Below are 136418 nucleotides of genomic sequence, written 5' to 3' on the forward strand. Positions count from 1 at the left end.
CGAGCGCCCGCTGCCTTAGAAAGGCCGCGCTCCAGGGAAAGGATGGCCACGAGCTCAGGGACGGTCCTCGCCCAGGGGCTTGGGCCGGGAGGGACACGCTCCCGCTCTGCCAAAGCGCCACGGCTGTAGCGCCGCCCCCCTCCCCCCCAGCGCTGAGGCGCGAGGAAAAGACCGAGCCCCGCCCCGCACATGCCCAGAGCAGAGCTAAGCGCCAATGGAAAACTGAGGGCACAGGCGCTTCCCCGTAGCTTCGCTTCCCCCACAGCATAGGTGCCAGGTCTCCGCGCATGCTCAGTAGGAACGCAGGCCGCCCTCGGCGCATGCGCAGTAGCCGAAAGCGCACCGTTCACTTGGGACGCAGAGCGCCTTTTGTTGCTCCCGCGGCGGGGGAGTTCGGCGGCGCTAGGACCCGGCGGACCGGGCTCGCACGCGGATTTTTCCTCCTCCTCCTCCTCCTCCTCCAGAGAAAGAGCGATGGCGGCCCGTTAGCGGCGCGTGCAGGCGGCGGGGCTGGGACTGCGCCGAACGCACCGGGGCCATGGGGGGCGGCGCGGCCTGGCCCCCTGCGTGAGGCGCGCCAGGCCCGCGCGTCCCCTCCGAGCGCGGCGCGGCCCTGTGGCGGCGAAAGCCGCTCGCCCTCCTCCCGCCCGGCCGGTGCCGGGGCATCCCCCCAGGCCAGGGCGCGGCGGCGGCCATGGCCACCGAGCTGGAGCCCCCCGCCTCGGGCGCGGCGCCGCTGGAGGCGGAGGAGGACGAGGAGCACTGGTTGTACGGGGGTAGGTAACCGGGCGGCGGCCGAGCCTAGCGCGAGTCGCCGCGGGGCATGCGCTGTGCCAGATGCTCCGCTGTGCCCGAGCACCCCTCGGCGGGCGGGCAGGGCACGGGGACTGTCCACACTGCACCTCGCCCAGGCTCCGGCTCGGCTTTGGGCCCAGCCCGCCCAGGCGGACTGGGGCCAGTAAGCGCTCAGGGCCCCCAGCCCCGGAATGGCTGGGGTCCAGCCCCTGTCGTTTGGCAGTGTGGACGCGGCTCAAGCCACAGACCCTAGTCTGTATAGTGCAGCATAGACGTGTTAGCGCAGCTGTGAGACTGGGGTCTAGCTATTGTAAAGCCAGGCTTAACAGTGCAGTGTGGATGCTCAAGTGCAGGCTTGGAAACACTCAGTCCATAGACCCAGGTTTGTAATGCTGTGTAGGCATAACCTATGAAAGCCCTCACTAGCCAGAAGGCAAAGTAAACTAGGATAGAGTACAGGCACTCTCCAGATTATGGTCTCCCTCCCCCCTGAGCTTCTGGGCAGCTCCCTTCCCCTTACATCCTCTTCTCCTCCTCCTCCTCCTCTCGAAGAGAAGATGGAATTGACGGGTGTTTAGGTTTATCTGGGAGCCTCTCCATACCCAACCCGGTACATGCCCTATGTGATGGTCTTGTATAAGATTCCACTGGCCATTGCAGGATTTTATGTTGGGAGTGGACTAGAGATCATGGGTTGTGGCACTGCTGATAGACCACAATCAAATGAAAGACTCTTACCTATTTAACCTGTCTAATCTATCAGTTTTAGGTTTTTTTTCTGTAGTCTCCATGGCATGACTGGAGTGTTTAAGTGCTTCCCACATAAGTTAAAATTGTATGGCAGGGTTCCTATGGATTTTTCTCCCTCCCTTTGCTGAATTGTATATGTACGTATACGCATATGTATGTCCTATTAATTTACTTTGTTGTCCTAGCCATTATGTGTGATACTACTGTCATCCTTTACTGGGTTATGTCTGTTCCAGATTGTAAACTCCTTCAGGGTAGAAACTTGTTAGTTTCAGTTGTTTGCAAAGGGCCATGCATGCTTATGGCACTATATCAATAATAGTAAATCTGAATCCATTACGTCAGCTGGGTGAGCTGGAGTGGGAGTTGACATTCCATCAGAATTTTTTTCCTCTGGTTAATTTCTGTCACAGTCTTTGATGCTGTTTAATACAGTGTAGCGTGGTTTGGCTTGTATAAGATCACATTGTAAGGTAGTAGGGTAATGAAGAACGAAGTGGGGCAGAATGAAACTCTAATAGCAAGACATTGGTGTGCATAATAACTTTTAAAATCTGTCAAGAAAATGCATATTTGGGCCCCAGTTCTGTAATTGGATTGATGCAAGTGGACCCTGTGCCACTTGGGGCTCCATATGTACCCAAGTGAAGGGTCAGAGCCTGGGTTTGCTGGCAGAGCATTCTTGGAACAGTTACCAGGCATCTTTTTCAATGCATCCATCACTCCATGTGTTTCCTACCATTGTGAGCCTTTAAGGTGGTTTTTTTTTTTTTTGGTCAATTAAGATCAATATATTTTCTGGTCTTTTGATTTTTGCTTTTGAAAACTTCTTGACTTGAGGTCCTGTTCCCACCTAGCCTGATTTGTGTCTCCCACAGAAAAAAATGTGTGAAGACTCTTGGAGCCAAGATCCATACCTGGCTTGATAGCTGCATTTATTCATTCTGTTGCATAATCTGGGGTCTAGCATTAAAAAGGCTTTTTTTAATTCTGTGAGTTCTCAAGGATGTGTAATGTTACTTTTTCATTGCTTTATTTCATATTGAGCTGTGCTTGAAAGCAAAGCATTACTTTATAATGTGTGTGTATATATGACACTTTTTCCCAAAAGGCCCAGACTGCGTTATAAGTTCTGATCTCTTTGGTTTTTATTTCATATGTTGTTTTTATCATATTTGCAGATGACACCACTGGTAAGCAAGAAGATGGACCAATTGCTGGGTAAGTCCATAAACTATTCACTCATAATAACTGTATCTGCTGGGAGAACTTTGTCTCAGCATCAGGCTTGTAATACCTAGATACCTTGAGCCTAGTTTCAGATCTTGACACAGTCAACTCAGCCCCTTGTACTGCAACAAATTGAGTTGTTTGGACATCTTTTGGATGAGACCTTCAAAAACAAGTTCTGCGGTGATATTAAGGATCCAGTGTAACTTTTCATAAGATTAGAGAATTCTCCCAGTATCCTTGACCAGAATTCCTCCTCCTCCACTATACTTGTGCAGTGTGGTATGCACTAGCTGTGTCTCCCTCCACCCCAGAGGTGTCTGCATTTGAATGTTTTTTGTATGTGTACATATGATAGGAATTTCAGGATTGTTGAGCAGCTGCCATAAACTTGCCATAAACAGGTTGCTCAGCAACGCAGAAAATTGAGCCCAGTGTTTGCTGCACTTTGGGACTATTATGAATATTATCCTCTTTGGAGCAAGTATCCTCATTCAACCAATATGAACACACACAAGCAAACTGTAGACTATCTTATTGCACGGTTACTTAGCAAACATAATATCAACTATCCCTCGTGACAAGGGATAGTCTCTGATTTTAGACATAAATGTACTGCTTACCTACATAAATAGTGTTCTTGTCTCTTTATGATTTACATGAGATTATCAGAAGTGCTCCATAAAATAATGTAGCTACATCCTTCAATTTATTAATCTTTGCAAATCACTTTAAAAACTTGAATGCAAAGTATTATTATTATTAGCTTCCTGCTCTTATTTTTCTTATAGTCTTCATTTTGAATCTTTGCCCCACATGTAGATTTTTGTATGGGCTGTGAAATGAAATGGGTTGCTAAACTTTGTTAACCATTACCCCCTGATATTTGTTAACCATTGAAATTTGAGTATGACGTTCAGTCTGAATATGTTGACTATCCGTGGGAAGACAATGTACACCAAATTACATGTCTTCAGTATCTCTTGGCATTCCTTGATGAAGAGGATTTTGTGAAATTATAGCAGTGCTGTAAAGGGTCTGTTTTTATAACTGGCACAAAGGGTTATGTTGGGATTCAGGGGGTGGAAATAAAATGCCCAGGATTATTACCAACATATAATTGATGATATTAGTCCTGTCAAAGTGATTATTTGTTCGCTCTTCTTAAAACTGTAGGAAAGGGGTTAGGAAGTGGCTATTACTTTATAGATGTGTACTTGAACTTTCAATTCACAAATTGTAATACGCATCCACAGATACTTCGTGTGATTTGAAGCTGAAGGTAACATTTGTTGCTTTTCTTTAATTCAGTGCTGGCTGTTCAATGATCTTGGATTCTGAGACATTTCTGTGGTTTGAGGTCAATGCTCTTAATTGCTTTTGATCTGGTAAAAAGAATGCCAAAGGTTTTGGGGAGCCATCTGTGGCAATTTCCTCCAGTGGTACTTCTCTTTATCTTTGCACAATGACTTAATGCCCGTGACCTTGGAGGAGTTGTGGAGTCTGATCTTCTTTTTGAAGCCTGTTATGCTAATTTGGTAACGGAAGTGCTTTTGCTGCCACCTCAGGAATTTGGCCATACTGGTACCTATGCTTATTAGGACAGCAGCTGAAATCTTTGTCTGTACTTTTGTTTAATCTTGGCTTGATTTCTGCAATTCTTTCTTTGTGAAACTTTCCGCTACCTCTCCCCCAACATGACTGTGTAGCTGATAAAGAATTCATTTAGCTTGCTTGCCCAAGTCTGTCTGTCCTCTCTCCACAATCTTGTCTTCCTAGCCTCCTAATAAAAGAGCTTCATTAGCTTCCAAAACTGCAGTGGGTTGACTTTATTTTATTTGATGCTTGGTAACAACTTCCAAGATTTTATATTACTGGGCTCCATGATGTTAATGTGATCTTTGGCTTCCTAGTTTAGAAGGTATCTCCTTTTGTGCGGCCTCTGAAATGGCTTTAATCTGTTCAGTGTGTGGATTCTGTGTGTCGTGTGTTTGCAGGATCTAACCCCAAAGGGAGCAAACACTCGCTAACAGGCATGGTGCTTATTCCCATGACTTCATTGACTTCAATGGGAGTACTTCCAGTAATGAGCTTTGCTCAGATGTGAGTGTTGGCATGTTTGGGCCCTTGAGTCCTCAGTTAAATTAACTTTTTAAAAAAGGATTCTATTATTAAAATTTCAAAATAACTCTTCCAGTTCCATGGCTAAATACACTGCCTTCTGATTTTTAGTTCCATAACATGTAAGGTACACATGATTTTTGTTGTGACTGGCTTGCTTGGATAATGCAATAAGCAATACTAACATTTTCTCCACAATCTTTAGTTAACAGCATAAATCTGAAAGTACAATAATGTACATTGGGATTAATCTGCAATGAATAAGGAAATGGGATGATCTATGGGATTGTTAATTACCTATCCTTTAATCTCCAGGTGACTGGTTTAAAATTCAGTCCAAGTCCTTAATAACTGAATGTTGTTAATGTTTGGTGGCTTGTAGAAAGGGAATCAATTGATCTTAATCTAATTCCTACTGGGCAGGTGTACTCTTCACTTTCAATGCTTATATAATTGGCATTCTTGTTGGCAGTCTCGGGGAAAGGCCAAGGATTGAATGGGCCATGGAGACTGAACCATATTCTGACCCTTAGAAGTAGTGGGGTTGAGAGACACTGATAATCTTTCAGAGCTCCTGCAAGTGCCTTATCTGATCTGTGGATAAATAAGTGTTTGGTGTGCAAGGCTGCCCACTTGGTATCCTTCAGGAACTCTAAATTGACTTTCACCAATAAAAGCAAAACCTTCTGAGATTGAATTTGAGTTAACTACTCTACTCTACTACCAGTCACCAGAATCAAATATATCTGTTCTTGGTAAAACTATGATTAGAATGTTATCTTGATTCTGCACTGATGGGCACTTTGGACATATGAATAGGTCGCTCCATGGGTCAAGTGTATTTATTTTGGTCTGTTATATTTGGTAGACATGCAGAATCTTCTCATCCTTTGCAAGATGCTCCTCAGGAGAGCCGGCCTGTCACCAGTGAAGACCGAGAGATGTCACAACATGTATGTGTTATAGCTGTAACTGCTGGATGTGGCTATTGCTGTGCAGTGCATGTTCACTGCTTGTAAATATTGGCGTATAACAAGGCTCAAGTAAAAAGGGGCTACTATTTGTCATCTTAAATATCACTTATTACACCTGTACCATAACTTATTAATTAGCAATTCTAGGTGCTAATTACAGCATATAGCTTTTCTGCCTAAAACGCTGATGGTCAGAGTATTAAGTGTTGGGATTGCCAAGATCTACTTCTGATGCAGCCATTGACTCCTGGGATTACTCATTTTGAGCCTCTCAACTCCTCTGTACCTTAATTTCTCTGACCCTGATTCAGGATAACACACCACTGAAATTGGTGAGAGTTAACCACATGCTTAAAATTAAATCTGTGCTTAAGCACTTGCCTGAATCAGAGCCTAATGTGCAAAACTGGTGTAGTAACACTTCTAGGCAACCCCACAGGGCTGCGGTGGGAGTTAGTTTGAAAATAGTTTGGACATCCTTGGATAAAAGGTGAAAAAATATTTATTAATTGTGTAAAAAATATTCTTGATGATTAACCAGGTGAAAAAGGACATCTTTGTAACAGAATAATTCTTCCTAACTTTTACTACTTTATTGAGCTTTTAAGACTTGTGTTCTCATCCAGGTGAATTTCTTGGGTGTAAGTATCAATGAGTCTTCATGTGTCTGTTACTGTTAGGCCCCTCCAAGTGGTGAAGATGATGAGGAAGACAGTGATAGCGACAGTGATGATGATGATGTGAAAGTTACCATTGGCAACATTAAAACAGGAGCACCATCCTACATGTATGTATTTCTGGTTACAGTGCCTGCTGTTTGTTGATCTTACCATTTTAAGAGGCCGTGAGTTTAATGGCTAGTGCCTGTTTCTGGCATTGGCTTGCTGGGTGACCCATTTGTAAAATGAGGCTAATACTCCCCATGTCAACTGCCATCATGTTAAATAAATAATATCGGTGGAGCACTTGACTGAGTGAAATAGAAGGTGGGAAGTAGTAAAAGTCCTTAATATTACTTTAATTCTTGAGGTTTTGCTGGATTTAAATGAAGAATCAAACTTAACAGCAGATGAATTAAATCGAAGTCCTGAATTAATTAATTGTTTCATCTGGCCAATTCTTCACAGCTGAAGTATGGTGAGACCAGTTTTGCAAACCAGCCACCTGTCACTGAGATGGTTAAGAATCTGAGTCTGAATAATACTTAGCTATTCTGTATTAAATGGAAATAAGGGGGCAGCATTTCTGGTTGCTATTCATTGCAGTATATTGTAATCCTTCGTTGCAAGGATAACTCTCCTCTGCTTTTACCGGAAAGGTTTGGGGTCTTATGGATCATTCTAAAGAGCGATGCCCCATTCAGTCAATCTCTGATTCGTTAGATTTTTCCAAACATCCTTTTTTGGATTCTGTGTTTTTCATTGTGAACCAGACCGCTCCCTTCCTTTCACATATTCTGTACAGACTTGCTGCTACAATTCTTTCCCCCATCGCCCAGCTCCATCCTAATTCGTAGTCAGTCACAACCATGTTCTCTGGCAGGATGGTACCTATCAACACTGGGGAAATCATCAGGCTCTGCTTCTGAGTCCAGACAATCTCGTGTGTTGCTGCGTATCTGAATGTACACTGCTGGACATCCATTTCAATATGCTACCCTCTCCACCATCAGTAGATTTACATGAACAGTGCAATTTAATTTTTAAAGTAATGGAGTCTTAAGTAATATAAATCACAAAGACACTTCAGATAAGTAAAGGGCATTATTGGTTGGGACAACTCTTTATGTTAAGGCTAGAATGTACAACAAAAAATCCAACCTATATATTGAAATATTGATGCAAATATCTTCTCATTCTTTTCTATCTAGGGGGACTCCTATGAATCTGAACTTAAAAACAGGTAGAGGCTATGGAACCTCCTCTTCAGGTATTATTAATCATAATAATAATAATAATATTTATTTTACCATCTGTATTTTGGGGTATTTCACACTTCTTGCATGGGTTTTTTGCTGAATGGCTGGACCAGCGAAAAATATTGCTTTCTCTCTTTTGAAGGTTGTGTGAAATTAAAGTATCTTCTTTAAAGCAAGAGTGAGCTCTGTGCAATGAGTTTCTTAAAGATTAGTGGCTGGCTGGGGAGAATTGATGGCTCAACATGTGTTGGAGGAACAGTCAGCTGGTAATTGATCACCTGGAAATGCCAGGCAGCCAGGTTGTAATTGCTGTTTTAAACTGAAAATGGGGGAAAAAAGACAATAATCCCTGTGTAATACAGCATCTGTCCAGTACAGGATGTTACTAGAGAATAAATGCTTGAGGCTGGATTTTACTATCCTTGCTTGCACTGAGTGTTGCCTCACTCCATAAGTTGGCTTACTGAGATCAGTGGGGCTACATGCAGTGTAAGATATTAATCATCGGGAGTAAAGGCACAAGAATCTGGCCCTTGATTGTTAACTAATTAGTTGGCTGGAATCAGCCCTCGGTGCCTCATTCAGTTTATATTCTATATCATATGTTGGGTTTAAAATATCTCTGCAATATGTCCTCTCCCCTTTTTTCCTTTCGGTATGGGAGACTGTCTTTTTTGCAATCCCTATTTTCTCTTTTCCCAGTCTCTCTATGGTGATTATCTTCACTCTGGCTGAGGAGACTTGAGGAGATGTAGTTGCTTCCAAAGTCTTTTTCTTCTTGCAACGTGCTGAGCACCAGAGACTCCCTTTGAGTCCAGTGGATTGTTGGCCTATTGTAAAATCAAGCCCAAAGCTAACATTAAAAGTAGACCTGTCTGCATCTGTTGGGGTGGGGATTGTACTGAATGATCTTGAGAAAAGTTAAGAATGTTTTCTTCTGAGCTAAATCTCAGAGTTGCCTAAATGGCTTATTTCGTTTGTCTATATTGCTGGTATTTGGGGGGTCTTTTTTTTTTTCCTCGCCTCCTAGCTCTCCAGGTTTAGTATAACACCATGGCCATCTATTCACAAGTCCACTGAAAGTTGTGGGTTTTTTTTTGTTTTGTTTTGTTTTGTGTTTTTTACTCGAAAGTTAGATCTGGTTACATTTAGAAATAGACAGATGCAGAGCTGATGTTAAATTCATAGCAGATAATAGCTATTTTAAACTGAATAATTGGCTCATCAAATTGGTGGATTAGAAGCATTGCATTAAAAGCTGTAACAGTTTCTCTCTCTTCAAAGCCAAGTTGCAGCCCAAAGGTATTGATCTAGATGCCACAGGGAATATAAATGGATTGCCTGTAATAGAAGTGGATTTAGATTCGTTTGAAGACAAACCGTGGAGGAAACCAGGTGGGGCCTCAAAGTTTCTTGTGGTAAATATTTTCTGCAGTTCTGTTTTATTTTGCTTTTCATGTATTGTTTCAGTCAAAGTGTTGCTGCCATGGGGGATGGAGGGGGAAATCCAAACAACCCTTTGTGCTCAGCTCTGACTCCTGTTCTGAGCAATTAGTGACACTAACTAGAGTTACTGAGCCATGTGCCAATTTCAATAGTGATCAGAAGAAATTGGGCTAGACTTGTATTCTATTTCTTACTTTCCCAAAGAAAAGTAGCTTTATATTCACCCTCTGTTTCCTAGAACATACAGCTCTGGTAGCAGTATAATAGCCAAATCTTGAAGTCAGTTGGACTTTTTGTTGTTGCCTTCTGTGCGATCAGGATTTGGCTGTAGGTGAGAGATGGTCTCCTTTTGATGCACAGCAGCTGGCATGCTTTAGCCCATCATGGCTGAACTCAAGGACATCCCTTGTGCAGCCTTGTCATTGGTGTTCCTTTGGAATGTTAGCACTTCAGTTGGGATGTACCTGGTGCATGAAGGAGGATGGGGATGGATAGTTTGTTCTTAGCAAGTTAGCATTCACCCACATAATTCCTGTTGTTGTCAGTGGGAGTTGGGGCATAATCCATATATATTGTGAAGGAAAGCAGTCACACAGTTCTTGACAGGAGCATCTCTAATGTGAGTTGATGTATCAAAAAAAGCCACCAAACAACCCAGTAAGGAAAATAAACTGATTTACACATTGGAGGGAAATATTGGTTGTTTCCCGTCAGTGTGTAACAGGGCAAGAGTCTGAGTCAGAAGACTGGTTCTGCTCTAGGGTCTGCCACTAGCTAACTGTGTGACCCTGGGTGAGTTACTCTCCATGCCTCAGTTTGTGTCTCTGTATTATGTGGATAGCGATGCTCATCTTTGTAGAACTCTGAGATCTATAGATAAAAATTGCTATGTAACATGCAAAGATTAAAATATGGGAAGTTTATTTTATCTTTTTTTATTGGTTTTGTATTGGGGAGTTTTTACATCAAAGTGACTCTTGTGTACAAACTATAAAATGCTTGAAGTGAAGTCTTTCTGTTTTTCAGCTGTGTTTCTGGACTTTAGTTATTTTTTATGAGAGGTCCAAACACTTATTACAGCAACTGTGCAAAATTGGCATGAAAATCTATTAGTCTGGGCATAAAATCCACTCATTTGCTCCTTCATATAATGGCGGGGAGCTAATATTTTACTTGTTTTTTGAACGCTGTACATGAGATGTGTTTGATACATCTCACCCATCTGAAATGAAGGGCAGTAGGAGAGACTATGGAAAATTCAAATCACTGTTATTTCAGCATTGAGCAGTAGGCACTTCGTGATGAATGGGTGTTGGTGTAGATGTAAATAGAAAATATATCCTTTTTTTCTGCAGGGGATTTGACTACGAAGAGAAAGAGAGACTAGGAAGAGAAGAAGTTAGGAAAGAACAGAATTAGAGCAGTGATACCAGTAAAATTCAGAGATACGAGTGTGGGGATCATTATTGTCCTGCTGACTCATCTCTGGACCAGGAATGATCCAAGTAGTCCTAAAATAATATTGCTTTGAAGTATGAATTGAGGTAAAATTAAAGCACAAGCTCGGCCCATATTCTAACATTCACATTAGGTTATTCTTTGTGCTACTTCAGTAGCCTCTTCCTGGTCAGCCTTCTGGGTTATGTCCTAAACTATAAGATCGGTCAGTGAGATAGTGTCTCCTTAAGCCGGGAGGGGAAGGAAACTTCACACCATCAAAGCATGAAAGAAGGAGCAAAATCTAATCCTATGAAGTTGATATGTAAATTTCATGTTGCTACACCTGAGTTGGAATACATCTGCCATGGGGGTGCAGCAGGAAAAGTGGCTGGCAGGAGGGTGTAAGAAAGTATAAGGTCAAAATCCTGACCTTATCATGTCCAGATAGTCTTAGCTGAAATTCAAGGGTTTAAACTAGGATTTGTTGTTTTACAGTTGATCAAGCTAGAAATACCTTTGTAATGGGAACGTTAAGGGACTTCTTAACAATGCTAGGAAGTGCTTCTGTTTTACACTGCTGTAGAGTTATGTCTTGATACAATTCCATAAAATTATCCGCAAGTGATAAAGACAACCCTTAAATTATCATATCTCCTCGGTTCAAATCCTGTCTGGGATCACAACTGAACAATAAGTCTATATGATCTAAACCATGTTATAAAGATCACTTGCAGTTTAGCACAGTTGACACAATGGGCAGGCCCTGGTGTAGAGAATCTTTAATCAGAATGACAAAGGGCAGTCCAGGTCAGAATAGAAAAGCATTGGCGGAGCTAAGGTGGAAAAAGTCTCTGTGCCACTGACAGTGTTCATCAGCACTAAACTCCTCCATAGAATTATAAGAGGACTAATATAGGATACCATTCTGAAAAACTAAATTGATGAATTCACGTAAGTTATCTTTCTTACAATATCCTGAATTTGTGTTGAACCTTGCATCCAAAGGGTCCCAGAGCACTTCATATTTTACTAAGAAGTACCCACCTCTTATGAGGAATGCAACAGGTTTTGAACTCACACACCAACACTGTACAAAGTTCAGAACAGAAAGTGAAGAACAACCCCATGTCTCATTCTCTATAGGAAATTTTAAACTCTCCATGTAAGCACTTCATGAGCATTTGAGAATGCAAATGTGTACTTCCAGAGTCGCTCTGTTGATTTGTAGCTTCGTTTTCAGGTGCTGACCTTTCGGATTACTTTAATTATGGATTCAATGAAGAAACATGGAAAGCTTATTGTGAAAAACAGCGACGGCTTCAGCTTGGACTGGATCCCTCTCCACCTATCAGCAGTGAGAATAAGATCACAGTAAGTAACCTGCTCTCCAGTGTGTGGGTGCAGCATAGAAGCCTGCTCATTTTGTGGGCACATAAGTACAAGTCTAAAAATGGAAGATGGTTTAGAAATGTGATCCTGGAATATTAACTGAAAGTCAAGCTGTCAAGAATGATGGACCTAAACATTTTTTTTTTTTTTTTTTAGTGGAGGTGACATTTTTAACTCTCCCCCTGCTAATAAATTTTTCCCTTGCCTGGTTGAATGAGGCACTCCAGTAAACGTGGAGATTGTTGACATGATGGCAAATAAAAATCCCCTGGGATGGCGAGACTTGGGTGTATTCCCAAAGAAGGCTGTGCCCTCGAGATTGTCCAGCTGTGGAGCTTGGCAGGTAACACTGCCAAAGCCCTCAAGTTGGTGTGTGTGTGTGTGTGTGTGTGTGTGTGTGTGTGTGAGAATTTGGTGCTGGTGAGAGGTGTAGGATTGACAGACCATTGACTTAAGTCTGGTCTGAGTAGCCAACTGTGATGCGAGGGGCATTGTTTCCCTGGCCTATTCGCTCCTTGGCATCTCTGCCGAGACTTCACTAGTTGTGTTGCCACTTCTTGTGATGTGGACTCCTGTCCACCATGGCCACCAAACTCATTTCACAAGGGCCACCGAATGGTCCTCAGATGGTAACAGCTTTTGGTCACTTGGCAGGATTTGAATGGGTGAGCTAGAGGCAAAAGCCTCCATATCTAATTTCCAGTTCCCTGAATTAAGGACTGGAAAAACAGGACCACAGTCAGGTTAGGTATATTTTGGGGTTTCTAATGGGAATTAAAAATGGGGAAAGTAGGACAACTATGGAAAAGTCATTTAACTTGCAAAAATCTGTGATTGACTGAAGATTGGATCTTTACTTTGCGTGAACCTTGTTGTCCAATTGGATCATTGCAGATGAATGTTCTGGTTTGCTCCTCACTGGAGCCTGTTTCTCCTACTAAGAGCAGATGTTCATGACTTATAACTCAGCTGGTGACCAAAGACAGATGTGTCTTTTTTTTTTTTTTTTTTCTTTTCTTTTTATTCCTCAGGTTCAGCAAGGAAGGACAGGAAATTCAGAGAAAGAACCAGAGAACAACGTTATCAAAACGGAATTCAAAACGGACTTTGTGGCTCTGATAGGAGGACGGATGAAGGCTGGGCCTCCACCAAATAGGTAAGGAATTTATGGAAACTGCATTGGAGTTCTCTATTTTAATGTATTCAATAATGACAAGTGGGATCCTGCTATTTCTTTGTCTGAGTCTATTATGGACCCCAAACAAGGCAGCAACTTTTAAAGTATATTGGGTGTTACCCTGTAATTCAATAGTTATCACCCTCCCCAATGACACTGGGCTGTGTAGTTGTGGAACACCTTCCCCAATCTACATTTCCCTACCCTGTTGGTGTCCCCAGTGTTGCACCATGTGGGTAGGTAGACCTGGGGCCATGCTGCATGGTCCCAGCCTTACAAAGGGGAGCTTTGCAGAGGATGGGCTAAGACAAGGAAGTCTTCCTGCTATGGAGCTTCACCTTGTTGGGCTGCTGGTTCTTCCAGAGCCAGGTCCAACTCCCATTGAAGTCAATAAGTCATTCCGTTGCCTTTAACCAGAGCTGGCTCAGGCCTTGGTAATGGACAAGAGGAGCTACTTGGTTTTTGAACTACCTGCTCTGCAGCTAGCATGAGTTGCATATACTATCAGTTGGATGTCACTTTGGTGTTTTTTCCCTAGACAAAGTAAAATGTCTTTTAGTAATTCTAACTGGAAACCTGTACTGGACAACAGTCACCTTCCTGACTATATGGCTCCGATTATGTTTTATAAGAAGCTTTGGGAGACCTGGTTACAGGAAATTAAAGCAGATTTTTCTTTTAAAAATCTGTTTTGCACACCTCTGCTGATCATATCTAGGAACCAGTCCTGCCCCTGTGTCTCACTCTTTTCAGTGAAGACTTTGAGTAGAATGAGAAGAGAGGTTGTCTGGGTTTGCTCTGGATTATTCATACTAAAAGAACTTTAAAGTTCCAATTTCTTTCTCTCTGTCTAAGCAGTTAGGTGTGTTTTTGCATTTCCCACCTTCTTGACAGAGAAATCAGACTGATCAGTTTTACTTTCCAGCTCTTGCATGTGATGCTATTCTTTCTCAAAGTCTGTGCAAATCCAACCTGCTCCTACTGAAATAAATGAAAACTTTTTTCTTTCCTTTTTGGACTTTGTAAAGTTCCTTTTTCTTTAAGAAAATACATTCTAGCCCTAATACATTTAGCAATGTCCATTTTAACATGGAATCAATATTGGCTTTATCTAGAGATTAACCTGGATTAAAATCAATGTGTTTAAATACCTTTGGTGCTATAGCCACAGCATGTCTCTCTGTTGGCACTAAGATCCATGCCATGAAATTGGACATCTGTTGTGCTACTGTATCTCAACAATCAGCAGGTTGTGTTTACAAAGTCTTGTTTCCAATGACAGTGGAAATGGGAAGGACAGCAAACTTCACTGTTGTTTAGCTCTGGCCCTTCTGTAACTTGCTTGTACCACAGTAGAAAGTGTTAGGTGTGAAAGGGTGTGATCCTACTTCTCGCTGGATGGATTGCTGCAAAAGTTGACTGTGGCGGTGCTGTTTACAATGGCTTTGTCAGGCAAAAGATGCAGAAGTCACAAACTTTGGGTGGGGGGAATGCAACTCTTAATGGGATCCCATTATTTGGAGTCAAGTATCCTTTATTGTTAGTTAAAATACTCAAAAAGAAAAGGAGTACTTGTGGCACCTTAGAGACTAACAAATTTATTTGAACATAAGCTTTCGTGTAGCTCACGAAAGCTTATGCTCAAATAAATTTGTTAGTCTCTAAGGTGCCACAAGTACTCCTTTTCTTTTTGCGAATACAGACTAACACGGCTGCTACTCTGAAACCAATTAAAATACTGTGAACTCTTAATTAACTGAAGTCATTTACTAAAAAAAGCTCATGTGGCTTTCCAGTAGAGTCAGACTGAAATTTCCTGGTGGAGTTTCACTCAGTAAGGGGCTGGCTAGAATGGCCCAGACCTGGGTTTATGTCCTAACATCAGCTACTGTCACAAAAGTCATGGCAAATTCACAGCCTTAGGGAGGAGGGGGACTCTGCATCCTTTAAAGGATCAGGCCCTTCATGAGCTGCTGTCTCTGCACAAGAAACTGTAACCTGTCTATTCAGATACAGTCCCAACTGCCTTGTCCCTTAGTCTTTATTACTAAAAATATTTTCATAAACCTACGTTTGATTCCTAAAATCCCTTCAACTCTTCTGCTTCTCCTTCATCCCCCAGATCCTGTGCTTGTGACATCACAGCTGTGAAAATAGTTGTCCCCAGTATAGGATTTTGAATAAGCAACAGGAAGATGCAAGTTCTTGAGAGACAAAGATCCTGGGCTGATTTTGATCTAACTAGGGTAACCAATAGCGGAATCTGCTCCCCTGTTTATATGCAAACATCCTTTATTAATATAAGGCCCCGTCTTGCTCCCATTGCAACTAGTGGTAAAATTCTCACTGACTTCTTTGAGAGGAGGACTGGGCCTAGGAATAGAGAGGCGGCAAATGTGTCCAGCAGTCAGAATTGTAACCAAAGAGAGTATTTGGTTTAGAGTGATGGTCTATGAGGGTTAGCATGGATCCAACATGAAATGGTGCAAATTTGGGGCTGTCTCTGGTCTAAGGGCCTCAAGTGCTGTGCGCTCTCCCCTCCTACTAGATCTGTTTGCAAGGGCATTGGGCCTGATCCTGCAACCTGTACTCACTTGAGTAGTCTTATTGAAGGGTAGGTGAGTGACAGTTTTCAGGGTCTGAACCTGAGATGTTCAATGCCCCCTTCTCCCTCTGAAGCCGGTAGAGCATTCTTCACATCTCAGGATCAAGCCCTAAGTGGTGTCTAAAGAGACCTAACTCACTACCTGTAGCCAGAGCTCAAGTTCTGCACATGCAGCAAAGGATTCCCCACCTTTCGACTGTGTTTCCCTGTCAGTTTGAGCTCTGCCTGGAGTGATTGATTTTCCCTGGGTAAAAAAGAATGTACTTGGCCTTTTTGCTTTAGTTCTCCCAGCATGAGAGAGAGCTCTCTGTTGGGGGAGGAAGAAAAACTGTTACTTCTAATTTCTGTGCTGAACCTGAGAAGATATATCTACTTTGTACCAGGAAGCTGGGTGGGACAATTGATGTGATTGGTGGACAGGCAGGCACTATTAGGAGGGTAGAAGGAAGACGCCGCGATAAACACGCCTCAGAGGAAAATCCCATTCAGGTAAACAGCTTCAAGCTGTCTTCAAACATTTGATATCCCGTGCACTTTCAGATGAACTTTGAGCAATTGTCTGCACTTTCCTGATTGTCTACTTCTGTAAAATATGGGGTTTTGTTTTAAAGGGACAATGTCAAGATTGCAAAATAAATCACCAGTCATAACGTATGCACATGCCATTGCCCCCCAATGGGTGGAATCAGAACTCAACTGTATCATCAGCCCTAAAGTGTTAATGGAGATTCTCTCTCTCCCCCTTCCCCCCCCCCCACACACACACTGGGACTTCTGTTTTTTGAGCAGGAGGGTCCGAGCTCCCTACTGCCATCATGATGTTCAGCAAATGTTAACTGTGAAGTTCCTAGATGGATTTGTTAGTGTTTTTTTTGTTTTTGTTTTTTTAAGCCATACCTTGTTACTAATGTGTTCTCCTATTAAACCTGAAAGAATTGGAACAATCCAATTTACTTTCAGTGTTAATTGCTCTCATTTACCTTTTTCTCATGTTGGACAGTAAAACTATTCTGGTCATTTTTCTTTTTCCATTCGCATGCACTAACCTAGTGCTGTTGTGTGGGGGTTTCCAACATTACAAGGGAATGTTTATGTATTTTTTTTGTCATTTTTAAATTTTTTTTCAAAATAACATTCATGTCAGTTATTATCCAACATTCTTCACCCTGCAGAGTCTAAGTGTTGTCTTTAAAGGGGACAAAAAAATCAAGTTACACACTGTGTGCCTGTTCTGATCTCACTTCAGAGTAACTTCATTGACTTCAGTGGTGTCATCCCATATAAAACCTAATGCCCATATTCTGCTGGTCTTCTCAGCAGACAGAAGCGAGGGGTTTTCAGAGAGTCCCCAGAACCTTCTGACCAGAACAATTATTTCCTAACTGTTCCCTCCAACGCAAAAAACTAGTGTGTATGACCCCCCAAAATCTTTTATAAAATAACAATGTTGGGAAAGTGCAAACAAACCTTTTACTAAGGGTAGGCCCCAGTGGTGCATCAAGGCTAAATCTGCTTAGTAAATTTTTCTTCCCTTTACCGAGTGCTGGTGTCTGCATATCCAAATCATTCTGGTGTATGCTGTGTACTGAACTTTAAAACAGTGGCAATGTGAACATAAAGGGCCAAATTCTCTTGCCAGTTAGACTGGTGTGACTCCAGCATTGTTCCGTTAATTTTGATGGTGGATTTACACTGATGCAACTAGGAGCGGAATTTGACCCCATACTGTATTTGTGAAGAAAGCAAATTGGATGCACTTCAAAAACAAATTTTTTAATATTTTTAATGTTTAATAAGAGTTAGCATATCACCACTTGAAAGGGGCTGCTCTTATTTTGAGGGCTGTGATGTGGGGTCTGATCTCAAGAGTGGCTGTGTCCAGCCCCTCTTGGGATCAGGTTTTTGGCTAGTTCTAAGGGTATTATTAACGTAAGGGGCATGCAAGTGACCCATTCAGTCATAATTCTGTGCATCCCTGTGGGAGGGGTATCTCACATAGGAGTAGATTTGTAGCTAGCTTGGACTCTACCACTTGCTGTGTTCATGCTAGCAAAGATGTTTGTTGGCAGGGCATTTCCTTGCATGCTGAGCTTGTGACATCTCCGCTGTAGTGTGTCTAAAAGGCTGAGACTATCCCCGACTTACTCCCTCCCTGTAATGTTGGTGTGCTTGGATTCTGTGGCACGTGCCCCTTTTGCGAGCACTGGGAGGCACTGACTGCAGATTCCAAGGGGTAAAATACCATCTTCTTTTTTCTGTCTGTTTTTGTTTTAAAGGTTCTTGGAGATCATGGAAATAAGCCACAACCCCCGCAGCAGCCCCAGCAACCATCACAGCCACAACAGCCACCTCAGCAACAGCCGTTTGTACCACCAGCAGGTCCCCCACCTCCCCCAATTGCTGGGCCACCCCCACCACACTTTCTCCACCCTCCCCCTCCAGTTACTTCTGTCCCACCTCCTCTGCATCCTCCAGGTAGGTATTTGCTCTGAATACAGAGCAATCTTGATTGCCCAGCTATCTCTAGGGGTGTTAATTTCAGATACCTGAGGCTTGGGGAAATCAAAGGAATCTTTAGTATAATTAAGAAATGTTAAGGGACAGTTGAGCAACTGTCCATCAGGTCACTGAGATTCAACTAACTCGGACAGCTGGGGAACCCTCCCTGCCTTCAGATATATATGCCTTCAAACTCTTCAGGGCTGCTGTTCCTCTTGAATGGCTCTGTGTTTTGTTTCAGTGGCTGATGTCACTTGGATACCATGGTGCTTGGCATCCTACGCATGGATAAGTAGACTAGCAATTTCTATTCATCTTTGAAGGAAGATAGGAACATAGGAATTGCCTCATTTGATCAGACTAGTGTGCTATCTAGATAGTCCAGGATCCTCTCTAACAGATACTTCAGAGGAAGGTGAGACACCCTGTCCGTAATGGACAGTTCTGGAATAATCTGCTTAGAGGGGAAGTTTCTTCCTTACTCAGGTCGGGTGGTGGTTAGTTTGTGCCCTGAAGTCTAAGGGTTCATATCCCTTCTATATGTGTATCCTATACATTTTATCATACCTTGTGTTACTGTGGGATATTACTTGTATAAACATCTGAGAGTGTAATCGGGTATTAGAGTTCTGCCCATTTTATTTTTCACTTTTAAGACAATAGTGTGAATGTATGTGCAAATGAGGGGCCTCCCATGGACTCCTGGCAAGCTGTCAGTGTCTCTCAATGTCGTCAAGTTTGTGCTCCCTTACAGAGATTGAGTAGGTAGGCATGGTGCTGAGTGCACTAGGTGCTTAAGAAGACACATTTAACTTAAAAATCACATCTCCCAGAATGCTTTTTACCGACAGTAGTTACAATGCCTAGGAGGCTAGAACCTGATGAGATAGAGGGAGGGGACCTCTATTTTTGTCTGGGTATCCCCCCTTTGTGTCTTTGGCACCATTTTGCATATGATCAGTTTCTCTTTCTCCTGCACAGTCACTCACCTTCCTCTAATGTTTGTATGGATCTTACACAATAGCAAGAGGGGGAGAGAAACTTTAACAAAAGGGGGAAAAAAAGCCACTCGGCAGGGGACTTGAGTATTTGTAGACCTGAAACTATTTTAAATTTATTTTTAGAGTGACTAGATTTCAAGTGGATGGTGGTTCCTTGTATAATAAATGTAATTGTAACAAATTGGTGTATGCTTCACACCTAACTTTAGAGAGGGGCTGATTAGATAGCGGGATTGCATTGTTTTCCTGAAGGAAAGGAGCATTGTCCAGCGGTAAGAGCAGGGCTATGGGGGTCAGGACTCTCAGGTTCTACTCCCATTTCTGCTACTTGATGCACTGTGTGACACACCTTCCTGGAGATAACCTATGTGAATTGGGGTTAGATTAGTATTTATTTTCTAGAGAGGAACCAAAATAGTCTCTTTAAAAACATCTAATTCTGTAGTGTGGTGATCCTGGTCCAGAGATTAGATTAGACATATTTACTCTGAATGGACAGTTTGTCATTCATTTATCTTTGATCTAGTGTTGCATGAGTCAGTGTCTCAGGTGAAAGCTAAATTAGTCCTTAAACTCTGGTGCTAATTAGATCTTAAACTCTGGTGCTAAAATCATGGTTAGACTTAGGACTGTAGTGGTTTCACATGTATACCTGTCATTGATGTCAAGTGGAGTTTTGGATCAGCCTTTTAGAAAAATGTGCAGCCAAAGACCAAGATGGCTTGCTCATTCATGGGCATTTGCCTGTTGACTGTCCAGGGCGTGCACGGTGTCAGAATCCTATTGATTCCTTTTGCTAAGTAAGCACCATCAGCAATGGCCTGAATTTTCCATTTACTACAAACAAGGTTGTGCCTCTTCCACTCAAGAATTGACCTCACTATGGTGATCAATGCCGTTATTACTGGTGGGCTGGAATACTGAAGTGAAGGCCATACTTTGGACTTTACCTCGTCCAGCATGCAGCAGCTAGTCTCCTGACTGGAAGAGGTCAGCAAGAGCATATCATACTAGTGCTTCTCTCTTTGCCGGCTTCCTCTTCTGCAGATCCAGAATAAATATGCTTTCAGGGCATCTAATCCATGGAGAACATTATTGTGATGCCTGAGTGATGGATGAAGTAATAGCCTCCTTGGTCTTTTCTGCCTCATTTCTATGATGGCTAAAGGGGGGGGGGAGAAGTGAACAGTTTTTCCTGTATATCTGTTTGCTGAAATATACTTGGCCTCAAACTTCTTGAAGAAGAACCCTAAACCAGGCTCATTAGCTTGCAGTAACAAAAGAATGTTAATATCTTGTTGTTCTCACTAAGTTTTTCTTATTTCCATAGGCTTGCCACCACCAGGTCCCATTCCAGGTAGGCTAATGATTTGCTTTTAACAGTGGCAGTGAGTCAGAATAGTCCTATCTGAGCACTGAAGAATAGTATGAAATGGAATGGCTGCATCTTACCTTGAGCTTATTCAGACTTGGGCTAAGGTAAGCACTGATAAGCAGTGCAATCTCAAACTCCTTCAACTGCTTAACTTATAGAGCTCAGTAATTATCCATAGGGCCACTTAAAACAATCATTTTATCTCAGAAGAATAATCCAGAAAGCAACTTGGAGAGCTTGGTTGGTAGAGGACACCATGAAAGCTTTTCGGTTAAATTTCAGAAGACCTAACTTGTGCCATCATGGGATCTCACATAGTGATGAGTCTTTTACATGAAGCACTTTGATTTGGTAGGATTTCAGAGAGAGTGTGAGAACAAGGGGCCAACAACGGCCGTTTTCGTTGGAAGTTCTCTTTTGCATGACGTACAGTAGAGTTGGTGAACGGTAACAAACCCAAATATAACCAATAAGCTTGAGCCCAAGCTGGAACAGCCCCAAACTTTGAGGAGCTTCAGATCCTGATGGGAACTTCTCATCTCAGTGTAAATAATATTGCAGAATGGATTATTTTGTTATTGAATGGACCCTGCTCATAGTGAGCTTGGATCTAGGGAAATGCCACCTCTAGCAAAGCAGAGCACAAATCCCAACCTACTTCTGGGCGCTGCTGTTGCCAATTGCAATTCTGGTTCCATCTAGATTAAAGTTGAGATGGGCTGGAGGGGAAGGAAATGACTTTAGCTACAGTGGAAGCTTCATATAGAGTAATTGGATTGAAAAGTGTAATGCATGGAAAATACCCTGTGATGATCTTTGCTTCTATGGTAATTAGAGAGAGGTTCATGACTCACTAATCATTATCAGTGTTTTGTCTCAACAATAGCAACTGCTCTAGAGGGATGAGTTCATAAGCATTACAACTTTCTCTAGTCATATTCTCTCCAGATTAAAAATCTTTCAAAAATAGGGAAGGGGAAAATCTTGATGACTGAGTGTCAGAATAACTTAAGAAAACACATTCTTTTAAAACAACAAAAACAAATGTTTACACTGGAACAAACTAATGGTTCGCTTAGCGTGATGTCCTTACCATTGGTAATGGTTTATGCAAGAATTTCTTGTTTGTTTGAAACTGGTAAAATTTTCAAAATCACCGAAGTCTCCTTTTCAAAAGTGATTTAGCCACTTTGAAAGTCAATGGGATTTAGAAGCCTAGCTATGCAAGCCACTTTTAAAAAGTGGAAAGAGATCATGTGGGGCCCTTCTAACATCCATTTAACTGTCTAGTTTGTGCTCTGCCCTACTGTGGTTTCTGCCTTCTACAGTATAGTCATGGTCAGAAAAGTGATTTTCCCAAAAGAGTACAGTAGGCTTCCATGTTGCATGTCACATTCAATCAATGTACAGCTAAAACCATCATTCTATTTACAATCAGCCCAAGGGATTTCAACCTGGGATCTGAGAGCCAAGCCTTCAGTACTCCATGGGACTGCACAGGTTTAATGTAGGGGGAAATTTTCACTCTGTACTTGAGTTGATATTTTGTTGATGGTGCACAAGCCAGAATAGAGCCTGGCTCCTTTTTCTTTAGCTTTGCTGTCTCTGTAGGGCAAATAGGAGTAAAAAGCAGCAGAGGTTCAGTTGTGGTAAGGGCATATGGCTCTGAATACACTCAGGGGTGTGAGTTTATGGAGTAAGAAGGTGCCATTTCCACAACTGTTCAGAGTAAACTATGCTTTTAATTGCCTAATTTCTGGGGGAGTCTAGCCCCACACTGTAAGCCTGCTGCAGCCTCATCTTGACACTGTGCTTTTATTTATAGGGCTGTTCCCTCCACCTCTGGCTCCTCCACCAGCTCTCCTCATTCCAACACTTGATGGGTAAGGCAGAACCTTCCTTTGGGTAGATAATTTTCCATTCTGGTTTTACACAGCCAGATGCAGATAGACAGTAGAATGGAATTACTCTGGGTGAGAGGCATAGTAGGGAAGTAGGAGCTATCTTGTTTCTTTCACAGTTTTAAGAATCATGAAGAATCTTTAAGAAGTGCTAAGAATCTAGGTATCTTAAGGAGCAGGATGTGGGGATACTGTAACTAGGTGTGCTACATAGTAGGAGACCCATCAGCATGGCCATATGGTATCGGGGAATGCTAGGTTTGCGTTTAGAATATTTGTAGAGTAACTTACAAGCTGCACCTGGTTTGAAAGGGGAGCATGAACTGCCAAGTTTGTAGTGAACTCTTGCTCCAAGGCTTTAATCTGTTGTAGCAAACTTTGCCCTTGGTTTGTCAGTTTACTGGTATCTTGCCATATCACACACATGCTAGGAGTATGTTCACGACCAGTATTAGGAATTGTCACTTTCACAGTGTTCTTAATAATGCCATTTCCCTGGTAGTTTTCATCCAAGGATCTTAGAGCACTTTGCTGCTATGAATTATTTCTTATGAAGCATTATTAGCCTCGTCCAGATTGGGGAGGACGACGGAGGACTAATGCTCGTGGAGGCAAAGGGTCTTGCCCAAGAACACAGAACAGGCTCATGGCAGAGCCAGGAATATAACTTAAATTGCCAGACTCCCAGTCCACCACACCACATCATGCCTCAGGGAGCCATCTGTGAGGTGAAAGGTCATCTTGCATGGCTAAAGTTTCCAGGTGGCCTCCTCTCCTCTTCTCCCCCCTCCCCCCCCTCCCCAAAAAAAGAATGGTTAGAGATCCTTGCATGAAAAATGCTATGGAGGGCAAAATGTGATTATTGTTTAAGTGTAGCATAACACATGGCTTTATAGCTATTAAAGAAAATCTCATTTCATTCAAATCACCACTCCTTCCATCCCCAAAAGATCTGCCACCATCTGCTAGAGATGAACAAACTCGTTCCTGTATTACATTAATTTACACAATTTTTTGCCCAAACCATGAGTGAACCTAAGTAGAACCTTTCCTTAGACTCTGATAAGCTTTCCTCACTTCTCATTTCCAGCACGATTTTCCATTTTCACACTGCCTCTGGCCTTTTCAAGACTGACCATTTTCCTGAATTTTGGTGTGGCCACTACAGGGCATCATGGCAAAGAGGAAGGAGGATCTGTGACTACAGGGAGGGGAGACTTTCAGGGCTTCTGGCCCGATCCAGTCCCTCCCTTCTGATCTCCATCCTCCCGGCAAGACCTCTCACTCTGTCCTGCCTCTCCCTGCTACCAGATCCCACATCCAGCCTCAACCCAGGGCAATGGAGGGAAACAGCAGCAGCGGATGGAGACTTGTTGGTCTGGAGACCAGGCAGGTGTGAAGAACCCTGCTTGGATTTCAGAAGTTGAACAGAAAAGCAAGGGGGTTAGGAGGAGACTCCTGGCATCTGTGGGGCAGGGAGGGTCCTGTCTTAACCTCTCCATTGAGTTAACAATACATGTATTGCAGGTTCCCGCTCTGTATGCTAAACTGATGGCAGGTAACTGATGTTAGTAACTGGTGTCCTTGTGTTCTCTCCAAAGCCAACCTGCCGGCTACAATAACAGGCAGCCTCCACCATTTGGATACAGCTCTGCAGGTGAGCACAGAAGCTACAGAATGATGGAACTGACTGGGCGTGGGGCTGGCCAGAGGGTTGTTGGTAACTTACCCTTGTGCTAGGCTGACCTATGTCTCTGTCACTGTGACCTTTGAAGCTGTCTGCTTTCCAGACAGCCCAGTCGCTGACAGCGGGTGTTGGTAATGGGCCTAGCAGTAAACTTTCTAGACCGGGGTGGGCAAACTTTGGCCCAAGGGCCACATCAAAGTTCCAAAACTGTATGGAGGTAGGGTAGGGAAGGCCTCTCCAAACAGCCTGGCCCTGGCCCCTGCCCCCTATCTGTCCCCTCCCACTTCCTACCCCCTAACTGCCCCCTGGAACCCGACCCCTTTCCATATCCCTGACAGGCCCCCTGGGACTCACACCTATCCAGCTCCCTCCCTGCCCCCCCTCCCGACCCATCCAACCGTTCCCTGTCCCCTGACTGTGTCCCCCGGGGCTCCCTGCTCCCCATCCCCTTACGATGTTGAAGCTAGGCGTCCCACCTGGCAAGAGCGGCGGGCCAGACACTGGCGGCGTGGCATGCTGAGGCTGCGGGGGAGGGGCTGGGGGCTCAGGGGCCAGGCAGGATGGTCCTACGGGCTGGATGTGGCCCGCAGGCCATAGTTTGCCCACCTCTGTTCTAGACAATCTTAGATCAGCTGCACTCTCTGAAGTGACTCTGACCCAGGTGATGCTTGTAATTAAATAGTTCTCATTCCTGTTTCTCGGCACCCAACTCCCATGTCAGCAACAGTGCAGCCATGGGTCCCTGTGCCCCCAGTCGTAATCCAAGCTTTTTCCAGGGAAGAACACACCCCCAGCCAAATTTCGGACTTTCCTGCATAAGCCTTTGAATGTCGTCCCCCCGATCCCTGCTGTATCTTCGCTACGTGTACACACCCTGCCTATGCACACTCACAGGAACCTGTCTCCTTTAGTCTCCTGATGGAAGACGCAGTGACAGTGTTTCGGTAGATCTCATTCCCCGCTACAACTCTGCCTGTGCTGCCCATGTTCTTTTCTGTTTCTTTAGTATCCAGCTTGCTCCTGCCTTGGGTCAGCAGCACTTGCAAGTGGTGCCTATCCCTATCGAGCAGGCAGGATTGCAGGCGCTGACACCTTCCTCCCTGTCTTTGGGGAGAGGGAGGTAGGGACTGCAGAGCATGGGCATGAGGCATCTTGAGAAACTGCAGCCTTCTAATCTAGTATTCCCTCAAATAAACATCCCAGCAGCAGCCTATACCATCTCAGGCTGTGACCTTGATGGCCCTTTCCAATGAAGCAGGGCAATGGCAGGTCAATACTTGAATAAGACACCTCCAGGGAGGTTGGTGGTCGTCTGGGATTCACTAGTATCACTCTTCCTTTAGCCAGCACTGAGACCTCTGCATGATATTTCAAAGCATTTCTTAATTCAACATCTGATAGAGAAGGAACCTGGGATTTACCTGCTGTAGGCACCAGCCTTAACCCTGCAAGGGGTCAGAGACCAGACCTCTTGCTCTCTGAGCTAACAGAGCTGGCTAGGAATCTTGAAGACCAAACTATAGACTGATGGCTAATTAAAAAGAGACAAACCGTCAGGGCGTCTCAGGATCCTTTGTCTTGTCCTCCTGCTCAGAGGATGCTTCCTGGGGATGGAAGAAATCATGGGGCTTCCTGGGGGAGGACCAGTAACATGGCCAAGTGGGCAGCTGTGACCCACAGAGGGCAGGTGTCAGCAGCTCCTAATTGAATATCCTTAATCAGTGCCTGGAGAGATTGCAGCAACATCTGCCTGTTTCTGGCCTAGGGAGACGATGCTTAAAACTTGTTAGAATATCATACATGAATATGCAAGGGGAAAATGAGGGGCTCCTGGGTAAAGAGGTGAGGGTTGGGTTAGTGCTTATTCAGAGGGAGGAGTGTCACTTCCTGATCCAGCAGTACCACTAACTGGAGCACCTACATGTTACTGGGTGAATCCCAATGCCAGACCTGACCTAGGCCAAACCTGCTTAGGTTGCAGGATCTGATGAAATTGCTGCCCAACTTGGCCTGGTGCAGAGAAGCATGTTGTCTTTCCCCGCTGGGTCAGCGTAAGGGGCAGCACTAACCCTTCAGACGAGTGAAGGTTCTGCTCTCTCACTGCAGATTCTGGTTTCATCAGCTACCCTCCGATTTCCACGTCTCACACGCCCTGGGTGACGACAGTGGATAAGGGCACAAGCAGCTCCAGCAGCAGCCACTGGGAGTACTCCAGCTCAAGGCGTGAGAGAGAAAGGGAGCGGGAAAGGGAAAGGGAGAGAGACAGAGACCGGACTCCAACCACCAGTGAATACAACAAGTAAGCACGGTAGTCCATGTGACACTGCCATGGCCTCCCAGGGAGGGGGCTAGGCTCTGCCAGATGAGAGCATGGAAATTATTACCACACTTACAATTGTCTTGTTGAAGGACTCGGTGGTGGCATGTGAGCACTAAGTCCTGCCAGGAGGAGACAGCACTGGTCAGTAGCTAGAGCACAAGAACAAGAGATAGGATACCTGGGTTCGTCTCAGCTGTTGACTTGTTATGCAGCCACATAATCTCCATGCCTTAGTTTCTCTGCTTGTAATACAGGGCTAATGACATATATCCACCTCTTGTGTAAGGCACTTTGTGGTCTCTGCATGACAAGTTCTATACAAATGCTAGGTACCATTAATTATTATTCTGTAGTTTCAAGATGACAGTTGAAAAGCTTCTAAATATAACAATTTTGATGGGAAACTTCCCCCTTTTGCTGAGGCCCATGGTCTGAAAGCTTGTGGGATAAGGAGCGCTGTTTACTGTGAACCTGCCATGCAGTGTAAACCCTTAATGACAATGGGCATTTCTCTGGAGACAGCCACCTTGCTGGGAATTAAGTGTGATTTAAGGGGACAGTAGGTGTGAGAGAGCTCAGTGTAGGAGGCTGCAAACCAGAGACACAGGAAAGATTAGATGGTTGCTGTTCTTTCAATGCAATTGCTTTGCACTTTCCCACATAGGGCGCTCGTGATGTTACTGTTGTCACAAGCACTGTTGATATTTCTACAAGCGTCACGCCCAGCAATACCAGTAGTTGCTGAAAACATCACCAAAATATATGTATATTCCTGGCAAAGGGTGCTGCTTGCTCTGGGAACTTCCAGGCCACTGAGCTGAGCAAACAAGGCTGTTTTCTTGTAACAAAGAGCTTTTTAAAAAGGCTTCAGGCATTTTGGACGGTGATCAGGCAGGGAAGTTAACATACTGGAATTTGTAAGGCTCCTGGAATTCTGGTGACACGAATCATGTGATCTGCTTAGCACTCCAGGCACCGTGCTAGCATTTTTAGTTGCTGTAGAGTGTGTTGCATCTAGGAGCTTAAATTGTATTCACCAGGTAGGGCAAGTCACGGTAATCGGTTAAGCCCTTTTTGAGGTGATCGTTCCCAGATAGCTCTTTCTTTGATTCTGGCTGATTGCTTCTATTTTGGGAGTTTTCTTCTTTAACTTGTTTCCATAGGTCACAAAACAGCATTTCAGGCTTTTTTCCCCAAATGTTTCATTCTTGTTTCCAGCGATGGGACTTGGGATCTTTTTGGGGTTTAGTATTCAATGTTTTTATGGAGAAGGAGTTATAAGACAGGCACAGGGGAGAATAGAGTGGGAATTGAAGAATGTGTCTGAATTTTGAATATGCAATTTTATATAGAAGAGGGTGAGATGTTTAGGCTGGAGAAAAGGTGCAGACCATAAGATCATGTGGTCTCTGTGTGCATCATACAGTTTCCTTGGATGTGTGTATTTGTGTGTAAATAAAAATAGATTCAAAGTGGCAGATGTTCCATGACTTGCATGATGTAAAAGTAGCCTGAACAAGTGTACTGCAGAGTACAGTCCTGCACCAGTAGAGTGGAGAGATACAAAGACCACGTTTCTGGGCCACTTTGGTCATTTCCTTCAAGTTTATGGTAAATGTAAAGCAAGACTGATCAATGGAGTGTGGGCATGTCACAATTGTGTTCCAGAAAAACCACCTGGGCAAAGGCCAGGTCCTCTACCACACACTCATGTGTAAGAATAGTCCTTAGACTCTTATACATCCTTATAGAAACTCTAAACCATTCTCTTTAGTTGAGATCTCCTATACCTTGCGTTGGAGGGGTTGGAGTGTGTTGTGGGAGGGCCATGGATAGGCATAGGAAACTATTATTTCTATGTTTATTATTACAGATAGTTGCATGAATGTTTGTTGAAATGTGTGTGTTGATCTGAACTCCAGTGTTGTTTCTGAACTCTGATAAAGCAGCTTATGGACTTGAGGGTTTTTCCTTTTAAATATCTGTTCTGATTGTGCTAGTGGAGAATTCCAGACAAAATCAACATTGCACTTTGCCAAGAGGTGATGTTTCCCTTGGGAGGATGGGGGTCTTCATATAGGTCAGATTGTGAGTAGATGAGGCCCTCTGAGACCCTGGGATTTCACAGGCTCCATGAACATAGCTCATAATGGATTAGAGAGCAGGCTCAAGTGCTAATGAGTAGCCTATTTTCCCCCCTCCCTCTGTCTAGCAGCTCCCCTTACCTCACTGTATGCTTGTCTCTCCATCAAAGTGACGACGAGCGATATCGCTACTACAGTCGAGAGCGAAGTTATGATTTTGAGCGGGATTATCGCAGAAGTAGAGATCGGAGCAGAGAGCGGGAGGATCGCCACCGGGAGCGCAGGCACAGAGAGAAGGAGGAGAGCAGTAAACATAAGTCTTCAAGACGGTAAGATTCCTCGCTGGTGCAGCATGTCCTTTAAGTGGGAGTGGATCTTGGCTCAGGACAGAGGCTGGAATATCCACAGCAAACCTAACCTCTAGTCCATTCTGGCATTGCCTATGCCTGTGACATTGTCCAGTTAACTGATGCTTCAGAAGAAGGCAAAATCCCCATAAGTAATGCATCTGGCCAGGGGTTCAGAGCCATCCTTGGTAGGGGAAGGATTCTTTCGTATTACTGTGTATTCATATTGTACATTCTAGAGGAGCAAGGGGATCTGGCAAAGCACCATCTGTAGGTTCCCAGCAGGGATATTGTTGGTCATGGACACTGCACCAGGAAACTCTAACTTTCCATGAAAAGAAAATTTCAGACTAAAATAGGAAGGAAAAACTCAGCTGTGCTCTGCTCGAACAATGGACCTGTCCACTCCAAGGGGTGTGCACAGGACAGAGGGTTCAGTCCACTAGTCTGGACCCTGCCTACGACCCCCCACCTGCCCCGGGGTGACAGCTGAAGCTGTAAGTGACTGCGATTCTTGTCAATTGTTAAGTTGACAAGAAAGGCAGCCAACAGCTGACGTAAGTAGTTGACAGTGTCGATATGGATACTGCGTCATCCTAACTACACCGACATAAGCTCTACGTCTCTCATGGAGGTGGAGTTGTTATGTCGATGTAGTAGTGCACTTGCACTGGAGGGAGCAAGGCTGCAGTATGTACAGGTTGATGTAAGCTGCCTTATGTCAACCTAACTGTAGTGTAGACCAGGCCTTAGTGTTTCAGGTTGGGCTGCTTCTCTGGAAGAGGGAGAATGATGCCTTCTCTTCATGTAATTGATATACTTACTCTGAAAATTAAGTGAGCTGTAGCTCACGAAAGCTTATGCTCAAATAAATTTGTTAGTCTCTAAGGTGCCACAAGTACTCCTTTACTTTGAAAGTTGTATCAGAAAAACTTTCTCTCTGGAGACTGGAGGTAAAATGCTGTTCTCATCTTTCAGGATGCGCATAAATTTTTCCAAGAGGTACTGACTGCTCTCTTGATGTCAAGGAAGGTTTAAAATCTCACAAGAGGGTGGGAACCATAATGAAATCCAAATTGAAAACAAATGGAAGCTGGTACTAGTTTAATAACAATACTCCCAATACCCAAGAGATCTGATGTTGTAGTAGAAATACAGCACATAGCTTGGCTGTACAGGCGGTGTGTACTCTCTTGAAATGATGCCAAAAGCCATTAGAGTGCTTCGATAGTGAATTAGGATACAGAATGCCTGCTGGAAATGAAACACTGAGATGGATTTTCCTCTTGCTCTCTTTAAAAGCAAAACTCCCCTGTTTGAGCAGCCCAGAGTGCTTGGTGAGAATTTTGTTCCACTGAGTAAATGGTGAAATCCACATACAGTGTTTTTAAAGGTGGCTCTGAATTACAATTGCATTTTGGAGCCTAGTGCTTGAGGTGATCATGCTAGTAAGTTCTGATGTCATTTGGGATCCTTGCAGTAGGAGAAGGGGCTGCAGTGCAATTTTCAGCCTGCTTTAGGTTAGATTTAAGTCTGTAGAAAATCTGTCACGTTTAGAAATGAAGCCCCCATTTTAAATGCTCAAGACCTTCGAGAGGAAGGATGGTTGTGTGGTCAGAACGCAGGGTTGAAAACAAGGAGAAGTAAGTTCAGTTCCTGGCTCTGCCATGTGTTGGGTGACTGGCTAGGAGATATCATCTGTCTCCCAGGGTGCTGGGAGGCTTATCTCCCTGTGTAGGAAATGCTGAGAGATCCTTGGAGGGAAGGTATTAAGTTATCAACATGCCAAGAGTGGTTTCTTTTTATGATGATGGAACTATGATTAAAGCAAGTTAGAAACTGACTTGCAGCCTTGGGATTTTTACACAGGGCCTGTGTTCAGCAAGAGGTGTACTTCTACCACTGGGTTTGGGAATGCCAGTTGTAATAAGAATGTGTTTGTGTATCTTACCTTCACGCAGAACATGTGTATAGATATCCCTGTACTAAACTCCATGTACGCTCCCCTGGGAGCTACTCATCTGCACTTTGTCCCCTACACAACCCTGTGGCATTGGTTTGTCCGTTCTTAACCCGCAGAGCAACTGCAGTGCTCCTTTACTCTTCTCTTTTTAAAAAGAAAACCTGGCAGAGAAACTTTTACACATTTGGGAAGTAGGAAAGAACCTTCCCACACAGTCCTGTGGCCTGAGACTTGGGATGGGGAAAACTCAGTCCTGGACTAACACCTGGCTTATCAGAGGTAGAATTGGGCTGTTTTGTCCAGTTAGGAAGCCAGCAGTTCTCTCTGCCAGTAGGATCAGTCTTTCCTTTCCAGCCCGGGTAAGTCCCAAGAGATTCTGCATAGAAAAACTAGTGTAGGTAAATTTTCAACAGTCTCTCAAATTTATTCTTGTCCTCTCCCTCGGCACCCCATACACAGTCTGCATTCCTTCCTGCCACGTATTATTGGAGCCCAGCTTTTACAGGTGGAAGGATACCAAAAATAGTTCTAGTAAAAGCCAGAAACTATTCCTACAACAACCTCTGTCAAATATGTGGCATGTACAGATTGGTGCACCATGGCAGAAAGGATTTATCAGCATCTAGTTGGGTCAACCTGTGTAAGTCCCTCATGGATTTGACATTTGAGACTAACGAGCATCCTGAACGAGTGCTGATAAAAACCTTTCTATAGCATCACGGTCTCAGCGTGTGTAATCTCGATTACGTTTATTCTAGGTCACAAACATGTCATCCTTGTCGGCACCTTTTGTCATAGGTACAATTGAACTTCTGTGGCAGTTGGCCGTGCTGATGCTTGATTCTGATTTCTCTACCCCTTCCCCCTCATTGCAGTAAGCAGCACGAGAGTGAAGAGGGTGAAAGCCACCGGCGCCACAAGCACAAAAAGAACAAGCGCAGCAAAGAGGAGAAGGAGGCCAGTGATGACGGCGTCGCAGAGGGAGATGAACAAGATGCTAAGGAGTAACTGCCCCCAGCTGTCCTTTAGGAGGGACTTGCTCCTTTGTGAGCAGCATGGCATCTAACTTTATTTTCCAAGGGAAGCAGAGATGACTCTGGTGGCCAAGTATTGAAATGCAATGTGACTGCTCAAGCGTTAAGGCTGAACACACAGTTAAACTTGGATACGAGACAAAGTATGGCAGTAATAGTATATACAGCACTGAGCTACTCTTCTTGTAAACGACCCTAGAAGAACTTCATTGTATCAGATCCTATGGTTTCTGATGAAAGACAGCTTCAGCTGAAACTAATGTATTTAGGTGATAGGGTTTTTTTGCGCAACCATGGTTCCTTTTTTTAAAAAGTAGGACAGTAACTGCAACTTGAACTTTATTGTCCAAAGAAAAGTGTGATTTAGGTCCTCTGTGAGCCAGCTTAGAATCTGGCATCAGTTAGTGAAAGTGTCATCCCCCAAATCCATTTCCTCATAGCTATGAAAGTATCTTTCATTCATCCATGACAGGATTGGCAGCATATGGAAAGGAACTACTTTACAGGTGTGTCATTTGAACCTGCTTTGGTCTAATGGCTTTTAAAAGGTAGGGCTTTCAGAGATTTCAAACCCAGCTTTTTTTTTTAAACTGATTGAGAATGTAGTTCTACCACATGTTATACCTGTAAATGGAAAGTCATGTTCTGTGGAAGACTGTGGTGAGAGCAGGAGTTTCTTTTTTTAATTAGTTTGGATTTTTTTTTTTGGTAACAATTGAGATAAATAATCTAACACCTTGGGGAACATGCAGTTTGACATTGGGTTTACTTATTTATATTCAGCATCACTAATATACCTGTGAAATGCATTTCCCCCCCCCCCCCCAAGATCTCAGAATAAATGCAAATCAAATTTCATGCTCTGTTTGATGTAGGGGTTTTTTCGTTTTTGGGTTTTTTTTAAAAAACAGAAACTTCTCAGTGGAAAGTGGGGGTTTGTTTTGTATACCTGGTTCTTAAACAGAATACTGCACTTGTTTGTGTGAATCCACAAGTCTCATTTTAAATATCTTCCACTTCTATGAATTGATATTTAAAAATGTCTTAAATCCTTCCCCAAAATAAGATGGTTTTGAAATTTTACATATGATTTTTTTGTACTGTAGTTATGCAAGTCTGAGTGTTGTGTGAAGCTTACAACCTTTGAAACTTGAGCCAGTACAGCATGATATCCGTTTGTATGCTATGACACTGCATTTGATGGGTCTTTAACTACAAAACCTGTGGGGAGCAGAATAAAGCAATTTTTTTTTGTAAATGTGGATTTTAAAAACTTTTTCCATTGTTTTGAAGCAACAGAATGGTATGAAGTGCACACTGAAGGCACAAGAAAAAATCCATCCCTTGTTAAGTGTATTTACTCCCTTTTCAGTGCTCTGTAAAGCCATGCCTCAACTTTAACAGAACAGTTTGGCTCTGGTGATGAGATCTATGGAGTATTTCATGTTATCATTTAGGAGTCAGACCAGGTCAGTAGTGATTAGCTTTTGTGGTGGTAATTGTCTAATTCTTAATGTACAAGAGGTCAGGTTGGCAGAGCAGCCCAGCACTTGGAGTTCAGGCATACTGGGGAAAGCAGTACAAGGATCACTTTGTATTAGCACTGCTCTGGCTCTAGAGTGAACGCTTCATTTTCTAGCCATGTTCATTAGGCAACTTTCATGAGCGCTGAGTTTATTCATTTTTGGAGAGGATAAGTGTTACTAAGAGTTGGGGGGGGGGGAAGCCATACCGAGAACACTTGCTTATAACAGAGAGGGGGTAAAAGGTATTCAGCGTCTGCCCAATATGTAAAAATGTAGGGCTGTCAAGCGATTTAAAAAAAAATAATCTCTGTTAATAGAATACCATTTATTTAAATATTTTTGGATGTTTTCTATATTTTCAAATATTTATTTCAATTACAACAGAATACAAAGTGTATAGTGCTCGCTTATTTTTGATTACAAGTATTTGCACTATAAAAAACAAAATATTTTTAAATTTACCTAATACAAGTACTGTAGTGCAGTCTCTTTATCATGAAAGTTGAATTTACAAATGTAGAATTATGTACAAAACTTGCATTCAGAAATAAAACATTCTATGAATGTAAAATGTTAGCCTGCAAGTCCACTCAAACACGTTTGGTGACATTTGCAGGAGATAATGCTGCCCGCTTTTCACTTTCAGGTAACACTCTATACAAGAACAGGTGTTCTCATGGCACTGTTGTAGCTGGCATTGCAAGATATTTACATGTCAGATGCACTAAAGATTCATGACAGGTTTCAGAGTAGCAGCCGTGTTAGTCTGTATTCGCAAAAAGAAAAGGAGTACTTGTGGCACCTTAGAGACTAAAAAATTAAGTCTCTAAGGTGCCACAAGTACTCCTTTTCTTTTTAAAGATTCATGTGTCACTTCATGCTTCAACCACTCTTCCAGGGGGACATGAGTCCATGCTAATGATAGGTTCTGCTCGATAACAATCCAAAGCAGTTTGGATGGACGCACGTTCACTTTCATTATCCAAGTCAGACGTTATCCAATGTCACCAGCAGAAGGTTGATTTTCTTTTTTGGTAATTTGGGTTCTGTAGTTTCTGCATCGGAGTGTTGTTTTCAGAAGTCTTAAAGCATGCTCTACACCTCATCTGCTCCCTCTGATTTTGGAAGGTACTTCAGATTCTTAAATCTTGGGTTGAGTGCTCTAGCTATCTTTAGAAATCTCACATCGGTAACTTTGTGTTTTGTCAAATCTGCAGTGAAAGTGTTCTTAAAACGAACAACCTGTGCTGGTCATCATCCGAAACTGCTATAACATGAAATATATGGCATGATGTGGGTAAAACAGAGCAGGGGACATACAATTCTCCCCCGCAAAGAGTTCAATCACAAATTTAATGAATGTATTTTTTTTAAATGAGCATCATCAGCATGGAAGCATGTCCTCTGGAATGGTAGCCAAAGCATGAAAGGGTTTATGCATGTTTAGCATATCTAGCACGTAAGTATCTTGCAATACCAGCTACAGGGCCATGCAAATGCCTGTTCATGCTTTCTGGAAACATTTTAAATAAGAAGAGGACAGCATTATCTCCCATAAATGTAAGCAAATTTGTTTGTCCTAGCAATTGGCTGAACAAGAAGTAGGACTGAGTGGACTTGTAGCCTCTGAAGTTTTACATTGTTTTGTTTTTGAGTGCAGTTATGTAACACAAATCTATTTGTAAATTGCACTTTAATGACAACAAGGTTGCACTATAGTACTTGTAAGAGGTGAACTGAAAACTATCTTTACAGTGAAAATATTTTATTAAAATATGCGCTTTGGTTTCAGTTACAAACACACAATACTATATATGACAATATAGGAAAAACATCCACAATAAAAGTTTCAATTGGTAATCTATGGTTTAACAGTGTGATTAAAACTGATTAATTTGAGTTAATTGTGTGAGTTAACTGGGATTAATTGACAGCCTTAATAAAATGCACTGAGGAGGTCATTTGGTAGGATTTAAATTTTGGATTAGCAACCAGTCTTCATATTGCCTGTATCATATTGCAAAGGTGGTGATCATCATCCTTAGGTAGGGTGATCTTTTGTCCTGATTTTATAGGGACAGTCCTTATATTTGGGGCTCTGTTATATAGGTGTTGATTACCCCCATCCTGATTTTTCCACTTTCCAGCTGGTCACCCAACCCTTAAGTCAGTCCCACTTTCAGCTAAAGTGACAGGGCAGAGCAAACCAATGGATGTCATTCAGCTGCTAACCTCCCCCTCAAGTAAATGCTTTACAACTCTGAATGGAGTGGTAGAGGTACTGTTACTATGGACACCAACAACGCTGTAGCTCAACCATCACAGAAGGAAATATGCCAGTGCTGTAGTGGCTAGAGACTTGGGTATGTCTACACTGCAGCTGCGAGTATGCCTCCCAGCATGTGCTAGCTCTGCTCAAGCTAGTGCATAAAAGAGCACCATGGATGTTGTGGCATAGATCAGCCACCTGAGTTTGGACCGAGGTCGGTCAGGTAAACTTTTAGCTGGGGGAGTGAAGGGGGTTAGCCCAGCCACTGCTTGTGTCACAACATCCACACTACTTCTAGCATATGTATATGTTGAGCTGGGCTGACTGCACATCCACTAGCTGCATAGACATACCCATATGATCTTTGCACACTTGTGTTAAATAATGCCCTTGACTTAATCCAAATTTTACCCTTTGTCTTCTTCAAATTCTTCTCTCCCTCCCCACTGCATACATGATGCTGCCTGGATGCAGTGGGGTTATAAAAGTGGTGGAAGCTAATGCAGAGCATGTCCATACCTGGGTAGGCTTTCTCCTTCTCTATGCCTACTGCATTACTGTGCCCTGCACTCACATTGATTGGCTTCAGGGAAAGAGGATGTGGAATCTCATGAACAACAATTACTGCTCTAAGTTCCACTTGCACCCTAGATCAGTATGTTTCTGTAGAGATGGGGCCCAACTCATCCCTTTCCCATTAGATGGAGCTACTGTCCAGTGAGGCAGTTGGCCTATGGCTTAAAGGGAGAAACTCTTGGTCTTGTCTGCAATGATAACTTGGTGTCAGGAGAAAAAAAAAATGCTTGTTAACTGATAAGCATGCACATATATGCTTGTTTGTTTTTTTTAAACAGGAGAAACTTTGCATAATCCCAGCTCCTGGCCAAAGTAGTTTGTAACCATTTCACATAAGTAAATGTGTGCACCTTGTTTGCCTGTTATACACAGTGGGTCTGTGTCTGCCATTGTTGTAAGCAGGAGGTTGAAAAAAATTTTCATAACTCAAAACCTTGACAACTTAGTCCAAAATTATTCCAGTGTGAAACTGGTGTAAAGTCAATCTGGCTCAGTATATACACTAATGGATGTACAGCACTTAGTGTTAAACACTAGGACCAGGTAAGAGAGAGGATGAGTTTAACATTTGGAAAGAGGCATTTTGCCAGATCCCTCTTATCTGCTTACCAAAAGGAAACATTCACTTGAAGAAAAGCTTTAGAGGTTAATGCAGAGAGCCAGGGATGATTGAGAAAGGCATCAAGTTCTGTTTCACAGCCGGTGGAACCTTTGGCAAGTCATTTCATGTGGTTCAAGTTCCCTACCTGTAAAATAGGGGTGGTGGTAAATGTGGTAAGTACTAAGATAGCTGTAGCCAAGGACACCATTGGTTAATAGGTACTATTTGATTTGGGAACATTTTATACACTCCTTGTATTCACTAGTATACGTCACTACTAAAGGTTCAGGCCAATGGAGATGCAGGTCCAGGTCATCTTCAGCTAGAGCAGCTCTCTTCCTGGGAGATGCAATGTGACAAGTTTATTTCCTGCCTCTGGCAGAGGCCAGGATGGTCCCTGTCTTGATCTAGAATAGGACTGTTGGAGAAAAATCCACTACTGATCAGGCATCCTCTTTTCAAACTTTCAGGTCAGAACACTCACCATATTTTCTAGTAGTTTTAGAATAACTTAAAGGCATCAAAGCAATTCAACATTTATTAGAACGATTCTACAAGCTCTTGTGTGCAATGCAAACAATATGTACTAAGACTTCTTAGTGATGCTGAAGGCACCTTGAAATAAGACGAAATAATGGTAAAATCACAATGCCTTTTACAGCATCCCCTTCATTTAAAAACATATCCCACCACCACAACAGCATAGCTGTTAATAAGAGACAAATGTTACAATAGCAGTGAACACTGCTCTAAGTTAATACTAACTAGGCTTTGAATGATTAGATTGATCAGTTAGTATCGGTTCACCATACCCACACAAACTGATGAAAAAAATATTTCCATTGGTAATAAATTTAGAGGCAAAAGAAGAAAAATGCTGTGTGGTAAATGTGATTTAAGGATATTTACTTTGTATATCTGACACCTGATTGACAGTTTGTTGTAATGGTTACAAAGCTTACTTTTTGAAATCAATATCTACTATTTAAAAATTCTTACCTTCACAATTTCCCATAAAACTTTAAATAAAAAATTAAACCCCTAATCTTGCACAACTGAATTTAAAATTGATTAAAAATTTTAAACAGTTGGCAGAATTCCATTTTTTTTTTTTGGTAATTGACAAGCCTAATAATTGATCAGATCTAACCAGACATCAGAGCTTTGTATTGTCCAAGGCTCTGCTTATGTGTCTTTGTACGGAAAAAAGACCAAAAAACAAAAACTAAACACTCCTGAAGTTCTGCACTTCCTTCATTTCAGATGGAGGCAGAGTTAATCGTACTAGTTTTTTCACAGGCACCTTGCTGACTGAATTTTTACTCCTGCTGTTCAACATGTCAGGAATAAGAGGCCCAGAAGTCCAGCTGGCCTAGAAAAACTGCAGTCTAAATCCACAGTAATGTTTTATCAACTGAAGAAAGGGGCTGCACAATGCACCATGGAAGCTTTTGTAAGAATTAGATCCTAAACTATTGGCACTTAATGACTTCTGATAAGAGTCCTTACATACAACCTTTAGCTAAAAGCAAGTTAAGTCACTTAGCGTGTGAAGTGTTAATCTAGCAAGGAACAGAACGCTGATCTGCTGTAATGGCTAGTTTACAGGTACTCAGCTTGAGCAGAGCCTGGCAGGACAGAGAAGTGGGAACTCCTACTCCATTATGTTTTTTAAAAGAAATTACTCTAGCTAGTATTTTTACAGGAAAAGATTTAAGAAATGAGTTTTTCATTTCTATTATAGTCCACTTTGGTCAGAATGAAAACTGTACAGAGCATATTTAAAATGGTTTTCTGTTTTAACAGTGAAAGCCCTAAACCATTTCTACTAGGGATTAAAATTAAATGTAATATATATAATAAATGAAAATATTTGAGGAATAACTCCGACATTCTGAATTTTCCAAAAAGTCCAAGTTATCAATGTTGAATAGCTTTATACCTCAGGCTTCAAAATTCTACTATATGGTTAGGCTTGGAAGAATCTGATTATCTGTGTCAGTAGCTATCTATTTTACCCTATACACACAAACTGACACTATTTCCAACAATAATTGTAATTTACAGATAAGCCAAGTAAGAAAAATGCTACTTGAGAACTTTAGGGTACATCTACACAAAGAAACAAATCTTGGCAGTTTCAGAGCCTGGGGTAGCTGACTTAGACTCACAGGAGGCTAAAAATAGCAGTGTAGGTGGTACCTGGGGTCTGGAACCCAGCAAGGTTGAGAAGGATATTCTCTTTGTATATTTTGATGTGTGCTATTGACAATTGGTGTTTAAATGGTTTATAAAGCTTTAACTTTTTAAATCTGTCTGTTATTAAAGTATAAGCCCTTCCCCCAATGTCCTGCAACTGAAATATTTTAAAAAGCTTAAACTTATCTGTTGAAATTATAAAAAAAAAAATTAATGAAATTAGGCCAAGTCTAAATCTACTCCACGAAGATCACAAACCAAAATGGATACTGTCCTTTTGGAGGTAGTTCATTTCACATACAGTGGTTGAAGTGTGGCTGGAGGTGGTGGTATATAATTTGGTCATGTCATTCTACCCAGTTCTTTGCTCTGCTGGGTGGGAGGGAAAAGTGGTGAATAGGAGAGGCAAAAAACGTCACTTTCAGACTAAAAGAAAGTGCACATAAAAGCAATAGCGTTACTTCCTGGGGGCAGATTTTCTTGGGAATAAGTGGGCTCGTTATGTTCAGACGGCCCATTTCTACATGATAAAAGATGTTTTTTGGTAAAATCACAAGGCAAGGAGAGCAGAGTTGAGGAAGGGTTAGAAATCCAACAATTTACTGAACTGGCACCAGCAGTAAGGATTTCTGCACAAGCCAACACAATGCATTAGCACGAACAGGATTCTTAATCTACCTGACAACAAAAGGGTTGGAAAAAATACTAGACTTCTATGGGCAAGAAATATAAACACCACTGGTAATGAACCATTTTACAGGTCCACATATTTAGAGTTTTATTAGCAGCTTTTAAAAACAGATACAAAATGACATGTCCAAGTACACCAGCCAACAGCGACCCTAGACCAGTTTGTGAAACGTTGCTCTTATTTTAGGAGATTAGGTAGGTCTTAGTTATAATCACTGGTTTGGCACAGCTAAAATAGGATTTGAAGGAAAAAAAGGAGACTGGCTCAAAAGAGAGATGCACAATTCATATAGGACCACTGGAAAAACAACTGTCCCCACAATAATCCTGTACTGATTAGACTCAGTGATGAAGCTAGCGAAAGTGCCGCTCCAATCTGCTACGATGTTGGATCTAAAATTTAGATACAACAAGCAGCTACATTTGCCTTCATCAAGTTCTGGAAATGTTTTCTTCAAATAGGAAATGAAAGCCTACTGGAAAGTAGGCATCATATGCCAAGAGTTCAGGGTTTCCTTGATAGGCCCGCAACATGTTTAGCTATCCCATCAATCTAATGAGCATCTGGTCCCAAAGAGGCTCATAAATCAAGTGAATGTAGATTTGGCTTTGATGTTTACACAAGACTTCCAGGCCAAGACACCAGTGTAAGAGTGACTTTGTTCTTCTGTTCTTTCAGCATGGGAATTAGCTCAGAGTTGCTCATTCCAACAGCAGATACTCCATTTACTGCCACTATTTCATCTCCGCACCTAGTAAGGCAAGAGGAAACTTCTGTCAGGACAAAACTCAAACCCTGCATTATCTGTATTACAGCTGCACCACCAGGGACCCTGACTGATCAAGGTCCCATTGGGCTAAGAATCATACAAACCCAATAAGAGACATTCCTTTGCCAAAGAGTTTACAATCCAAATCGATATCACACGGGAGTGTGGGGATGGGATGGTCCGCAAAGCTCACATTAGTGACATTATTTGCTTTCTTTTTAATTGTTCGGGTGGAGAGGTTGGGAGGGGATTAGCCAAACAGAGACATAGAAAGGCCGAGGGGACAAGCGAAAGGAGGAGAGGAGGCATATGAGAGAGGCTGAAATGAAATGACAGAGGGAAAGGGTGGTTGGGAATTCAAGAAAAGAGCCAGTCAGCACAAAGGACGACAATCCAGAGGAAAAACTGTAAAAAGCAGATGGATGTGGATGATCTAATGTGTGTCCAAAGGTCCCTGCTGCAGCTGCTTATTTAGTAATAGCTATGGGGAAGTGCTCACAGGCCTCATGGAGGGTACTCTGTCATGCTGGTAATTCGTGAGTCCGCTTTACATGCTAGGATTGGACTAATTTGATATCAGAACATAGTTGCCAAATAACTGAAAAGTCCTTAGTTGGTTAATGCTTGCACCATTCACTGAAACTCAATCCCCTTGGGAACAGTGCCAGATCTCTGCTCTGACAGTATCCCTGGCAGATGGGCTGAAAGGGCAACACTGACATCTGCTCTGGAAGGAGCCAGCTGTACATGTTCCTAGCTGGAGGGGAAGACACTGTAAAGGGAGTTTCACAGGGAAGGACAACCACAGAAGTTAAAGAGCCAGTGCATTTCCTAGTGTGTCAACCAGGTTAGTTTTAAACATCCCAAGCAACAGGGCCCTTGAGAGATTATTCACAACTGAATAAGTCTCACTGTCAGGAAGTTTCTCCTGATAGTCATTTTAAATATCCCCTTAATTTCATCCAGTTAATCCTAGTTATAGCATAATCACCTCTTGTAGTATCCTAACTGATCCCTCTAGCACTTGATAATTACAGCCTTCACAGGGATGGGGAAAAAAAAAAGTGTTAAATCACTCAGGCTTACAAATGATTGTATGACTCTTCCATCACAATTGTAGAAATAAAGGCAGCTGGTTGTGTGGTTATTGCTAAGAGCTGGGATGAAAAGGAACTTGGATAAATCACTAAATTTCAGTAAGGCTCATTGTTAAAGCATAACAGCTCAATAAAATTATACAGACCATCTAAGCTCAGTATTTCTGGAATGGATACAAATAATGGAAGAAACACCACACATACTTTAGTCTTCTGTCACAGAAGGCAGGTGTTGCAGGCACTATGGTTTTAATGAAAAATGGCTGGTTTCCTTTGCCTTCTTCAAAGCCTCCAACAATGCTGAATCCCCAGCTTTCTGAGTTACTTTTACGAAGGACAATATCCTGACAGCAGTGAAGATAGCTGGAAAGACAGACACAGTCACAGAAAAGGCGCACACAACTTGTTCTTAAGCACCTATTTTCCAGCTAGAATTGCTTGACTAAACATCTTCATTTTTCTTTGTGATGTAGGAGCCCTCAGATACCTGCAATAACCCTTGTTAGACTACCTGCATCCATTGGGGGACAAAGCCTTATCCCACCACAAGTATTGTGATGAGAGTAGGAAGCCTGATAGGGAAGACGGGTCATTTATGTTAATGAGTTATCTTTACAGCATCATTTTGTAAAAAAAAAAAAAATAAGTAATTTAAAGCAGTACTGCTGCAGCCCTTATAATTAATCTGGAGTCAATTTTCTGGTTTTACATGTATTGTGGAGACTTGGTACAATGGCTGCAGTTAGCAGCCAGATAACAGATGGAAAAGCCAAACATGTTGTTAGGTAAGGCATTTCTTCTACTAAATGATTCAATCAAATCAGTCAAGGTTTGTTTGTGAAGGGTTTTTCATGCAGGATTTATCATAAGAAGGATTGCACAATATAAGATTTATAGTCCTACGAGAGATTGTTCATAAAGAACATAATCCAAACTTTTTGAGATATACCTGCTTCTCAATTTCTAAAATGTCTGATGTATTATCATATCAAAAGGCCAAGCCTGCTCACCAGACTTCTTCAAAAGATGACACAAATACTAACAGCATTTGCTCCTGGAATTCACTGCTCAACAGAAAGGGAGAGCCCAGTGACCTATACTAGATATCCAGAAGGAGTGGCTGGAGTGCACCAGTGCTGTGTGAGCAAACAGAGCAGCCATAAATTGGCACTCAGCAATAATCAGAATGCATGTAATTAACTGTGGCACTCACTACCACAAGTTAACTGAGGCAAAGAATGAAGAAGGATTAGACTTTTATATGGACAATAAAAATACCCACAGTTATGTTAGAGAGGAAAACAATGAACTTGGGATATCAAGCTGCCTGCTTCAGAACATAACCATCCACTAACTGCCTGATAGGGTAAAACCAGCCCAATGGTACTATGTAAGTATCTTACATCCCCATCTGCAGCATCTGGTACTTGCTACTGTCAGACCTAAAAATGGTAGGCGATAGACCAGATGGCCATCCATCTGGTCATATATGGTAATTCCTGTGTTTTTAATAGCTCATACACAGCTTTGAACGGCAGAAAAAAATCTGTTATTGTGAGGAGAAGACTGGCCAGGACACCTGGGTTTTTTCCTACTCTAACTTCCAGCCAGGCAGCTCATCAGAGACTGATGGAGCCCTCTCATCTGAAAGGCTGCCCTTCTGGCAATGCAGTGCAGCAATGTCAGGACAGCATGTAAACACAAAGGCAGCATACCACTAAATGAGCCAGGCTGATAAACTACATTCAACACAAAGCCGCAAGTGTAACAATAAAGAGTAAAACTTTTAAGCATTGCGGACAGAGGTGTCGAAAAGGACTGAATATACCAGTAAGGCTTCAAACATAACCTCTTCAGACTCTGCTCTTCCAGCACCAGCTGCTATCGCAGACTAACAACTAACATGTGGCTTTCCTCAACAAAACAGAATGCAAGAGAATACGCACCAAAGGAGCTACCTTCTGGATTAAGCATTTACCTGAAAAAAGATTGACTATGTGCTAGCAATAAACTTCAGATTTTCACACTGGATTTCAAAACACAGCTCTCAAGGAATGTTTTGAGAGGGCTATACTCAGTGGTGGCTCAAAAATTTCTCAGCAGAAGTTAAAAATAAAACCAAAAAACCCCCCAACTGTGCCGTGCATAAAAGTCAGCGTGCCAAAAAGTCTGAACATCTACATTTAGCTGATGAGGGCAATGAGGAGTTCAGCACTGATCTGTGAGAGGTTTGTTTTTCCTCAGTGGTTTAGTGAAATTATAGCACACAGAGCCAACTAGTCATTATTGGCCACCACTTTGGACAACTGGGGAAATTAGTGAGGAACTGCAAGGAAGGAATGACCACCATTTATATTGTTTGGAACAAATGATGTAAACATTGGCAGACCACAAAATGAAATAGCTCTGCTGTGTGCCTCTCAGACCATATCCTAAAACCTGCCCACAGGAAAGCATCTCAGCAGCCTGTAGTGCTAATATTCTAAAGTCTGGAGATGCCAGAATTCAGTTTACAGCAATAGAAGGAGATTACTCTCCAGCCACTGCTTCAGTGCTCTGAGGGTGCTTCTGGCATCATGGCTCTCCACCTCAGTAGGAAAAGCTGAAAATTGCTGCATAGGGTCCCGTGGGGCAGGTATACAGCCAACACTCCTTTTTAAAATGAGAGCACAGTTTTATGATCTTAAAGTTGGCTAATTTAATTATGAACTCAGCTGAGGTCCTCAGCCAGTTACAGTAAGTTAGGGTAGGTGAAACCAAACAAATATATTTGAGGCAAGGTACTTGGTGGATGCTAGCTCCAATGCCTACACTTAAAACAAAAGCAGACGACTGGAGCACTAAGAGGCTGACCTAATGGAAATGGAATTTTGGAAAGCATTAGAGTCTCTGGAGCTAGGAAGTCTTTTGATAGAACATGTTTCACCTTCCCTGGCACATGCGATGAGATGTAAAAGGAGCTGTTGCCCTGCACTCACAATACACCTGGCCCAAGAGTGACCCCTAGGCAGAAACCCCATTGCACTAGATAATGGCATAGAGATTTGGGGGTTAAATCCCAGCTTCCTACAGGAACATGAGTTAATCAGGTGCAGCTGAGACTAGTTAGTCTCAGAACTTTAAAAAAATAAAATAAATAAATAAAAAGCTGGGTTCCTTTCAAGAAAAAAACAGCCAAGACTCTATTGACAAGAAGTCCAGACAGAATGCTCTGGAAGAATAAGATCTGCCCTCTGTGTTTTGTTCTGGGAGTTTACAAACTGATAAATTGCATGAAGGGAAGGTAGCCACAGGTTTTGAATTTCTTTGGTTGCACCAGAAAATAAACCTGTAAATAAAATCAGAACGCTTATAAGAGATTTAAGCTCCCTGTCAAGCTACTCAAACCTTAACTCTGCCATAACCTGCACCTCCTCTCTAGGTTGAGCTCACTCAAAATTGACCTTTAGCAGAGACCAGTAAAGAGAAAAACCTGCTTCATCTCTCCAGAAATTAGTAGCTGAAAAGTTCAAACCTTAAAATGCTTGGCCACATGGAACACAGCAGCACAATTCCCACTACCTTTGGCACCAGCAACATGGTAAGCTACGTTCTAATGCATTTTAGCAAGGAAATTCAGAATTTGGCATTACTTTCCTAGGATTAAAAATTACACAGCTGAGATAACATTAAAAAAAGTTTGACTTGGTACAGAGTCAGCCAGTGATTCACTTTGCTTAAATGCCAGATGAGGTAGAATACCTAACTCAGTGGTTAATACTGAGGAGAGAAAGAATTGACCAAACAAACTTACGTAGGTAATCCAAGCCATGTGATCCAAAGGGGTGACCAACTGAATCCGTGTTCCCTGATATCAGAGGATGGGTCTGTGGGTTCTGGCACCTTCTCTGGTACAAGAATTTCCAGGGCTTTCAACACTACAGTGTGGGAAGCTGCATTAGATTTCAGTGCTGAGACAGCTTCATAGTAGTTTAGATGAGTCAAATCAATGCCATTTATATTCAAAAGCACATCTCCTGTGGATTAAATAAGTAGGATGATCATGGCCACATGGACTTACTGACCTTTTGCAATATAGACAATCTCTGCCTCAGGGCATCATCCAGGACTTAGTGTTTCAAACTTCACTGGTGTTAAATACCAGCTTTCACTTATAAAAACACAAACCCATTCACGGAGTTAATTAGTGAAATTATAAAAAGGGAAACTCAGGATCTAGAAAGTCTCCTTACCTCTCTTGATCCTGCCATCCCTGAAGAGGCATCCAATGGGTTGCACACTAGTTACATAAATAGGAAGTTTGTTTTTATTGTCCCTTCCACCTCCAATAGTGATTCCCAAAGATTCCTTTAGCTCCTTTTTTATTGAAACTGTCTTTTCCTGGCTGAGGTATCCCTGAGGTAGATCCTACAAAGAGATGGCAATGATTATATGGGTTAATCAATGCAGCAGAATTTAGAAAGGTCCATAACTAGGATAGGAGGCAAAGAACTGTCAATTCAGGGCTGGTGAAAGATGCCACATTAACAGCTCTGGAGAGTGAAGTTGTTTGTTTAGGCACAAACAGCAAAAGCAGCAGAAGCTATAGCACATTGCACTCCCAAGGTCATTCAACCCTGACTCACAGTGGTTGCTGCTAGGAACGTGAGGGTATCTGCCTGTCTACATGTCCATTCGATCCTTTGTCTACATAGAGGCTCTTTGTGATGAGAGTTTCCCCACCAGGAAGAGGAAAGAAATTACCAATTCATTTTACATAGGTCATCAAACATATCAGGTGCTACCAACTTTTTATCTTTTGAACTTTTGTTTAAATTGGGATGGATTTGAACCAGTGACAGAGTAAAGAGGCATTTCCAAATGCATCTACAAAGGCTGATCTATCCAATCTCATGCATTTTTTAGAACAGAGCTTGTTACTAAAATATCTCCGTTTCCATTGGAAAGATCACAGTCCCCATTTCTGTTTCAACAAGCCCAGTATACAGCAGAACCGCAGAGTTACGAACACCAGAGTTACGAACTGGCCGGTCAACCACACACCTCATTTGGAACCAGAGTACACAATCAGGCAGCAGCAGAGAGACAAAAAAAAGCAAATATAGTAGAGTACCGTGTTAAGTGTAAACTACTAAAAAAATAAAGGGAAAGTATAAAAAAGATTTGACAAGGTCAGGAAACTGTTTCTGTGCTTGTTTCATTTAAATTAAGATGGTTAAAAGCAGCATTTTTCTTCTGCATTGTAAAGTTTCAAAAGTAGTATTAAGTCAATATTCAGTTGTAAATTTTTGAAACCACCACCATAATGTTTTGTTCAGAGTTACAAAGATTTCAGAGTTACAATCTCCATTCCCAAGGTGCTCATAATTCTGAGGTTCTACTGTGCCATAAGGCCAAGACAGTAAGAAGGCAACCAGCAGATCTTTTTGCAAACACAAGGTAAAGAGTATGAAGAGGAGGGGAAACTTATTTCTGAAGATGTCCAGCATCATTGCATGGGATGAAAGGACAGTTTATAGTGACTCAAATAGCTTATCTACTTTAAATGAGAAGTTAAGGGTGCAATTTCTCAAAACAGCTCAGCATTAACCTAGCTCTGCTCTCCTTGAAGTCAGCTGCAAAACTCTTACTGACTTTGATGGGAGCAGAATTAGGCCAATGTTGAGTGCTTATGAAAATCCCACCCCTAAGCTTAGTGAAATATTAGCACATCTTGTCCTATAGATCTTAGGAGGAAGAGAGAGAGAGAGAGAGCGCGCGCGAGCGCACACATGTGTTGTAGAAACAGAAGGAGATATAGTGGATTGCAGTTTATAAAGGAAATAACTGGGCTGAAACTGCATACGATAGCAATCAACTCAGATGCAGTAACCTGGGAAACTAAACACAAGTCTAGGCAGTTCATATTTCAGGCAGAATTTCTTCACACAAATTTTAATTTAAATATGGAACAACCTGCCAGAGGCAGCAACATAAAAGCAAATCTGTTCAAGTTCACAGTTTTCTAGAGGAGGGAATCTGAGAGTAAAAGTAACCGTTAAGTTGGAGACGTTGCAAAAGTATCTTTCTTTAGGTTTACCAGTACAGCTCTCACCTCTAGGCCACAAGGCCATTTAGTCCCTACTGTGACATGGAGTCACACACAGTGTTAACATTGCAATTTAATACTAGGGGAAAGCTATGCTTGATGGGTGCTGTCCTACAGATAAGGAATTAAACCCAATGGTTGTTTTACTAGTGGCTGTCAAATACCCAGTGGCCTTTCTAAAGGAGCAGAGATTAACTCTGCTGTTTTGGCCAGCATTCCTTCTTCCCTTAAGTCAGGCTTTGACCTCAAAGACTGCACAAATGATGCTGCACTGCTCTGTAGATAACAGATGCTTGGTCTGACTGTACAGTTCACAGTTCTGCCAGCTCTCAACTCCTATTACTTTGCAAAATCTGGTAAAGAAAAGGTGCTATCTGGGACCAAACCCTACTCTTTATAACCCTGCAGTATTCTTTGTTTATATTTTCATAGCACTCAGTGGTAAAGTAATAGATTTGAGAAACAAAGAACCAAGGGCCCAGCAGAAAACAGCACTGCTATTACAACAAGACTTACCTTTTGGTAGTTTGATTTTCGTCTGTAACGATTCTGGTCAGGTCTCCTCCGATGGTGCACTGGACTCTCTCCATTGCTGCTGCTGCTGCTACTGTTTGGTGTGCCACCATCCTCAACAGCATCTGGCAGCTGTACACCAGACTGCCTTAGGACCACAAAGTTCACTCTTGCCTCACTGGTCTGCCAGGAAAAGCAAAAAGAGAAGCTTGAGACTACTGGATTATTACTAAAGGGTGAAGTTTCACCACGGCTCATGTAAAGACTTAACCTTGTGACTTCTGATGATCTCTCTGAAAGTTGCACGTCTCAGACTGTGTAACATTCTGGAAAATGTAATAGGCATGCACACACTCCTCTAGAGACCAGACAAATGTACGAAAGGAGCTGATAAAGGAGTGTCACATGTAAGATACAAGAGGTAATATTTCTATTCTACTCAGCACTTCAGATGAGGCCACACCAGTAAATGTCCCATTTTGGACACCACACTTGAAGAAAGAGGTGAAGAAATTGGAGAGAGAGTCCAGAGGAGAGCCACAAAGTGATAAGAGGTTTACAAAACTTGGTCTAGAGCAGTGGTTCTCAACCGGGGTATACGTAACCTGGGAATACTCAGAGGTCTTCCAGGGGGTAGATCAACTCACCTAGATATTTGCCTTGTTTTACAACAGACTACATAAAAAGCACTAGCAAAGTCAGTACAAACTAAAATTACATAGACAATGATTTGTTTATACTGCTCTGTATACTATATACTGTAATGCAAGTACAATATTTATATTCCTGTTGATTTGTTTTATAATATATAGCAAAAATGAGAAAATAAGCAATTTTTCAGTAGTGTGCTGTGACACTTATGTCTGATTTTGTAAGTTTTTAAGTGAGGTGAAACTTGGGGGTACACAAGACAAATCAGACTCTTGAAAATGGTACAGTAGTCTGGAAAGGTTGAGAGTCACTGGTCTAAAGAGAAGACAAGACTGGGGTAGGAGGAGAATATACGTCTCCAAATATGTAAAAGATTGTTATAAAGAGGACAGTGATCAATTGTTCTCCATGTCTACTAAGAGTAGGACAAGAATTAATCATCTTAGTTTGCAGAAAGGGAGATTTAGGTTAGATATTATGGTTAGAAATATATTCCTAAGGATAGTTAAGCTCTGGAACAGGTCACCTAGGGAGGTGGAGTGCCAACATATTAGATTCTATTCTATACATACCAGCCTCATGGTCCAGTGCTTTGACGTTTACTAACTTGAACAGTATGTTTTTGGGCTTTGCAATCAGTCCTCAGTTCTAGAAAGCTGTTTATCAGGAACATTTGTTGACTTACTTCTAATAATAAACATCGCTGCATAGCTGCAAATATTTCTATGTAAGAACACAGGCTCTCCACAATTATCAAAACTCTTCCCTTTTTCTCCCACCACTGACTCACCAAATTGCCAGGAAGAGAACAAACTCTCCTTTATCTTTGGATCCTTTCCAAGGTTTAAACTGTAAATTCTGGTGAAATGCCCTTGTGTTTGTCATGATCTTCAGGCAAAAAAAGAAACCCAGCTCTTAGAAGCTTAAAGGCACTGCCCCGTGAAACAGAGCATTTGAAACTGATCTAAACAAAGGCCACTGCATTTGGAGTAATCCTGACACAAATACTTTGCACCAAACATTCAGCCCATTAAAATGAGACAGATTTCTAACATGATGAGAATGACCATCTCCCAGCAAGGGGCCTCAAATTGACTCATGGACCCCTCTTCCAAATGCAGTTTAACTGGGAATTTTACCACCAGTATCCTGACCTAAATTAAAAATGCTTCTGTTCTGTACCACCAGGCCATGCGGTCTCTATTCAGACCTTCCTAGTTTAGCTCTAGAGACACCTCACATGCTTTGTTTCACATACTTTGTCCTGGTCTCTGTCACAGACGTATGCCTTGTGTGTGTAGAGATTTCTCTTGTAAAAAGGCTACACCTAAAGATCAGTTTGCCTTTGCTGCACTAAACCACCGTAGACATCTGACTCACTGTGGTATTGTCAGAGATGATTCATGGCAGATTCCCACCTGTGTATTCATGATCGCTAGGAAACGGTAATCCTCACTTCTGTAGGGAAGCCACTCTCCCAAAAATGGTTACTTAAGGGTATCCAAATTGTTCAGGCATGTTTTGTTAGCCCTTGGCTCAGAAATGGAGCACTGCGCGAGTGGTGCAGACAGTCACCGAGTTATCAGACAGACAGCTGCTCCATTCAATAAATTACCTGTATTATCTGTGCAGCAGTCTCAGGTGTTCCCTGCCTCAGGTCCTGGCCATTTATAGAGAGGACTTTGTCATTCTGACTCAGCTTTCCATTTTTGGCTGCCAAGCCTCCATCAAGCAGGTCCAGAATAAAAATCCCCGCCTCGTCCATCTTCCTAATCAGTTTGATTCCCAGTGGTTCAGATGGGTCTCTCTTCATCAGCGTAACGTGAATCACTTCCCGGTTAACAGCAGGGCTAGAATCCTGTTTAAGAGTCCTGTTAGAAAACCCCTTTTCCTGCAGGACCATAAGGTGAAGAACAGGACCTGGGTGGCGCAGCAAGGAGATAGCTTGGCAATGAGTCATGTTGCTGATGTTGACTCCATTGACCTAGAAAGAGGAGGGAAAATGCACCATTTAGATCCTGAAGAGCCTATGGGTCTTCCACTGTACCTAACATCACAAGGTTAGCAAAAAGCACACTTGGATCTGCCACGCACGAGGAGCCATTCCTGAGACCATTCCACAGCCTTGAAACTCTCCCATCGACTTACCTTATGCTTCTCATTCTGGTGAAGTAATGGAGTTGATGGGAGAGTGATCGGCGGTCAATTTAGCGGGTCTTCACTAGACCCACTAAATTGACCCCCAGTGGCAGATTAATTATTTTGCCACCCCTAGGCCCTGAAATAATTGCCGCCGCCCCCCCCCCGCAGCTCCCCACCCCCACTCTGCCTCCTCCCCTGAGCGCGCCGCTGGGTTGTGTGCGAAACAGGTTCGCGAAGGAGGGGGGAATGTGGCGTGCTCAGGAGAGGAGGCAGGGCCAGAGTGGGGATTTGGGGAAGGGGACCAATAGAGGCTGGGAGGGGGTGGGAAAGGGGGCTGGAGGCCGTGAACCAGCGCCGGGGGAAGCAGCCTCTGGCTGCTATTATAAATTTGCGGCTCCTGCAATTTTGCCGGCCTAGGTGTTAATACACTACTGTTGACCCCTGGTGGATCGATTGCCACGCGTTGATCCCCTGTAAGTGTAGACAAGCCCTAGGATCTTCAGTCTAAATCTTTCTTTTTTCAAGGTAATGTTGGTAACTGTTCTTCCTCCCCCCGGAGGCAGTCATGTAGGGTTCCATCCTGTCTCATTTTAGTGTGCATATGGGGCTACTGGGAAGGTTAGCAAGGAGACATGGGCAACAGCACCTTCAATATTCTAATGACACCCAGCCAGCGTTGCTGAATATCTTACTCCCTGGCTGAGACTGGGAGGTGAATGAAGCTCAATCAGATACCATGGATGTGATATTGATTGGCTTGGAGAAGCAACCTGAAGATATGACCAAGACTGTATCTGCCACGTATCTGAATGCATTGGTCTGCCAATCCTTATTAGAGTGTGTAATCAAAGGAACTGGTTGGATTTCCAGTTTTTGGATTTCTGTCTGGCCAGGAGGATGTAATACAATGGTAATGAGGTCCAGATCTTAAAGAAAGTATGTGTCTTTGTCACCTCGAGATTACACTACCAACAATGCACTTTCCATGAAGCATTAATTCAATTTGGAAAACAAAGCTAGCAGAATAGAATGTGGCAGCTCAGTTGCTTGGTGGGGTATATTGCTATGAGCATATGGCACTAGTGTTCTGTGCTCTGCACTAGCTGCCAGTTGGATTTCAGGGTGAATTTAAAATGCTGGTTTTGACATGGAAGGCTTTAAATGATTTAGGACCTGCCGGTTTGAAAAAGAGCCTCTCCCTGTGCAATAGTGCTATTAGAGAGGTGAAGTGAGGGTCAGGTAATATCTTTTATTGGACCATGGCTACAACTATACTCCATACAAATCTCATAAAAAACTGTCAGATACATAAATAAAATAGACTACTAAAAACTGAAAAGTTCAAGAAAAAATTAATCTAAGGAGATCTGTCTGAAAATGTTTTACTGCCTATTGTTACAGAAGAGAAGGTGTTTGACAAATTGAGATGAAATTTAAAAAAAAAATCCTCTTAGTTTCACTGGATTCCACCACTCTAAACAATTCTACTTCCTCTCCTGCACTTGTATCCTTCAAGTTCTGGATCAGGTAAAAATAAGAACCAATCCCAACCTTCCTAGGTTTAAAAGTGTTCCGATATCTTTTTGAAATTTTACTTATTTCCATGTGGCTCTGTTACCTCTCTCCAGCTGGGCTCAGAACTAACCAAACACTATAAAAGAGGCTGCTGTCAAGGCATTTCTGGCCTGATAAAGCAGGAAGGGTCAGAAATTACATGAGACAGCCTGTTCTTTTAAGACTCTCAGCCCAGTTTCATAGAACCAAGATATTTGGACAAGTGTCCAAACTTTGGGATGCTTATCCAAATCTCAAAGTTTGCCCAACATGACTTAGTTTTTGCTATCCACTATCATAAAAAGCCTTCTCTTAGACAAAGGAGGGTGGTAACTTATCTTTACTACTAACGGAACAAACGTACCTCAAGGATATGATCTCCAGGTGCTATTTTTCCATCTGAAGCAACAACAGAATCCCGAAGGACTTCCTGAACAACAATGTTCCCTAAAGGGGTGTCTTTGCCCCCAACTATCCGCATTCCTAGCTCTTCTTCTGGATCATCTCGGTGAATTTCAATTGTACTAGTTTCAGCCACAAGACTAGCTTTCTGAGGCAGGTCTGATTGTGAGAATCAGAGAAAACAACACATGAATACAGAAAACATCCCCTAATCCTCTCTATTCTAGTTTCACACACAGATGAGGTATACACTACTAGTAGAGCTTGTATTGTTTGGCATTTATGTGCTCAAAGATGGTATTTTGGGAAGGCAGAAGGTATATATAAGGGAAGAGAATAGATCACAAACTAAAAGCAGAAAAGTTAAATTTCCTAGACTTTTTCCCCATATGTTCCAACTAGTGCTCACTCAGTGCAAAGCTGATTGTCAGATGGTGTAGCAAGAATGGAAACAAAGCATTTTTGAGGCCTTTTATAAACAGATGATTAATTTGCCATTTCGAAATTTTTCTTCTTCTATATCCACTACCAGGTTATTTAAAGTCAAACTACTTGCAACTTAGGACTTTTTGGTTGCCAGTCTGATGCTCAGGCCATTACAGAAAAGGACTTAGTTTAGTGCTCTGATCAAAGAACTGAAAGCCTAGAACTCTTGTGTTCTAATCAGAGGTCTGACATTGCTTTGATGTGTGACCTTGGGCAAGTCATTTAACCCCTCTGTTTCAATTTCCCTTCCCCCTTTGTAAAATGGCAGTAACATTCACCTACTTTAGACGGCTGAGAAAAATTAATAAATACTTCCAAACCATTCCAAAGATGAAAACTGTTAGCTCTCCCTGCACTTTTGGCAAAGTATGTTAAATCTATCATCAATGCAGCATTTGTGCAAGCCAAGCACATTAGGTGTTGTAATGAAGGCAATCACAATGCCAGCCAAGTACAGCTGTAGTTCTCTATCACACAGTGGCTTTAACAGAGAGACTGACATGTACTTGGGGAAACTCCAACACAGAACCAAGCTAATCTACAAGGTAACTATTAGATAGGTTCATTAGGAGATAGATGGGCTGGGTGGCGGGGGGGGAGGGGGGAGTCTAAGCACGCCCAGGAATTAAGAAAATCATTTTGAAACATGCTATCAAGAATTTCAGGCTACTGATTGACATTCTAAAGATTTAATCAAGTGGTGGTATCTTTGAGTGGAGATATAGCTATTTTCATTTGTAGTGTGATGGGATTTGTTCTCTTACTGATGATCAATTTCAAATCCAAGCACTGGCACAGGCCATAAAAATGCTTCTGTTTAGTATCAGTAGGGAGGAACTAAAATAAACAACCTGAACAAATAGTTGTCTCAAAAGAGTAAATACAAAATAGAGAGAGAGAGAGCGAGAGAGAGAGATTGGCACAAATTCCTGGTACAGATTGCTTGGCATCTTCATGATATGTTTGGTGCGCTGTTCTCATGGGGGTGGTGCATACACTTTGTTTCCACACAGCTGCAAAAGAACATTGTTACTGAAAAGCTTCTGATTTTTTTTTTAAATTGGTGCTTTATGTATTGCACTTGTTAACCTAGGGTTTGTGAAATAATCTTGCTGTACTCTGCACGTGGCCATCCTGAGATGAGATAAGGGAGCTGCTACTCTTAGTAGGATTGCCAATTTTCTTTGGATGTATTCCTGGAGGTTTCATCATATGACATAATTCTGGAGACTCCAAGAAAATCCTGGAGGCTTAGCTCTTACAGAACTTTTTTAGTGTCAGTGGCAGAGGTGTGTGTTTTTTGGAACTGAAAGGCCAGGAGTAAAAAGCAAAAGGAGAAGCTTGAAACTATTGAAGGTTTCCAAGTGCTTGTTCATACAGATCCGGGCAGAATCTGTGACAAGCTCTTTTAAAGAGTATCCTTAATTTTTTTTTAAAGGAGATTTGAAACTTAATTGCATTTTGTGCTATTCAAAGTGATGTCCGTGAGATACTATTGGTAACTGCAGAGACACATTACCTCCTTCTTCACCCTCCTCAAAGGCTGGATTAACGAGTCCAGGCTCCACAGTCTCCAGAGATACTACAGCCACTATAGAGCTTTCTGCCACCAGTGATGATGCTCCATCTGTTAGCTCCACCTCTCTGGCGGCATTCGTTTCCTCCCTGGTAATGAGATCTTCCTTGCCTTTAGGAAGTGGATTTTTTCTCCTTTCTATATTGGATTTGTATTTCTTGAAGCCAGGACACCTAGAGAGGGTTTGGAAGTCAGTCATCCACACAAGCAGCAACAATCTCATTTTACATAATAAACTCAGCACATACACGCGCTGGGTAACCAAGGTGTTTCAGAAAGCATGATTAAGTCTCGTCAGTCACACATTTTCTTTCCAGCAGCTGGTGCTAGCAGAGATTCATTCATATCTCATCCTCAAATTGAGGCTGGAAGAAGGGGGAGAGAAACTCCTTTGTCAACTTTTTTATTTTTATTTAAGAGACCGATTAGTTTAATTATCTGAGAAAGGGACAGTAGGAAGGAGTTCTCCCTGTTAAAATATTTAGCATTGAAGCCCTGCTGCTCCCAATGAAGGTGAGAATACATTTTGTGAGGCATAAGCAAATACTTATTCCCTCTGCTCTTTCAGAGCCAAAGTAAGAGTGTGAACCACACATTTGAATCTCAGAAGTTTTATAGCCTTGAATATGCCATGGTTTCTACCAAATCAGCAACATACAAGATTGAGTGGGGCATGCTGTACCCATGTTATAATAAATAGAAGAAGTCTCTCACCAGGCCTATCTATCCATCCAGTTCCTCTCATAAGCACCACACACAACGTTTTAAAAAGAACCCCCATACCCCGTACACAGCAACACAACAATCAATGTTACAGAAGAAGCAGGGGAGGGAAAAACTCAGGCTATTACCACCCTTGAGGATAAATGGCAAGTTAGGTTGGTGATGGAGAAGTGCTGTTGGAGGCTCAGCGGCCTCCCTGAATCAGTACTGAACCAGTGCTCCAGAACAAGGATACAGGATAGTAGGTTATGGGTGGTTACCACGGTGTCAAAATCAAATTCCATTTGGAGTATTTACATTCTGGCTACTACAGTCCCTCTGCAATTTCACCTACTCTTTGATTTCTTCCTGGTCACTCTGCTCCCAATTGTAGGGTGGCCAAAGATACCTCTCAAAGGCACAGGGCAATCAAACCCAATGTCCAAAATACGTCTGCTTGTTGACAAACCGGAGGCCCAAGAATGGCCGTCAGAGCCATTTCAATTATTAATATTGGCATCTCTACAATCTGGCTTCAGAGGTGTTAATTTTACGAAGTGGAGGGGAAAATGCCACAAACTAGTCTCTAAAATTTGCTGCTCATTCTTTTTTAAATGCACAGATGTGGCTTAAGTCTCACTAAAAATCATAACGAACCCTGATGCAAAATACTTTCAAGGTGATGGTTTTATGCCAGTTGGAGTTTAGCTTGAATCACCTTTATGTTAACAGTCTGTATATTTAAAAAAAAATAAAACAAACATACATAATAGATTATTGGAACTTGTTTTCGGTACTGATTAAGTCACAATAAACTAAACTGCAAGACACCAGATATGGTCTGAAAGATTAACCTTTCCATATGTGACTGGATATTCACTGAAGCTGAATGACATTTCAGCGAGCAAAGTTAAGATATAGGCGCTTCTAACTCACAGTTACAGGGATTTGGGAAGTCAGGGAAATAGATTATTCAGTGCTGACTGTGTGTGTAAGGCTCAAGTAAAACAGTCCCAGCCCTTAAGAGCTTATAGTGTAAGAAGCAGAAACAGAAGATGGAATGCGCTGGTAAAACAAGAGAATGGAATACATTTGTTTTTTTAAGAGGGGAAATGTTTTAAAATAATTGTGGACTCTTAACTTGTATGTTGAAAGTATGGATAAAGATATGGAGAGAGCACCTTAGCCTCTAGATACCATAGGAACATGCAATAGAAACACAAATGCCTAGCTAAAATTGAAAAGATTTCCTTAGCTCAGCTACCACCTGCACACTTGTTGACTTTGGTATTGCTATAGACAAGCACGATGTATCTGAATGGCATCAAATCCACTGTGTACTACCTATTACATACTAACAAAACATGCTGCCACTGAAACTTTGCCTTTGTTTACAATATGGCTTGCTCCCGGCTCCATTCTGAGCAATCATTAACTAGGAACAAAGGTTCTTCAAACTCATTGGAAAGACTCCTTTGTTGTTTGCACTTTTCTAAAACCACAGTTCTTTGTCTGCTCCAGCTCAGCTAGTCGGCAGTGGAAATGCCAAAAACATCTATGCTGAGAAGTGCAATGAAAAGTCAGTCTCCCTTTCTCTGCAGAACACATTTTCAGTTGCTTGTGAAAGAATGAGGGCAGATAATGGCATTACAAATATGTGATTCAGCAAGTGCATAATGCACTGGGTGAAGTGACTTCCAGTATTTGGATCAAAGACTTGTGTGTTACGCATTTTAATTGGACCAATTAAGCTGGCAGTATTGTACCCCTTGTCTCTCTTCTGTAAATACTCAGGACTCATGCACTGTGTTTGCAGCGAGAGGTATGTATGTTTATAATTCCTTCAACGAAGCAGGCGCACAAGGACTATTCTTTGAAAAGGAGCACTGTAGTCAGATATAATTCAGGGTTTGTTACATTCAGCTGGGATTGCTTCTGCTTATATATGTCTGAGGAGACAAGTAGTTTAACCTGTATCCTCAACACATATGCACTAACCACCCAAACACATAAGCATATTGTCTTCATCCTCTCATCTTACTGGCCCCTCCCTTTGTCATCTCTGCCTGATGGTCTCATCTTAACTTAGTTTGTTCTGGGTAAGGAAACCATTGTTCTGTTCACTAAGGCACCACAGATAGTATGTAAACATATACGCACCTGTTCTGTAAATGGGCTTCTAGTTCACACCTCTGCATAGTCTGCTGACACTCTTTCTGGAAGGGACAGAGGATAGTCAACTTATCCAGCAGGTTTCTCACAAGAAGGCTAGACTTTCGGCAGTATTGGAAACTCAGTTTTTTCCGATCCATGGGACAAAAGTTATATTCCTGCATGAAGTTCTCAAGGCACTTGAAACAGTATGTGTGTCCACAGGGTGTATCCATGGGCTGGAGCAAAGGCTGAAGGCAGATATGGCAAACCAGCTCATCATCCACTTCATCCTGGAAGTTATAAAGATGATTGTCCTGTAACAGGTGGAACTGGCCACATTTATGGCAAAGTTCACTGATTTTAGAGACCTGCTCTTCCACTGGAGGGTCTGCCATGATATCCAACATCAGAAGAAAGCTCATCAGTTTGAAGAGCAGGAGTTAATGGTCTCACAGGACTTCTCTAATGAAAAGGGGAGAGAGAGAATTAATCACTCAATTGTCTAAAATGCAAGTTAAGAGGCCACCATCAACTTGAAATCTAGTCAGTTAAAAATAAGTTAAATGTAGTTTCAAGACGCACACCTGTTCCAAGTCCCCCAGCCAATTTTTGTGATTTTGCATTTTTCTATCTCCCCATCCCCTCCCTTAATTTTTCCTTTCCACTGTAACTATGAGAGAGACCCACCCAGGCAGCAGGGGAAAGTAAGGCCCTGATTCAACAAAGCATTTGTGCATCTGTTTAAGCATTTTGGTGATTTGGATCCCAAAAGATTATGCATGGGAAATAGTGACACTGACTAGACATAATTCTGTCAAATACACAAAGTAAAATGAAATGAAATTCTTATTCCTTATAATTACAATAATAAATGCAAGAAAAGTGATCAAGTGACAGTTTCCTTGTCTGCCTTTCTGGTTGGTATTTGTCTTAAAGAGATGGGGGTTAATAGGTTTTTTTTGGGAGGTGGGGGGGAAGGAAGAGAGGGTTGAAAGGAAATTTTAAATCTAGGAGGCATTTCCGTCCTCTCGTTCCCAGAAAGAAAACCCTGTTAGTTTTAACCATGAGTGTATTGTTCACTACTCACACAGGCACACATTCTATGTGTGTTCAAATAAGTATTCTATTCTAAAAAAACCCAACTGCTTTAAAATGAAGGATAGAAATACCCACCCAGGCCACTATATAATTCACTATAGTGTACCCAAAATGATTGAACTTCATTGCCTTTGTAAATAAATCTCTAAGTTGTGGACGATGACGATAATGGGACACATTCAGATCTCTGCAGCTGCAACTACATTGATGGAATTGCATTCTGAATGTTGCCTTGCTTGGCAAGCAGAGACAAAACTGTCACATTGAGGATTTTGTTTTTTAATCTGGCAGTTATAATATAGGTTTCAGAGTAGCAGCCGTGTTAGTCTGTATCCACAAAAAGAAAAGGAGGACAGGTGGCACCTTAGAGACTAACTAATTTATTCGAGCATAAGCTTTTGTGAGCTACAGCTCACTTCATCGGATGCATTCAGTGGAAAATACAGTGGGGAGATTTATAGACATAGAGAACATGAAACAATGGGCGTTACCATACACACCGTAATGAGAGTGATCAGGTAAGGTGAGCTATTACCAGCAGGAGAGCGGGGGGGGGGGCTGGAAGGAGAGGGGGCGGGAACCTTTTGTAGTGATAATCAAGGTGGGCCATTTCCAGCAGTTGATAAAGTCTGAGGAACAGCGGGGGGGGGGGGGGGGAATAAACACGGGGAAATAGTTTTATTTTGTGTTCACCTGCACATCTACCAATGTGATATATGCCATCATGTGCCAGCAATGCCCCTCTGCCATGTACATTGGCCAAACTGGACAGTCTCTACGTAAAAGAATAAATAGACACAAATCAGATGTCAAGAATTATAATATTCAAAACCAATCGGAGAACACTTCAATCTCTTTGGTCACACAATTACAGACCTAAAAGTGGCAATTCTTCAACAAAAAAAACTTCAAAAAACACACTCCAACGAGAGACTGCTGAATTGGAATTAATTTGCAAACTGGATACAATTAACTTAGGCTTGAATAAAGATTGTGAGTGGATGAGTCATTACACAAAGTAAAACTATTTCCCCATGTTTATTTCCCTCCCAACTGTTCCTCACAGGTTCTTGTCAATTGCTGGAAATGGTCCACCTTGATTATCACTACAAAAGGTCCCCCCCCCACGCTGGTAATAGGTCACCTTACCTGATCACTCTCGTTACAGTGTGTATGGTAACACCCATTGTTTCATGTTCTTTATGTATATAAATCTGCCCACTGTATTTTCCACTGAATGCATCCAATGAAGTGAGCTGTAGCTCACGAAAGCTTATGCTCTAATAAACGTGTTAGTTTCTAAGGTGCCACAAGTACTCCTGTTTTTTGTTTTGTTTTGGTTTTTTTTTAAGTTATAATGTAGTGAGCCATATGGTACCACACAAGGCTGGAATTCTACATCCTGCACTTTTCTAAAACTTTCATAAAAATAATTAGGAATGAGATATTTCTAGTGTCAAAAGTGCAAGAAGATAAATTCTGTACCTGGATCAAGTGTCTTGAAACAATTCCTTTATAGAATGTGAAAAAAAGTTTAAATCTTGGTGAAAAACTGGTCTATACAAATGCCTGGAGGAGAATGTAGAGAGGAACAGTAACTTATCAAGAACTGTAAGCAAAAGTCAGTCAGGAGTTTCTAACAGACAGACATATACCATGCTACTTCAATTCCTGTCAAACAAACAAGTCAGCTTTTTAATTAAAGGGCTCGTATCACAAATCAAACAATTTTGTTTTGCGTATTGTTACTTTGTCATGGAAACTTACACACTTCACATTACTGTCCAACAGTATTACTATTAAGGTGCCATTGTATTGGGAAGACGGAGGATAAAATACATACATACATGAAATAAAAATCAGGCAGTAAGTTTTCTCCCCATTCAATCCCTCAGCCTGAGGGCCAGTGTCACCCCATGAGTAGGAGCTTACATGGGATATCTAGTTCAAGTGCTTTGCTTATGTCTAGTCTTTACTGTAAGTGACTCTTACCACTTCCCACTCCAGACAAAATAGGAGGCATATTTCAGATAATGGGAGAATGTTAACAATACACAAGCCTATGTAGTACAGATGAAGAATGTGGTATCCCACGCTCAAGCATTGTAGAAGCCCCAGTGTTCTGCCAGCTGCAGCAGGCAGGTACATATAGTACATCTAAACCACACAGGCACAGCCCCTCTTGCCGTATTTTTCATACAAAAGGGCACGTTTTGATCCTCACTTCTCTTGAAAGCTAAGAGGTAATATTACAACTTCAGTCAAGCCCCTGACACCACCTAATGATGATGATGGGCGATCACTCATTACCAAGTATGATCATCTTCCGTGGGAGTTGTGTGTCCTCAGGTGGCTAATAAGGGCAATCCTTGAACCACAGGTTCTATTGCAATGAGGGCAGATGTTTTCAGGCTCAGCAGGAGGCTGTTGACCATGACTGGAAGCCAATGTCTCCTTCCTTCTGCGCCTCTTGTCCTCTTCAGCTTGCAGGCAAGCAAGTTCAAAATGCAGGGGACCATCACGTAGGACTTCACTCCATTTTAACGATCCTGGGCAAGTATCTCCCAAGTGTCAATGTCAATATTACACTTTTTTAGGTTGTCCTTCAGAAAGTCCTTAAAACGCTTCCAGTGTTCACCCATGTTATGGTACCCTTCTTTCAGCTGAAAGAATAGCACCTGTTTGGGGAGGCAATGGTCTGGAATCCGGACAACGTGACCAGTTCAGCGGAATTGCTGATGGATGATTATTGCCTCGATGCTGGTGGTCTTTGCCTCTTCCAGAACACTAATACTGGTGCACCCGTCTTCCCATTTGATCTTCAGAATCTTATGAAGGAAGCGTTGATGGTGTCTTTCAAGGACTTTTAAGTGGTGTCTATAGGTTGTCCAAGTTTTGGACCCAAACAACAGTGTTGGGAGAATAACAGCTTGATAAACAAGAAGCTTGGAGTCTGTTTGAATGTCGTGATCTTCAAAAACCCTGTGCCATAAACGAGAAAAAAGCTATACTGACACAGCTCAGGATGTTGAATTTCTGCCCTGGATGAAAGATGACTTCCAAGTTAGAGGAAATGATCGACATTCTCCAGTGCCACTCCATTGATTTTGATACATGGGGCATGTAATACCTCATCTGGACAGGGCTGATAGAGCACTTTAGTTTTCTTGATATTAAGAGTGAGACCAAGACATGCAATGCTTAAGCATCGGCAAACACATTTAAAGATAGTTTGAAGATCTTTCTCAGAGTGGGCAAAGATTGCGTTGTCATCAGCATACTGAAGACAGTCAATGTTGTAGAGATCTTACTCTTGGCTTTCAGCCTGCTAAGCCTGAACAGCTTTCCATCTATTCTGTAAAATAATTTCAACGCCAGCTGTAAACTTCCCAGCAATTAGGTAAAGAATGACTGCAATAAAAACTGCAAACATGGTTGGAGCGATGATACAGCCCTGTTTTACTCCTGTTTGCACTTACACCACCTAATACTTGGATTCAGTCATCCCAATACCAACAACTTAACACCCCCACCTGTCCACCCCACGCTTTCCAAAGCCAAATAACTATCAGTAAGACACAGAGGCACAGCTGTGCTTTTGGGTTTATACTACATGTTTTAATAGTTGCATAAAACATTTTGGCAGGTGATTAAATAATACATAGTTTCTCAGTGAAAACCAAGAATTCACTCCTACTTTTGCTGATAAACTACTGTAGGCCTTTTCAAATGTATCCTACTGGGTTTCATTCTCTGCTGTTTGTGCTACAACGTTAGGAGGTAAATCCCATATGTCATTTCTAGACTAGTGGGAAATAGACTTCCGTATCTGAATCCAGTAAAAAATATATAGTTCTTATAAATTCTATTTCCCTATAATCCCAATATTAATTCCAAATCTAATTTTTGAAGGTTTCATATTTAAAAATGGAAAACCGGACACCTAATTTGTCTAACAACTCCAAGTGCTCAAATAGGATTTACCTTACATCATTGTCCTTTCAACAAAAGAGGAAGTTGATTCAGATGTTTGGGAACCTAAACCTAAATCAGTGATGAAACTCAACCCACACCTGGTCGGCAAGGTAGTAGTTCGTGAACAGCACTAGTTAGGTGGCAAGCTTGAACACGCCCACTGGCTGTTCAGTGATTTCAAACAAAAGCAGATATTCTGTGTAAGTAAAATTAGTAAGAAGTTACTCAGTAAAGACAACTGCTTAAGAATCAGTTTTGTTACACTAAATGTTTGGAGGATGCAGTTCCAGCACTGAGGGTTTGGTTCTACTCTCACAATGGTCTGAGTGCATTAGCTTTCACAGAGTCACTTTAGTCTAGTCACTCTTATACCAAAAGTGAGAGCACAATCAGGCCCTGTAAACTCAAATTCAAGTTCTAAAGATGCAATTTAAAATACTCCTGGAGTCGTCATGGGCAGCTTCTATCAAGTTTAAACTTCTCATCCTTATCTTCAAGGGCCAAAAATCACCTCTGTCTCCACTCCATCTCACAACACACTCTTGTTTCTTCTCTCCTGCTTCACTTCAATTATACCACTCTCAACGCCATTTAACTTCCTTCCCCTGCTTCCACTTTTTTGACTTCTTCTGGGTTGTGGCTTAAGACAATGTGCCAAGCCCCCTATATTATTCAAATATCTCCTTAAGATCCATTCTTCCTACAAACACCAACTACATCACTCAAATGCCTTGTCTATCCTAACACTAAGAAAAATGTTGTCTTTTACTCTTTGCACCACACAAACATACAATATGAAGAAGCCACAGGGCAAGGTTAGGTCCCAAATCACTGTTTACTAAATATACACAACCCTATAAGGCCTAGCTGCATGCTATTATTACTCTTGACTATTTTCTGGGTGCTTCTAAAACAGAGAATATAGTGAATGCCACTGAAGGGTTCAGACTATTTAAAGAGATACTACCCTATTCCTATACACTACAAAAAAGGAAGACGATAAAGCGGGAGGAATAAATCTTAGAAAGCAAAAACTTTCCTCTAGATTTCTCAGTATGTCATGTCTTGCATGCGCTAGAGTGCAAATTCCTTAGGAAGGAACTGTTGTGTTTTACCACACCAAAAACATCATGGGTTCTTACATACACACACACAAGTACAGTAGAACCTCAGAGTTACAAACAACCTTCATTCCCGACGTGTTCGTAACTCTGAAATGTTTGCAACTCTGAACAAAACATTATGGTTATTCTTTCAAAAGTTTACAATTGAACATTGACTTAATATAGCTTTAAAACTTTACTGTACAGAAGAAAAATGCTGCTTTCCCATTATTTTTTTTTAGTAGTTTACATTTAACACAGTATTGTACTGTACTTGTGTGCATTTTCTTCTTTTTTTGTCTCTGCTGCTGTCTGATTGTGTACTTCCAGTTTGAAATGAGGTGTGTGGTTGATTGGTCAGTTCGTAACTCTGGAGTTTGTAACTCTGAGGTTCTACTGTATATCCTATTTTCTTGTACTATAACACTGAATCACAGAATAATAGAAATTAGGTCTCTTCCTTGCTCTATTAGGTTGTCTAGTCTGCCAATGCAAAACTATTCCCTGCAATATGTTAGTGGATTGACTATTCTTGTTTTAATTGTGCCAAGTGTTGGAGTTTCCAGCACTGCTTGTATCAGATATAGATCCCCCCCTCTGTGCTCATCTGCAGCAATAGTAATAGCACTACTAAATTGTGTGTGCGCCAAGAAACACACAAACACTGAACCTTTTAATACTATTTCAGGCTATGGAATTCTAAATTAAAATTAAATTCAGATATACCCTTAAAACTTGCAAATACTGATTCAATACTTTCATAATTTGGATATTTTAAAAAGGAATGCTAGTCTAAAAAACCTTCCCAAGGTTATGCTTCTGCCTGTACTAAGCTTCTCTATATTACTGTAGTACTTCTTTTAGAGAAAAAGAATTGTGGTTGTTCTTGAACTACCCAGATATTAAAGCCTCACTGTTTACAATGCTATCATTTGACATTCTGACATTTCTACTTCCTGTTTTCAGCACTTAGCTCAAATCATAAAAAATAAAACAGTTTGGAGCACAGATGTGCAAAATCCAATCCAGGTCTATCTAAGGTACTTACGTGCAGTCCCTTCCCTGCAATTCTCATATCTAAAAACCTGACAATCTTTCATGTATTTATCCTCACAATACCCCAACAAGGTAGAGAAATAGTACTATTCCCACTTTACAGACGGGGAACTGAACCTCAAGTGACTTGCCCAATGCCATACAGGAAGTCTATGGCAGAGCAGAGAATTGAACTCAGGTCTCTCAAGACCTAGGTCCAAGACTTTATGCAAAAAACAATTATGTACTGGTGGGACAGTGGGGAATTGAGGCATTAAGATAAGCCATTTTGGTTTTGGTTCATCTGTAATTCTGAACTAAAAGCTGTCATAGTTCTGTAGAAACAAACTTCTGTGTTCTTGAGAAAAATCACAAGACTGGTCTGCGAGACCTACCAAACTTGACATATTACAAAATAAGGGAACATACAGTTAGTCTCTGTAAATCAGGGAGAAAAAGACAGAAATCAGCTACTTCGAGGATTATTCATGAAAGGTTCTGACAACTAGAAGAAATTTGCACCATATTGCACTTCAAACTGTTTCTGTTCCAAAGATTTGTCATACAACTAGTTCATATTACTACTTGTACTGCAGAAAATATTTTGATAGTTTAAAAGTTGTATATTGTGCACTTAAAGGAAAGTGCTTACTTGTTACATTGATCCCATGGAAAGCCCCAAGACAAAAATCTCAAAATGGATTTTTAACTAACTAAATACAGTGCATGCCTAGATTAGGTAAACTGTGCAATAGTTTATTGCATTAATATTATTCTACTTATTAAGTTTATGAACACATTCCCCTGGGAGACTGGAAATGCAACATTCCCATTACTGGATTACAAACAAATAAGAGCAGCAACAATTAATCTAAATTCCTTGGATGGACAAAACACAAATCCAGAGCATGCTGGGTTGGTTGAGATCATGGATGCAAATATAAAGTTCTTGTAAGCATCAGCACCCTCCTGACTGCTCAGAGCAAAGACAACAAAGTGAGTAGACAGTGCAACATACATCCAAATATATCTAGGACAGTATAAAAGAATGGGAAAATAACTGTGAAACTTTCTGCAACTTTGTATGACCAGTTTTCACACAATTGCAAAATTTTGCGTTTCATAAAATGGTGAATTAGCTGGAAAAACCATGCAGAATTTTGCTCATTTTCACAATGAAGAGTTTTGGTTTTTTAAGCTAAATTTGGCCTCCATCTTGAGTGAAAGTTTGACATCCAGAAAAGGGACCAAGTTATGTGAAATACAGTAATGCTCATATTTTGAGCATTTCATGTTGCTAATACGTTTCACAACCCTAGCTCAGTTGCTGTCCAGCCATGGCGCAGAGATAATTGTTGCTGTTATTGCTAAGCACAGACTACTTTAAAAAAACGTTGGGTTTAAAAAAAAACAAAAAACAACCCCACAACACTTAAGGTACATATACATATACCTTAAATATACAGGATCAAATGCAGGAATAGTTTTCAAAGGGGACACCATTAATTCTGGTGTTCTATTGCTGTTCCTTACTGTTCTTTGTTTACTGATATTGCCAAAGATTAAACCACCAGAGGTAAAAGCACTGAAGAAAAGCAGCTACAAGCAGCATGTCTTTGTACAGCTAAAGAGAAGGTGATCCTTTTAATGATTAACTTTGATAGTTTTATAATAAGCCATCTCAGAGTATTTTTAATCCAGTCTCTAGTAAGTTATTGTGATGCTTTGTCTAGTTATGGGGGTACTGACCAGGAAAAGCCAAGTTAGCACTCCTTTAGCACACTAAGCTTAAAGAGATACCACCAATTTAAAAATCTTTCTTCTATCCCAACCATTTTTACCTACTGTTTAACCACTAAGATTACAATAAATGAAAGGGGATTTGGGGAAAAATAATTTTCTCTTTTCAGTTAGTTCATTTCACAGAATTGTGTGTGGATATTTCTTACAGGAACAAATAGAGAAACTAATTACCAGAATAATAAGAAAATGATTGTAAAACCATAAAAAAGGCAGGCGACATCAGGGGCAGGTGTAATACCAGAAATTGCTATTTTCTCATGTTTAAAAACAGACTTCAAAATGAGTGTCTATTAACATTATTCTTATTGGAGATGTGCTAGCATGGTTTGACTGGCAAATATAGGCAGAAAAACAGTTTCTGGAACAAGGCTTAACAAAGTAGGAAGCCAGGAGTATGACAGTCTTACAGCTTGTCTACACTGGCAATTTACGGTGCTGCAACTTTCTTGCTCAGGGGTGTGAAAAAACCCCCCCGGAGTGCAGCAAGTTTTAGTGCTGGAAGCTACGCCCCTCATGGAGGTTGTTTTTTTTGTTTTTAAGAGCGCTGGGAGAGCTCTCTCCCAGCACTGTGCCGCAACCACACAAGCCAGGTTAAAGCGCTGCCACTGGCAACGCTAAAGCGCAGCCGTGGAGATTAGCCCTTAGTCTAAACAATGGCCCCAATTCAGCAAAGCACCTAAGCATGTGTTTAAATTCATCCCTATTCAGTAAAGCACTTAAGTGTGTGCTTAAAGTAGGGGACAGTTTCTTTCCTGCTTTTCTTATTTATATGAATTTTGCAAACTGGAGTGAAATGTTCTACTAATAAATTAAACAACAGTAGGCCCAATTCCCCCCTCCCCTGACACTGGTTTTATACCGTGAGACTGCCTTCAATTAAAAGACTCCTGATTTACAGTGAACACGAGGGAAGAATCAGAACTCTTCAGTATTGAGAAAATGCTGACTTACCCATTTATCTACAAGCGCCTTACAAGCCAGAATTATAAGAATGCCACAAATTTCAGTTTTCAGAGTAGCAGACGCGTTAGTCTGTATCCACAAAAAGAAAAGGAGGACTTGTGGCGCCTTAGACAGTGATGAGCTGCCAAAATCTTAACAATGGGTTCCCTCCTCACCCCACAAGGGGGTCGTTGCCCATCCCCACCCCCTGGGACTCCTGCCCCATCCAACGCCCCCGCATTCCTTGACTGCCCCCAGAACCGGGCAGGAGGGTCTCGTGGGCCACCGTAGTGGGTGCCCACCCCACCCCTAAGAGCCAGAGGCACCTGCCGGGGGGCGAGGTGGGGAGTCCCGGAGGTGCTTACCTGGGGCTACTCCCAGGAAGCATCTGGCAGATCCCTCTGGCTCCTGGGGGCAGGGGAGCAGCCGCTCCCCCCACTGATCACATCAAAAGTGGCACCTTAGGCACCGACTCCCTCGGTGCTCTGGAGCTGGAGCACCCACGGGGAAAATTTGGTGGGTGCAAAGCCCCCACCAGCAGCTCCCCACCCCACACCCAGCCCCAGATCACCTCACCTCCGCTCCACCTCCTCCGCTGAACGTGCTGCCCCGCTCTGCTTCTCTGTGCCCCCCGCCCCCGGCTTCCCACGGATCAGCTGTTTGGCGGGAAGCCAGGGAGGGCTGAGAAGCAGGCAGCGGCTTCACACTCAGGCTGAGGGTGGTGGAGGTGACCTGGGCCGGGGAGCGGTTCCCCTGCGCACCCTCCTCCCCCCGGTTACCTACTGCAGCGCGGGTGGCCCTCCTCGCACCCCCCCACCCCAGCTCACCTCCGCCTCCCTGGGCCTGAGCAGGAAGCCATGGCCTGCTTCTCAGCCCGCCCCGGCTTCCCGCACGAACAGCTGATTCACGGGAAGCCTGGGGGGGCAGAGAAGCAGGGCAGGGCAGCGCGTTCAGGGGAGGAGGCGGAGCGGAGGTGAGCTGGGACCGGGGAGCTGCCGGTGGATTCTCTGCACCCACCAAATTTTCCCCTTGGGTGCTCCAGGACTGGAGCACCCATGGAGTCGGTGCCTAAGGCACCACTTTTGGCTGGTTAAATTTAGAAGCCCTTTTAGAACCGGTTGTCCCTCGCGGAACAACCGGCTCTAAAAGGGCTTCTAAATTTAACAACCGGTTCTAGCGAACCGGTGCGAACCAGCTCCAGCTCACCACTGACCTTAGAGACTAACAAATTTATTTGAGCATAAGCTTTCATGAGCTACAGCTCACTTCATCCGATGCATTCAGTGGAAAATAAATTTCAGTGTAGAGTACTTAAGGTATTCCCAGAGAACAAGAGCAGAGGACTAGACCTAGATGTTTTACTGCAGTCAAAGTAATTCCATTGACTTCAGTTGTGCTACTTGCAATTTACACCCATGTAAAAGATCAGAATCCAGCTCAGACTCTTTCAAATATCCAGTCAGAACAGTATTGTTCATACTGAGGATGTGTCAGCATTTTTATTATACACCATCTCCTCTTCTCATTTTAAAACTATCCCATGGACATTCTCTTCAGAATGAGCAGTACTGCATCAGGTCCCCAATATGATGCAAGTTTTTTAATGTTACAGCATATTAGTTGCATTTGTTACAAGATCATAAAATGTTTTAAAGCTATTGCCTGTGAAATGACACCTTTACAAAGGAAGGTGTAGCTGACTTGTTGAATGGCACTCTACTGGGAAATAATTAGTACCTTAGGCTTCCTGGGGAAGTAAAACAAATCAGACAAGACAAGCAAATAAGAGGTACAGAATTTGGAAACTTTCATTACTGCACTTTTATGAATATCCATTTCTTGGACCAGTTCATGATACTGCAAGATCATTGATCTGGCAATTCTAACATTCTAAAGCAAAGGGATTTTATGCTTGAGTCTTTTCTTACTTACAACAGTGTAATTTGATTTGATTTTTCAATAATTATTCCTAATTCACATCCATGTGACACAAAAAGAACCTAGCCCTGTCATTAAATGAACATTGTCTGGATAATAATTCCAAATGGGTTCCATCCCAACACCTTTTTTATTAAAAAGGTACCATACATATTTACAGAAGTGTCTCCTGAGGGCCAAATTTAACAGGGATTCCATGGTATGTAAATTGTTCAGAAGACAAATTTAGGTGGTAAGGTAGTTTTAATTCATGATTATTTTAATTCAAAATGTGTAAAATGAATGCCAGGAAAGCAGAAGTAGTGGTAGGTGTAGCAGAAAAAGCAGCTTGCAAATTGCTTTATCTTTTTCTCTCCGGACTGCCACACACCTTATTTATTATACATTTTTGTTAAGGCTTTTTCTGCTACACCCATCTCCCCTCACTTCTCTCTTTGATACACACTTTGAACTTAGCAGATATGTCTGTCGAAAAAAAATAAGTTTATACGGTTGTTACTCCATCCTTAAACTGATGTTTGTCTAAGCAAGTAGTTTTGTTGAGGGGAAGGGAAAAGGCATCCAATGGGGTGATTTAAGGATCAAGTGTCTAAACTAAATAATCTGAACTTCTCCTGCAATTAAAACACAACATCCAAACCAAAACAAAAAGACTAGGAGACCTGAAGTTAAGACTCAGCTTCATCCAAGTAGCTAGTAGAGAGCTTCTTTCTAAGGTTTTGGTATGCTTTTGAGAAGAAGAGATGAAGACCATGTGTCTATCAACTACATGGACAATAGGAATTCCAATACACATCCTCCTGTGTCTCTGTAAATTCCATTTATTTTAAAGAAGGGAAGATAATACTAAGTCAGCATTATGGTTTACAGGATCTTAATCGTGTAATGTGCAGAGGCACGTCTTTGGCATATGCCTTTGTTCCAGTAAAACCCCGCCAGCTACTGCAGTAGCTTTAATAAGCACATGTCAATGCTCATACCAGATCTGGATGTTGTCCATATAATACACGTAAGAAGAAAGCAGCACTACTTTCCACCCACCACAATAATTCCTGAAGATTTCATGGTGAGCAGCATTCCTCACATTATACAACTGTATTTGAAACTGGAAAACTTTTATAAAATTCAGCATTAAAGATATCTACCCATTGTCATATACCAGTGAAAGTACTATGGGGTGGGGAACAGTGTTTGAGATGGCAGTTCCCATCCTAATTTAAAAGGGGACTTTGATTCTGGAGAGAATGTTTGTTTTAAAATTAACCCATCTAAACATCAATCCATTTATCGATATCCCACAATTTGCAATTGCTGCTTTTGCAGAGTATATAGCAGTTCTATAAGTGACCCCTTATTTCTTATGGGAAACTCCTCTAGACTTTAATGGGGAGTAAACCAATATCTTAATATAAATTAATCTAAAAAGCTTAATTTCTAGAGCTTTTTACAGTCATACCTCAGAATTATATCCCTGCGCTAGAATTCTCTATGTTCCGTAGGATAGCTGAAATACCCATAGGAAGATTATTTTCTACAGGACATTTGCATAAGGGATAAAATTTTTCCACCACAAGTGATCTGGCAATGAAGTAGCAAGGATAGATTCTGCATTCTCTTACCTCAGAGATGTACATGAAAGTAGAATTTTACCCAGTGTGGTGGAATGTGTTTCATCCCAGTCAATTTCATAGCCATGGATAAAGATGTCAATTGCTGGATTTTGACTTTTTACAGCAAGATGAAGCAGTGAGAGAAGCTGAACTGTGAATGAAAGTTCCTCAGTTAGACAAATTTTGCTCTGTTATATCGATGTAAGTCTTGACTTATACCAGAGTACCATAGCAGAGTTTGACACAAGGTACATTGAATACCTTCTTGGGACATTAGGGACTCAATCTGGCTCACTGTGCTGAAGTCAGGTTTATCAGAGGCAACCCAAGAGCATATCTAGGAGACAGGTTTCAAACTGCCCTTCTGAGATTCCCCAATTCTGGGCCCACACTACACTGGACTGATCCTCCAGGCTGCTCTAAGCTGTGCTGGGTGACGACAGCAATTGTTGGCTGTGCCACTATGGCAGATACACATCACCCATGGACACCAACAATCAACAGTGGGGTGTCTGCCCAGGTTAGAGTTTCTGGAGGTAGAGGCCAATGCTGGAACAAAGTTTGAGCCTATCTTTATCCATATGTAAACTACAAACTGTCTAATTAAAGCTATTCTTAAAAACAATTGTTTTCCGGACTCCCCCCACCCCCCAATATCTTAAATGAATGTGGGAGAGAAAAGTGAAAAGCAATTCATCATTATTTAAAACTTCAGAATTCTAGACAGTAGAAGCAGAAAAGACCATTGAATTATCCAATCTGCCACCTTCTGCATGTTTACAGGCAGAAGAAAGTTCTGACTTTTTAAAAAAAATATTTAGGATTGTATTCTGTTCTCAGTTACACCTATGCAATTCCACCAGCTTCAATATGGTTATGTGGATGTAATTTAAGCCAGGATTTTGTCCTTTCATGTAAGAATGTTCTTGGCTGTTTCTTACTGAATTTAGAGACTAGCAAAAACAACAAAACTTGTTTCCTTTTCCTCTCTTTTTTTTCCAGCTGTGCACTTTCTTGAATTTACTAAGATAAGGTCAGTCTGAGCCAACATCAGAAATATCAATAGCTTCTGTAGAACCATTGTCCCCTATGCTGTGTGCATGCATGTACATATTTACACTGTGTGTATATAGATATTTCTCTTTAGTTTCTTCTCTTTTCTGGTTAAAGTTGCTGGAGTGACGACACAGGAGACTGAAGTCCTCTCTTTATCCACAAAAACAGGGCAGCGACAGCACACGCTTCCCCAGACCGTCACCTGCCAATACTCCTCAAGTTTGCCTTGATAGAATACACAAGAGAGGGAGGATGTTTTCTCTAGGCCTATTAATTTCTTGCCCTTTCTCCAAGACTGCCAACAAAGTGGCCAGCTGGCAACAACAACTGTACAGTTTTTAAGTCACAAGGACGCTCATGCATTACATTGATTTATTTCATACAGACTACAGAACACCCCACCCGATGGTCAGAACTTTTGATTGCTAAAAAGCGGCTGGATTCAAACAGGATACTTCATCAGACTAAGGCTCGCAGGGCAGGGACTGTCCCTGTCTATTCCTTACAGAGAACAACGTCAGCACATAAATCCCTGAATTCTCCCTTCATCTATTATGTAGGGGTTTGGAGCATGTTACAATCTGAACGGATATAGTTCCTGGTCATGATTCACTGTAGTTCTAATAGATGCAGAATTAAGGCCTAGCAAATGAAATCGAGCTGCAAAAATGCAAAGAATCTGGTCATTAAGTTTTTTCTTAAAAAAAAAAATAAATAAATAAAAACGTCCATAGAAAGGATTAACTGCCACTGAAAGATATTTTAAAGAATAAGTCTGCTATAGTTGTCAGAAAAAATAAATCTTCATAATTGGACATGCAGTATTTTATTCATAAATTAAAAAACTAGAAGGGACCTCCTGGATCATCTAGTCTAGCACTTCCCCTTCCCAAATAGTTCCTTGCATGGGTCCTGATACTTTCTCCACATGAGCAGTCCCTCAAATTCATATGAAGACCCTTTGAACTCAGGGAGATTCTGTGCAGGTGTAGAGATCCATCCATACAAAGCCAGTTGCAAAATCAGGACACAGAACTGAAATCTTGATTTATCTCTGGGTTGTTTTTTTTTTTTTGTAACCTCAGTTTACTAGTTTGCCCCTTTAGTTTCTAAATGTTACCTTCAGATTCTTCCCCTGATCACTTTAGTAATTCTTACTATTCAGGAATTGATGATCACTTACATCCCCTCTATCACTTCTTCTAAACTCTATATACCCAGTTATCTCATGCCTTTTAATACCCTGGTCACTCTTGCAGCCTTCTTTTGGACTATTTGAATGCTTACAATCTGGGGTGGGGGGGGGAAGCTTGCCAGGTGTTTCCATATTTTGTGAACCCACTCACTCCTGTGATGAGACCTCATGTGCCAAGTTTCAGTCCAGAGCAAAAATTTGTCTCTGAATTACAAACCCTAGAAAGTAAGGTGATAAAGGACCATCAAGTGTTATACTCAACTATTACAGGAGTGTTATCACTATAATAATCTGACCAAGAACAGGCAAACAAGTGGGGGGGGGTGGAGGGGGCGGTGATAATCAGACAAAACGCACTGACACCTTTGAGTAAGACAACAGCTGCAACCACTTTGAAAACACATACAAATCAGGATAAAATGATGTGGTTTAATTTTCTGCAGCTCTAAGTAAAATTGGTGGAGCAATTTAAACAAGGATTTCTTACTGAAACAAAGATCTTGTGTATGAGAGTGTTGCATGAAAATCTGATGAAGATAGCAGGAAGCACACAATGAGTAACAGAAATGTCAAATGGTTTTTGTCTCCTATTAGAATAATTAAATGGAGGACAGTACAATCTCCAATTTGTAAACTTGCCCAATTAACTATTTTTAGCAAGCTTATAGAACTATACATCATCTGTAACATAACTTTTAGTGCCACAAAACCAACAGCTACTTCAGTAAGTAGGGAAAGAAATTTTAAATATTTCCAAAATTATTACACACTATTCAAAATTTTTAATTTTAAACTTATTGGTTTTCCATTTTAAATGTAATACTACACAGAAGGTTTTATCAGCTGTGCTTGCAGCACACACTTTAGAAATCTGAAGCTAGAGAGAGGCCTGTTCAGTTAACAGATTCATTCATGGTATTGCTAGAGACATTATCCAGCTGTTTCTTCTCCTCCCACCCCCATTACAATACCTATTTCCCAGGCTTTAAAACAGTCCCTCCACACACACCAACCTCTCCCAATAACCTCTCTGCATGGGTTAATGGAAACCCAAAACAAAAATCCACTTTCCTTACTGATTTTTCCTCCCTCAGCATTTGATACTTTGGTCCTGATTCTTCATTCCATTATACCAGTTTCATGCAATAGTAATTCCCTTTTCTTTGGAAAGCCTGTGTAATGGAATGGAGACTCGGTGTGGGATTTTGTTTTTTGTTTTTTTTTTCCTTACTATTACAGGACCACTCATGAGCTCTGGGCTTCTATCATTAAGGGTGAGGTTCTGTGCAGCAGTGTAGTCAAGGGTACACACAGCTAAACTGAGTTTACCCTCTTCTCATTTGGGGAATATGAAATTTAGGTTAGTTTACCCACTTCTTTTTCTACCACTGTGTTACTGGTGCTGCATCTTAGGGTATGTCTACACTTTGAGCTGGAGGTGTCATTTCCAACTCAAGCAGACATACCCGTGCTATTCTGATCAAGCCAGTGTGCTAAAAATAGTGGGTCACCATGGATGCGTGGATGGGATTGTGCTCATAGTGGCTAGCTGCTCACATTGCCACAACTACATGCTATTTTTTAAGGCACTAGCTCAATTGGAGCTAGCACAGAAATGTCTACTTAAGCTGGAAATCACACCTCCAACTCAAAGAGCAGATGTACCCTTAAAGGTACAGCACATAACTGGGAGCCCAGGGGGAAGAGGGTGTCTATGATAAATTTAAGCTACATTGTGCCCTTCCAACTATGGGTTTCTCTGGGGACAGCCGATGTCACCAGTGTAACTTAGACAAACATGGGGTGTTGTCAAACTTATGGCAGTCTCCCTAGGCTATCCAGAATCTCCACAGCACTGCATGTATGGCCCTGTCCCAGGACACCCACTATACTAGTGCTGTCAAGGGAATCCTCAGAAGCCAGGACAGACTTTTAGTGGTCTTCCACAGTTTGTGCACTGGGGAAATCTTCCCACAGGTGGATATGGGGCTGTATGCAGCTCTGACCCTTTTACCTGGCATAAAGGGACCAGAAAGAGATTGAAGATCTCACTTTACATTTCTACTTTGTTTGACCCACTGCAAAATAAGTAAAGTCAAATACTTCACTGCCATTTTAGAAAGAGAAAAATAAAGACCAAAAAGAATTGCATAGCCGGATCAAACAAAATAAGGCAGGATTATTCCAGCTAAACAGCAGTCCTCAAATGTTCCTTCTAGACATCTTATGCTAACTTTTCCAGAAAGACACTCTTGATATTAATAGTTGAAAAAAGTCTTCTCAACTCTGACACCTCCCAATTTGCCACAAAATCGTGTTGTCCTCAACCCTTGTCCTTTCCTTTCCTGCCCATGATGTTGTCATTTTCCGTTTTATTTATCGGCTCTTCTATTGCACTTGTAACCATAGCATTGGAGTATGTCCCCTATATAAATGAATTTAACCTCCCTTTGAGGGAAAGGAGCATTTCTCTATTAATTATATTGAGTTTCAATTGGCTCTGCACAGGCCCATGCAGTTTTCTTTGTAGAAATGTGGCTCTGGATGATTTAGCTCTTTGAGGCAGGGACTTCATCTCCACCTGTATTGCAAAGAACAATTGAGGTTTATCGTGCTATACAAGAAGAATTTTACTTTATCTCCTTTTCCTCTCAATCAATCGAAAACTAGAAAAAAAAAGTTCAGCTAGAATAGATGCGTCTCGATTCTATGCCTCCTCCCTGGAAGCTGTGGTCCATATGCAACGCTCAATAAAAACAAACTTTTGGACCCTCAGATAGCTAACTATGCCATCCCTACTTTCAGCAGCTCACGGAATGAGCGAGCCTGACTGACTATTTCAGATTACGAGGCGTGAGGCAAAACTGAAACAGTATCTTATTAGAGCAATAAGTGTCTTTTCTCATCAGCTCCATTTTTTTCCAGCTATTATCTGAAACCATTTATTTTTCCTTGTTTGTCAATAGATCACATTTCTCTATTCCCTCTATTATTCACCTATCACTGTATTATTCAACTTTCGAGTGTTCTGCGTGAAGAACACTATTCCAGCTAAATTGCACTTTGAGAACACTATCAAGTTAAAACTCAATTCTTTTAAAAAAAAAAAAAGAAAGGGGTGATTCTGAAATTATTAGTGCTTTATGTCCATAGATCTCAAAGCACTTTAAAAAGGTGGGTGAGCACATTACTCCTGTTTTATAGAGGGGGGGAACTAAGGTACAGAAAGGATGAGAAGCTTGCCCGAAGTCACATAATGAGAAAATAACAGTCAAAAAAATAGAACTTGGGTATCCTGACACCTATAAACCACAATGCATTATTTCTGTTAATAACACCACCTAATGAAAAGAAAGACTTGCTCTTTGCATTTCCCCTAGGTTGGATTGTTCAGTAGATTGATCAGTTTCCTTTTTGTTTACAGTTTATTTCTACAGGCTTTCTTACTCTCTCTCACAACTAACACCCGCCCAATACTGCAATATTCCATGGGACCATATAGTCACAAATAACCCCAAAACTTCTCATTGACTTTTAAGTGTTACTTACTCACCTCTAATAAGATCAGCTGTAGAGCTGTATTGTGGGGTTTATAACACCTACATATTGGGGCTAATCTACCTGTAAGTGCCCAGAAGATGCCCTTTCAATTGGTATTTAAGGGTACTCGTTTTTTGTTGTAGCTTTCAAAAATCAGAGAAGTTCTAACCCTAAAATTAACAAATCCCAGTCGCCTGCAGAAGCGTTGGTGTCACCAACCAAACAGGCTGAGCAGAGCTGTCCGCCCATGGGACAAGCCTAAACCCCTGTGTGAGGTGCCCAGCATTGCTGCCTAAACATCCCTCCCACCTGAGTCCTAAGGAACACACTTGCTGACTGGTAGCTGTCTCCCCTGCAGGTCCCAAATGCAGGTGTGGTGCTCCTGGCATAATCTGCAGCTGGTAGTAGTTACTGACACCTAGGTATTCTGTTTTGCTGCCCTGTTAACATTCGCTGTTTTACCTTTCTCCAGCCTCTGGTCCAGGGATAGCAAACTTTGACATATGGGGGAACCCCCGTCACATTTTACTCTGATTGTGAAATCTCTATTTTAAACTTGGACACACGAAGATATTTTTGTGATTTAGAAAAGCATTCTACAGAGTTAAAATTTAGTGTTATTGTAGGTTATTCACTGAATGATGGTGTTATTTCTTTACTAGTCTCTTTCCATTGTAGTTTATGTCATATGGTTTCTATATGAAACAAACATTTAATGCATACAAAACACTGAAAATATGGGACATCATTGTAAACAGTTTTGAATATATATGAATACCTTTTATATACAAGCTATTAAGCAGAAAATCCACCTTGTTCCGTATTACAGTCTCCCCACCCCATTGTCATAGTTACACATATTAAACCACAAGTTTTCAAAGCAAAATTTGAACTTCTGTACTTTGCCATGTACACGCATTGCCCTATGATCTTATTTCAGAGATATTTTCTCAGGCCTTTTTATTAGTGAGGAAACTGAAGTGCCTTGTCTTTCTTTTTCACCCCCCCCCCCCAAACCTCAGGACAGTTCATACACCTTATCTACTCTGAGATTTAAAAAAAAACAAAAAACAAAAACACCTTTGTTAACAGTGAGAAAAAGGTGTAAAGGCTGGATTCAGAAGGAACTAGGCATTGTGATGCTAAGTATTGCAATGCCCAACTTTTAGGTGCCTAGAAAATAAAGAAAAATCACAGGAACAACAGTGTGCTCCATCTCAGTTACATTCCTAGGCTCCCTATATAACAAATGGGGAGATAGGTGCCTGAGACTGTAAGCCACAAAGCCAGCACACTAAGCAGGGAACTGCCAAACCTAACCAATGTGAGATGCCCATGAGGGATGTGTCCTAAACCCCACCCTGCTCCGAGTTCGGAGCCTAAATCGAGACTGCAAGGATGCACTTATCTCTGCTAGGACTTCACAACTGGGAATCCTTCTACTGGAGTCAGGCAGTTTAGGCACCTAAACCAAGTTGTTTCTTTGAGAAAGAACTAGACAGGTACCTAACTCCACACAAAACAGCAGCAGGAGGTGGTGGTGATGTCACTGCCTTCCTTATAACTTTTAGCTCAGTGTTTAAGCACACTCACCTGGGATGTGGGAGTACCCCCTCTTCAAATCCTTTCTCCCTCTCTGCCTGAAGGGGGAATTGAACCCCAGTCTCCTGCATCTCAAGCCAGTGCTCTAACCACTGCACAAAAAGTTATATGGTTGGTGGGTAAGGACAGCACACCCACCTCCTCTTCCAGCCAGATTTTGAATGGGACCTTATCCAGTAGGCAAGCTTACTAGAGCATGCCTACTAGATCAGACACTACACATATGCATTCACCCACCTGTCTTATCTCCCCTGGTTTGTGAATAGGTCTGGAGTGTATGCAGGAGATAAGCCTAGAGTAAGACAGCAGTGCACCTGCTCAGAGAGACAGAAACTAAGGCAGCATGAGAACTTCAACTTGGAAAATGTAAGTGCTGTGTGAATTTAGGCACCTACAGAGTTCGTCAGGAGTTTTGTGAATCACAGTGGAGCCTAAAACTGAGGCACTTAAGTCTGAAGTTTAGATGCCTAAGTATCTTTGTGAATCTAGCCTTAAGTCTCTCTAACATGGCCATGCTATGAGGTGTACATTCCTGGATAGTTCAGATCTTGCTGAGAATGTCAGCCTCCTTCTTTTCAAGACATTTCTCCATATTGTCAGCATATCTATCTCTTACAGCAGACATACGCATGTTCTTGCACTGATGGGCCACTGATGTGAGGTGGCTGTTTTAAGGAGATATAACATTCCTCTCCCCCCCCACCCCCAAGCTCCGATTGGCTCAACTATCAGATGAGTAAACAGGGAATGACCTGCCAGGTGGGTTGCCTACAATGAAAATATCCTATACAGCTGCAGAAACAAATGCAGAACATGTCTAGAAACTGCCACACCCTTTTTCTGGGCCAGGTGATCAGCCCAGCACTCTGCACCTGTGCTGAGACACAACATCACAATGTTTTAAATGAGCTGAACATATTTTTCTTGTAGCCTATCAGACCGAGTCCTCACTCCTTTGTGAACACGACAGTCATGGGCTCATTAATATTACCATCATAATGTAAGAAAGGCGTAAGAGACAATGCTGGGTTTGCACGTTATCTCTTACTGTGTGATCTCAGGAAAATTTAAGGTTTATATCACGTTTGGTAAGTGAGCTGATAGAGGATGAGATCAAAAAGGACTCTTTACAATTTAAAAGATGAAAAATGTGGGTCAACTGGTTAACTCTAATGGGACAAGAGTGCCACCATTTCATAGTCATTGCTTACAGAGGGAGCCTAACTGTAAGTGATCAACACTCTGTATGGGCACAGCAGGATCTACCATGCCACTGTCAGGCCTTCAATCTTCTCATCACAAAAGATGTCCTGACCAGCACACGGCAGACAGAAGGAGTAAGATCACCTTAAATTTGAATCTTAAACCATATATCAAATTTGGTCTTATAAAATTTAAATATCCATGAAACATTATAAAGGCTTTTCAACACAGGGGAACCCTCAGGAAAGTTAAGATGAAAAGGAGGGAAGCAGTGGAGCACTTTGGACTTAAAAAATGAAATGTGAGTTGCACCTGAACTATAAAACTTTTGAAACATTCAAGCCAGGTTAAAGACCTGATGATTAATAATGTTTTGGGGAAGGACTCCTGCAATCTTCCATGATTGCTCCGACTGCCATTGTCAAAACTAAGGACACTTGTTTGGAAGTAAAGAGCGTCCCCACAGAGGTTTAACGTGCTATAATTATGTGCATTAACTTCACACCTTTAGTGTGTCCATGTAGATGCTTCCTTAATAAGTAAAAAGAAGGGAAATGGGGGGGGGGGGGAGGGCTCTTAATTCTTTTAGTTTAAAATGCTTTAACTAGTCTTCCATGACACCCACACAAATTGCAGATATTCAGGGGCAATTACCTCCAATGGCAAAGAACAGTGTTACTCCCATAATCGCTATCAGAGTTGTCAAACTATGAAAAACATCTTAATTTAACATCCGAGTCAGTATTATAGTCTGTCTCCTTAATGCTAAGAAAATGTGTTTTTACCACAGAATAACTAACATGCATTAGCTATCCCACTGTAAGAACACAGGAGACAAGGCACTGTACTTTCACCAAAAGGCAAACTAGGTGAGATAAGCGCTGTGCTCCCCTCCCAACTAATGCAAAGGAGTGGCAGAATAATTCATTTAAAAAAACCTCTTTGATTTTGGCAGCACAAAACAGTAAACTTGTCAGAATGAAGATCATCACTGAAATGACACAGTGTCACATATAAGAGGATATAAAATTAAAACGCAATTAGAAATACAAGCAATTCAGTAGAAAAAAAGATGCATGAAACAAGTGAAGTAACAGAAGAGTAAAGTATGTGTTTCAGTGTTTGCAGGGTGGAGGATTACTTACACAAATAAGGATCTGTAATATATTTTCAATTAAAGTGTGTGTGGGAGGAGGGGGGAAAATCATGTCCAAAATGGTAATGAATATTATAGGAATGTATTAGGTGGAAGGATTCTTTGGGAAAGGTAACAGTATATGCATGTAGCTAGTGCACCCTAAAGGCTCAGAAAACAAAAAGGCAAGAACCTGAAATTTATTTATTTAATTTCATAACTTTAGAATGCATAACACATTTTTTTAATTCTTGTGGTTGTCAATCTTGGTTGCGTATCTATGTTTAGTAAAAATTATAGTAGAAATTTGCCTTTGCAAAGGATTTCATAGAAGATAGCATAGTATCCTTAGGCCAGATTTTTAAAGGTATTTAGGTGAACAGTGGGATTTTCAAAAGCATCTAGGTGCTTTCAACCTGGCCTTTAGTGAACACTTGGGAACAAAGTTATAAACACAAGTGATGACATATGAAAAAGCACTAAAATGCTGGCCAGAGAAGTAAAATAAATTGACAAAGGCAATCCCACTGGCAGATCAAAGGAAACTGAAGGAAAAATTTGACACCAACCCAGAAACTGGGTCAGCCTTTTCATCATATAATCCTAGAGAATAAACTTGCGTTATAGAAGAACAAAAATGTAAAATTAAAAGCTGTAATTAGAAAAATTGCAACAAAACCAGGAACCATTTATGCTAGAAACAACGTGACGGTATTGCCAAAGCTACTAGCAACTACAAATAGGTTCAATTATTATTTGCTATTACAATATGGATTAATTAAAGAGCACACGGCCGTTCCTCGGCAAGGTTTACAAAGGTACACGAGGAAGAGCAAAAAGAGTAATAAAAACAACTTTTTTTTAAAAAAAGTATATAAAGGAGACCCTACACTGACAGGGGACTGCCTGAGTGGGACTGTCCTTGTCACCAGAACAGCGAGCGAAGCGGAGTCTGTCAATTGCGAGGCGGCTTTATTTATGCAGCCCCAAACACTCACAAGGGACTGTTTTAAACACGCTACAACGAGGTGTGGCCATGACCGCCGGTGGGGGAAATCCGTAAAACGTTTTCCCCAACCCAGTCCCCTTTAGCAGCCCGGTACAGAATTGGAGCTGCCCTGTGTGGTGCCTCTGCTCCCCCGCCCCTGCAACCAGCTCCCCCATGGGTGCCACCTCCCCTCCGCACCTCCCTGCCCGGGGCCGGGCACCAGAGAGGGAGCCCCTGGGACCTTCCTTCCAACCAGCCCCCCGGGGGCGCAGTCGCTGCCCGGCTGGGACTCACCTGGCGGCGCCCGGTTCCGGCCCGGCCTGTTGCGGCGGCGAGCGCGGCTCGGCCGGCGACTTTCCGGGCGGGGGAGAAAGTCGAAACCCGCGTGAGGCGGGGGGGGGGGGGGAGGAGGCGGCAGCGCAGCCGCTCAGGTGTCGGCGCCTGGCCGAGGCCCCCGCCCAGCAGCGCCGCCCCGCCCCGCCCCGCCCGGCACCGTGCTCGTGCTGCCGCCGCCGCCCGCTCGCCAGCGCCATGCCCGGCCGCCTTCGAGTCCCCTCCGCCCAGCCCCGGGCGGGCACGCGGCACCCTGGGCTCCCCCAGCACGCGCCCCGCCGAGGTCGCTGGCCGGTGGGTGGGTGTGACGGGCGCCAGCTCCTGCCCGGCGCCGCGCGCGCGCGCGCGCCAGCCCGCTTGGCCACCGCGCGCTCCAACTTGGGCGCCGCGCCCCTCCCCCTCTCCCTGCGGCGCACCGCTCCGCTCGGACACACCCGGCGGAACGGCCGGACGGGCGGGCTCCAGGCGCGGGGCCCGCAGCTCAGCGATGAGAGGGGTTGGGCAGCGCGGGCTTTCCTCTCAGCCCCTGTCTAGACTAGGCGGGGAGACGGCTCAGCCTAGCGCCTCTCTCTCTCTCGGGGGGAAATTCCTCCGGCACTTCCTGTCTTCCTCTCTCCTGGCGCTTGGCACCCATACGCGCTGCGAGGATACCCCGGTGCTTTGCTGCCCAGTGCCCAGGCACATCCCACTCGGTCTAGGCTCCCCTCCTCAGGGAGCTGAGAGAATGTCATTACGCTGCTGCTGCTGCCGCTCCCAGAAGCGTGCCCTTTTCTTATAACGAATGGGAACAAGAAGATTGGCCTGAGACCACATCAAGCCGCTGCACGCATCAAAACAGGGGCCTATATAGTCTGCGTAACAGTGTGAAATCTACCCCCCCCCCCCTTAAGTCCTGCTTCCATTGTGGGGAGGCAGTAATGGGCCAATTCATAATGCATAGACTGAGACGCAGTTGGATGTCACTGTTCAGCTTGTATGAGTCTGGCCAAATGTAAATAAAAATTATACATATTTGGGGGTGTATCCTTCTCCTTCCTTCATATGTTTCAGAGCAGCAGCCCCGCGGTAGTCTGTATCCGCAAAAAAGAAAAGGAGGACTTGTGGCACCTTAGAGACTAACCAATTGATTTGAGCATAAGCTTTCGTGAGCTACGGCTCATCCCCAGTCCATTCAATGGGACTGGTTTTAGAGCTTAAAGCTAAACTCATGACAACTAAGCACCTGGCGTTTTTGCAGGTTGGAGCCTTAGAGTTAAGCTGTTTGGTACAGGGACTCTGTCTTCATATCTGTGTGTGCGGACAGTGTTCTAGGGCAGTGGTTCTCAACAGGTCCACAGCCCCTTGGGGGGCCATGAGCCACTTTCACGGGGTCTGCCAGGGCCGGCGTTTGATTTGCTGGGACCTAGGGCAGAAAGCGCAAGCCTGAGCTCTGCCATGCAGGACTGAAGGAGCTGAAGCCAAGCCCCCACTGCACGGGTGGGGGGCTGTGTTGCTGTGCAGGTCGCCTGGATGGCTCACTAGCTGGTGGAGGGGCTGGGGCTGTGCAGGTCAGCCATGAAATCAATGAGAACAAAGTGCCCAGCCAGGATGAACATTGACCATGACACACGCTTGTCGAAGATACCTGTCACGTTTAGACAGAACTATTGATCAGCACCAGAAACAAGGTTCAGACTGAGTAAGTAAACCAAAAATAATGTTCACTTTTTTATTTTTGTACCTATATTAGCCTTTTCTTTTTTAGATTCTATATGTATGTCTGTTTAACTCTATGACTATTAATTTAATACAGCTTTTAATCTACTGGATATGCATAAAAACAGTGGTGGCACAGGTGGGCCATGGAGTTTGTATAGCATGTGGGGGCAGGGGGCGCTCAGAAAGAAAAAGGTTGAGTCTGCTGTTTTAGGGTAATCTGCAGGTGCTTAGCACTGGCTTGATTTAACTTTTAAGGTTGTCTCTGATCCTGCCTCCTTTATTCTTAGACCATCATCTGATATACTTAAACAATCTATGTAAAAATTCCACCAAATACTGTGAAAATGTATGGGTCCTTTTGCTTTTTAAAATTGGGAAAAAGGTGATTGATTGGCATATGCCACTTTTACCTAGCTGTACTCAAAATACTAGATGAAAGAGAAGAAAAAATAGGCTCTTAATAAAGCTGGTTGAAAAAATGCAGAACATATTTTGTAAATTACTTTTGCTGAAATTTCAATTTTTGACATCTTTCAGCCATACTAAAAGTTGGTCATAAACAGCAACATTTAAAAAAAATGTTCATGGAAGTTTTTGAAAATTCAATAATTTTCAAACGGCTCTTGTTCTTAATTTGGTGACAGAGCAAATCCTACAAGTCTGTTTCAATGCCAGCCAATTTTGTGCCCATTGGTCAGCTCCAGGGCAGCTGTATCATCATTAGTAACAGTACAAACTCTAGTGTAGACAAGGTTCTGAGGATTCCAGCATTGTGCCCTGGAAAAATCAGAGCAGGGTTTCAGGAGGCAATGTTGGAAATGCCTGACTCCTGCCTGCACTAGCACTGATAAACTGGTACTAAATTTGCTAATGTAAACCCAGTCAAAGAGACTAATGCTTTAACTACTACCGGTATTACCACGTTGCTACAGTAGGTTTAGATGAGTTTTAGGAAAAAAGATGAGATCTAGGAAAAAATCTTGCTACAGAGATGAAGGATAGCCTTTTAGTTAAGGCACAGACACCCAGGAGATCTAGCTTCAATTCCCAGCGCTGTCACAAACTTCCTGTGTGACCTTCAACAGTTCACTTAATCTCTCTGTGCCTTGGTTCCCCACCTGTTAAAATGGGGATAATACTGCTTACCTCCCTGGCAGGATAGGGTTATGAATGGAGGTTGTTGGGAATATTCCAACAAAATGTTTTTTTATCTGACTCTGCCACTTGGTTGAAACCAAAATGTCTCACAGAAATATATTGGTTTCAACAAACTTTTGCCAAGCCACAAACTGGATTTTGACAGAACCCTGCCTCACCTGGCAGGCTTCTGGGGAACTCAGGCTTTCAGGGTCCACAGCTCCAGGGTAGACCTACCAAGTGGGCTGCCCTGGTGCCAGGGATCCCAGAGCTTCCAAGGTCCATGGCTCCATGACAGCCCAATCATGCAGCCTGCTCTTCAGCCAAGGACCCCAAGGCTTTCAGGTTCCCTACCACAGAGTTGGGATCCTGGAAATATGAGTGTCCCAGTTTGAGATGGGGCTCTCAGGGTTTCTAGGTTCCCTGCTTCATGGTGGAGGATTCCCTCGCTCAAGGGCAGCTGAAAATTAAACAAAAACTTTTTCAAAGTGTCAGAATTCCCGTGGGATGGAAATCCTGAGTTTTGAGCAGCTCTAGTCATGTGGTCACAATCAAGAATTTATCAGAGATTCTCACATAACACAGAGATGGATCCATAGTATACAAAATATAATGAATGTGAACTAAGACCCTTCCCTCTTTATCTTCAGAACATTTCTGCGAATCCATCTGTTCCACAAGATATGCCAGCAATAATCTTTTGTTCGCCAAACTGTATCCAAACTTATTTTCTTTAGACTGTAAGCTCTTGGGGAGTACTTTTAGTAGGGGTCGAATGAGAAAGCTGGTTTTACAAAACCACTTCTGTCAGGTTTCGGCTCTACAAAATCAGTACCTGAGGAAGATCTGGGTTTCATTTTATCTGAAATACCAACATTCAAGGGGATAGAGAAGAGCAGTTCACATAGAAAGTTCTGGTTTTGGTATATTTCTGATTTATTGTTCAGCTGACTTACCAGTTGCAAGGCACATGTTTAGATATCTCACTGTATAAATAAATGAGTTGATTTAAGGCTTCAGCTTGCCCCTATTACCCCCAACCCCATTTGTGGATATTCTGCATGGATCAGTATCTGGGACGGTGGAGTGGCTGAAGGAACAGCCATTTTCCATTGCATCATCTCACTGCACCCCAAACCCCATGGAGCATCCCATCTTAAGATCATCCTACAACAATTCATGTTCTGTCTAGGTACTTATATAGCCCCTGCCCCATCACCATAGTAGTGAAGTGGTCTGAACCCCCTGTGAAAGGGCCTTGGGAACAGATGCCAGTAGTGATCCATGGCAGCACAGCTCCAAGAACCTCATACTGCCTCATGAGCAGGAGGGATCTGTAGACACCGCAGAGGCACAGGGTATCTATGGAAACATAGAATTATAGAAATGTAGGGCTGGAAGGGATTGCAAGAGGTCATTTAGTCCAGCCCCCTGAACTGAGGCTGAACCAAGTATACCTAGTCTGCTACCACATGCCCTAGAATGAGAAAACTTAGGGTATGTCTATACTACGAAATTAGGTCGATTTTATAGAAGTCGATTTTTAGAAATTGATTTTATACAGTTGATTGTGCAACTAAGCGCATTAAGTCAGCAATACTGTGGCTAGCATCGACTTATGGAGCAGTGAACTGTGGGTAGCTATCCCACAGTTCCCACAGGCTCCGCTGCCCATTGGAATTCTGGGTTAAGCTCCCAATGCCTGATGGGGCAAAAACATTGTTGAGGGTGGTTGGGGGTACATGTCGTCAGTCGCCCCTCCCTCCCTCACTCCCTCCATGAAAGCAATGGCAGACAATCGTTTTGCACCTTTTTTCTTGGATTACCCATGCATACGCCATACCATGGCAAGCACGGGGCCCACACAGCTCATCGCTGCTGTAGTGAGCATTGTAAACTTCACGCATTATCCTGGAATATGTGCAGAACCAGGCTAAGAGATGCCAGCGCGAGGACAATCGTGATGAGGACATGGACACAGACATTCCTGAAAGCACGGGCTGTGGCAATTGAGACATAATGGCAGCAGTGGGGCTGGTTGATACAGTGGAACGCCAATTCTGGGCCCAGCAAACAAGCACAGATTGATGGGACCGCATAGTGTTGCAGGTATGGGATGATTCACAGTGGTGTGAAACTTTCGCATGTGTAAGGCCACTTTCCTTGAACTTTGTGAGTTGCTTTCCCCCCACCCTGAAGCTCAGGAATACCAAGATGAGAGTTGCCCTGACAGTTGAGAAGCAAGTGGCGATAGCTCTATGGAAGCTTGCAACGCCTGACTGCTACCGGTCAGTCGGAAATCAATTTGGAGTGGGCAAGTCTACTGTGGGGACTGCTGTAATCCAAGTAGCCAATGCAAAAACTGACGTTCTGCTATCATGGGGAGTGACTCTGGGAAATGTGCAGGTCATACTGGATGGCTTTGCTGCAATGGGATTCCCTAACTGTGGTGGGGCAATAGACGGAACACATATCCCTATCTTGGCACCGGACCACCAGTGTCAACCAGTATGTAAACCGCAAGGGGTACTTCTCAATGGTGCTGCAAGCACTGGTGGATCACAAGGGACATTTCACCGACATCAACGTGGGATGGCCGGGAAAGGTGCATGACACTCGCATCTTTGGGAACTCAGGGCTGTTCAAGCAATTGCAAGAAGGGACTTACTTCCCAGACCAGAAAATTACCGTTGGGTATGTTGAAATGGCAAAAGTTACCCTTGGAGACCCAGCCTACCCCTTGCTCACCTGGCTCATGAAATCGTACACAAGAAGCCTAGACAGTAGTAAGGAGCAGTTCAACTATGTTCAACTATAGGCTGAGCAAGTGCAGAATGGTGGTAGAATGTGCCTTTGGACGTTTAAAAGCTTGCTGGCGCTGTTTGCTGACTAGGTTAGACCTCAGCGCAACCAACATTCCCATTGTTATTGCTGCTTGCTGTGTGCTCCATAATATCTGTGAGAGTAAGGAGGAGACGTTTATGGCAGGGTGGGAAGTTAAGGCAAATCGCCTGGCAGCCGATTATGAGCAGCCAAACACCAGGGCGATTAGAAGAGCACAGCTAGGCACGCTGCGCATCAGAGAGGCTTTGAAAACCAGTTTCATGACTGGCCAGGCTACAATGTAACAACTGTGTGTGTTTTTCTTCTTGCTGCAAACCCTCCCCCTTTGTTGATTTTAATTCCCTGTAAGCCAACCACCCTCCTCACTTCGATCACAGCTGGCAAAGGAAATAAAGTAACTATTGTTTTGAAACCCTGCATTCTTTCTTTATTAATGAAAAAAAAAAGTGAGATAACTGACAAGGTAGCCCGGGTGGGGTGGGGTGTGGGAGGAGGGAAGGACAAGGCCACATTGCTTATTGTAGCCACACTACAAATCAAAACTGAATGACAACCTTCTGTTGCTTGGGCCATCCTCTGGAGTGGAGTGGCTGGGTGCCTGGAGCCTCCCCACCCCACGTTCTTGGGTGTCTGGGTGAGGAGGATTTGGAACTTGGGGAGGTGGGCAGGTGGTTATACAATGGATGCAGTGGGGGTCTGTGCTCTTGTTGGTTTTCCTGCAGCTCCAACAGATGCTCCCCCATTAGTCTCAGCATCGCCTCCTGCCTCTGCTCTTCACGCTCACTTAATGCCTTTCTAGCCTCTGCCACTGAATGCCTTCATGCATTAAGCTGTGCCCTACCAGTGCAGGAGGACTGCATGAGCTCTGAAGACATGTCATCGCGAGTGCGTTTTTTTCGCCTTCTAATCTGCGATAACCTCAGGGATGGAGATGATAGAGGGAGCATAGAAACATTTGCACCTGGGGGGAGATAAAAAGAGAGAGTAAAATTGTACAGGTACACCCCTGGCTCCCAATGCCTCCCTACTTACTTCTCCATCCAAGGCTTAATTTGTCCCCCAGCTTGCCAGGGCTGAGTAAGTCTACTGTGAAAAGTGATATTTGTATGTTTGTTAATATCACTTTTCACTGCCTCCCAGCTAGCTAACAAGTTTGCTGCTGTGAAAAGTGATATTAACAAACATATAAATACCACTTTTCACAGAAGGGGACTTACTAGCTAGCAATTCTGTTAAAAAAACAACAACAACCAGAAACCAAAAAAGCAAAAGAAACAACAACAATAAAGACAAGAACATGCAAAACATCTTATTTGTGTTTCCATTTTGTTTAGGTCCAGTGAAGAATAGGGACAACTGTACATTGTTGTTATTATTGAATCTGCAAAAAAAAAAAAATAAAAACCCCACCCTATATAAATAAATTACAATGATTTGGACAGGTATATTTGCATATTTATTTGTTTTTCCTAAAATTAATTAAGTTTTTTGGAAAAATTGTCATAGCAGCCACCAGCAGGAGCTGTTCAAAATTTGTTGTGAGAACCCATGTCCAGAACCCAGACTTGATTAACTAGATATTCTCATGTCTTGTAGACCTGCAAACTCCCTGCAGCATTTTACAGCAAGGCTTTGACTGTGATCATCCTTTCATGAGATCAACACACTGTCAACTTGACTCCCAGGTGAAGGACAAGTGTGTTCCTTTGCCTTCCAAGATATACAGGTCCCCTCCTTTGTTTTCATTCATAAACAAGACAATCCCCTGTTGTACATTTTTCTCTCATGTAAATTTTGCAACCTTTTGGTTGGCACCTGGTTCGGTATACAAATAGGCCTCCATTGTGAGGCAGACAATACACATACGACCAGATAGGGAGATAAGCATCTGTTACCTCATGCCTGAAAGGAACATGTCTGAAGTATGTCACCTGCTGATGACCTGCCTTAACTCCAAGACTTTAAGAACGTCATTTTCAGTAGAGATACATAACTTCTTAAATATTATCTGTACACATATTTCATAACTTTATGATGGCTGCTGGGCTACTGGCTCTCTTGGTAGAGACTTCACATGTCACCCTTTGGTGAACTATTATGCATATGTCTGACCCAAGGGATCACTATAAAACCCTATGTATCTCCTGTGTCCTCTGCCAGTTGGCATCAACAGTTCCCTGGGTCACACCATATCTAAGAGGTCTTTGTCTAACCTTTGTCTAACCTGTTCTTAAAAACCTCCAATGATGAGGGTTACCTTGGCTTTCACAGATCTCATGAAATATCTGCAGTTGTATGAGGATGGATTTAGGGGTTTACGAGGACAAACCCCTGTGAAGTTCCATGTGGGACCAACTCTTTGGAAATAAGCCATTGGGAACTTCCATTAGTGGGAACTCCATGGAAATTTGTGTCTGCTATAGGACCCATTTTCTATACAGTGGACAATCTGAGCCTAGATACTGAAGATGCAGTGATATGTATGCTGGAATTTTGTTTGGTTTGATTTTGGAATAAGCGTGTCCTGCTGAGTCATGATCTCTTGTTGTTCACTGTGGGAATTGGTCCCACTGTGGCTATGTCTTCATTACACTTATATTTTATAGCGCTCTAACTCGCTGGCTCAGGGTTGTGAAAAATCACCCCCCCCCGAGCGCAGCATGTCAGTGTGCTTTAAAGCGCTAGTGTAAACAGGCTACGAGCAATGGGAGAGCGACTCCCAGTGCTCGGAGCTAATCCCCTCATGGAGGTGGATTACCAGGAGCACTAGGAGAGCTCTCTCCCAGCACTTGCGCACGACCACACTCACACTTCAAAGCGCTGCTGCAGAAGCGCTCCCGCAACAGCGCTTTGAAGTTTCCAGTATAGCCATGCCCTGAGTTAACCTGTTATCTACATTTGAGTTAATTCCTCTCAAGTTAGCATAGCTTGAGTGAGAGTGGCCACTCTGCAAAATAACACTCAAACTGCACAGAGTAATTGGATTACTGCACAGAGTGATTGTATTAGTGCAGTGGTCGGCAACCTTTGGCACCCAGCCCCTGAGGATAAAGTCGCTGGCAGCGAAAAGTCGCTGGGCCAGTTTGTTTATCTGGAGTGTCCACAGGCACGGAGCCCCACAGCTCCCACTGGCTGCGGTTCACCGTTCCTGGCCAATGGGGGCTGCAGGAAGCGGCGTGGGTGACATGCTAGCCACTGATGAGTTGTGGTAACTGGAGCTGTCGTCTACAACCAATGATGGACCAGCCAACTTGAATTAGAATCATAGGCGTAGAGTCCGTGGGTGCTCCAGGGCTGGAGCATCCACAGAAAAAAATTAGCGGTTGCTTAGCACCCACAGGTAGCCAGCTCCCCCCGACCCAATGCCTCTACCCCACCAGCAGTCCTGCTGATCAACTTGTCCCCCTCCCTCCCAGAGCGTCCTGCCCGCCGCAGATCAGCTCTTCTGCAGCCTGCAGGAGGTGCTGGGAGGGCGGTGGAGGAGCAGGGACGAGGCATGCTCTGGGGAGGGAGTGGAAAGAGGTGGGGTGGGAAGAGGTGGGCGGGGGTATGGCCTTGGGGGAAGGGTGGAGTGGGGATGGGGTGGAGCAAGGGTAGGAAGAGTCGGGGCAGGGTGGGGGCAGGGCCTGGGGCAAAGCAGGGATTGAGAACCCCCTGGGTAGAGAGGAAGTCAGCGCCTATGATTAGAAGCACCACCCCACTTGACTTGAGGGTTTTTATATGTGGATGGGACTCAAGTTAGGGACAACACTCAAGTTATAATTAACTCTGCAGCGAAGGCAATCCATTTTAATTCAGCAACTCTGTCCCTACATAAATCATGATCAAACAGAACCTGCTCATCTGCTTATCTTCCTCATTGGCCTGTTTTGCAACCACTTGTTGGTCTCCATTCCCTCATACCATCGACTATATTAAAAATCAGTATTCTTTAAGAAATCTTTAAAGAACAAATCTGCTCTGGCTGCTGGCTCCCCATCTATAGTCATAATCCTCCATTTGTGAAATCATAATAATTTCCATGCTGACAGCTGTGATGCTACAAACAAAAAGATTATGGACCAAATTTAGCCCTCATGTAACCAGGTGCAATGATCACCTGATTACATCAGGATTGAATATGGCCCTGCATGGTGTAAAGAGGATCAGATATATTTATAAGGAACCAAATCTATTTGCATGGTAATGGAATGTTTGTAATAATCCTTCACATGGATACAGTATTTCATAGGGAGATTTAAAAAACAATTTAGTGAAATTCAAAACAGAAGAATAAAATAGATAAAGTATATTGGGAGGAGTGGGAAAAATAGCCAAATTGAAGGGAGAGGCAAAGTCAGATCTCCCAAAGGTTTAATGATTAGTTTAATTAACCTGAAGTTTTCCTATCATCATCTTGTGGGAATATACAACAAGGCAATCATTTAGGTCCCGACTTTGGTATTTCATCACAAGGAAACCCAAACTTCCATCCAATCCTACACTGCAAGAATGTAAACAAGTTTCAAATAAAAATGATTCTCACAAGTGGGGAGTGGGGATTGTCCCAAGAAACTACAATTAGGTGGCTTTAATAGAAAGTGAAAATAAAAGATACTGATAAAAGCACACGTGAATGTAGGCACTGCTGATTTGATTAATCCAGAGTCACACATATGTTGGTCAGATTTATTCTTTCAGCTAGTGCTGCAACCTTGTTTATTTTGCACTGTTTTATTACAGATTTGCTACAAATTAGATCTATGTACAGTACATACAGCTTCTATGAAATGCAGTCACTTCTGGGGGAAGGAAGTAGTAGAAGCCCTATTGCTTGAGACACTTAAAAGTAGAGTGGACAAAACACTAGAAAGGTTAACACAGAAAATCATCTTGCATTGGCCAGAGATGACTACAATACCTTTTCCATCTCCAACTTCTATTATGATATTTATTGTTAATATTATATTGCATTACTTATTAATAGTGCCTGAATATTTGGGCTTTAAAGTGTTTTCATTAGAAGTACATGGATTGATCCTCTGTTTATAGAAAAATATGTGTTGGTAGATAAAGGACATCTGCCTTCTCTCAGCAGAGGAATCCATCTGGCTTTTCTCAGTGGAGGAGGAAACTGTAATTTTTGCTGTAAGCACTTATACACTTAATTATAAAAACTGAGGAGTGTAAAATGATTAGCTTGCACTAAAACCTTCCTTAGCTTACTCCAGTGAATAATTTTGATGGCTTTTTTGTAATTTTTAAGTGATGCTTACTCTTCAAATGTAGCATCTGCTTTTTAATGAATATTGATGAAGTATATGCGAGTTTGGACAGTGATTTCAATGGCCCCAATATTTGGCCTATAATGCTGCTATTTTTACATATTTAGGACTTGTGCAGTGCTGAGCACCCTTAACTTTCCTTAAAATAAAGAGGTATTTAGCACAGTGTCGCCTAAGCATTCAGAAAATAGCATCCATTGCCTTTCTCCCATTTCCATATATATTAGCTGACATTAACTATATTTGAACCAAATTCAGGAATGTAATCTGTGTAATGGTGCCCCAGTTATATCAAAAATTGATTCTTATTAATTAATTACCCGGTATGTGTGTCTGGGTTATGGAAGTTATCATATTATGGTGTGAGTGGGTCAATGGCTAAGGGCCTGCTTCTGTGAGACGATGAGCACTGCAGTTCCCATTGACTTCTGCTGGTACTGGGGGTGGTTAGTACTTCCGAAAATCAGATTCTAGATGGGTAACCAAAAGCTGGCCAGTTTATAAACCTCTTCAAATGTAGTTATTTTTCCTAAGAGGCAGATACATGTTGCTCTTATATGCCAGTTCCACCTGCTTTGTGCTCATTTCCTTATTCGTCCAAAGGATAGATGAGGAAATGCATACATAGCTTTCATAATTGGAAATTCCTCCAAATATTTGGTGGGTGCATTCTGTATAATTGACGGAATGACACAAAGGTTTATATAGGAAGTAAAGGCAGAAAGAATTTGATCCCTAGCCTTATCTGTTGTAAATCATACAAAACTAATTCTGTTAAATTTTTTAAAATGATCATTGTGAATATACAGTATTAGACCCCAGAGTCCCTGAACCAGTGAATTTTTGCTGCTTGGGCTGAAATTTCTTTATGAAATCAGCTGCTGGGACTGGCCTTCAGTGTAAGCAAACAAAAGGTTAGTTTCGTTCCTGCTCTTTTTGTAGACTCTGAAAATCATAGGCTGCTCTATCTGCTTCTCTGACAGCTGGCACAGAAGGGAGGGGTATTCATTGGGTGATTTCCTGCTCCTCTCCCCAACAAGAGGTTTTCCCCCACCCCAAGGCCCTAAAAATCACAAGTGTCCCCTGTCCAGTTTGAGACTGTACCAGCTGGCTTCAGTTTCTCTTATGGAGCAGGAGTTGCAGGCACCACTATATCCAATTTGCACCGCTATATCCCCCACTTCAGGCAAACATATCACCACTGACGTCTGGCAGCCTGGGCAATGAGTATATCAGGGCCTTGGAGTCTAAAGCATGGAGTGATATTTCTGGATTTGTGTTCAGGTCTTCCACATGATTTCAGGGTAGCGATGGGCCAAATTCTACTTTCAGCTACATCAGTGTAAATCTAGAGTATCCCCTTGACTTCAGTTTGTGGATTTGCAGCTGCCGTTCACTTTGACCTCTCTGAATGTTAGTGGATGCTCTGTGAGTGATCATAAACAGCAGCCTCTTTCCAGTGCCACAGGATGTTCTGCTTGGGTAATTTGAATTCAGACAGATTATTTACAGAACAAAGGGTGTCTGTTTTCTGTTTGGCCACACACAATGGCACTTTTTGTTTGCTAAAAAGACATTTGCAATCAGGAAACTAAACCAGAGACTTAGTTGGTGAATACCACCTTAGAAGTACAGCGTCTTCAAAATAGCAGTTCTTTCTGACTGTAGTCAAGAGTCCTCCAACTATACAGATGTGGCATTCTCCTATCATAAATCGCATTGTGAAAAGATGAATACAAGTAATTACTGTGTCAAATCTTATGAAGAAAAGTTAGCTATCATCAAGGGATGATTGTATTTTGATAGCTGTGTAAGAAATAATTAAGGTACAACAATGAAGATCCTAGAAACCACAAAGGGGCTTATATGTCTTCTTGAACAGGTAGGTTATACCCACCAATTCTTCATCAACTGATTTGTGGAGGAGATAATGGGCCTTTCATCCCAACAGATCCCAAAGCAGGTTGCAACCACCATTCTCCTGAGGAGGAGACCCAGAGAGAGGACTCCTCTCCAGAAGGGCACCAGGATGGAGAAGATAGTAGAGCACAGGGTGGCACATGGGCATGGCTTAGCTTGGCACACAGCTCGCAGAGGGCAGATACAGCTGCAGGCAGGTTTGCGGGGTTGCAGCCAGGGAAGGAAACTCTGGGATGTGCCAAGCCCACGCCTTTGGTACCATGGTAATGCATAGAAAGTGCAGGGGAGGTACCACGCAGCCCTGTGGGCCCCAAGCGCTCCCACTCCCTATAGCAAGTCCCAGAATCTAGGCTGCAGCCCCCTTCCACTGCTGTCCTGCCGGGCAGCAGGCTCAGGGAAGTGCCGGACCTGCCTTCCCAGACTGCAGCACAGGGACTCTGGCAGAGGCTTTCCTACTGGGCAACCCAACCTGTTACCTCCTGCGTGGGTGGTGTGTCCCCAGCCAAGGGGTCACTACTGTCTCAGGCACGGCTGGGAAAAAGGTGGCATCTACTGGGTCTCTGCTCAGAGCTGGCCAAGGGTGGGGAGGGAATGTATGGCCTCTCCCCTTCATTGCACACCTGTCCCAAAGCACTTTAAATGCATAGAAAATGTATTCACAGGAATTTCTCCACTTTCCAGTGAAATACAGCCATCTCTGGGGTGGGAGATGCTAACATACAGCAACACTCCACAACAAGTTAGGAGAGCAAGTGAAGAAGCATGCTATTGTCCAGGGACATTAGATAGAATGGAAGTACCTACTTTGGATTTTGGCCATTTCTGCTGTGGTTTGTAACTACTAAAAGTGGCTAGCACACTTGTAGCAGAGTCATAAATAATAATTAATTATAATAATAGCTGCACAGATTGGGAAGATTTGAAATTGATGCATGAGAGCTGGCTGCAAGGCTCATCAGGGAAAAATTTACCATGGAGCCAGTCCCACACTAGGTTGGTTACACCCAGCCAATTATTCTTCAAAACACTATGTAGGTGAAGTGACACATTTCTGGTAAGTGACACATTCCTTCAGCCTGCAACATAAAAAGGAAAAGTCATGAGGAAAACTGAGATCCCGCTGGTAAATGATATGTGCCGCAGCTGGATATCCAGTAAAAAGGATTATATATTAACAAGATAATCTAATAAAAGTTCATTCTGTAACATCTCTTGAGAGACAGCAAAGGAATAAGGGGTGTAGCCATTGAAAGTCCACTTGTACCCTTACAAGTGATGCTCTGAAAATGCGATTGTGTGGTTCAGTGTTACTTGCCTCTCACTGACTCCAGGTCAAATTTGTTCCATTTCCAAGTCAAAAGTTTAATTTTGCTAACTTTCAGTTAAAAGACCTGCAAATTCTCCCAGGAGAGATGGAATTTATCTTTATGCCTCTTACAACTTCACTAGCGATACAGGGGAAGAATAGTGTTGTGGCTAACACACAGGAGTGATAGAAAATTAGGGTTCCATTCCCTGCTTTGACATAGATGTGTTGCATGATCTTGGGCAGAGCTATTTGTGTCCCAGAATCTGTAAAATGGGGATGATGGTACTCCCCTACTTGCATGGAACACTATGTTAGTATTTGCAAAGCACTTGGAGATTCTTGGATGGGGTACATGATAGAAGTGTAAAGCCTCTAAATTATTATTTATTAGAGCTGGGAAAATAATGCAAAGCAATTTATATGACTATTTACTCAAGTTTTTAAATGAATTCTGTCAGAACCTGGCCAGTTTCTCTTTGAACCATTACCAGTCTGTTGTCAGTGGACTCACCACTGAATTCCGTGTGCTTCTAAGCCAATGGGGTCTAGGTCACTGTTCCAAGCTCTGGCTCTGCAAGGCACACTCCCAGGATCAGACTCCTTCCTTGGGATATGAGACTCCACAGTCCTGCTGTTCCCGGACTCCTGAACTTGTGCCTCAGACCTACCCAGCCCCCTCTAGTTGCTTTCATATGCTCCCTTAAAGTTCTACTTTGTCTGTGGTCACCCTGAGTTTCTTAGTTTAACCCCTGAGGGAACCTAGTGGAAGGATGGCAAGAAATACAGGCTTAGCAAAGGAATTTTTTAACCACAGAAACTTTACTCTTAAAAATCACTAGAGAGTTACAGATCTTTGGAAAATAGCAAACACCCCTACATCTCACCTCCCCTGCCGTCAGATCTCACCCCTTCTATGAATCCGAGGTCTTGTCAGGGCTTCAGGCTAGGTAGAGTCCCTCCTGTCTTCTGTCTCTCTCCAAACAGTTCTTCCATGTGGCAGTGGAGGTCCCCCATCAGACAGAAGCACCAAATCCTTTGTTAAATAGTCTCTTTCACTTTTTTTTGCCATGAGCCCAGGCTGAAAAATTCCAGGCCCTTCCCCAGTCAGGTTTCTGTGTAGCAAGTCAATTGCTCCATGGGGTTGGACCAGCTGTTGAGACAATCAAAGTTGATGTCCTACATTGCTCCGTGATGACTTTTCAGTCATAATAATTCAGCTAGGTGTTAAGCACCTTTCCTGGGCCAAGCACCTGTCTGGAATGTATTACAGCAAACTGCCTTGGACGCATATGTTCAGCACTAACACAAGAAGGATGTCCAAACCTAAAATGGAGGTTACAATACAAAATAGAGTTCACAGTTTGACTTGGTCACATCCCACTCCATCACAATTTTTTTAGCATTTTTTGTGTTCGCTTTTCATGAACATTCAAGTCATCAAGTTTTACTGACACAAATATTGCAGAAACCAAACTTTATATTTCTACTTACTAGTTTTCAAAACAAGTGATTGGATATTCATCCAATCAGGGAGCAGAGGCAATGCTGTGTGACTTATTTGACCCATCATAAAGAAGCAACAGTGCTTAAATTTAATATATTTATGAAATATGAAGAAATTTTGTTAAATAAGTTCTAACAGTGAGTTATGGATATTCTACAAGCAGAAAAAAGAAGCTATATTTTCCATCTTACTAATTGTGAATAATTTGTTCTGCCCTAATTATTAAGATTTTGCAACTGGAACTGAGCAGACAATTATACATGAACCAGAGGTACTGAGCACCTACCATTCCTACTGATAATGTCCCTCTCTCTCAAATTAGATGTACTAGTGCATACAATGGGACAATACTCTAAGTCTGTACTCAGCAAAATTCCTGTTGATTTTGTGCTAATATGATTATTAAGACAACGGGTGCAAGCAGACAGTCATATAGCAGGGCATTAATTAATTTAAAAAAAACAAATAACCTGTTGCCCCTCAAAATTAAAACCACTCTCTGGGTCATGGCATATACTCACCTACACCCATGGTTGAAAGATGGAACCTTCATCTGCATTCATAAGAATTATGATATTCATGCTGTTGATACTCCTTGGAGGAGATTTGGTTAACAACCTCATGTTCCGGAGAATGTCAATTGGTCATTCAGGGTCAAACTCTGATCTCTAACTGATCTACTCCAGTTATTCTGTTGTTACTGAGAGCAGAATTTCGTTCTTATTTCCAGTGCCGTTATCCTCCTTACCTAACTGCTAAACGCTTCTTAGATCGGCAGCTTTCAACTTAATGATTCTTTTAAAAAAGCTAAAGTCAGCTCTGTTTATCCATCTGTCAGGGACATCCAAACTGGAGAGTTTGTTACATGGTATTTACTTGCTATTATTACATTGATATATATTAATTTAAAAATTACAAGAAGAGTCTCTCAAAAAGGCAATAACTCCCCTTCTAGGTGGATCTGTGCACCCTCTTGTCTCTTACAGGCATGTGCATGCACAGATACACACAACACATACTCTTCTCAAGCGGTTGAAGACACTTTCCTTTTAGACTCACAGCCCATAGGACACATTTTGATAGCTGGTCTAACTACATTCCTCATTGTGCAAGAAAGTTGCACACAGCTGATGAGCACATTACCAAATTTCCCTCCCTAATCTATAACAACACTTTGCCCTTTTCCAGCCCCTTTCATCTGAGCACCTGAAAGTACTTTACAGACATCAGTGAAGCCTCACAGCACTCCCCTATTTATGATTTTCATTTTACAGATTGGGAAACTGAAGCACATAGAGGTCACAAGTGACTTTTGCAGCACTACATTGATAGTCTGATAGATCCAGGAATGGAACATGAAAGGGCTGATTCTGCTCTCATTTACACTGGCTGAGTGTTTGCAGATCGTTTTGGTACATATATGAGGGAGAGAAGGATTGATTTGATTCAGCAATCTTCTCGCCTTCTCACGGGAAGAAGGCTTTTGGAAGCATCTTATCTCTGCTTGGGAAAGGGCTGCTTATCTGAGGAATATTTTGAAGAGTTTGCAAGGCAATGCTCCAGCCTACGCCAATTGGGGTTAAATTTACCAGTGATGTGACTCTAATGATGTCATGGAAGTTATACCAGGAATAAATTTGGTATCTAGGCTGAAAAACAAGGCACAGGGTAGGTAAGAGTCATAATAGTATTTATCTGGGTCAGGGTTGTGAAACATATATTGTGAAATTCCCTCTTCCTATACAGCTAATTTGTGGGACTATGAGAGGGACCAAATTTCTTTTTGGATTCATGACTGGATGATGTTGCACCTTTGTGTCATGACATTGTGAGAAGGCACATTGATCCCAACGCACGTTTGCCTCATCCATAGGAAAACCAATTACAAAGTTTTGGGCAAGGAAGATGATGGTGTGGCAAAAAGAGGACAGCTTTCTATAATAAGGGACATTCAGCTATCCCCAGAGGGATTTGGAGATATGTCCTTGCTCTCCTTTCCAACTACTACATGATGTAATAAATTTTGCTGCTTTCATCTAAGGATTTGCTTTGAAGTTGCTTCAGAACAGCATTGAACAACATCCTCAACAAAGCACCTCAGAACACAGTTCTGCATCTGCAAGGTGTGCATGTTCTCTGTGTGACTGGCAGTATCAAAATTACGCCAGGGCACAGCAGTGCCTCAAGCAGGCCCAGGAGAAGACCAGGCACCTGTCCTAATATGAAGCAAACGGAGTAAAAGAGGGGCTCCTCTATAATGTTCATGCTGGATAGTCAGATTACACTACATGAAGGCAAGTTCCCTCTGCTTCTAGCAGCTAAACTCCAGCATGGTGGAGATACAGAGTGTAAAATAACTGCAATGTCAGCTTCCCTCACTATTCTCTTCTATCACAGTTGTCAGGAGTTTAGGAGTTTTCACCTCCTACACCAGTCCCCTGGAGACTAAGCCATGGTCTAAACACAGTTTTTGTACCAGTATAAATATCTTAGGTTGGGGTCATTTTTTCGTTAGCCAGTATAGTTAGTTACACTGGTACAACCTCTAGTGAAGATGTAGTGATACCAGTATAAATATACTTATACACACACATATACATATTACCCTTCTCATATGGGAATTAGCTATGTTAGTATAAGCACATTTATACTGGTATAAATGCATCCACAGTTGGGGGTTTAACTATACCAATTTAATTAAACCAGTACAGGTTCTATGTGTAAGATAAGATAGTTTCACCTACCCAGTTGCTTTTACTACATATGACCTAGGGCACTCAAAGTGGGGGAGTAAGAGTCAAAGACCACTTCTTTGGAGACAATCTACACCGCCCCTGCCTTCAAAAACCATTTGCCAACATTTACAGTTTAATTTGGTTTTTTTGTTTTCTTTTCCTCCCTACACTTACCCACAGCTACGTATAATGAACCGCTTCAGGGACAGCAAAGTCATAAGTAACTATGGGTTCTTTTCCTTTCTTTTCACCAATTTTCTGGTCTCTAAAAGTCCCTCTATTCTTCTGCTGCTAATTATCACATGGGAAAAGCAGAAGTTCGTTCTCTTATCCTCCTGAGCCACATCAACTCAGCAGAAGTTCAAAGTAATGGCGGCCTCTGCTGGAATTCTCAAAAACTAAACTCTTGCCTGGCTGTTGATCTTGTAATGCACATTCCAGTAGCACATGTTTGCGTCGTCCTTATGCCCAAATATTTACCTTGGAAATTCATTCCATCAGTAACATTTTTGTATTTCTTATTAAATTTTTAGGCATTCACTATAGCAAACTGTTCCCCTTTTCAGCAAGAGATCTGATGACAATTTATCTCTTCATTATAATCTAATCTAAATTATCTAAATTAAAATGTGTTTCAAAATACCAGTTCACAAGGGTCTAGTGAAGTGACCTTCATATTTCAGTATGAAAGATACTGTTCATAATGAAAGTATTGTTAATGTTAGGGGCTGCGAGTGATGTTAGGGCTAGCGCTCGGGATTTTCACTGTAGTAGATCTTGATCCAAATCCTGGCATAGGTTATAAATAAAATCAGTTTCATGGCATCATAGAAATTACAGCTGGAAAAGACCTATTTTGTTACACCTTGCTCACACTCTACTTCTTCCAGAAAGTTCAGGATGGTTCCTTACAGTTGTGTACTCCAGGGCTTCCTGAACTGGAAGAATAGGGTCAGGAATTTAGATCAGGAAAGAGGTACACTGGCAGAACTGTGTAGAGACCCAACCTAAGACTGGGATTGGGGTAGATTCCCTGGGATCCTGGCTCTGCTGGCAAAGGGTTTTGGGTACAGTAGTGAATCAAAGGCTGTGCTGTAGGCCATAGCTGAAGGGTGCTAGCTGCCTGCTAGTGTAGGCTGGGTTACCTTAGCTTGCAGGACAATCAAGGACTTGGAGGTGAGAGTGATCAAGAGATCATTTCTTGGAGGCTGTGAGGAAAAATATGGTCTGAAGCATTGTAAAAAAATATTTTTTGCAGTCTATCTGGGGATGAGGTGGCTAGACAAAGAAGAGGAATTTATCTTGCAGAAGGAAGGTAGAGAGGAAGAGTTCAGGGCGAGAGGGGGTATGAGGCTGGTGGATCCAGGCCCTGTTTAGTTTTAATTTACTCCTGACTTAAAGAGTAGGTGAAAGGAGGGGCTGCAGGCCAAGACTGGGGTTCATTGGCAGAGCCAAGGGAGTGGAGCTAGAAATGATCCTGGCATCTGTTTGCACTGTGTCTGGCTTTAACCATTCATTTTCAAGAACACCATACCACACATTTTTAAAGAAAGAACATTCCAGTTCCTTTGGACAGCTAATTGCTCTGTTGTCTATCATTTGCCTGCTGTCTGTGTGTCTGCAGCACATGGAAACCAGCTGCCTATGTTGGGTTCTGGCACACACATTAGGGAGCTGCTCTATAGCTGGGCAGCTGTTGAGGGCCATAAAATTCCACATGAAACTATGATGGCTCTTTTAAAGCTGGTTTAGCAATGATCTTCTAGAGCAAAATCTGTCCGCCTCTGGTGTCCATAAAACATCAGGCCCTTCCAGACTGTTAAAGCCACTGCTCAGCTGGCACCACAGAAAACAGACCCCAAAATGACTTTTTGGGTTGATACAGAGGGTAGGAGGGGAGTAAATTAATTCATCTAGTTTGTCTACTGTCCTCTTCAAACATTCTTTTGGTGGCCTGAAACACAAGCAAGGCAGCACTCATGTTTTTGGGGACCCTTCAGTAGCCTCAGCAGCTTATCCAGGAATTGGGTAGCAGTAGAGCTGGACAGAAAGCAACACAGCCTGAGTTGCTTTTCTTTCGTTGACAGCTTGGAGCTCTGTAAATCATTATCTTGATCCTGCCAGGAGATGTCCTGTGCTGTTCATGTCATAAGGAAAATATTATGTGTGTGCTCTGAACAGGGAGTGAATACAGCAATTAAAGTGTTAATTACTTTGATGAGTAGCCCTCCTATGGGCCAAAACAATAGTTACGCCGGAGATGAATTTGGCCCAATGGGTCTGTTCCTATTGACCAAGATTGGCTGTGAATGCTCAATCAAATTATATTTTTGCAATTAAAGTCCTAACCTGCACATGTGTCATAGGCCCTATACTGCTAACAGCTAAAAAAGCTCTTCCTTTAGCTCACGTCAGAGGTGCTTTTATAGAAGTAAGAGTTCAATTCTTTCCCTGGTATCGTGAAATTCTGAGAAGTCATGGTGTTCAGCACACAGGTGAAGCACTAGGTGGTCACAGATTTGGTACAATGATGAATCAGTTTTTATATCAGCTATATAAGTACTACAGTCAAGAGAGGCTTACATTTTCCCAGCTCAGTCCTGAAGGCAAACTAATTTGCTTTGGTTTACATGGTTTTATTAGCTTTGCTGTACTAATCCATATACATAGCTATTCAATCTAATCTTCCTTAGCCTCTGTCCCCTTTCACCAAATGTGTGCTTGGGTAAAACAGGATCTAAGGGGAAAATTGGGCCATAGTGTCACAGGCTTCTGACGGAGGGATCACTCCACAGAACAAGTCTCGTTGTTTTCCAAGGTGATGGGTGTTCTAATCTGATTAATTTGATTTGTTTTCTAAATTCTAGGGCTTTATCTATCTTTAATTGTACTTTGTAAACCCAGTGGTCAATTCCAGTAGACATCAAAAGAATCCCATCAGGTTAAGGGGGCTTCATCATAAACACCCATTCTGTGACCTCTTTCAGGATTCAGAGACACATAGACAAAGCTAAAAGAAAAGGAGTACTTGTGGCACTTTAGAGACTAACAAATTTATTTGAGCATAAGCTTTCGTGAGCTACAGCTCACTTCATCGGATGCATTCAGTCAGACAAAGCTGTGTCATTAGCCAAGCAGACAGTCTCCATGATTTCTCCACCCCTCCATCTCCACCCCATCCACTGCTTTCTTCACACTTCCATGCAGATATCCACACAGGCCTTGTATCCGATTATGATGCTAATATGTGCTCTGAGCATCCTGGGCTCACTAAAGCTGGATAGCTACAGAAGAGCTTTGTAAAGTTCCTTCCTTGGAATTACAGAAATTAGAACTGGAAAAGACCTATCAGGTTAACCAGCCAGTGCAGAGCTATTCCCTACAACATATTTTCCAGTGGTTTTTAGTTATTTTTTATTAGCTCCAGCTATCATTTTTCACAGGACATTTCTTCCTTCCCCCCAATTTCCTGTGAAAATTTTTTCATTTTTCAACCAAAACCTCCAACGTTTTAATCTTTGAAAAATTGTTTTTGTTTAAAAATGAGTTTTTGATTAAAATGTTGCTTTTGGCAAACCACAATACAAAGAGATAATAATATTAATAATTAAAAAATATAGCACAAGTTTTTCCCCTTTAAAAAAATCTTTGCAAGAGAAAAAAGGCGATAGGATTAAACTTGGCTAATACTCTTCTGTTGCTGTCCACATCCATAGGACAAACAGGTCAGGGCCATATTTTGACACTCTTCTCAGTTACAATATATTTAATATTTGTCTTAGAGGTCTCTGCACTTCAGTTTTCCCACCTGTAAAACGGGGATAAAAATGCTCACCTGTCTTTTTAATATGCCTTGAAATTGTTGGAGGGGGGATTTCCCTACCCCCCTCTAATTCCCCCCCCCCCGTGGTCAACCCAGTGTTGCCAATTTACTAATTTTCCAACCCCCCACCCTGTATATTTGAACACCCCCTCTAATTTTAATTCCTGGGGAGAACACTGTGGAGGCTATATGGGGACTAAGTGTTAAATCACTATTTTATGTTAAGCATTTGGCAATTTTTAGGTGTACATGACTGTACCATATATTGCCTAAGAGGTCTGAAAAAAATAGCCCTAAGTCCCTTACAATGAATAAGTCTAATTCAGGTTCCCCTCCTGAGACAGAAAAGTGGGGGAAGGGGAAGAGGGGGGGAGTGGAATATTCACTTAACTGCAAAGATTCATGTTGTTAGTTACAACTACATTAACCTCACGTCAGGAGTCATGACCTTGTGCTGACCCTGGCTGAGAAGCAACAGCTCTCTGCAGTACAAAACATGAAAGTGTGGGAGGTATAAGTACAGTCAAGGAGAAAGGAGTGGCTTCTCATGGAGGAAGCTTCCAAACCTATTCAGACAAGGTGCCGAACAATAGCTGCAGAAGGGCAATGCAGAGGCCATCTCCACCCAGCCACTCACTTACCACTGGAACATTTTCCTGCTGTGCTGGAAAAGCCTTTCATACCCAGCTGCAGACTGACCTGACCTTTCAACTGCATGATTCCTTTTAAAATAAAGTGCTGTGATAAAGCAAGGAGAAGAGGTTTGAGCGGCAAATCTTTAGCTCTCCTATTTCTATGCATCCTCCTCCCACTGCATAAAGCCTTGTCTGCACAAGTTGCTGTGGTTAATATAACTAGAGATAGGGCTGGAAACTCCGCTCCAACGCCACCTGAATTTCAGAAGGGGGAGGCAGGGTAGGAAGAAAAGTATTTCACAAATTCAAATCTTTAGAGTCAAATCCACTGTATGTGGTTTAGTTTGCCAGAAAGGGCCAATCCAAGATGGTAGAAATCTCTGCAAAGCAGGAGATCTAGCTTTACTTCCATCATTTTGGGTTGCATTCTCATGAGAGCAGTTTGCAAGATTTCCCAGACATCTAATCTGAACCCTAGGTTTGGTTCAGCCTTCATAAGAACTTGAATTTGATTCTAAACCTAACTCAGTTCTGAATCTAAACATTGCTTCCTCAGTTGATCTCTACGGACAACTAGCTTCATCCAGCTGTAATCTTTACATTGCTAATGTGGCTCCATTGCATCATGCAAAGAACCAGCTCTGACGTGCTGAGCAGCAGCTTTGGGATGGTGACTAGATAGAACATGACTAATGGAAAATGTTTGTCTTCATGGCACAACTCCTATCCCTTTTTGCCCGTTTAGGATTTGTTAAGCAAATGTACATCAAGCATCAGTATGGCTACAAAAAAAAAATGCCCCAAGTTTTTCCACAGAAGTGAAATTATCACTGCAGGAGGTCAGAAATTATAAAATGTCAAACTGAAGATGGGAGAATATCTTCAGATAAATAGGAACAAACTGGATTTTTGTCCCAGACTTTCATTCAAACCTGGTCTGGGGTTCTAGAAGTAAGCATAATTTTCCATTGCCATATAGTGCTCTGCACTTCTTGGTTCCAGCTGGAAGCCAACCTATTGCAAAAAATGAAAAATGTTGTTTTTATGAGATTTCCAGCCTGGTTTCTAAGACACACAAGTTTGGAATAGTTCAAAGACACTTTAAATAAACAAGTGAATGTTGGGTGTTTATTTGAACCGCATTGATTCTTAAACCTTCTGAGGATCACACATTTCGGTGCCAGACACTTTAGGAGCATAGGAATTGCTAAACCATCAGACCAGTGGTTCATTTAGTCTGGTTTCCTGTCTCCAACAGTGGTCTATGCAAAGTGCTTTCGGTAAGGTCCAAAAAACCACATAATGGACAATTATAAAATAACCTATTTTAGGAAGGAGTTTTTCCCTATTTCCAATCAGGTAGTGATTGGCTTATGGCTTGGAGCATGAGAGTTTTTGAAGCATATTTTTTAAGAATTTGCAGTGTAAATAATGACAAAGTTGCTAACTGCAAGCATTCAAAACCCATGATTCAGGCTTCCAAAAAATCATGAGATGTGTTTAAAAATCATGATTGTCTTAATAATAATAAACATTGGGTTCTTTTTATTTGTTTTCTGATTTTTGAGCCATTAGGAGTCATGTTTCAAGCTTTTTCTCCATGACGGCTAAAACTTACTCTTTTTAAATGAGGGCTGGAATTCTCATAGAGATGCAGGTCTCCAGGACCCAGGCTATTAAGAAAAACACCAAATATTGTGAGACTCACAAGAAAATCATGGCAATACCATAATGAAGAAGACTCTGAAATGAAATTCCATACAGTATCTTTGTGCCAGGCCAGGAATGTACCAGATGTATATAGGCACAGAGTCTCAAAGGGGTTGTATCTGTTGTTTGATCTCCAGAGGTCAACACTAGATAGGCTTCCCCTTTGAGAATAGCCAGGGCCAGCTGTGACTTGAGCCACCCCCACTTCCCTCTGCAGCTCATTCATTCAGCTCAAGACTGCTGGCCTAGTGTTCTGTTTACACGTTCCCAAATTCAAGGAGGAAAAGTGAATATCAAACAGGCCTGCTCTCTTTTGATGCAGCCAAGGAATGATGTCAGATCTGGTTAGAGAGGGTGTGTGTGTGTGTGCCTTTGAGGCTTGTTTGTCTTTCCCTGGTCCTCCTTCTGTGTAGGCCTTTAACCAGCCATCTGAATCTTCAAAGACTCTCGAAGCCCAAAACTGCAGCTTCTTGTGAGCTGGCACCATTATCAGGCCTAGGTGTGGGGTGGAATGAGAGGGAATGAGTGTTCTTTTTCCTCTCTACATTTCTTCAGTCATATTTGTGTGTGGGGTTGTGTTCATGGAGATTTCCTTTTTCTTTTGAAACCAGCACAATCTGGTTGGCATAGCTGTGGTAACTGTCCGACAGGGAGTCCAGAGATTCTTTGAAGTGGGAGAGCTGGTGCAGGCCAGTCTCACCCTCTGGTATTGAGATTCTTCCTTACAGTGGAATGAAGTTTAAAACATGCCTCCTCTTCCTTCATGTGGGATTCATAAATACAGATTGTACAGATTTATGAATGGCATTGTGGGCAGAGAAGGCAATAGCTGCATTGTTTATAATTTTACGGAGGGGAGGGGCAGATGGAAAACACTTGGAGGTTTCTGAGAAGCGGATCAGGGCTCTGGGTTTTCTTCTGAACCAGTTTACACAAGTGCTGTTTGAGTGAGTTTATTATTTATGATCTAATAGCTTTGGACTTTTCCCCATCACTTATACACATTCATACACACACTATCCACACGTGTGCACACAAGCGCACTTACGTTGGAATGGCAGTGTAGTTTAGGTGATTGAGTGAGTGCCTGTCACTTCTAAATTCTAATAACCCCAATTCTGCCACTGCTTTGCTCTGTGGCCTAAGGAAATGATCTAAAGCAGTGGTTCCCAAACTAGGGGCACCACTTGTTCAGGGAAAGCCCCTGGCAGGCCGAGCCGGTTTGTTTACCTGCCGCATCCGCAGGTTCAGCTGATCACAGCTCCCATTGTCCACGGTTCACCGTTCTCAGCCAATGGGGGCTGCAGGAAGTGGCACGGGCCAAGGGACATGCTGGCCGCTCTTCCCACAGCCCCCTTTGGCCTGGAGTGGTGAACCGCAGCCGGTGGGAGCCGCAATCGGCCGAACCTGTGGACACGGCAAGTAAACAAACCGGCCCGGCCCGCCAGGGGCTTTCCCTGAACAAGTGTTGACCCTAGTTTGGGTACCACTGATCTAAAAAGACACCATCTACTTGAAGTCTACTGAAACCCTCTGGACTTATTTTTCCTTGTTATCCTAGTTCTTTCCCTGTATAATGTGTTCTTCGTAGAAAATTATCTGTATTAGGTAATGTCATATAAATAGTCTTGTTTTAAAAGAGAGACTAGTCACCCCAACTTGTCCTTCATGTCTCCCCGGGAAGGGGCCCCCCACAGTTTGGAAAACACTGATCTAAAGTATTTTTAATCAAGGGAAAAATATTAGTTCATTAGAGGGCTGTTATTATGCTTCCACATTAGTGATGCTCTTGAAATATACCCTGGACCTACCTTTCCTGGTTTTAACACCATAATTAAATCAAAAGCCAGCTAGTGATTTTGTTGCTACATTCCCAAATGTTGTCAAGTTCTGCCCTCTATAGTTAAGTGGCTGCTATTACTACCAGAAGGGATGAAATCATGATGGAAGGCAAAACCAGTCAGAATGTGCAGAGATTTTTTTTTTTTTTTGAAAAACAAGGCCATTGCTAAGTAAAAAGTACTCAGAGATTCAAAGTTTGGAACTCAAATTATGATATTTGACATTGAAATCTTCATGTTTTTGCATTTCATCATTTAATTAAAAAATAGTGAAAATTTTTGCATGAAATTTTACAGAGGTCTTTTCTCTAGTGTCACAGAATTATAGTTGCTACTAATGAATACTCTGAATAAATAGTGAATTCAGTTCAATATCAGCAGCTGTTAAACTGTTCCAGCTTATAGGTTACCATAAAAAAAGAAAACAATAACACGTTTCTGATGTACAAAGAAGGGTTCTTGTATTATTTTTCTAAGTTTTAGATTTCCTAATTGTTTTTTACCTTAGAAATATCAGAAATGTCATTTCTGTCTATGCTCTCCTGGGAGTTCCACTCATGGAGAACTGCAGGATCCTGTTCCACTATGTATGTTTGTTTATTATTTGTGACTCAACTGGGAAATACCTGAAATTTTGCAGCAATGTTCATTTCAACATAATTTTTCATTCTAGACAACTCAGGTAGGCATGCAACATCTACAGTGCTTTTGTGAATTAAATATGTCATAACTTTTTACTCCCAGTGTTGAGCTATGTCTCAGAAGAGCAGCCCTGGTGGGGGGTGGGCATAGGTGACTCTAAGCCACCTGTACGTTCTCTGAATTCTGGGCTCTGCTGGACCACTGGCACAATTTAGAGTACCCAATGGAATGTTTTAAGTTATGGCAGCCTTAAATGGCCACCTACAGACCACTCCAAGCCCAGTGGATTGCTCCATTCAATGCACATTTTGCTCTGGCCAAGCCTCCTCATGCCTCTGGACAAGTACTTATGCTGAAGGCTGCACAGAAATGTGTTCTCCTACGCAGGTAGGGGAACCTACCCCTGTTAAGGAGATTCCCCTGTGGGAAGACTTGCCTCGGTTCCAGTCCCTTGATGCTGCTGGAGGCGTATAGCGACTGGAATGTGGCCCAGAACTGAGGCTTTTGAATTTAGTTCATTACTAGGGTATAAACTGGCCTGTGCATTGTAAGTTCTTTGTAGCAGGAGCCTTGTCTTATTCTTCACATGTCAAATGCCTGGCACACAAATGCAGGGGTTAAAGTAGGGGAGGGGCATCTCTCCATCCTCTGATAAAAGCTCTCCCTTGCTTAAGTAAACTGTGCTATCTCAGCAACTTGGCTGGTGTGGTAAGCAGAGCTTTATGAATAATTGATTTTTTCAGCGCACTGACTAAACCAAAAAATAATAAATAAATAATACTAAATTTCAGGTCAAACTTAAAAGAAAAGCCTTTCACATTTTTTTGGTGAATGAAGCATTTCATCTGACCAAAAATGAAATGTTTTGTTTCATTTCTGAGGTTTTTAATGCCATTTAAAAATAAAGTTGAACTAAAATTGTAAATGAAAAGTCATCTTTGAATTAAAAAAAAATCAAACTTTTTGACTTTTGGAATATGGGGGGTGGGACCCATGGGGAGGGGTAGACCAAACCAATTTGGTGAATTTAGCATGAATTCATGAAATGTTTTGATCAACCTGAATCTGATTTTTCACTGAAAAAAGTTCGGTCTGAAAATTTTTGGTCTGCTTTAGTGGTGAGAGTTCCCCCTCCTGTTTCTGTCTATTTTCACTGCTGCACTAATAGTCCTATTTAAGGCCATGATCCCATTAATTATTATTATTATTATTTATTATTACTATTTCATTTATTACCATAGAGCTACCCTTCCCAGTTGTGGACCGTGACCCCATTGTGCTAGGTTCTGTACAAACATGATGCAAAAAAACCCAAAAATAGTTCCTGGTCCAAGAAGCTTACAATGTAAGTATAAGACAAGAGACAACAGATGGGAGAATACAAGGAAACAATGAGAAACGGTTAGCACAATAGGCAATGATTTCTTCTACAAGTTACAATGCACAGCCAAGCCCCCATGGACTTCAGTGGAACTCCACATAGACACTAGGATCCTCAGATGTGGAGTAATTTGCAGTATTGGGGTCTAAATGATCAGTAATATTAAAAAGAAAAGGAGTACTTGTGGCATCTTAGAGACTAACAAATTTATTAGAGCATAAGCTTTCGTGAGCTACAGCTCACTTCATCGGATGCATCCGATGAAGTGAGCTGTAGCTCACGAAAGCTTATGCTCTAATAAATTTGTTAGTCTCTAAGGTGCCACAAGTACTCCTTTTCTTTTTGCGAATACAGACTAACACGGCTGCTACTCTGAAACTAGTAATATTAAAGTACTCTTAGCCTTCTTTATCCAGACTTTAATGTATGACACTAAGGATGAAATACTGCAGGTCGAGTTTGAGATAGGTTGGCCTCTCATAGCTGAATTTCATGACAGCACTGCTTTACGCTGCTCTGTTCTGAGTTCTGGAAAAAAATTGCTTTTATTGAGATTGCTAGTTGTGCATGTCTTTCTTCTTTAGAGAATGGACAGAGGCTATAATGTAAAATCCGTAACTGTGGGCCTTTAAGGGTGCCAAAATACTATTTGGAACTTTTTGTTTTCCTTATCCAGGTGTCTGAAAATATCTGTTTAAACCAAACCACTCTCCCTCCATTTCCTGTTGTTTGTTATGAAATCGTAATCCTATACTTAGGGACCTGGTGATAATTTCCATGGCAACTCAGAAGGATTCTAGAAACAAAGAACTCTGACTACATTGTACTGAGGTGGTGCAAAAACTGAACTGTAGAGGGCCTCGACATCAGTAATAGCTGTGGGGAAAATTCATGGTTACATTTGAGACTGTCCCCCACATGTGAAACCCTAATTTTCCAAATCACCATAAGATGAGGATCTGTGGACTTCAACTGTGAACTGCAATGCATTTATAGAAAATGCACACTAATGTCCAGCTAGTAAATCCTCATTTTTCTTGGGTGAACAAATATCCCTAACTAGTGCTTAAGTCAGGGGTGGGCAAACTTTTTGGGCTGAGGGCCACATCTGGGTGGGGAAATTGTATGCAGGGCCAGGGCAGGGGGTTGGGGTGCGGGAGGGAGTGCAGGGTGTGGGAGGGGGTGCGGTGTGCTGGAATGAGCTCAGGGCAAGGGATTGGGGCAGAGGGGGGTGCGGGGTGTATGAAGGGTCTCAGGGAAAGAGGGGTGCAGAGTGCGACAGGGGGCTCAGAGCAGGGGCTTGGGGTGCATGGTGGTGCAGGGTACAGCAGGGAGCTCAGGGCAGGGAGTTGGGGTGCAGGAGGGGTAAGAACTGCAGGAGGGAGCTCAGGGCAGGGGTTGGGGTGCAGGGTGTGACAGGGCTCAGGGCAGGGGGTTGAGGTGCAGGAGGAGTGCGAGGTGCAGGCAGGGGACTCAGGGCAGGGAGTTGGGGTGCAGGAAGGGTTCAGGCTCCGGCCTGGCGCCACTTACCTAAAGCGACTCTGGGGTGGCAGCGGCGCACACAGGGGCCAGGGCAGGCTCCCTGCCTGCCTGCCCTGGCCCCAGGCTGTGCCGCTCCAGGAAGCGGCCGGGACCATGTCCCTGCGCGGCCCCTGAGGAGGGTGGGGGCACAGGGCTCCATGCGCTGCCTTTGCCACGCCTCCAGCTACCTCCCCGAAGCTCCCATTGGCCGCGGTTCCCCATTCCTGGCCAGTGGGAGCTGCGGGGGGGGGGGCGATGCCTGGAGGCAGGGGCAACGCACGGAACCCTCTGCCTGCCCCCCCCCGGCCGCAGGGACGTGGTGCCGGACACTTCTGAGAGCGGTGCGGGGCCTGCAGCACCACGGGGGCAATCCTAGGGGCTGGATCCGGCCCGCAGGCCGTAGTTTACCCACCCCTGGCTTATGTGCTCTTAATTAGTAGTAAATCCCTCCTTAACTCTAATAGTCCTATACCCATAAAATGTAGCTTCCTAAACTGGACCCACTCACATCTAAAAAAAATAGACAGCAAATGTCTGACTGTATTTTAAGATTTTTAAAAGATGGATAAATATACTGGAGATGGACCTGGATGAAAAACTTGATCCAGATTTAAAATCTAGGTTCAAATCCAAGTTTGAGTTTGAATCTCTCTATAATGGGCAGAATCCAAGCATCTCAAATTTGGGAATGTTCGGGTTGGGATCCAGATTTCAAACTGCCTATTTCATAAGTATTTGAATTTGGGTTGTCAATTCTGATAATTCCGGAGACATTAAATTTTGGCCCAGATCTGGAGTTTCTGGTTTCAACCTACCTCTAAGAAATATTGGGTGAAATCCTGTCCCTGTTAAGTCAGTCTGTGGAATTTTTCCCATGGTCAATTATTATTATAATTGTCCATGATTTCACCCATTATCATTTATTATTTGTTAAGCACCAACAATGTGCTCAATGCATTACAAGACCCTATAGACAGTCCATGCCCAGAATAGCTAAAAGCCTAATGAAGAAGGAAATTCACTGTGTCTTGGCCAAGAACTGGATCAGGGTCAATTGCATTAAGGCAGCTATGCTCAGCACTATAGCTCCAGTGCTGACCCCTCCTAATATGTATCAGTTAATAGATACGAAGAAGCGCTCACTGAAACTGATCTTGATCATTCCCAACCCCGTGCATACACCCACCACTGCGAGTAACAACTGCTCATTATTTGAGCTAATAGCCTTTCAAAGAAAGAAGGAAATAATTGCCTTTTTATGCTGCATTCTTCTTTTGTTGTGGTTCTTTTTTATATATCAACAATCATACTGCTGTGCATTGTTTTTTAGAGAGAAACTGTTCTTCCTACCTCTCTGCAGATATGGTAAATGCTTTATTTGCATGGTAAATAATGTTACGGAATTTTTTCTTTGTAGATTACAGGGTTGGTTAATTTTTTTTTTCCATTCTAAACATGTTGATGCTGTTTTTGTTCACTGGTAGGTAGAAGGGATGAGGAGAGTTTATACTTTGTTGTTTGGTTTTGTAGGATTTGCTCATGACATAGTGGGGGCCTGATCCTGACTGGGACTTTTGGGTGCTACTGTAATATGAATATTAAATAGTGAGAATCCAGATAAAAGTCAGAATCTCCTAGAATGTGAAGGCTTTGGCTCATCTCTGTTGCCCTCAACTTTCTCCCCTTTTCATAGATCAAAAATTCAAACAATTTGAGAGACTGAGCTGCATCAGATCAAGTGAACATGCTGTTTGGTACTCAGCACTCAAGTTTATTGTCCTGCACCATGTGTAGCTATTTGCACCTGAGCAAAGGGGGTGTAACATGTTACCGTTCTGATTTGTTAACATTTTGCACTCACTTTACATTGGTATAAATGACTACACAAGGTGCAGGGCAAAGGAGAATCAGGCCGTAACCTGCTCTGGATCAACTCCCACATCCTATATTCCCATCAAAAGTCAGCTCTCATAATCTGTGTAGGTGGCAACGTCAGTGGAGACCACGCAGGAAGACTGCAACGCTCCATGGCAGTTGTCTGTGTAGATTTCACATGGGGGTAGCATGGGAGTTGTCATCAGACTAGGATACAAGGGGCCAAAACCGCTCAGCGGCTTGTGTAACCAGACATCCCAATATTAGAGGCTTTGTCTTATATGGGCAACTATTACCCTCCTCCCCTGCCTCTCATTGCAGTTTTTCACACTTGCTATCAAGGGATCATGTCCACTACTCCTACATGATCTATAGTACAGCTGGGTGAAATTTTTCAGATAAATAGTTTGACAGAAATGCAGAAGACCTAGCTTCAAATCCCTGTCCTGAAATAGACTTCATTGGTTCACCAAAAATCCCAAAACATTTTAGATTTAGTTCAACCCACACTGATTTGTTTTCCCCCTTGATCTTTCAGAACTGCCACCAAACCGAAAAATAAAGTATTCGTCCAGCTCTACTCCATAGTAACCTTTTTGGAAGTCTGGCTTATTGGGGCCAAGAATTCCATCCCTCAGCCCTGTAATATTTTAAATGCAGAGCAAAAGCTTTTTAAACCGTCTTCACGCTATTCCCCAGTATTTGGACCTATACGTTTAGTGTTCCAATGTCATCTCCTACTAACACTCATGCAATTCAAGTGAACTCCTACTGGGTCTGAAAAACTGGTTTGCAAAAAAAAAAAAAAATAAATAAAAACACACAACTTCCTTACAGTATTTCAGTGCTTCTGCTTTCTTGCTGCAGCTGAATCCTGAATGTTCGGGAGAAAGAGAAAATTAAACACAATGGGGAAGGAGGAAAGCTATTAACTTTTTAAATCTCAGAAAACCATTTGGTTTAGTTTCACTTTTGGATAAAAGTCTTGCAACAGGTGTTTTTGTTTCCCTCATTGCCTCAACTGTCCCTAGAAATGAATGAAAGCTGCCCAACTAAACTGAGATTCATCTTGTGGTGCAATGGAGGCAGATCTGGTAGCAAATTCTCAGGCAATGCCCATTGGAATCTATGGGATTTTGGACTGTCCTTTATTTTGGACAAGTGTGTGCCTGATTCTTACGTTATGCACACCAGTGTAAATCAGAAGTAAAACCAGGAGAAATCAGTGGAGTTACACTCGGGAACGTGGGACAGGGCTATCTTTACAGCTGTGCACTGCCGTGACAGAAGGAGGGTGGCCAAGATCCTCATTTTCATCGCAGCAATGGAAGGTGCTCCTGCTGGGCAGACATAAGCTCCAAAGTGATCAAACCATCCACAGGGAGAAGGAGAGTTGCCACTGTTGAGATGCAAGAGGGTCGTTGGGTGGGGTGTGGAAGCCCTCTGATTTATTGACTGACATGTTTTTGTGACCCTTTCCCGGCACCCCGCAGAATTTCCTGCAGGATTCAATTTGATAGAGTCAGTCTCATCACCGGGGAGCCTACAAATCCGTTTGCCATGGAAAAAATATGGAAAAATGCAGAATTTGTGTTTTTACGGAGAATCTTTAGTTTTTACATTGTGTGAAAAAATAAAAACATGTACAGTGGAACCCGATTATCTGATCTAATTGGGATGAGGGCCAGATCGGATAATGAAAAATTCAGATAATCGGGAGAATGGGCAGGGCTCTGGCTGTTTGCCCCAGATGGCAGGGTTCCTGCTGTCAGCATAAAAGTTGTAAATATAGCAATAAAACATTGTGTTCAATTTGTATCTATTTTAGGGCTGTTGCTTAATCACAGTTAACTCGCGATTCACTCAAAATTAATTGCAATTAAAAAATTAATAACGATTAATCGTATTGTTAAACGATAGAATACCAATTGAAATTATTAAATATTGTAGATTTTTTTTTACATTTTTAGATATTGATTTCTATTACAACACAGAATACAAAGTGTGCAGTGCTCACTTTATCTTATTTTTTATTATAAATATTTGCACTGTAAAAATGATTAAAGAAATGGTATTTTTCAATTCACCGCATACAAGTACTGTAGTGCAATTGCTTTATCGTGAAAGTGTAACTTACAAATGTAGAATTTTTTTTCGTTACATAATTGCACTCAAAAACAGCAGTGGGTTCTTGACACATAATGGACCAGTTTTTATTTTACCCAATAAGAGACAGTGGTAACGAAGAGGTCAGTGTCTGAGATTCCCAATGGGACAATTCTTTACTCAAGAGACATTTGCTTACATGTCAGTACAAGAGGAAGACCCCACTCTCAACACACCCTCTTTACACTTCCTCACTACTCCTTACTACCATTTGGGAGAAGGAGAACTGGGTTTGATTCCCAAGCTGGTGCTCACTCCCTGGCATTGTTCTATGGAACATGTAGGGACTGAAGTATTATGGAGGCAGCATATTGAAACCTTCTAGCGCAACATGGACCCCTTCTGGCTGTTATCTAGCTGCAAAGTGAGCCTCATCCAGAGCTCTGTGGCTTTGCTGCCTCCTCTTTCATCCCCATCCCTCCCCTTGAATTATTCAACTTTTTTCGCTCTGCTCTGGTTCCCCACTACCAGTCCAGCTTGATCTTCCTCAACACCCATCTTCTTCCTCATTCCTGGCATCACTGCTATCACTGCACATGCTAACTAGCTGCTCACCTAACACCTTTTGGTAGATCCTGCTTGCTTTGCACAGTTCTGTTCCATATTATGATTCTTTATGGCACTTACAGTGTTTGTCTGTGAAGTGGTCAAACTTGGGCCAGTTCTTTCAAGGTAAAGTTGCTTGGTAACAACAGATTTAGACCAGACTGACTGACAAAGGGATGGCTCTCAAACTGATTTTCCAGCTCATATTTGAATCCTATAGCTGTTTCTACTCATAAATCTTAAGGGGATTTACAAAGAAGGGTAAGTATCATCCCCATTTAACGGAGAGGCAAAGTGAGTTGCTAGAGGTCGCATGGCAAGTCAGTGGCAGAGCAACTACAATCCACAAATCTCCTGACTTTCAGTCTAGTGTCCTGTCCACTGGACTGCACTGCCTCCCATATCGCCTCTGCAAAGCCTTATACATCAAAACTAAACTTTTAAAATTGCTATCCATGTCTGTAAGAGAGTGTATGCTACAAAGAAAAACTTATTTTTGCCTAACTGGTGCCACAAAACAGGTGGTTGGGGCATTTTGGTTGATCTAGGCTATGGTTTTTGTGAGGATTTTTTTTGTCCTTTGAGAGCCAGTTTATGGAACTTTTCATAAGGCTTGGTTTAGTGACTGCATTTCTAAAATCTGGTGTGATGGGGTCAAGACTCATCACCACTGGCACCTCCTGCTGGTTGTTCCAGGAATTAGCTCTGTCTGCTGTGGAGCGTCCTCAGCACATGGTGTCTTGACTGTTGTCCATTCTGCCGCCCTGGGACCCGCGTTGCTTCCTGCTCGGCAGCATTCACTTCAGGACACTGCCCACTACTCCAGACTCACCCACTTCCAGGGGGTACGGGGGGTTAACAGCAGTCTTTGAGATTCGCACCTGCCTCAGTGGCCAACCACAACCCAAAGTCTAGCCCCTTAGCTCAGGGGCAAGTTGCAGTCCATATTGGCCACTGTCTTCCATAGCCAGGTGCAAGGGAAGGGGGAAAGCAGGCCCGTCCGCTACTCTGGGTCCTGACCCAGGGACCCTCTAGTGGCAGCCTCTTTCTGCTCTCCTTCATTCCCCTCTTGTCTGTCTATTCTTCCCTGGGCCACTTCTCCTATAGCCCTGTGCACCTTCTCAGCCCTTTGTAGTAGGGTCTGCAGCCTGGCAGGTAATGGGGCTGGAGCCCTCTCCTGCTCCCCCAAGCCTGCCTAGCACTGCTCTGTCCAAGGTGCTGGCTCCTTTCTTGCTTCAGGAGCCTGTCCTTCTCCCTCACTAGTCAGGGAGAGACTGCCTTCTTCTCTGCTAAGCTACCTTTATATAGGGCCTCGCTCGGTTTTGATTTGGCTGCCTCTTCCTTCCCCTGATCGGCTCTCCACAGACCTTTATTGATTGGCTGCCAGTCTGCGCAGCCTCAAAAGGCCTGTTCCAGCCCTTTTTCTCAGGGGGTGGGGTGACTGCCCCACCACAACTAGCAATTCAAGTAGTGGGATAACACATATTGCTCTTCCCCCACCATCCAAGATGCCACAGGGTTCTGCTATTGGGAGAATTGTAATGATAATATAACTATCATTGTGAAAATCCATCTTTATATTGGAAAAGACTACTTTTAACCAGACTTTGGGGTTTGCAGAGCTGTAGAGAGCCTTGACTTAGACTCCTGGATCCTTTTCAATCCCTAGCAGCTTCTGGAATTAGAGATGTGGAACTGCGGAGGGTTCCATGGACCTTGTTACTTTAAGCCTAGAATGTATTAGTGAGTTGTATCTCCTGCCAAGGAATTGGTTCACTCAAGTCATGGACTTCGGCCTTAAAGTGTAGAATTCCATGGAATCAAAGTGCAACAAGAGAAAACATTTCCAAGTGGAAAATTATAGGGGGTAAGTGGGAGGAGAGTTCTTGTTTTGCTATATCAGTAAGTATATCACATGCTACAATGTGCCATGAATAAAAGAATTTCAGGGACAAAGGGATCGTACTTAGCTCTAGTTAATCAGAGGAGGATTTTGTATCCTGTGTATTATGTAAATAGTTTATTGTCTCTTCTATTGTCTGTAAAGTTTTAGAGAGAAAGTGGGTGCTCTTCTTCAAGAACTCTGTGTAGCCCAAAAGCTTTCAAATTTCACCAGCAGAAGGTCCAATAAAAGATATCACCTCACCCAGCTTCCCCCTCTCATATCTTGGGAGCCAACATTGCTTCAACAACACTGTAAAGCTGTAGTAAGATATATGTATTATAAAAACCCTGATGCTGAAAAAACCTTGAAAAGATTTTCTGCATTTCATAAATGATTCTGAATTAACTAGATTTTCTTAAAACTGAAATTTACCATCCATTGATTCTTAGGCCTATGTGATATGGCTTGCAGGGGGAGGAGAGATCTATACAGGTATCTATGTCATAAAATCATAGCTACAAATTGTCCCTATGATTGATTCTCAGCTGGGGAGCCAAGCAGGGCCAGATTAATGCAGGGGCTTTAGGGGCTGCAGCCCATGGCCCCAGGCTAAGGGGGTCCCTGGCACAGGAGGAGTCAGGCAGGCTGCCTGCATGCTGTGGCCCCATGCCGCTCCCAGAAGCAGCAGGCTGCTGGCATGTCTCTGCGACCCCTGGCAGGGGAGGGAGGGGAAGGCGGCACCACACACTGTCCCCACCTCCAGCACCATCCCTGCAGCTCCCATTGGCTGGGAACTGGCCAATGGGAGCTGCAGGGGTGGAGTTTGTGGGCACGTGCAGCGCACTGAAACATGCTGTCCCTCTCCCCGCAGGGGTGTGCAGAGATGTGCCAGCAGCCAGCTGCTTCCGGGAGCAGCATAGGGTGACGGCATGCAGGCAGGAAGCATGCCTAAGCCCTGCTGCGCCGCCAGCCAGAGCCACCTGTGGTAAGCGCCTCCCAGTCAGAGCCTGCACCCCTCACCCTCTCCTGCACCCCAACACTCCACCCCAGCCTGAGCCCCCTCCTGTACCCAAACTCCCTCCCAGAAAAAGCTAATACAATAGCTGTTTTACGGTAAGAAGTGGGCCATTTTGAATTAACTTAACTGTATTCTACATGTTTTAAGACTGAAATGTAATCACAAAAAGGCTTTATGTTAATTAAAAGGCAAGTTTGTATAGCGTTAATAACCTCAATGCCATAATTTTGATCATTTTGTTTTAAATTAGGAAAAAGACTTGTATACAGGGGCCCCACAAAATCGAATAGCTCCAGGCCCACAGGAGAGTTAATCCGGCCCTGGAGCCAAGGGTTGCATTAGCATGGGGGATGATTTTCAGAGGTACTGAGCACTCACAACTCTACCTCTACTTGACTTCACTAGGAGCCACATTTCTGAAAGTTAGGCCCACAGAGACTAATTTTCAATCCCATCCTGAAAAATGATCCTTCCTGGTCAGAGTTGAGGCTCAGTAGTGGTGGTGGGTATTTGGAGAACGATTAGATGATTAAATAGGAGTTACTTAATTAAGAGAAGATTTAAGTCAATAAGGATGTTAAGCCAACAGCTGTTACCAATTCTAAGGGGCTTCCTCCTCCTACCTTTACTCATATAAATAGTTTCATTGCTGGCATTAGACTATTCATGTGAAAAAGGGCTGCAGGTTCAGATCCTGTGGTCATAGGCAGATAGAAATTAACATTCTATTGTAGTAGATGTATGTTAAGGTTTTATGCACTGGGGCCACATGCAGGAATTGAAATTATTATTTAGGGTGGCATTCGCGGCAGTTCAGAGGATGCACAAAATTCTGCATTGCATAGGCTGTCTTAAGGACTTAAATGGTGAGAGAAGTCTTTCATGAAAAAACTTCTGCAGTGGGTGGCATTTACCCTCAATGGATAGCACATTAGCTCCCAGGAGCAACAAGGTCTGTGTTTAGTAAACAGAAAGGAAAATATAGTGTTTTTTAAAATTGTCCTATACACTTACAACTGGAGCCTGGGGCCTCAAACAAGAGAAGGCCTGTGCTTTGAAGACACCTTTACTAAGCAGTGGTCTGGCAGGAACTGAAAATGGCAATGGTGATGGAGGCAATATGCACCTTAGCAATTTTAGCTCATCCTTGGGCACGTTACCTGCACTTTGCCTAGAAGTAGTATAATATCCATATACTGCTGTCTGATTCCATTTTGGAACCGATGAATTGACAGAAGTCACTCTGAGCTTTGAGCACCATCTAATGGACAGTTTATAGTCAGTCACGTGAAATTTACCATGCTCCTGAGCCCAAAGCATGAATAATGATCAGAATTCAGAGGTCAGGGTCAGTTTGAGAGCAAGATAATCAGAGAGGTTAAAGTAAACTTTGAAGGTCTGGAGTAATACACAAAACTGATCAGAAATTTCGGCTATGCGTGTACATGTACATACATTCCCACTCTCTGCAAATCGGCAATGACACCTAGATTAAATGACACAAAGATTAATTAAAGGCAGATGTCTCTGCTCATGAAAAATCTAGAGGCTTTTTGCTTCTTGGCTTAAAATACATTAAAATGTTTTCATTTTTATATCATGGCTTTTGTCACCAGGGGAATCAATGAAAAATGTTCTACTATGTCATAGTTCAAGCAGCTGGGCTCGGCTTTGTGTGTGTCATCAGTGGCTGGCACACCGGCCCCTAATCCTTTCTGTCTGATTCAAGGTTGCAGAACAGCCCTCCCTCCTTCTGGATAATGTCTGGAGATGGAGAACTTCAACTTATAAACCCAACATATGCAGACTTTATGACCCTCTTTGTCCCTGTGTTCCAGAGCCAAGTTGATCAGATATGTACAGTATGTACCCTTCATAGAATCATAGAAGGTTAGGGTTGGAAGGGACCTCAGGAGGTCATCTAGTCCAACCCCCTGCTCAAAGCAGGACCAATCCCCGATTTTTGCCCCAGATCCCTAAATGGCCCCTTCAAGGATTGAACTCACAACCCTGGGTTTAGCAGACCAATGCCCATGCTCTCCTATTTATTATGGTGCTACCCTAATAGCTGTCTCATCATATAGAACTGGACTTGGGCTCAGTGGTTCCTGAATGTGGGCTTAGGAACCTAACTTTAGACATCCATCTTGAAGTCTTGGTCTTAGAGCTCAATGCAAGGCACACCCCTCTATACAGGCCTTCCCTTCGAAGAATATTTTAAAGTGGTTGATAAGAATTTATCAGGGAACAATTGGGGAATATAAATTTGAGCAGTCCTGTGGCTGCTCTGCTTTAGCTTAAACTGAGGTCTATAACATTGTGTATAGCCAGCTTTTTCCTTCCTTCCCCCTCTTAAACTGCAATTTAGAATTGAAATTAAGGTCTAATGGCCTGATTCTGCAAACACTTACTACCACAATCAGCCCCACTGGAGTCAAGGGGACAGCACACAGACAGGTGTTGAGATGCTAGAGCAGAGATACTCAGACCTCAGTGGTTCAGGAGTCAAATTAGTGATCAGCATTACCCAAAAAAGCTACAGCAGTGTGAATTCATTGTTTAATTTACTATAGTACTATATATTCATATTTAAACAGTAAGATGGGAAATACTTAGAGTGTGTGTGTGTGTGTGTGTGTATATATGTATATTATTCTCACAGCAAAATGACTGATCAAGTATTATTATTTTATCAACTACAATTAGTTAAGAACATAGTAAAAGTATCCTAGTAAAAGCACAGTTTTTTAATATGTGCTGCAAAGAGCCACTTGTGAGCCTCAGTCTGAGTATCACTGTGCTAGAATTAATAAAGGCATGGCATAAGGCAAGAAAAGTAGTGGGAGTAGAAGGGAAGGAGGTTTACACCCTATGAAGTGATGAAGTTACTTGCTTTTACCTTGTCTACATCATGTTCCACATTCTTATGGGTTATTTTAATTTGATTTAATTAAGCTGGTGCTGGATTTATGCTGTTTAATTTCCTTTTTTTAGTAATTCACACAACTGGGATTGGGAAACTAGACTGATCAGTTATACTTCCTGGTTATAGTTGGTTTCACTTTCTGGTTCTTACCTCATACATAATAATGGCACCCTAAACTGAGAATAAAATGGTCAGCTTGAGCATCAGTAGAAGGAAGAAAAACTCCTAGGCATCAAAGATCTTGATTTTATGTAGCTGTCATCATTATTAATAACATCAGTAAAACACACAGAGAGAAATATAAATTAAAGAGAGAACACAGAAGCAGCACTGATCTTAAATAATATGACTTAAGTTTTCCACGACTGGTTGCACCAGGGTCTCTTTAATTGTTTTTATGTCCTATTAAATAACTGGACTATAGCAACCAGTTTATTTTAATGTTTATTTTAGCTCTTTTCCAAACCTGGATTTCTGGGTGTACTCAGCAGTGCTTCTGCTGCCACTGAAGTTATGATAAATTACGGTGAGCGTAGCTGTTTGCAGTATACTATGTCTGTCATTTCTCCAGTTGACAGTGCAGCCTGCTACCAGCAATTGCAGAGGTAATCCATGTCAAAAAGTATGGGCACAGTTTGGGGGAGAAAAGGGGACATTGCCCCCCAAAACTGAAAGCCTCAGGCAGATGCAGAATTCTCTCCTCCCCCCACCCCCCGCACAGCTCCATTGGCCTGATGGGAGCGTCCCTCCAAAATAGGGAAGTCAAACTACACTTATGACAAAAAAGCTTTGATTAGATGTTGTTTGGAATTAGAGGTGAGTAGATGATTAGCTGGTGAATTTAGCCTTGGTTTTGCTCATCTAATATCCATGATGAGATTATACTCTCTACCTTGGTTGCTATTCAAAAGCATTAGGAATTTTAATTATTTTGCCATCTATTTCTGAATTGATGCTAAGCAATTCTCTGTGAATGTTGAGGCTGGATTTGGTTAATCATCATTTGTTAGAAAAAAAACACATGGCATAGTTTCTGTTCTCCAAGTGGTTGTGTGCACAAGTATTTCCAGCACAAATCTAAAATTATCTGTGTGAATCCTTGTGCACTGCTTTGATGTTGTCATTAGTTATTATTTGTATTGTGGTAGCACCTCAGAACGTCAGCCATGAGACCCAGACCATGTTGTGCTAGGCGATGTACAAACACAGCACAATAAAACAGTTCTTCCCCGGAAAGCTGCTTATTTAATCCTTCCATGCACTTTTGTACCAGTAAAATGCAATCACTCAGCTGTTTTTGGAAAGTGAAGGCAAAAGAGGCTTCATGAGGCTAAAGGAAATTAATTTCAAAATGCTATTGAACAATCAGATTTTGTTTTTCAGTATTTACCCTGTTAAAATGCCCAGGTAGATGAATTGTTCTGCTTTTGTGATATTTTTGCCTTCTAATGTGATGTTATTGCTTAACTTCTGGGTTTCAAAGATATTGTTTTAGCATAACTAATTTTGAGTTCTGCTGTTTTTCTCAGGTTGTCTGTCTTTGTGTCATGACCCATGGGTCTCAAACCTGGGTCTGTAAGAGCAGTCAAGTTCTGACCCTCCACTGGCAGCATACTGACAGCTGCTTACCGAGGACCTACAAAGGCCAGCCCCAGTTTGACGCTCTGCTGCTAAGGTTCTATTGGCAGAGTGTCAGAGCAGCAGGTTGGCTCACAGGCCCTACTTAAGACAGCAGCAGGAACAGGAAGCTGTTTAAAAGGTGAGCTCCACCCTGCTCTGGATTGTGTGCTATCCCACTCCAGGCTTGACTTCTGGCATCTGACTTGTGATTCCTGACCTCCAGTTTGTCTCCTGGCTCTGACTCCCTAGTATCCTGACTCGGGTTCCTGACTTGTGGTTCTGATCTCGGGGTACCCTGACCCAGCTGACTCCTGACTTGTGACTGTGGACTCTGGCTCTGACCATTAGGTCTGGCTGCCCACAGCCCAGCCATCACATTTGTTTGTAACTTTTCAAGAGTGGTGCTCCACAATAAGAACATAAGACTGGCCATACTGGGTCAGACCAAAGGTCCATCCAGCCCAGTATCCTGTCTACCAACAGTGGCCAATGCCAGATGCCCCAGAGGGAGTGAACCTAACAGGTAATGATCAAGTGATCTCTCTCCTGCCATCCATCTCTGACAAACAGGCTAGGGACACCAATCCTTACCCATCCTGGCTAATAGCTATTAATGGACTTAACCTCCATGAATTTATCCAGTTCTCTTTTATACCCTGTTATAGTCCTAGCCTTCACAACCTCGTCAGGCAAGGACTTCCACAGGTTGACTGTGTGCTGAGTGAAGAAGAACTTCCTTTTATTTGTTTTAAACCTGCTACCCATTAATTTCATTTGGTGGCCCCTAGTTCTTATATTATGGGAACAAATAAATAATTTTTCCTTATTCACTTTCTCCACACCACTCATGATTTTATATAATCTATAATATCCCTCCTTAGTCTCCTCCTTTCCAAGCTGAAAAGTCCTAGTCTCTTTAATCTCTCCTTATATGGGATCCGTTCCAAACCCCTAATCATTTTAGTTGCCCTTTTCTGAACCTTTCTAATGCCAGTATATCTTTTTTGAGATGAGGGGACCACATCTGTACGCAATATTCAAGATGTGGGCATACCATGAATTTATATAAGGGCAATAAGATATTCTCTGTCTTATTCTCTATCCCTTTTTTAATGATTCCTAACATCCCGTTTGCTTTTTTGACTGTCGCTGCACACTGTCTTCAGAGAACTATCCATGATGACTTCAAGATCTTTCTCCTGTTTAGTTGTAGCTAAATTAGCCCCCATCATATTGTATGTATAGTTGAGGTTATTTTTTCCAATGTGCATTACTCCAATGTACATTTATCCATATTAAATTTCATTTGCCATTTTGTTGCCCAATCACTTAGTTTTATGAGATCTTTTTGAAGATCTTCACAGTCTGTTTTGGTCTTAATGATCTTGAGCAGTTTAGTATCATCTGCAAACTTTGCCACCTCACTGTTTACCCCTTTCTTCAGATCATTTATGAATAAGTTGAATAGGATTGGTCCTAGGACTGACCCTTGGGGAACACCACTAGTTACCCTCCCTCCATTCTGAAAATTTACCATTAATTCCTACCCTTTGTTTTCTGTCTTTTAACCAATTCTCAATCCGTGAAAGGACCTTCCTTCTTATTCCATGACAACTTAATTTACGTAAGACCTTGTCAAAGGCTTTCTGGAAATCTAAGTACATTATGTCCACTGGATCCCCCTTGTCCACATGTTTGTTGACCCCCTCAAAGAGCTCTAATAGATTAGTAAGACATGATCTCCCTTTACAGAAACCATGTTGACTTTTGCGCAATAATTTATTTTCTTCTATGTATCTGACAATTTTATTATTTACAATGCAATATCATCAGCAAAGTCGAGGTCTCCTAGCCTTTACCATCTAACCATGCAATACCAGTGTCAGTTGCTAATACACTTGTTCATTATTCAGACTTTGTCAATGCCAAACAACAGCAGAAATGAAATACAGCCCTGTTTCACTCCAGTGTCTATGTTGAACTACTCTGTTGAACATCACACCTGTCCATCTGCCCACTGAAAAACTACGTTCCTATTGAGCTTATCTGGTTTTGTCATTCACCAGTCCAAAGCTCATGACAGTAGATGTCAAAAATGTCCAGTTATTTAGATCTAAAATCTAAATTATTTGTTTCCTGATGACAAAATGACCTGACCGAGAGGTCATAATGATTTCCTGCTATGAAGAGACTTTGTTTCATACAACTTGTTTGAGCATGCACAGTCAGAGACAGGGGCAAGTAGTGTTGAGCAAAAGAAGTTGTATGTTGACTCCCTCCTTCCATTTGTTTCTGTTCAGTGGAAAGAGGTGGGATTTAATATTCATATCATTAGGGTAATCTGCCTAATCTATCCATGCTGCTGCACTCATCAGGGTGGTATCTGTTCACCTCTGCACTGAGAACAACTGAAATTGTCTGAGGAAGTAGAAAGGAACAAGAATAACATACAGACACTAACACATTGGTCATTAAAAGGTAGAAATATGGTTTTACAAATAATCTCGGTTGGCATGACTGACTGACTGATTACAACCCATTGTAGGAAGGTCTTCAGATTATCTAGAAATAGTTCAGGGTCTCTTTATGTAAGGAGTAGTCGGAGATCAGGTTTGTTTAAAATAACCAAAATAATTTGAAATGTCATGGGCATGGCTTTTCTAAGTTTGTTTCATTTTTATTGCAGCACTGAGAGTCCTTTGGTATTGTAAATGAATAAGATAAAATAGAAAAGAAATCTATGCATGCCAGAAAAGCAAGCATAATCAACAGTGACCCCAATATCCTGAATATGTAATATACATTAGCACAGCCACCTGGAATCAAAGCTGCAGATTATGTCCAGGCAGAAACTCCATGAGAAACTCAAGGAGTATTTTGCAATATAGCGTGGGAACAATGCCCAGAGCAGCAGCATGCACACATGAGAGATATGGAGCCAGTTCGGAGCAGGAAGTTCTTAAAGTTACACATACTCTTCCAGCGGGGCTGAAATTGTTCCTGAGAAACTATCCTTTGGATTTGTGTGTATGTGTTTCTATTAGTTTAGTAGCTCCCCCGGTTTTGACCTCGCACTATGAAACTGGCATAGCGAGAAAACAGTTTGAGTTGAAACATTCATTCCACATTACGTGATTCTTGATTAAAAGGCCCATTCGAAAAATATTTAACCCTCTGACTTCCTCCCTGAGAATTCTAGACAATTCTGAGTTTTAAAGACTAATGGCAAATTGTGTCTAACTGGATGGTGAACACAGGCACTCTCTTAATCAGAAATAACTAACCGGTTTTCTTGCTGACAAGCCAAAGTAGAGAGGCCAAGGACTGATTGATTGGGAAATGAAAAGAGAAAGTATCCTCTGACTCCTAATGATGCTTCTTCTAAGTCAGGGTTGAGGCATAGTAGAGTTTGGGGGAAGCTTGCATTGCCATATGTATAAAGACATGATTTCAGGGCTGTCATCCTCGCCCAGCACAAAAGTTCACATGGGAAAAAGATTAAATTTAAAAACAGAAAATAGATAAAACTGCCATTCTTAATCATCAGCACAGCAGGGATTTGTTTTGTTTTGTTTTAAAAACCCCTCATACTTTAAAACAAAGTACAGTGAAAGCCATCAAAAGCACCACTCAAAGACCTAACAAAAATCAGCTGATTGATAAATCATGATGGATTGTTTAATAAATGTGGAGCAGAACAGTACTCAGTACATTGGGGGTTCTTTTAGAGTAGTCTCTAAATAAAGGAAGTTGCCAAATAAAGGGTGATCTTTTATGTAGGTTACACTCTTCAGAATCAGATTCAATAGCACTAGTATAACCTCAAACACAGAGTGAAGAATGCTGCTCACTGATCTGCTCAGAGTGATGATGGTGGTATTAGCTCTGGCAGTGGCAATGTTAAACTGTGTATTTGGCTCTTGGGAGTTAAAAGGATATATAGGAATTGTTTCACTGACATGTGACATATGTACTCTCAGTTACCACAGCAATGGACTCATACAAATATCTGATAGATCACAGCAGCACTGCTGCAACCTTTTTGGACAGGAAGTGAAGGATAGTTTGAGGTGAACTGCCTGAGTTGAAATATGGCTAGGATACTAGAATTAATGCTGCTACTTTGTGGGTGGTATGTCTGGGGATCTTGAATGATCAGCTGAGGCCTGAACTTTGGTTTTACATTTAATCAGAAAGACACAGGGCCGTCCTTAAACACGGTGGTGCCCTCCGCAGTCCCCTCCAAGGGGGAAGGGGGGCACCATAATGTGGCGTGGCAGGAGCAGGTTTGGGGGGCAGGGGGAGAACCCCCCCCCAGCACAAGCCGATGAAGCAGAACAGGTTGGGGCTGGGTCGCTCCACTTCCTGCCACGCGGTGATTGCAGGGCGGATCTGACCCCGCGCTCACGGGGCAGTGGGAAGTGGAGTGACCCGGCCACAACCCACTCCACTCTGCTCTTCTGGCTCACAGCCTTGGGACTTGGGGGACAGGGGGAACTGCCCCCCAGCACTCGCTGGCAGAGCGGAGTGGGCTGGGGCCAGGTCACTCCACTTCCCGCTGCCCGGTATGTGCAGGGTGCGCCCAACTCCTGCTGCAGTCCCCTGAGACAGAGCTCAGGGGAAGGGGTGGAGTGGGGGTGGAGACAGCTTTCCTGGCCAGGTCAGCCAGCTGGAGGACCCCCAAATTTCCTGGTGTCCTACGCAGCTGCGTAGTTTGCGTATGGGTAAGGATAGCCCTCAAAAGACAGCACCCTCAGGAGCAAAGCACAGCACCCCCTAGCAACCCAATGAGACACTGCTTCAGTACTGACACACAGGAAATACTGCTTACATGCTCAATGACCAACATCACTGCTTTCTGCACTTTGGATGTATCTCTTCCAAATACCAAGGTTGCCTAACACTAGTTGGTGTCTAAAGCTGATGGAACCAGGGCACACAATGGTTTAGCTACAGGCAAAACACGGGGTCATAGAGTTTAAGGCTAGAAGGGACCACCAGATAATCTAGTCTAACCTTCTGTATATCACAGGCCACCAACACACCTGCACACTAAACCCAACACTGGAATTAGACCAAAGTATTACAGACCACAGGAGACTAGGCTGTTATGTGTTCAACACAGAGCATAGGAAGGACCAAGGTGCACCAGTAGCCAAGGCCTCCTCATTGGAGATTAAGTGAGATATACCCAGATAATCCTGGCAAGTGATCTGCACTCACCTGCTGCTGAGGAAGGCAAACCCCCCCAAGATCACTGCCAATCAGACTTCTGGGAAAATTCCTTCCCAACCCCCCATAGGGCAATCAGTTAGACTCTGAGCATGTGAGCAAGAAACACTAGCCAAGCACTTGAGAGAGAGAATGCTCCATGCCAACTCAGAGTCCTGGCCTTCCTTGTTCAATTAGTCGTGGCTGTCCCTGATGCTTCAGAGGAAGGAGTTTAAAAAAAACCAAACAGAATACACTGGGGAGAAAAGACCCCTTCCTAGCCCCTGCAGGTGGTCAATTGAAACCCTGAAACATGAGCTTTTAGGAACTTAAGACATAAATCAGAAGTAAGCCCTAGGGCTGATGAGCTCTGCCCCCTACCATCACAAGGAACCCTGTCCTATAATCACACTCATAAATTTGTTCAGCTCCCTCTTAAAACAAATAAAGTTGTTTGCCTCCACAATTCCTATTGGGAGGGTGTTCCAGAACCTCTCCCCACTGATGGTTAGAAACTCTCTTCTAGTTTCCAGATGGAATTTGTTCATGGCCAGTTTGTATCCATTTGTTCTTGTACCAGCATTGCCTTTAACTTAAATAGCTCTTCACCTTCCCTGGTATTTACTCGATCATATCCTCTCTCAGCCTTCTAGACTAAACAAGCTAAGCTCTTCCAGTCTCCTCTCATAAGATATGTCGTCTGTTCCCCTGATCATCCTAGTAGCTCTTTTCTGCACCTATTCTAGTTTAATTCACCTTTCTTGAGCATGGGTGATCAGAATTGTACACAGTATTCCAAATGAGGTTTCACCAGTGCTTTGTGCAGTGGCATTAATACTTCTCTGTCTCTACTGGATATGCCTCACCCCTACATCCTAGGATTGCATTTGCCTTTTTCACAGCCAGATCATGTCAGTGACTCATAGTTATCCTGTGATTGACTTATACACCCAGGTCTCTCTTGTCCTCCGTCGCTTCCAACTGATGAGCCCCCAACTTGTAGTAGAAATTCATATTGTTAGACCCCAAGTGCATGACATTGCGCTATTGAATTCCATCCTATTTCTGTCGCTCCAGTCTTCAAAGTCATCCAGATCTTCTTGTTTAATATTCTGATCCTCCTCTGTATTGAAAATGCCTCCAAACTTTGTATCATCAGCAAATTTCATTAGCACACTCCTACTTTTTGTGCCAAGGTCATTAATAAAAGATTGGTCGCAAGACCAATCCTTGAGGAACTCTACTAGGAAGCTCCATCCAATCAGATAATTCACCTTTCATCACAATCCATTGCCTTCTCCCCCTGGACTCCGGAATCCCCAGGATCAACTTGGAAACACACTTTCTTGTGCCTCTTTCCTTTCCAGATGTTTTAGGGAAAGTTTGACAGGCTTTCCTTTATGTAAAATGAAATATACATGGCAGCATATTGAGGGGAGGGGGAGGGGTGTAGGGCAGGGGGGTGGTCCCCTCCTCTACTGGATGGAAACAGAACTGTTCAGCCCTCTGTGATAGAAGCCATTCTGCTGACAAATAATGGAGGTTCTTTCAGGTCAGGTGACAGGGACCTGTGCTTACAGAGCAGGAAGCTGTGAGTTCTATCCCTACAGTCATCATCAAGTGCTGAATGACTCTGGTGTGCAGTAAAACAATAACCCTGACAGATTTGTTACAATATTCCTTTAAAAGTATGTGTATGTTTTTGTAGGGGGGGGTTCCACTTTAATGTGCTACTCAAAAATTCTCGACCCTTTTCAGCATGATGTAGCAGGATCTTAGGAATTTTAAAGTGAAATAACAGTGTGGAACACAGTAAATTACTGGAAACCTGGATCACAGTCAAGCATGACATAATTCAGCTCTTTGTGAGAGTTCAAAGACTGTGTCTGAAAAGGCACAACCCCCAATTTATCTAGTGAACTCTCTAAGCAACCGAGAAAGTACAGTTTGTCCTCCAGATCCAGGAAGCAAAACTCACATATTTCCAAAATGACCAGCTGCAGATTCATAGCATCCTGTATTATTGCCCAGAGTAGAAAAAACATTGTCCATAGGAACAGTCTCTACAGTCATTCACTGTAACAGCACTCGAGGTGTGTATACTTTTCACCCATCAAGTTTAGAAAATGTGCAGCTTCCCCTCAGCTTGCAGTGGAGTAAACAGCAAGTGTCTGTGAGACGAGATCCAGAGGCTTTGACTTGAAACTCATTTGGATAAAATGGAAAATGTGAAAAAATATTTTGTAAAGGAAGAAGGATTGGTCTAACTGCTCTCAAATAAATCAGCTCAGAAGTGTTTACCAAGCCTGTCAACTCATCTATCTGCTTCACATTTTGTTTTTCTCTCTCTACAGGAACCCACACTGATACACTTTAATTAAAATAAACTGTGTCCCTTTGTAACAGATTGCTTGAACCCATCACTAAGGAGATTAATGGCTGAAAGGAGAGTAGAACTGAGTTTTGGAGAGCCCTTTCCGTAATCCAACAATCCCAAAATCTTTAAGAATCTGGCAGAGCAGGAACTGTGCATTTTAATTCAACAGCTGTTCTGTGCTCATCAGTAGCGTGCACAGCAGCTTACAAAATAGAACCTTCCTGATAAATTGGAGAGAAATCAGAGAAGATCAACTAAAATGATCAGGGACTGAGATGTCTGAGAACAAAACAGGTCTAGCTAAACACTGACTAAGCAAGAGGTTGGGATGTAATTGAGCTGAATGCTCTGAGCACAAAGCAGGGTGAGGAACTGTTAAGCTGGTCCATGGGCATGAGAGCAACTAGGATAGATGGGGGTGAATCTAAGGGCTTGTGTACATGCAGAATTCCATTGGTTTAACTCAAGGTGTGATTGTAAACTGAGTTACTTAAATCAGAGTAAAAGACTAAGTGGACACTCCTATTTTGGTTTAAAGCAGGCTTCTTTGGGATTAATTTTGAATCCTTTTGGACTAGGTTTTAAACTGCAATCAGCTACTCTTAAACCAAAATATGAGTGTCTGCACAAAAGATTGCACAGGTTTAACTAAACTGGTTCAAATGTGTACATGGAGAAGGTCGAGAAAAGGAAAAATTAGGCTGAAAAATTCAGTCTCTAGGTTGTGAGTAGTCTCCCAACGAAGTTGTGGAATTTCCCTCACTTGGAACTTTTAAAACTAGACTGAATGAAGCACTAGGAAAAGTGCTGTAGGGGACAAGCCTGGACTGGCCCCAGTGGAGGAGGACTGGATGGTCTTTTTCAGCTCCGGCATCTGGGGTTCAGTGAGTTTTAAATGAAACATGGGATGTTTAACTTTCATGTAGACAGCTCACCTGTGCCATCCACAAAAATAGCTATCAATGAATGAGGTTAAGAACTGCTTAAAAATGCATGGGAGGCTAGGAACTAGCACAGGGGTGGCCAACTTGTGGCTCCAGAGCCACATGCAGCTCTTCAGAAGTTAATATGCAGCTCCTGGTATAGGCACCGACTCTGGGGCTGCAGCTACAGGCGCCAACTTTCCAATGTGCCGGGGGGTGCTCACTGCTCAACCCCTGGCTCTGCCACTGGCCCTGCCTCTTCTCCATGCCTTCCTGTCCCCTCACCAAACCTGCCGTGCCCTCACTCCTCCCCACCCCCAGAGCCTCCTGCACGCCACAAAACAGCTGATTGGGAGTGGGAGGTGTTGATCGGTGGGTGTGTCGATGGGTGGGAGGCGCTGGGAGCGGGGCGGGGGGGAGCTCATGGGGGACTGCTGACGTATTACTGTGGCTCTTTGGCAATGTACATTGGTAAATTCCGGCTCCTTCCCAGGCTCAGGTTGGCCACCCCTGAACTAGCATGTGTGCCACCGACATTCAGCAGCTCCAGGGCCAAATTCAGACCTAGCATATGTAGCTGCTCCTCCAGTGAAGTCAATGGAATTGCAGTTGCTTGTGGCAAGTCTGAATTTGATCCGCCATTTCCAACCTTGACATTGGATGTAAGGAAATCCAATTGCCATCATCGGCTCAGCTATTTCACAATATCTTTCGATTGGCCCTTTTTGGCAATCAGTTGGCCATTCCAGATAATAGACTAAGTTGGTTTGGTTTGGTGTCTCGGAAATGGACTGTTTTCCTCTCATTCCAGACCTGACATGAATCACATGCAGAAGGAGATGATCATCTGATTTTCTTCTCCCTTCACAATCCATTTGATATGCATCTGGGAGAAGTTACGGGAATATTGCTAACAAGGTCTCTTTAACAGGTTCCAGTTCACATCAGAATTCTGGATAAGACTGAACTCAGCATAAATGCCATAAGCTAGAGATGGGCCTGAACCAAAATACTGAATATAAACCCCTTTGAAATGTAGAGGGTTTTTTAAATCAAGTTCTGAATTTTCTATGTGGTTCCCAGCATTAACATCCTCTGTATCTAAATCCTGGATGCCAACAGCCCTCAGCTTTGGGATGCTGGGTGTTGTGGTTTAAAACCATCTCTATCATAAATGGAAACAATTACCTTGTGTTTTTCATGTATTGATCCAATAACACTTTGCAAAGGTTGGTAAATATCCTTATTCTTATTTTACAGATGAGGAAACTGAGGCAGAGAGAAGTTAAGAGACTTACCCAAGCTCCCACAAGTCTGTGGAGCAGTTGGGGATGGAACCCTGACAGCCCTATCCAGGGGATCATGTTGCCCTTGCAAGGAATTAAAGAATCAAAGAATTTACAAGTAATGCAATTGACAAAACTAACTACAGAAAATAACACTCATTTAATAATTATCTTTGACAGCCCCAGACCCAGTCTCAGAATTATTACAATAGTGCATGGTGCTAGCAAGTGTGCTTTGCTCAGTCAGTGTATAGCTTGTAATTTGGACAAGTTTGCCCATTGTTAATTATGTTCTCTTCCTGAATTTTTGATGCAGCTCAGCTCATCATGCTTTGTATACAGATGGAAGAGGGTGGTGTGGGCTGCTGGTTGATGCAAAGGGTGGGAATGAATGAAAAAGGACCTGGTTTCAAAGTCCATCTGAATCACTTACTCAGCTGTTTAACCTCGAGGCAAGTCATTTGACTTATTTGTGCCCAAGTGAGCCTGGCTGCAAATCCCACTGAAAACTACATGCTGTATCTGATCTGAGTCAGCCTAAGATAATGGAAATGGTTTACAAAGGAAATATAATTCTACAGATAATTTATGTGCAATGGAATCCTCTCAACCAACTTAATGTGGATTTATACCAGCATAACGGAGAGCAGAATTTGGCCTGATGCTCTTACTGGAAACCCTAATCAATCTTCCCTTCCATTCCTTTCCTTGTGTGCCAAGCATCTTCATTCAAGCCCTCCTTCCTTGCAGCCTATTGGTACTAATCCAGGATTGGGCTCCAAGGGTATGTCGATACTGCAGCTGGAAGCAAGTTTCCCAGCCTGGATGGACAGACGAGTGCTATCACTGCTCAAGCTAGCATGCTAAAAATAGCAATGTGGACGTTGAGGCAAAGGGCATGAGCTAGCCATCCATGTATGTACCCAGCTGAGTCAATTGATCTCTGATATTTTGTATTAACAAATTTAGGCATTAATTCTTTTGGAGAAGGTGTAACTTTTTATTTGTATGTTCCCTTCTCTCCGGCATCCACCCCCTTTCTGAGATTGTGGTCAGGTTGTGAACATGGATGAAGTAAATCTTGGTGGTTAAACTAACCTACTTAGGACTTTCATTAAATAGGGGACAAGCAAAGTTACATCTTTCTGAATCACTATACTACATTAATACTTGAATATGTCAAACTAAATCTACAGTTCTGTTGCTTGTTATACCTTAAAGACTGTTGGTTTAGCTCAGTATTATCCCCCTGTAATTATAGTCTTACGGATTATTCTAAACTGGGATATTATCTGTGTGTTCCTCAGTGTAATTCACTGAAGTTTATTGCACTTAATGTTCCTGTAAATTGCTGAGAGAGCCTGTTAAATAACCATTATATCTTGGCTTTTGCATGCTCAAATCTGGTTCTTTTCCACTCTGGACTAAGAACAGTATGATGGATGCCTTTGTGTTGTCTCTGTTGCCATAAAACTGGCCAGACCACAGAATACAGCTTCAAATAGCCTTGTTTATTAAAATAATAATAATAATAATAATTAATAAAAAGACTTTCAGCTCACATACCCGCTTAGCCCTGGCCACCCTAGCATGATTGCTTGTCAGTTAATCTCTTCTTTGCTTCAAATATGCCCATCAGAAGCTGTGTGCTGAGTAAGAATGGAGCTATGGTTTTCTTAGTGAAGTTACTTCTAACCAAATAGTGTTGCAAAAGTATCTTAGGCTGTCCAGCCCTCATTTATACTGTCTTATAAAAAATGAAACATAAATCTCCTCTTAAATATGTTTGTGTGAAGCACTGAAGACAGATGAGTCACTGTACTCTTGGATTAATCCATAACAGTTACCTTCAAATCATTAACTCCTGCTGCAGGCCTATGCATGTAAAAGTATCAGGATTGTATTGTACCTCACAGAGATATCTATTTATTCCCTTAGTCTACTCAGAATAATAATCTCTTGTACAAGATCAACCCCAACCAAATCCCTAACCTGGCAACTCCCGAGTTCTCT

General features: G+C 42.5%; 2 protein-coding genes across 6 annotated transcripts; one reads left to right on the forward strand and one right to left on the reverse strand.

Moving 5' to 3' along the window:
- The first annotated feature begins 330 nt into the window (after positions 1-330).
- Positions 331-33773, forward strand: LOC119861306 (pre-mRNA 3'-end-processing factor FIP1-like). 3 transcript variants are annotated; one of them, XM_043491554.1, is made up of 17 exons: positions 706-776; positions 2727-2766; positions 4032-4057; positions 5765-5849; positions 6551-6657; positions 7741-7799; positions 9073-9183; positions 11915-12045; positions 13095-13219; positions 16229-16334; positions 18122-18320; positions 20676-20702; positions 22546-22603; positions 24223-24278; positions 26415-26607; positions 28841-29041; positions 31898-33773. In XM_043491554.1, the coding sequence occupies exons 4-17, from the start codon at positions 5838-5840 to the stop codon at positions 32028-32030; spliced, it is 1518 nt and encodes a 505-aa protein (XP_043347489.1). In that variant the 5' UTR covers positions 706-776; positions 2727-2766; positions 4032-4057; positions 5765-5837; the 3' UTR covers positions 32031-33773. The 3 variants fall into 3 exon arrangements, with proteins under 3 accessions (XP_043347488.1, XP_038272233.1, XP_043347489.1); XM_043491553.1 differs by lacking the exon at positions 4032-4057 and having other exon boundaries at positions 331-776; XM_038416305.2 differs by lacking the exon at positions 4032-4057 and having other exon boundaries at positions 337-776; positions 28883-29041.
- A 3779-nt stretch (positions 33774-37552) lies between these two features.
- On the reverse strand, positions 37553-82940 carry LOC119861653 (ligand of Numb protein X 2-like). Of its 3 annotated transcripts, XM_038417026.2 has the most exons (12): positions 82570-82758; positions 71566-71707; positions 60636-60719; positions 58059-58514; positions 55140-55369; positions 53097-53293; positions 50652-51020; positions 48389-48568; positions 46017-46191; positions 45578-45800; positions 41989-42147; positions 37553-40669 (listed from the first exon to the last, which is right to left on the reverse strand). In XM_038417026.2, the coding sequence occupies exons 4-12, from the start codon at positions 58472-58474 to the stop codon at positions 40534-40536; spliced, it is 2085 nt and encodes a 694-aa protein (XP_038272954.1). In that variant the 5' UTR covers positions 58475-58514; positions 60636-60719; positions 71566-71707; positions 82570-82758; the 3' UTR covers positions 37553-40533. The 3 variants fall into 3 exon arrangements, with proteins under 3 accessions (XP_038272954.1, XP_038272955.1, XP_038272953.1); XM_038417027.2 differs by lacking the exon at positions 60636-60719; XM_038417025.2 differs by lacking the exons at positions 60636-60719; positions 71566-71707 and having other exon boundaries at positions 82570-82940.
- Between the last annotated feature and the right edge of the window lie 53478 nt (positions 82941-136418).

The sequence above is a fragment of the Dermochelys coriacea genome, chromosome 9 (assembly GCF_009764565.3).
Source record: "Dermochelys coriacea isolate rDerCor1 chromosome 9, rDerCor1.pri.v4, whole genome shotgun sequence".
NCBI classification, from domain to species: domain Eukaryota; kingdom Metazoa; phylum Chordata; order Testudines; family Dermochelyidae; genus Dermochelys; species Dermochelys coriacea.

Excerpts from the sequence above, each read along its gene's own strand:
- LOC119861306 (XM_043491553.1), top strand. The coding sequence starts at position 695 with ATGGCCACCGAGCTGGAGCCCCCCGCCTCGGGCGCGGCGCCGCTGGAG. Across the intron at positions 7,800-9,072 it reads CTATGGAACCTCCTCTTCAG|CCAAGTTGCAGCCCAAAGGT; the intron begins GTATTATTAATC and ends CTCTCTTCAAAG. Across the intron at positions 13,220-16,228 it reads GCTGGGCCTCCACCAAATAG|GAAGCTGGGTGGGACAATTG; the intron begins GTAAGGAATTTA and ends ACTTTGTACCAG.
- LOC119861653 (XM_038417025.2), bottom strand. The coding sequence starts at position 58,474 with ATGAGCTTTCTTCTGATGTTGGATATCATGGCAGACCCTCCAGTGGAA. Across the intron at positions 53,294-55,139 it reads TGAGGAGGGTGAAGAAGGAG|ACCTGCCTCAGAAAGCTAGT; the intron begins GTAATGTGTCTC and ends TCTCACAATCAG. Across the intron at positions 40,670-41,988 it reads TTCTGTGACAGAAGACTAAA|GTGCGGAGATGAAATAGTGG; the intron begins GTATGTGTGGTG and ends TTGCCTTACTAG.